This window comes from Pseudopodoces humilis, chromosome 7 (genome assembly GCF_049639895.1).
Source record: "Pseudopodoces humilis isolate 2021_Gansu_Grassland_sample_001 chromosome 7, ASM4963989v1, whole genome shotgun sequence".
Classification (NCBI taxonomy): Eukaryota; Metazoa; Chordata; class Aves; order Passeriformes; family Paridae; genus Pseudopodoces; species Pseudopodoces humilis.
Window position 1 is genome coordinate 1,973,870 of NC_142206.1, and position 144,179 is coordinate 2,118,048.

General features: G+C 40.7%; 2 protein-coding genes across 2 annotated transcripts; one reads left to right on the top strand and one right to left on the bottom strand.

The window, feature by feature from the left end:
- The first annotated feature begins 17,659 nt into the window (after positions 1–17,659).
- On the top strand, positions 17,660–19,055 carry C7H11orf91 (chromosome 7 C11orf91 homolog). Its single transcript, XM_014258985.1, has 2 exons — positions 17,660–18,014; positions 18,988–19,055. The coding sequence occupies exons 1-2, from the start codon at positions 17,660–17,662 to the stop codon at positions 19,053–19,055; spliced, it is 423 nt and encodes a 140-aa protein (XP_014114460.1).
- Positions 19,056–23,173: 4,118 nt separating this feature from the next.
- KIAA1549L (KIAA1549 like) lies at positions 23,174–101,892 on the bottom strand. The gene is made up of 21 exons (XM_088057414.1): positions 101,778–101,892; positions 97,214–97,546; positions 93,800–94,417; positions 92,350–92,462; positions 90,218–90,437; positions 88,459–88,592; positions 86,039–86,201; positions 83,266–83,325; positions 81,691–81,842; positions 80,097–80,268; positions 76,760–76,923; positions 70,736–70,926; positions 66,901–67,028; positions 58,449–58,627; positions 56,678–56,895; positions 51,465–51,594; positions 46,217–46,564; positions 39,298–39,395; positions 38,350–38,495; positions 33,892–34,040; positions 23,174–30,680 (listed from the first exon to the last, which is right to left on the bottom strand). Exons 1-21 carry the CDS (start codon positions 101,890–101,892, stop codon positions 30,399–30,401), a joined length of 4,113 nt encoding a protein of 1,370 aa, XP_087913540.1. The 3' UTR covers positions 23,174–30,398.
- Positions 101,893–144,179: the final 42,287 nt, after the last annotated feature.

A 144,179-nucleotide genomic window follows, 5' to 3' on the forward strand; every position in this document is an offset into this window, starting at 1 on the left:
AAACACTTGGACAAAGGGATTTTTAGGAAAGAACTGGTTTTTTCGTGAATGTTTGTATAGGATTTAGCACTATCCATAATGCAGCCTGCTACATATGATTATGGTACAAATCAATTTTAGAAAAAAGAAAGCAAAGATGACATAAATACAAAATCTGGGATATATAAAACCTTTTCTCCAACACAGAGAGACAAAAAGGTGAGCAATATTCATACAGCAAGGGAAAAGGTTTGCTACACCTACACCTCTTCTTCTTTTCTGACCATCTTGACTGAAAAAATTAATAACTGAATAATCCAAAAGAAGTTTTCTGAATCAATATTCAATAAAATTAATTAACTCTGTTTTCTATGCAGTGCATTTTTGGATTTGACATTCTGTTCGAGCCGCTTTTATGCTCCACTATAAAAACTAATTGCAAGCATCAATGTGAATGTGACTGGGACAATAAAAAAGGTTTTGAAGGTATTGTCCTGGCCTCAGCCATTCTGTCATTTCTAAAATTTCATGGACCTTCTTGTCCATGTCCTGTCATTTCTAAAATTTCATGACCTTCAGATTCAAAAGCTCACCCAAAAAAACCCCCAAATCTCTGTGTGAGCCAGGTTTATCTCCCATGGAGAATATCAGGAATGCACCAAACCTGCTAATTCTCTGTAGTCAAAGGGTCAAATACAAAATCATGTTTTACCTGAATTTTATTCTCTCCTGGAAAAAAAAAAACAAAAAACATTTCAGATGTTCAGAACTGAAAAAAAGGAAGAAAAAACCCCAGAGTAACCTGTGTCCTAAGTCAAGAGGCAAAGTCTATAAATATCAGCCTGAAAGGATGAGAGGATTCTCTGATCTTTTTTAAAGACACCTGGGGTGACAATTCCACTTTCTGCATTGCTCCTGCCACCAGCTCTCTGTTAACTCTTTCATTGCTTTGGAAATGTCTCCTAATACTTTCTATGCTTCGTGGTACCAGCCAGGAGGATGAATTCCAAATTAAGAAATACAAAGAGGAGTTGGTGGCAGAAGCTGAACAAGTCCAGTGTTTACACAAGCAACATCAAATGTTTATAGGGTTTATTTTTATTTTATTATCCTATTTATAGGATTATATCATATAAATTGCATATTAAAATATAAAAATCCTTTATTATAAATAACATATAATTATATATATAATATATAATAATGTAAAAAATTAATATATTAATTATAATATATAATTATTATTCTGTAAAAATAGTTATAATATAATAATAAATAATTTCTATGTTCATTATAATATTATTATATTATACTATACTTAATATATTAATATATTTAATATGTTAATATGATAATATTTAATTATATAATATTACTGTGATATTTATAATTTTACATAATTTAATATGTAATAATATTTAATAAATAATTTATCATTATCTATTATATATTGTAATATATGTAATATATATTATAATAATTATATATTAAGTATTCTAATTTAATATTCTATTATATATATTCTATATATAATTATGTATATTATAATGATATATAATAATTTAATAATGTTACTTTATAATAATATATAATTATATATTATCTATAATTATGTATTTCTAGGATAATTGTAAAATAATTATAATATTAATAAAATCTTACATTGCTATATAGTTAATTATATATATAATGATTACAATAATATAAATCCTATACTAGTACCCTATTTATAGGATAAATGTTATTTATCAGCCCTTACAAGGTTCAAATCCTGCCTCCAGTAAAGCAAATGGCAGAACAAGGCATTTCATCCCAATTTTTGGGATCCACCAGTGTGCTTGAGAAATCCAGCAAGAAAATCTAGGTAATAAAAGAGTATAAACCTCACCATCCTTGGGTTTTCTGGGTGGAGCAATAATCACTGATGGGTGACCCCAGTGCCTGTGACCAAATGACAGCAAGGGGGACTCACATTTCATTGAGACAACCGGAAAGAAAATAAGTTTTAGCTCTTTTAATGTTTTTAAGCATTTCTGCCGCATCATTCAGCACAGTATCAGTGATTCTAAAATTGAAAGTCCTCACTTTAGACAACCATTATTCCCCTGGGTCATTTATACACAGGGCAACGTTTGTCATACATCCTTTAGAGTATGCAAAAATATTCAAATGAAGCTGTTAATATTCATGAGCACTGTACCCACCCAGGAAAACCATTCATCTCTCAGGATGTTAACATGAGGAGCACTTCTCTAGCAATGGATTGGAACTGCTGAAGTCATGGAAATATGTTCAGGACTGGTTTAAGTAACTCACTTTGTCACCAAACAAAATTGCTGTTTCATGTTTTAATTCAACAGAGACCTGCTGAAAAATTATTCATTTATTATCTCCATTGAACAGAAAGAATCCACAGAAATTTTACATTTTGATAAAGTCCTAACAATTGTACATCTAGAGCTACCATAGAGCTATCATAAATATTGCAAAGGTTCGTTCTTTACTCAATTTATGATTCAAAAAATATCCTTTCCTCTTTTTTTTTCTTGTTTTTTTTTGTAATTCACTTATTTTTAGATAAATCTAGAGTGGATGATGGCAACTCTGTTTCCTGGAATTGTTAATAACACATAATATTAAGTGCCTTGAAATGTTTACAGATTGGAGAGGAAACAAAACAGGATCTTTAAAGAAGAGTTAAAAATTGATTTCTTTCTTACAGGTTACACATTCTTGAACGTGGTATTGTCATTATCAATAATAAATACCAAGATATCAAATAAAAAATAGTTATCAATAATAATTACTGAGATATCAAATAATAGTTATCAATAATAATTACTGGGACATCAAATAATAGTTATCAATAATAAATACTGAGATGTCAAATAATAAATAGTTATCAATAATAAATACTGAGATATCAAATAATAAATAGTTATCAGGAATAAATAATGAGATATTACATAATAAATAGTTATCAAGAATAAATACTGAGACATCAAAGTCGAGGTCTGCACAAACACAGAGACAAGAACTGCCAATGTAAACAGGCAAATTAGCACATGGAAAAGGAAATGTGTAGAGTGATTTCACCCCCATATCATCCTTTATTATTATTATTATTATTATTATTATTATTATTATTGCCTGTACCTTCCTTGATCTGGTGGAATACAGTGCCATTTGTGTTTAGGCTACTGAAAATAAACCTGTAACACAGCCCAGTGTCCAACCTTCCATAAAATTAAAATAAATAAACTAAAGTTTATTATTTAGTTCTTCTTAAAGCATCAGGAAGCAGAGGAAAAGACACAAATATCAGCAAACCTCGCTGCTCCTGGCATCACTAAAGCAAAGGGAGACAAGCAGCCAGACAATAAATATTATATTAAACAGTAGAGATTCATTCTCTACACACAAAAATGAAAGTGTCAGATTTGACTATAAATGTTTGTTTATTATTGATCTTTTGGGACCTGCAGTTGTTATGAAGTGCTGGAGATTGCAAACTCCCTGTGTTTTGGAAATCAGGCATTGAGCATTCTGATAGCAGAAGACAGGGGAAATAATTCTTCCCTTTAAAAATAATACTGATTTCATAGCTCTCCTTTCATCAAAGCTTCATTTAAAGTTTTCAGTCTCTCTTGTATGAAAAATAAAAGAGTTCTGATCTGCAGGAAATACTCTCAGTGGGAGGTAATAAATGAATTAATTAAATTAATACACAAACTTGGGGAAACCTCTTATAATACAGGAGTGTAATCTAGGAATAATTCAAGGAAACACTGATTTTAAAAAAAATTAATAAATAAAACAGGGAGAAATCCTTCTCAAAAACAGAGAAAAACTGAACATTAGAACAAACAAGTCCTCCACTCGAGGTGCAGCTACACAGAAAATTGTGATGGGGCACTGGACCTCCCAGCTGGGAACCAGTTTGGCTGCTGGGCTGTGCAGAGCTGCTCGCTCCAAAACACCCCAGGACACTGCTGTGGTACATCAGGCATGGAAAACTGGAACAGAAATTGAGAGTGCACAATTCCAGGAGTGCCAGAGCTGCTCACAGTCCTCACTGCACAGAGCCACACTGTTCTCATACATCAGGCATGGAAAACTGGAACAGAAATTGAGGAGAGTGCACCACTCCAGGTGTGCCAGAGCTGCTCACAGTCCTCACTGCACTGAGCCTGAGCTGTGGAGAGAGCTGGGAATGGAAAATGGGAATGGCTCCCATCACGGCAACTCTTCTGAAAATTAACTGGGAAACAAAGATGTGCATCCTCCTTTAACACAAGGAGATGCTCCCAGGGCCCCTCAGCTCCCAGGGAGTGTGGGAACGCAGGCCAAGGCAGGCTGAGGTTCACCCCCAGAGATGTACAAGAAAGACTTCTCCAGGGTCAGGCTGTTCAGGTATAAGCAATTTATTATTTGGGTGGAGGAAAACACCCATTTCTGCTGCCAGGCACGGTTTACACGTGGTCAGGGAGGGAGGGAGAGACTGGAGAGTAGGAGAAGGGAGTAAGAGCTAAGAGAGATGCACAAGTTAAGAGAGGAGAGCTTGAGAGTAAGAGAGTTAAGAGAGAAGGTAGGAGAAGTTAAGAGGGGAGAGTTTAAAAGTAAGAGAGAGAGGGGAGAAGAGGATGAGGGTTAAGAGTTAAGGATTAAGAGAAGGGAATAGGAATTAAGAGAGCAAGAGAGCCAAGTTCTTGTTGCAACACATTATATCCTTTTCTATAGTGAATATTCTAATTCCCAGTAACCAACCACTACATGACACACATTCTAAAGGATTTACATACAGCCTGTAAGAACTACTGCATCACCATACAGTGTTACATTTTAAACTCTAAAAGCCTTTCAAATTCTTCTCTTGCTGCTTGACCTTTGGATTCTCTATCAGCAGAAGGACATGGTTCAATGAACAGGGATTCTCCTTCAGCAGGTTAGGTTATTGTTCTTTGGTTATACTAGTACTCAGCATCCTATGACTCAAGGCTAGCTCTCATTTCTATTTCGATTCTAGGCTTCATATTTTCAGAATCTTTTGCCAAACAATCATATTCATAAGGTTTCCCTGTTTCATTCTCCCCAGCACTTCCCCATTTCAGCCCCCAGTGCTGCAGACAGAGCCACTCTCAGACCCTGTGGCCCCCACAGGTCACAAGGGAGGTCACAAAATTCAGGAGAGCTCACAAAAGGCATCTGTGCCCCACAAGGCAGTGGATAAAACACCCTCAGGATGTCAGCTCTGCTCAGGAAGAAGGGGGCAATGCTGGCAGGAAAGGAGGATGACAATGGCTGTATTCTCTATTTTCACACACGTTATTCCCATCCAGCTGGGACAACAGCAAAGGCTGTGTGTGTGCAGAGGCTGCAGTGGAGTGAAGTACCCAGCACAGGGCAGGAATTTTGTCTCTTTCCTGCTCCTCATCTTTACCTGCAGCTTTACAGGTCGTGGTTTTCGGATGGGAACTGGTAGCTGATGCCATCCCACCCTTTGCTTTTGATTCTTGTCAATTCCTTCTGGGTTAAATCCTGATTTAGTAACTTGGCACATTGTGGAATGACGACAGATTCCAGCTCCAGCCAGGCAAGGAGCCAAGGTAGCTGCACTGTGAGAGGGATGGGCCTTTCTGCTCCTGAAAATTCAACACACAATTTTAACAATTGATTTTCAAATGAAACATGCTTATCTCACACCAAAACAGAGCAGTATTGCATTTCCTCCATTCTCGGTGCTGTTGAATTCAGTTGCCTCATTTGATCCAAATTGCAGTAAAAAAACAAAATAAATAATTTTTTTAAGAAAAGACAATCGGCTTCTCAATTTAAAAATACTCAGGGAAAAAACAAAAGGGGGTAACTGCTTAAAGTGCATCAATCACCAACCTGGGAATCAGCACAGGCACTACAAAGTAACTGCAGTGTGTATGAAGCAATAAAGGACACAGAAACCCACACTGATTACACCTGCAGCTTCAAAGCCAGCCCTGTGTCGAATTCCCAGGCAAAACAGAAGGAAAAGTTTGCCATGACAGAGGGGAACTGCAGCAGAACTGCCCCAAGAAGCCTCCAACAGCCCAACCACGGCACAGGAAAGAAAAAAACCAGAGCCTTGCACATCTCTAGATGTTCAGGAGCATCTCAGACTAAAGCTCAGCAACCTGCCCCAAAATCCAAATTTAAATTCCCATATTCCAAGGCCATTCCTATAATGCTGCTGTTTTAAAAAGCAAGATGACCTCCTTATCATCCTGGCCAGGTCTTTCTCATCCAGCCCCTGCCTGAAGGAACAGACTCTTTGCCATCCTCATATCTTCAAACCTTCCCAGAGCTTTGCTCTGATGTTTCCAAACACATCCCTGACTTTCTGGCAACTCCCAGAAAGCAAAACACCACATTAACTTTGCAGATTTATATTTTAATTTTTTTTTTTTTTTCCTGGAAAGACTTCATTCCAAAGTGCTGTGTTCTTTCCTATGAGAAGCAGCAACCTTAAAACACATTTCCCTGCAGTGCATCTCACTGCAAGCCCAGAAATAACCAGCGTGGTTGCTTTGATCTTCATAACAGCTGGAAATTCCAAATTCTGCATTCACTGGACAGGCAGACACCGTGTGCAATTGTGGGCATCTCAATCTCCCTGCAATTACCCAACCAAATTTCATAGTCACTTTAAAATAAAAAGCTTTAGAACAAGGAGCTTTGGGTACTTTAGCCTAAAATGACAAAGAAAATTCAGCTGAATAATTACAAATCAGGATAATTTATTAAATTTATTATATTAGATTCATACATTAATAAATAATAATCGCTTAACTAATAATCATTAATTATTATAATTAATACATTAATAATACATTCAATTTATTTCATTAAATATATTAGTTTTTTTACATTTTGCAGGCAAAAGTTTTTACATTATTCAGGCAAAAGTTACTGGAACATAGTATGGCATGAAGGTCATATACACTGATAAAAATCATATAAAAATAATATATGAGCATAGAACAGAATTATGAAGGTCAAAGGAATAATATTTACTTAGATACATCTTAGTGTGAACAAAACCTTGAACAATGGCACCCTTAGTTTAGCATTTCTCATGTCTTGCTTTGTATCACAGTTCTGGTATCATTTAGGAATTATATTATCAAATAATTCAGAATTTAAAATTTTAGTTGCTACATAAAAAAATTTGACAAAACATTACAGAAAATTATCTTTCTAAGGACACAATATAAATAATGCTACAAGGCTTTCTAAATCAGGCTTATTTTAACTTGATATTTTTGTGCAGCACTGAAATCAAAAAAGAGATTGGGGTCTTAAAATAATATAAATGAAAGTGTCTATATCCAGATGTATATCTATTTTAACTTCATAAATGAAATATAAAACATAAAATCTCAGATGATAAAATCATACTGACTTCTAATATCAATCAGCATAAATGAGTTAAACCATCTAAGTAGCTTTTAAAGCTGATTTTATCAGATGTTTCACATTAAATGTGGGGGTTTATGCTATTTTCCAGCAGGGCTTTTCCCCCCTACAAAAAGGTAATTTTAGTAAAGGATATCTTTTTAAGTGCAATTACATAAAAAATGAAGAGATTTTCACTAAGTTTACAAGTTTAGAAAATCTGAACTAAACTTTTTTGCTGCCAATCCAAATATTCCCACTCACTTCAGACGCAATATAATATTTAGATTATCTAAATCACTTCCAAAGTTCAATTTACTAACAGACAAAGCAGCAAAGCACCACCAATATTGCACAGTTGTCATCACCAGAAATGGGACAGAAAGTTGTTTCTTATCACAGAAAATGCTCACATAAAGATTTACTGGGATTATTTGGGTGGGATGAGGCCACCTCATCCTCCTGCCTGCTCAGACCACGAGTGACCTGTGCACATCAAACCTTTCAACACTGAAGGCATCACCAGATGAAACAGAAGATTTATGTGTGGTACCTCCTGGAGAAAAGCAGAAATAATTCTAGTTTTGCCAATTAAATGCAACCAGCAGAGATTCTGAGCAATATTTTCCCTATCTCTGCAAACTGCAGGGCTGTTAGCAGCCATAAATTAATTGGCCATCCATTTTTTAAAGCCCTGTGTCATAAAATCCACAGCAGCAGTGGACATGTGCTGATCCATATTACTGCTACTCAGAGAGGGTGAAATGATGTGAGATCCAGACAAGGTTGACAAAACAGGAATGACTGCAGTGTCCTTATTCTCTTGTCCCAGTTCCAGAAGTGGATTGCTACTTAAAGCCAAATTACTTGGATTCCCACAGAATGGGGTGAAAGAGAGTTTCCCCCTTTCCCAGCAAATTCAATAAACCACTGTTAATGTCATGATCAGCATTTAACCCAATTATTTACCAGCAATTCTCAATCCTTTCCTATCACCAAAACCCACAGCAGTCATTTTATGCAGTGTTCACTTTATAAAACCACTCACACAAGTGGAATAAGGTCTGAGCAGCTGTACAGAAACACAGCTTCCAACAAATCCGTTTGTGTTTGGAGAGAGATGCTCCACTATTTCCTGGGGTGTGCAGAGAAACAGGATGCAGCAGCTTAAAGGTTAGATTTGCAAGGGAAACCCCACAATTGACATTTTTAAATTCAGCTGGGAAAATGGACACCCATTCTGCCTTCATCTTAAAGCTAATTTGGCTAAAAATCCAGGATTCTTCTTCCTTTTGCATATCTGGGATTCTACTCTCAAAAAAAAAAAAATCTCTGCTTACAGGCTTGGAAATAAGACTCTCTTCCCTCTTTGTTGCAAATTTATCAAGGGCCTCTTTGTTCTTATACTGTGTGCTTCATTAAAAAAAGGAGAACTTTCATTTTCTCTGTAATGGAAGTTGTGCCTTCAGAAACTACAAATATCCCTGAAACAACCCTATGTGGAATCTGTTGATGTCAGAGACGTATTTCCCTCAGAAACCCTATCACAATGAAAGAGAAATAGCTTTTCATAAAGGAAACTAAAAGAACTTGAAAAGTAATACAAAACACAATAAAAGAATTTATTTCTAGCAGAGCTTTTCTGAAGTATCTATCCTTTTGGAGAAGTGTCACAGTTTGCTAAAGGGTTTGTATTAAAAATAAAAATAAAATAAATAAAAAAAAACCACTTTAAAAACACAGCAGGTTTCTTTAGGGATTCTATCAGGCTTCATTTCTAACTGATTCTCCAGAAGTGTGTATCCAAAAAGACAAAATTCTGCTACACCAAACACTGATGCCAGATGAGATCCTCCTCTCCAGCCCCACACCTGAGGAGGATTCTCTGGGGAGAATTCCTCGGCTCCACCTCTAGAAAAATCAATCTCTGCCCTCCCCACACCCCACCTGGACCTCTGCTGAGGGAGCTGGGTGTGAAGTGTGTCTGGATTTCAGTAAGATGAATTTTTAGGAGCCTGCTAATGCTGCACACACTTGCTTGGACACACCACCCCTGTTTTCAATTGGCTTGGTAAAACTGGCCCCTTTCCACTGCCCTGTTCTCCCCACTCAACGATCCCTCCTATTTCCAAAGTTCCTTATCCTTCCTGAACCTTTATCTCAGCAGCAGGCTGAAGCACCAGGCTCTGCTAACAAGGAGAAAGTCCCTGGTGAATCCTTGTCTGGTTTAATCTTTATTTTCAGACCACTTCTTCTGCAAGATATAGTAATTAATTGCTTTCCACATTTACTTGCCAAACTCTATTCCGTAACGAGCGAACCTCCACCGTGACTTCTCTCCCTTCCTCCAGCCTCTCCCTTCCTCTCTGACATCCTTTCCAGCCTGGCAGAATTTCTGCCACCCCTCAGGGCAGCTGGAATTTGAAACTCATTACATCCCTGACCTGTGCCTCTAGTGATAAAAGATAATTCTAGCCTTGCCTTCATCTTCTCAGCACCTCAGCAGCCACCCCCAAAAAGCCTTTCTGTACTGAACACCAGCCTCAGTGGAATTCCACTTTGCTCAAACTTCTCCTCTAATTCCACTTTCTCGTTCAAAAATTTATTTCAGTATTAGAAAAGGTCATAAATAGAAAAGGTTATAATAGCCATTTGCCACCACTACTTAGATTACTTTATTATTCCAGCTCAGAATATGAATGGGGCAAAATTATCTGAAATGGCACTTGAGTAATTTCATTATTATGCCAGAGATGTTTTCTCTCAGCTTTAGGTAAGAGATTTTTCTTTCAGCTAGATTATTCAAGCTTTTTCTGAGCCCTCATTTTTTCTGTAATAATCTTCAGCAGACAAATCAAACGAGGAATTTCCCAAATTGTCCTTCCTGTGGCACACAATTCCATGATTTTTGCTGCAGCTGTGGGTGGCTATTGTGCATTTCACCCTTGGGTTCCTTACCTGGATACATTCCTGCACAGAGCAGGATTGCAGCTCCTTGGGAGGGCTGCAGTGAAGCACACCCCTGCTGTCCGTGAGCAGTAAATCAGATTTCAATCCAGTGCTGTGCAATAACCAAGAGAGACATCTGCTGGCAACAGCACCAGAGAGCCAGCAGCACCAAAGCACCACACATTTACCTGTGTGGATAAACACCCAGCCTTGAAAATGAGCCATTCAGGGTTAATTAGGAATACCCAATCTGCTGAACCCACACATGAAACCCTCTCCCAGGAGCATCCTGTCTCACTTGTGGTGTATCTCCTCTGGTTTTCTTGGATGTGGTTTGCTGCTTTACTCCACAAGTGTGGTCAGTGGGATGGATGCAGCTTAATACAAAGGTGTTTTTTTTACTAAAAAGATCACACATCTGCTTCAGAGCTGGAATATGTGCAAAGTATTTGATAAATAAGAGTCCTACAATTTTAACAAATGAATGAGAGGATCCATCCATTAACCAGTTAGTACACAGCAACTCACTGTGAACTTTGATTGTACCTAACAGCTTTGATGATAACAAACACCATCCACAGCAATGGCACTGGCAGCAGTGATGCGAACACTGGAACAGCTCCAGGGGGATGAGAATCCAGCCAACCTTCCAGTGCTGAAGCAATTTCCCTAAAATTGGGAGACAAAGGTTATTTTTAGCCAATTTTCATGCGAGCTGAAGAGGAAAAAGCCTTCTTAGCCAGTGCTTTAAAGTGACACTTAACCACAGCCTGCTTTGGTTTGGTTTGTGGATTGATGTTTGTGTTTTGAACTTTATTGAGAGCCAAGGAGGAAAATGTGCCGCAGGTGTCCAGCAAGACATTTCAAACAAACAATGAGGCACAAAATAACCCACTGCCAGGGCAAGGCTGCTGATGCAGCTGCCTCACATCTGGTTCTGCCCACTTCTTAAACTGCCTAGCCTTCTTTTCCTGATTATCCAGCATTGTTCTGATATATCAAGCATAATCCAGATTATTCAGCCTTGCTCAGGGAGGAGCCCGTTGTTCCTGCAAGGTGGGAGATGGCAGATCTTAGGAAAACTCTTGTGACCAGACTTTCCATTTTCTTCTTGGAATATACCAGATTCAAGCCCACAGCACCTGATTTTCAGAAAGCAGCACTCTGGAGGGGTAGGACACCTATGCACAAGGCCTTCCTTGTGTCCTCCCTGCTCTTATTTCTCCCTCTAGGTCATTCTCACAATCACCTCCTCTAACATCTTTGTGAGTGTGGGGCAATATTCACTGTATTTTCCCTCCCTCTACTCCTAAATGTGCCTAAATGAGACAACCTCTTCACATTTTTGCTATAATTTACTACTGAAAGTAAGAAAACAGCAGAGGTGGCTCAGGATTAGTTGAAAGCTCATTTTTCATTGGATCCAGCCACTGAATTGTTGCCTAAATGAGTCAATTGCAGGGAAAGGAAAACAATTTTACAAGAGGCAGCAGAAAAACTTTAACACACCTGCCTAAACAGTAAAAAGCCCTAGAAATACTAATGCTTCAGGGAAAATATACTTTGAGCAAAGTTAAGCTAATAAGGGAGGAAATTAAACAATCAATCAAGAGACACCAGTTGCTATTCCTGTTTATGAACCACACATCTTGTTTGGACACTTGAATAAAGCAACCTTAATAGCTTCAAATGCTCCTTTTCTCATAATTTCTCTTCATCAATGCACAGCAGTAAGGGTGAGCAAAGCTCTGGAATACTGGAATGGCATTTCTGTTCTGAATCAGCCACGCTGTGTGATGAAAATGACTCTTAATGAAACCCCTTGTACCATTAGAGCACAATTTCAGCTGCAATCACTGTGCTTTTATGTTTGGCATGAGGCAGTTCCTGTTATTGTTAGTTGGTGTAGCAAAGTAGCAAAGATTGCACTTGCTGGTGGGATTTCACATTCCTTGAGACTCACCAGTGAGTCAGAGACCACTCTCACTCCTCTGATCCTGTAATTAGAAACCATCTACATCTCCAAAGTGCAGCACTTCTAATCCTGAGGATAACCAAGATAAACTCTTACAGAAACTACTGCAAAGTGTGGGGAAAAAACCTCACTTTATGTGAAAAAAAAACATTACACAATGCTGACCCTTAAAGATGTGGTAAGATTTTAGCACAAGGCTTAGTCCCAAATTACAGTGTAAACTACTAAAGAACAAACCTTACAGACCCATGAAAAGGCTTTTTTGTTCATGAACAATTAAAATTGGAATTCATTTATGAGCATGTGTAAATTCACAGTGAAATCCATATTTTAGATGCATAAAGCCTCCCAAGTAAATTTGGAGACCTACAGATCACACCATCATCTGGAAATGCACGAATCTATGATAGTGTCAATTCCCAACCCACAAAGAAAAATGTTTGGCTGACATGTAGATTCTCTCCCAAAACCTCTCAGTTCAAAAGAGGAGAACACAAAAGATGCCATCCATTTGAATACTGCTAAGTAAACTTTATTATTGTCAGTGCTAGTAGTGCTTATTGAGCCAAGATTAAATGGTTCTACAATGGGAATTTCAGAAGGAGTGTGCCATAATAATAGTCAGGAGCAAGATGTGAGCCTGCCTTCAGGACTGTCCATGAGTTCTATTATTTCAAAGCTGGAGTGGATTGGGATCTCTTTCATTTTTTATGTGGTGAACTGTGCCTTTTTTTGAGCAACCTCACCTGCTGTGCTGACTCATTTCTGTAGTGCTGAAAGCAGATCTCTTGTCTAAAGCTCGGTGGAATTCAGCTTTCTCATTTCACAGGAGGTCTCATTACTTCCTCTAAATTGCCAAGTACACAACTAAAACAATGTAGTCTCCCGAAATGAGGCAGACAATGAAAAATTACATTTCAGAAACGAGGTCATCCTGCAGATATATTTGGAGAGAACCATCAGGGTTTCATGTTTAAAGGAAAAGCACCCATCATTAACTCAGAGGCAAACACAGCTAATCCAAGTATTTACCTGCTCACTTAATACACAGACATTACTCTGCTCTATCAAAATGATCCCATTTCTTCTCTATCACCCTAGGCATGTTCATGCAGAAAATAAAATGCATAAACCCAAGGAACTTCAAGAGAAATTTTTAGAGGACATTTGTGCACCCTGCTCCCCTTTGTCTGGTGAAAATGCAACATCTAAACCACTCCTGAGGCCACCAGGTTCCCATTCCCAATGAACAGGACAGAATGGCAAAGAGGAGAAAAACCTCAAAACAAGAAGTTTCCCCAGTTACCAGACTCAAACGCCTTTCAGCAACTCCTGTCTTCCAGAAAACTTCTTGTTTCTTCCCTCCTACTGTGTTCCTCAAGCAAGGCAGGCATTCAGAACTCAGAAATCATCAGAGAGAGGCTGAATCACAGCTCCTCTGCCAAAATCTCCAATTTTTGTGACTCAACACAACCATAAGCACTGTAAGACTAAAACAACACTACTGAAAAATAGTTTGATTTCTACCTTCTAGCCAAAACAGCTCATCTCCTTCAGATCCTAAACACAGCACAGGCTTACCTGAGGAGAAAATTAAAAATTCATTTCTTACACAGCTAGTGGTTTTTTTGCATTTCTGTTAATCAGTCCAAATTTCTATTTCAGGCACAAAGTCTCTGGTTACTTTTGTATTTCAACTGAAAATTCATCTCTTAAAAAAAACTTTTTAATTAGCACTCCTTTCAAATGGTATAATTGTTAATTAGTTGCTCCCTGTTAAATTTGCTGGCAAAGTGCTCTGGGAGTTTATAAATAGCCCACTTGGTGTTTGGTTTGCATTTCTGGGATGTGACAGACGTGGCAGGGCAGACACACCTCAGGGAAGGGAGTGGCATCCTTCTGGAATCCCATCCCAGAGAAACCCTGCAGGTGAGAAACCGAAACCAGGACAAACTCAGGAAAAGCAATTGCCTGTTACTGATAGCAAACGAAATTTATCTTTGCAATTAATAATAAATCATCGGTTTAATAATTTTAAATAAATAATAATATAAGAAAAGTATTAATGAAATATAATAATAATATTAGAAGAAGAAGAAGGAGAAGAAGGAGGAGAAGAAGAAGGAGGAGAAGGAGGAGGAGAAGGGGAAGAAGGAGAAGGAGGAGGAGAAGGAGGAGAAGAAGAAGGAGAAGGAAAAGAAGAAGAAGGAGAAGGAGAAGAAGAAGAAGGAGAAGGAAAAGAAGGAGAAGGAGAAGAAGAAGAAGGAGAAGGAAGAGAAGGAGAAGGAAAAGAAGAAGGAGAAGAAGAAGAAGAAGGAGAAGAAGAAGAAGGAGATGAAGAAGAAGAAGCAGCAAGGGACAAATTAGAGGCAGGAAAATCATTGACACAGAGTGAAGCTCTTCTGCTTCCCATCAAGAAACAGCATCTCAAATGTCACAAATGTGAGAGATTTCTGCACAAGGAGCAGAAAGGAACAAGGGGAGCAGGAGGGTCACAGCTCACTGCCTGCAAACACAGGACAGCAGCTCCTGGAGAGATTTTTAGAAGCTTTTCCTCTGGAGAGGAGAAAAGAGAAAATTTTGCTGGAGAATCTGAATGACAGGCAAAAAAGGCTGGGAATTTGGGAGCTGAAAGTGGGAAGTTGGTATAAAATACATTACTGGGCCAACCAGGAACACCCATATAATTAAATCAACTAAAAAGGGTGGGAAAAAGGACAACTAAACTAAAAAACTAAACTAAAAAGAAGAGACGGCACAATATCCATGCTGCAACACTGACAAAATTCTCAGCTGAGTGCAACAATGTGATTTATTAGTATCCATTTTAAATAACACTTTAGAAGTGAAATCCAACTTTTTGCTATGACCCTTCATGATATATCAGGAATTAAAATCTGGGGTGTTTTTAACTGACATTCAAATTTATCCTAGAAGGGGAAGAGCTGCAGCTTTCATGGCTTTTACAGATATTTGGAGCAATCTGTGTGAAAACATGAATTCACACCCACATGCAACGCTTGTATCAGTAGTTATTGTCATTAACACTGCAGCCTAATTACTACTGCCAATAATATGAGGATATTTTAGCTGCCCTCAGACTTCATCATTTCAATTCACTATCCCTAAAAAAAGCCTTTCAAAGAGTTATGTTTGTGTTTAGAGAAGAGGTGGAGGGAATAATGTCACTACAGGTTTTGCTGGCTGGATAAGTAAAAGATTTGCTTCTCCAAAACGCTCTCGTAAGCACTTCAAGTATCAGCCCCTGGAAACACAGAGATGCGCTAAATGTGACAAAAACTGTGACAACAAGTGTGTGTTTGCCTCCCTCTGCCGGCTCATATCTGTGTAGCTACTGGCCCCAGTGCTGGCCAAAAAAACACACACAGACAACTTTTGTCTCAAAATTCTGAATCTCTTTGTATCACTTATGGTCAGCCTGTCTACAGGCAGAACCCAGGATTAAATGTTCCCAGTTTTGGTAACAAATTTTCCACTCCAAAGGCGAAGGCGGGTGTGTGACCCTTGTGTAACGCTATAAATAAGGCAAATATATCTTTGCTAAAACCAGAGTTTGTGTTTATTTTAAATAGATTTGTTCCAATTACAAAATCCTCAACGTGTACTGGGATTACACTGGTGCTGGAATTTTAATTCTGCAGGCACCCTGCACGTCCCACAACATGCATTAACTCTAACTCAGAGCACACTCCCTTAATGCTGTGCATTAAAATAAAATACCGAGCAACTCCTGCCACTATTTTTCTGTCCCCAGCACTTTTCAGGGCACTGGCTGTCACTCTGGTGCCAGATAGCATCTGCAGATCTGACAAGTTTCAAAACATTCACATCAGCATTGGCTCACAGCTCAGAGCGCTGCACTTAAAAGTACACAGAACTTCTGCTTCTGGAAAATCTTGTTTTACTCAAGGGAAGGCTTGAAAAATGGAGTTTATTCCATTTAGGGGCTTTAAAGTCTGCTCAAGGCTGCATTAGTAGTGCAGTGGGATTTTTCAGTTTTAAGCGAATTTAACGATTCTGGCTAACCTCCACAGCCCCTGCAGTCATCAATTCTTTATCAACAGTACTGGTACAGCACCTCTCTTTCTGGGGTTGTCCAGAATACCTCAAATCAGCTCGAATCCATCCCAAAAGCCTTCCTGCCAGAATCCTCTGAGGATCTTTTTGGCCTGCTCTGAGCTCCACAGAAGCAATCAGCAATGCCCTCACTAGACCTGGAGGAGTGGTGTCATATTTAATGGAAAGAAGGCTAAAGAAATAGTCACCAACCAGTATTAATGACAGGTCTCATCCTCAAATAGAAACAAACAAATTGGAAAATTCTGGGGAGTAGGGGAACACCAATGGGAAACCCCCACAACCTCATAATCCCGAGCCAGATATGCAGAGCATCAGCTACCTGTGAGCACCACCTGAAGATGAATTTTTCCCTCATTTCATCACCGACATCCTTCCACCGTCAGTATCTGGCTTATTTCACACACAGCCTTGAAGACAAACCTCTAAGAGTTAGGATTTTTAGGACAGCGCCTTCCTCGCTACTTTTAACCAAATGCCACTCCCAGAGTTTAGCGCACCCTTTCAAACAGCGCGTTCCCTGCCCAGAAATGAAAGCGCTGGGTGAAACACCTGTCCTCCCGCAGGAAAACTGCCAGGAGCTGCGGAGAGAAGGCAACAAGGGAGGGAAAGGAACGGGGCAGCCTCCGGCAGGAGAGGAGCGTGCAGAGCCCAGCCCGGGAGGCTCCCGCGGCCGGGGAGCCTCGGGGACAGCCGCGGGGACAAATGAGAGGCTGTCCCGGGACACCTCGGGGACAACCTCGGGGACAGCCTTGGGGACAAATGAGAGGCTGTCCCGGGGAGCCTTCGGGACAACCGCGGGGACAAATGAGAGACTGTCCCGGGACACCTCGGGGACAACCTCGGGAACAAATGAGAGGCTGTCCCGGGACACCTCGGGGACATCCTCGGGGTGTCCCGGGGAGCCTCGGGGACAACCACGGGGACAACCACGGGGACAAATAAGAGGCTGTCCCGGGGAGCCTCGGGGACAGCCTCGGGGATGTCTCGGGACACCTCGGGGACAGCTGCAGGGCTGGCCTGGGGAGCCTCGGGGACGACCGAGGGGACAAATGAGAGGCTGTCCCGGGAACAACCGCGGGTACAACGGCGGAGCTGTCCCGGGGAGCCTCGGGGACAACCTCGGGGCCAACCTCGGGGCCAACCTCGGGGCCAACCTCGGGGACAACCGCCGGTGTCCCCGGGCGCTGCGGGGCTCCGCGGGGACAACGGCCGGGCTGACCCTGCGCCATGACCGTGCAGCGCCCGTCCTGGCCGCCGCTCTACTTCCCGCACTTCCACGGTACCGAGCCGGTGCCGCGGCCGCCCGGGGGAGCCTGGGCCCCTCTGGCCGCGCTGTGCTGGCCGTGGCAGCCGCTGCCGGCCGCGGCGGGGCCGCCCCGCTACGCCGCGCTGCCCGCGGCCGTGGTGCCGGAGCCGCCGCGCCTGTGCTGCCCGCCGGGCGCTCCGCGGGCCGGGGAGCTGGGAAGGCGGCCCCCGGGGCTGGCCCAGCTGCAGCTGCAGGAGGAGATGTGCGAGCTGGGAATCCGCCTGAAGGAGCTGGAGCTGGCGGCGCTCATCGGCGACGGCTTCGACGCCAGGCAGTGTGCGTCCCTGCGGGGCGGGGCGGGAGGAGCGGCGGGGACGCGGCCCCCGAACCGCCCCGCACAGCCCGGACCGGCCCGCAGCCACAGGGCGGGGTGCAGGGGGATGGTTTGGGGTGTCCCCGGCCCGCAGAGCCCCGCAGGCAGCCCGGGGAGCCCGCAGGAGTCCCGGGACAGCCGGCCGGGCTCCCCGCTGCGGCTTACGGGAGATGCAAGAACAGAGGGTGCGGGAGCTGTCGAAGCTGCAAAACCCACCCCGAAGTGGTGAAGTGACAGCGAAAATGCCCTCGCTGCCCTGCAAAATGTATCGGGTACCGAGGAGCAATGCGAGCCCGCGGTGGAACATCAGCTGGGATGTAAAATAAGGGCCACAGATGGCTGGAGGCATTAAAATGATGCCAAAATCAAAACGCACCTTCCTCCCGTCCCCCCCCCTCCCAAAAAAAAAAAAACCCAAACAACCCACACCAAAAGAAACCACCGACCGAACAAAAACCCTCCAGTTAAATTATAAGTGAGCTTGGCGTTTGGATTTTGTAACCTGCTGAGGAAAATGCAGGGAATAAAAGAGTTCAGGAGATGATGATGGTACCGAGAGCTGATCCAGCGGTGAGGCCAACAGCTGCAAGGGTTTGATGCTCATGGTTTCCTGCATGGCCACAGGCTGCCAGCCAGGAAACCTTCAGGAGTGCAAAGGTTACAAGAACACGGGGAAAATGTCCATCAGATTTATGCATTCCAAGGAATATCTCCAAAGAATTGGTAGTTTGTATAATTTTTTTTCCTTCATTAAAGCAATACCCTTCTCTTTCCATTTTTAATACCTACTATTTTAATAAACTAGTTTTCAGATATTTGCTAGCCAAGGCACTGTAAGGATTATTAGCTTGCTTAATACATTATTGGATCTACTTTAAAGTAATGTAAATGATTAATGACATCATTAATGGCAAATTATGTTTCATTCCTGTTTAGACAAAATTCTGAAGGCACTGGAAGAAAAGAAGATACAAAGCATGAAAGCAATGCAGAGCCTGAAGTAATGTCCACCAAAATACTGAGGATTATTTCAGCTGGGTATTTTGACACTTATCACTGTGGACTGTTCTAATGGGTCTTCAATATTTGTTTTCTATATGCTGTTCCCCTGCCAAATTAAAAATTTAGCATATTATTGACTTCTTTTGTGTATTATTTGTCTGGTATTAGTTGGTGATGATGCTACTGTATATTTTAACCTTTTTTTTTCTCCTGCAATTACTTGATGCAGGAAGGATATAATATTTCTTCACAAACACTAAGAAATTAACATTGTTTTTGTCAGGATTGCCAGCATTCCATATCTGTAGCTGGGAAACATCTACATGGCAATATAAAATATGGTTGTGTCTTGTTTTGTTGTAGTTCTAAGTTAATTAAGGGCAATTTTGAGTAAATAGATATGGCCAAAAGTCCTAAGCCTCTAAAGCAGCTTAAAAAAACTACTTTCAAATTAGCATTAATATCTTTGTTACAATCACAGTGTACCACAAAATTACAGAAGTTGTGGCTTGAGATGTTTTTTAACAGGGCAGTCACATGCCATTGACTGCCAGCTGACATTTTACTATTATTTCAGGAATAATATATTAATACTATTTATTAATTATATTCATAATGTGTTTAATCATATATAATAATATTTCAGGGCGTAGGCTAAAGCCTGTGGCAGTTTTTGTAGCAACATCCTCCTTTCACCAGTAAAAATGGACAGAGGCAGGGATGGCAGATTGAAGATGTGGGCAGAATTTAGAATTCAAAAGTAATGCCACACGTTAATAACACCACAAAGTAGTAAATAGGCTCATAAAAAAAAAATAAAAATTACTTTTTTCTATTTCATATCCAGAGCAGTAGGTGGCAGCATGAAATAATAAAGTTACCGACCCTAAAGCTGCAATATTTTGGCCAAGAGCTTTATTTTTAAGAGTAATATTTTTATCTCTGGTTTTTTGAACTGTGTTCAAATTGCTCGGCTGAGAAATGTTTTAACACAATACAATATCAAAATTTTATTTCCTCTTACTGCTTATTGCAGCATTCATCCTTACACTGCCTCAGTCTTTCCAGCCAGATTTTGGTCTTCTGTACACAGAGTTTATATTTATGTTTTATTATTATATATAAATATTATTTTATATTTCTATTTATATTTATTCTATTATAAATTTATGATATTATATATTATATATTGTATATAATATAATGTAATATATATTATATTATATATTCATTATATTATTATATATTTCTATTTATATAATATATAATGTACAATATGTAATATATAATATATGATATATAACATATAACATAATATATAATATATAATATATAATATATAATATGTAATGTATAATATATAATATATAATATATAATATATAATTTATAATATATAATATATAATATATAATATATTATAATATATTTATATCTTATATATTATATCTTATATCTTATATATTATATATTATATATTGTATATTATATATTGTATATTGTATATTGTATAATGTATATATTATATATTTATATTTATATATTATAATATATTATAAATATTATATTATATATTTTATTTATTAAAAAAATATAACTCTCATTTGTCAATCATCAAACTATAGCTATCACATTTTAATGTAATTACAAATGAACAGCAGAACACTTTGGAAATCTGGGCTGCAGTGTTTCACTGCTCCCTCTGCAGAAAGAGGATAAAAAGGTTCTCAAAGGCTTAAGCAGAAATGGTTAATTGTTGTGAAAATGTGAATGGTTAAACTGAAATTGTTGGTTACTATGAAAATGAGAATTGTGTTAGTGCCCAAATAAATAACAGAAAACAAATTTGGATTGGACAAAGAAGGGCCAATACACAGAGGCCTTTAAAGGCTTTGTGGAGAAGTAAGAGCTTTAAAATCTAGCTAGGTAACAGATGAAATATCTTCATTTTCCCAATCTCCAGATCAATTTCGTTCTTAAACCACCCTAAATTTTCCAAGGTTATTGCAAGGGCCTACAAAATTTCCATTACATGGATTTTCTGCTTCCTAACATTTACTTCTCAGCTTTTACCAAGCCTTTCACTTCATACCCAGCCCTCACCAGCCATTATTCACAAGGGTTTTCTTGGCTTAAACAGCTAATTTTCATGGCACACAGATGAAATATTTTCCATCTGTTTTTCTGTTTTTCATATGGCCTTTATGCTGGAACAACACTTGGCATTTAATTACTGGCTGATAACAAGGAATAACTTTATTATTAATTACAAATTAATATATAATCTCAGGTAGAGTAGCCTGGGGATCTTCTGAAAAAAATCACCTGGATCATGGCATTTAACAGAATGGTTACCCTTGGCCAGTGCCACCCACAGCAATCGTCCAGCAGGATGCTTTGGGCAAAAAAAAAACCTTCCTCTAGAAAAAAACAGGCTATTGATACATAATGGCACATATGCTGATTTTCATTGGCCCCTAAACATTTTACTTACCTTTATTTTCTGCTCTGTTTCCCCCTGACCTTGTTAAATCCAGTAATTTGATCTCATCTGAGGGTTTATGGTTTCATCTCAAAGCCGCTCTGTTTATCTTTTTTTTTTTTTGCAAAAATTAAGCCATGTACTAGACAAAATAGAACATCATTCTTACTGTGTTTTCTTCACAAAGAATGTGTCATTCATTTTTTTAAGTGTTTCTGTTCTCTTAGATTGCTCAAGAGAGGCTAAACCTGACATTTAGATGCTGGCACAGTTCAGATCTCTTTCACCTCGCTGCTGCCTTGTGACTCAACAAATCTATCCCTATTGCACTCAAGGAAGAAATTTTAGGCTACAAATTTGATTCATGGGCAGAGACCTCAAAACATCAGTGGGTTGCTGCCATTTCCAATCCTAAAGAAAGCAATTCTCTCCAAAAGCAGGGTGTCACACCTTCCCAGCCAGACACAGAGCTGCATCTGCACCTGCAGGGACACCCAGGTGGGGAGAGCCTTCAGATCTCCCTTCTGAAACCTCAAATGGCCCTGGCTGCTTTATGATGGAAAAAAAAAAATGAGATACAAAGCTCTTCAAAAACCAGAATGCATTTCAGCTTGAAATTATTTTATACCAAACAGTTGGGTCCATTAAATTTCAGACTGCTGTGTTTGAGCTTGCCACATTAAAGTTCTCTGAATAGATATTCAGCCTTATTACAATGGATCATTAGAATTTAAATTAATCATCAAGTCAAGCTGCCTTAATTAGTTCAGGGACAGATTAGAAAGGAGATCCAAAAGCAGTAAGCCATCATGAAATGATTTTTCTGTTTTCAGCAGCGTGTGCTGCATTTTAGATTCACCTGCCCTGAGAATTCAGAGCTAATATCTCAACTGGAGGCAGGGAAATTGAGCAGCACTTGGTTCTGGGAAATTTATCCTCTTTTGCTTGTTTGGCAGGTGGAGTTTTGTAAGGTCACTGACATCTAGATATCAAGTCAAGGAGCTGCCAATCAGGAAATATTCCAAAAGTGTTCCATTTGTCTTTTCCAAGGAAACATATAATTATTAATAGCATGAGCCCACTGAGTTGTGTTACACACTAAAAACACATATTTGTGAAATAGGCCCAGATTTTGGTGTATTTTGAGGAAAGCCAGAACGACCCCTTGAGGCAGTTTAAGTTCTCACAGTCACAGCATGTATATAAAATATATCAATACATTTAAAGAATTGTATCTTAACTAGGCCATCTCTCTAGAACCTTAACAGTGGTAAGTACACTATGGATATAAATGTTCATTCATCCTCTATTTCTGGAAGATCCTTTCCTGCCTCTTTTTTCCTCTGAAGCTACAAAGCAGTAGTAAAGGAACTTTTTATTCCAAATCTCTTGCATCACAAATTACACAAGAGCAGCCCTGTCAAAAGCTGCATTTTCCTCTTCCTTTTATTTCAGAAGGACAGCACGAAGCTCAGGCCTGAGTAAATGATATTAAAAACCACAAAAACAGAATCTAAAGAGGAGGACACAGCAGGAACAACCAGTAAGTAGCAACACAGATTTTAAGACATATTTTATTTCATGTGCAAAATTGCCAAGGAAAACACGTGTACAACTTCAGCTAAGCTATAGCCACTAACATGAAAGGAACTATTCTATGTACTTGTAAGCTTTATTTCTAGAATCACCCTATGGCTCAGAGTAAAAACAGTAATTTGGTAATGACCCAGAACATTTTAAATCCCTCCTTTTCAGTCATATGTAAAATTCTACCATCAGCATGTAGTTTTACATAACAGGTCTTGGAGATTTTCCTTCTGATTGCATAGTATAGAATTTTAATTGTTCATTTTCTTATTCTCTGAATTAATCCCTAGACTCGGCTTTAAATTTTCTCTCAATTTTGCAGCTTCAGAAAATTAATTTTCCCACTTACAGCTGAAACACTCATAAATTTTGAGCAAGTTTCACAGACACAGCCATTACAATTCAGTTGAATCAAGCTGTGAACACCAAAGATAACATGGATATTTGTAATCATGCAGAGCTAGTCCTTTCCATAATTCAAAGATGTAAGAAAAGTTCATTTCCTTGGAAAGTGAGATCTGTTGCCTGGGAAGTGAGACGGTTTTATTGATACAAATTCTGTAAATCTCTGTAAAAAAAATGTCGAGGCTGTTATTGGAAAGGCTCCCTAGAACATACTGAGAGATTATCAAGAGGTGTTTTTTTAACTTGTGCATTCACAAATATTAAGATGCTACCATAAGAACAGGTAATATTTAGTCCTGAACAATTCCCAAAGCTCCATGAAGTAATGAATAAAAAGTGTCCACTGCAGTCCAGGGTTTGTGGCTCAGCAGGGCACTGAGGACAGGCAGCCCCTCCACCCTGCCCTACAGGTGGGACACTGAGGCACAGCCACATTTCAGACCAACCCAAAATCCTGAAGAAGAGAAAACTGACCTTTCATCTCCCAAATTCCAGCCACCCATAACCAGACAGCATCCTTCATCTCTTGGCACAGTTTTAAGACACTTGTGATGGCTAATTCACTGGGGGGTTACTGGCCCAGTCCTGATCTCCTTGAAGGCAGCAGGCTTTTAATTTGCCAGTAATTTCAGTGGAAAATGTTACCTAAATTTCATTTTCCAATGGAAAACATTACCTACATTTAATTTTTCAATGGAAAATGTTACCTCCATTTCATTTTTCAATGGAAAATGTTACCCACATTTTCATAGTTTTGCCTTAGCACTAACAGGAGAACACACAAAGCACAAGGAGGCAATGCCATGGCTATTTAAAAATGCTGTTTTGTGTTGGTTCTGTCACACCAGCAGCCTGTCAGAGAGGTAAAGATTGCACTTCTTGGCCTACACGATGTAAAACTCAGGTTCAGAATGCAAAATGATGGCAGGAAAGACATTAAATGAAAATAAAAAGTCAAAAAGCATAGGAATATCTGTGCTGGACAAACATGCTTTCTGATGAAACCCAAAGAAGTGCCCAGAACTGATCCTTTTGTTGGGCCCCAGCTGTTTCTGTTGGGTTGCTAAATCCTGCATCAAAATTTAAGCATTGGCAAGATGGGTTCCATCATATTTTCCAAAATTCTTGGCTTTGCTCTCCCGTCTTTTTTCTATCAAGTATGACCTTGAATACAGCTTGCAGAAGTCAACACCAAGATGAAATGAAAAAGCCTTCCTAGTCTCTTTGTCATAGAGAGAAATAGTAAAATTTGTTTGGTGTAGGAGACAGTGTTTGGGTTTTTTTCCTCATCACAGCAAGGAGAGAATTAGGTAAAGACAGGGATAAAAAATAAACTTCAAGTTTACTCACATCCAGATCTCCTTGCCAGATCCACAAGACCTTAACTTTAAAAGATTTTTAAAAGATGCCTCTGTTTTTTATGGTGTTTAGACTGGTTTACACAGCACAGAAATGTTCTGGGCTCCAGTGAGGAGGGAATACTTTGGAAGAGAAATTCACCTGCTCTCTAAATATTGTGGAATAAATGAAGTGGAATCACCTTTCCTTGTGATTTACAGTCCTTTGCAGCCATTGCTGCCCAGTAAGGTAAATGTGCCTTTATAAAGTTGCAAAGTTATTTACAGAATGAAATATAGTAAAAACTTACTCCTTGGGTATGAATCCAGTGTGAAAAATTCATTAAGTCAGACTTCTTAAGACAAGAATTATTTTTTAAAAATGGAAAAAAAATAAAAAAATAAAAAAATCAAATTCCTGAAACACCTCTTCATAATATTTGTAATTATTTTCAAGACATCTTCTATACACTTGACCACCTAACTATTTAAAGCCCATTTCTCATCCTTCATGAGCTTCATAACAGAACAACTCTGAGATTTCTCTTCATTACTGTCTCTGTACCCCTTAAGGAACCTGAAATGAATGGGGACAAATTGATGGACAAATAGAAGAAATTCTGAAAAAATATTTTTTGACACACACACACATATAAATACACATGAATATGATACAATATTCATAAAAATACGGTCTTAAGATGAGTTTAAAAGCATAAAATATTATATGATTTGGGGACATTTCAACTGTTTTTAAAATCAGGACCTAAACCACCTTGTGCAACGCAGTTATTCTCAGTAGAGATTCTGCAGAATTGACCAGCTTTGCCTTTATGACTTGGGCATCTTGAGAGATTTTTAATGAGTGATTCAGTATGCAATTTCTTTACTGACCTATATATTACTCTCACTTCCACAAGCTCAGTTTCTGCATTATTTATTTCTGAGAGAAAGGCAAAAGTTCAAAACAAAAAAAACATTCTCAAAGAGTACTCTTATCCTTAAAAGTGGAAAAAAAACGCAAAAAAAATTTGAATTGTTTTTGATGAACAAAGAATAAATCTGTTACTCATTCCTGGAGTTAAAAATTAACCCATGAAGGGAAAGCTGCCAAACACAAGCATTTTCTAGTAGGTATGAGTGAGATGCAAGATCCCTCTGCCACTTCATGTCAGTGAGGGCTGGGAAGCCCCTGGAGTTTGTTAATGTAGAAGAAATGCAAGACCAGGACAATAATTGGTTTTACACAGTGTTTGGAGCTGCTGGGATGTGCACAGGATGAACAGGGGCAGAAAAATGGAGTGACTTCTGCCAGCTCAGAAAACTTGCTGCTTTCAAGCTCCCTCAGACTTCTAGAAGCTGGCAGTCAGCTCTTACATTGGCAGTGCAGGGCTAAAAAAAAAAAACATAAATTAAAAATGAGATTAATTCTTTAACAGTCAGACATCTCGAAATGTAACAAGAACTGTGGTCAGCTGGGTGTATATCAGCCCTTAAACAAAATAATTCTGCCACTCAGCACAGTGTTGCATTTTCTACCTGCCTCTCACTTTGATCTTATGCTTCTTATGTGTCTCATCTTTCAAAGTGAGTCTGAAAAAGAAATGATCATTGCTTAAGATAATATCCTCATTTCTATATATAGGGTTTGCATGCACTTCTATCAAGTTCTACCCATTATATTATGACATATAAATATTACTCATATTTCTAGACTGAGTGCTGGAGGTTCAATACAGATAATATGCCAAGAAATGACTGCCAACAAGTCAGGAAATGACTGCCAACAAGTTCCCTTTCCATCCTTTTAAAGTCACTGTCCTACTGATGCTAATAAATGTCACAAGTAGTTTTCCAGCTGAAAGTGGTCAGTGCACACATTCCAAGAAGGAATTTTATGTTGTTTCATTTGTTCCTACTAATGATTTACAAATATGAAGACAGATAGAGGTCAGAACATCAGCATTTTGTGTACAGAGTAAACAGCACTTTCACCTAAACATTTAACATACCTTTAAAGAAAATTGGGGCATTGAGTAGAAAAAGCTAAATTACTAATTATTTCTCAGTAAAAATGGCATGGGTATATCTGGACGAGGTTATAACTTATATAACACAAGTATTTCCTTCTTTGAAATCAGTATTGAAAAACTATATTGTAATTGTAGCCATACAAAATGTTTATTATATTACAAATTATTTGTACACTATATTTTCACTTTATCATTGCTTTGTGCTCAGACAGTATAAATATTACAGCATGATTTTTCTTTCCCAGGAATGTCCTAACTGTCTTGATATAATCTTGCTTTATACTTAAAAAAAAAAAAAAATACAGAAACATATTACAAACAGGATAAAAAGTCATCATGAATGAAGAATGTAAGATGGTTTTCTGAATAAAGTGCACCACAATGGCTTCAGAGTGATGGTTCAGGAAATATTCAATAGACTGCACATCATCCATAGTAATACCAAACAAAATTAATTTTGAAACTCTAACAGGTCTTCCTCAGAAGTATGAAGAGTACTTCGTTTAACTTTACTGAAATGTTTTTTCTTTCTAGAAGGTTATTTAAATGCTTTTTTTTGTGGGTTTTCTGTTTTCTACAGACATCCAAACCCTGGACATCTCTGTATTTTCCAAAACTTTTCGTTTCCAGTATGACAAGATACAAGATTCATCGTGTAAGATATATGAGACTTTACCCTCACACATTTTTCAATGGAACTATTCAATTGCTAAAATTTAAGAATGGGAACAGACTTAAAAACAGAGTTCAGTGTCCAAAAGATGCTGTTTGAAACTGGAATGCCCTGCTTCCTGTGACTTTTCTGGGAATACTTTGCTACATTACCCTTCCCACCTCTATGGCTTCAGCGTGCCCATCCATGGGATCCTGGCTGCTTCCATAATTTCAGCCTCAGGATAACTCTGCAAAACTGGAGTCTAAGCTAGAGAAATTCATTGCACAGCACATTTCACCCCTACTGCTTAGAAGGGCCCATTTACCTGCAAAATTTCACTGGGCTACAGAGAAGAATCATTCAAAAACAGAGATGATGAAGCTGATGCAGAACGTGGCTGACATGACCTGGTGTAGGTTTCGCTTCCCAGGTTAGGTCAAGCCAGCTCAGGCTAAATAAAACTCAGCTGCTCTTCCATTATGTCTGCACTTGTGTTACAGTGATCCAAATGACTGCAAAACAATCAGAATTCTGCTCAAGGGGGTCTAGTGAAATTTGCTTTTATAGACAAAGCCCAGCAGAGAAACTCAGCCTTGCCCTCAGTGAAGGAAATTCCCACTGAAGCCCACCAGAAGCGAGCTTTCCTTTCTGAGTTTGGCCCAGTATTTTTCAGTTGTTATTCTAAATTGTGGTGCTCTTAGCCAGCTAATAATTCGACCCAATTTGGCTGTGTTATATTACACTGATAATATCAGTATTATCTGGCTGACAGGAAACTGAGACAGCAGCCAGCCTTTACTAGACTTGTATTTATATTAAAAATTGAGTTTCTTTGGTTGTTTAGTATCCAAGTCACCCAATTGTATATTTGTGTACTCCAGACATAGCAGGTTTATACTGATCAGTAAAATCACCAGGGGTTTTTTTCTTCCTTTCTTTTTTTTTACTTTTTCCATTTAGTTTATGGAAATTTTCTGACTATAGCAGACTAATCACTTATATAAATATACAGCACATATATACATAGAAATTACAAAAATACATTTTATTTATATCTGATTTTAAATAATAAAAATGAAATTTCACATTTATTGAAAGGTTAACTAGCATTCCAAACGCTTCTGTAATATTCAAGGTATTGGAGCAGAAGATGTCTGTATATTCTAGGATAATTACTCATCACAGTCTCAGTCAGGGTTTGTAATGTAATTATTAGGGGGGAAAATAGCTCTGCTTTAAAAGTTTGTGCTTCATCAATTTCTTCTTCTATCCCCTAGTCTAGTCTTCTCTCTCCTCCTCTCAATTTACTGATGGCCAAAAAGCTAAACCAAGTTCCCTTTCTCACATCAGTTAAGACCAAAGAAACTCAGGGAAATGAAATGATCAGACAAAATAGTAATCGAGGATAACTAAATAACCCACTGAAATGAAGGACATTACCTTTAACTCCAGTTGACGTCAAACACTCCCAACACAACAAATTTTGCAACAACTTCAGTTCCTGAAGCTAATGGCTGAAGGAACTGAAAACAATTGTTCATGATCTCCAACTAGTTTGTACAACTGCAAAATATTAACTACTGTCCCATCCAAGTGGTTTGGTTTTCTTTTGGGGTTGGATCCCTACCACAACGCAGTGTTAACAATCAGTGACCTTTATCTTGCACAATATAAAGTCAACATCATTTCTGGCAATGCTCTCTTTTTTCACAGAACATTAGTATTTTTGTTAACTGTTAACTTATTTACATGTTAATATAGTAATCAGGTCCTCTACATTCAGAACTTCCCGGGTGCGCATTCACCGTGCCAGCGTAATCAAAATCAGCTGCAGCTTCAGGGAGCACTTTCTGGCATCACTTTAGTAGATAGCATTGTTAAAGAAAGAGAAAAAAAAAGCACTGTGTTGAGCAGAGGTTTCCTTGTCCAAGCAGGTGTATTCATTTTTCCAGGCTGGAAGGATTTAAAGGTCTCAGGTTTACCAGCTTCACATGCATTCAGAGTGAAAAGCCCGATTATAGAGCGAACACAAATAACCTTTCTTCGTTTCTCTTGGAAGCTTTTAGCACCAATATCCTTTGCTGGCTCTTCATGCATTGTGTTCTCTCACGCTGAAAAAAAAATCTCCTCTGTAACTCAGCAGCGGCACTGAGGGACAAGGTATCCACCAATTATTGAAATGTCATTCACCCTCTTCACAGTCCTCTCTTCTCTCACTTCTTTGTACTGTGAATAGGATGAAGAGACTCAGAGCTATTTACAGGACTTTTATTTGTATTACTTAATCATGTTGATTTCTTTTGGTTTGAATACAGTCTCTGGGATGAAAAGGCTGAAATGACTCTGCATTGCTGAAATCAGCACCCCTTACACAATGTCCCACAGCAAACAATTAACGTGGCCACTGCCACGCCAACCGTGGCCTTCAGCAAACCCTGTTCTGCAGGTTTTTTCTTCTTGAATCAAAGTTTTGGCATGCAGAAGTTATTTTCAGCAGCTTTGCCTCTGGGCCTGCAAATGAAACTTCTTGTGGCGCAGACACGTTCAGCAGCATCTTAGTGATGATGGGTCATAATACCAGAGCGAAGTGACAAACAATTGCATATGGCTGATCTCAGCAGTATGAAACAGTTTCCTGGCAGCTTTTCCTTAGCTGGAAAGCAGAATTTCACATCTTCAGAGTCCTGTTGCTCTGCTTGAAGTCATTTCGTAGCGTTGGCTTTTCGGACAGATTAAAATGCCATCGCTTTGGCACAATTCACAGAAGATTTGTAGCTGAAAATTAAAGGAGTCGCTTTCTTGGCTACCCCAGGTCGCAAGGTACAAACACTGTGCACAGGAGATACATTAGACCTGGAACTCAAACATATCTGTTTGCTTCTTGGCCAGCTTGGCCACTTCTTCTCTTATTGCCTTGACGAGGGCGGCCGTGGAGATGTTGGTGAGCGGCGCGTCGGAGGGCTCGTTGTCGGCCAGGCTCTGCTGGGAGGCGGCGGCGGAGGCCAGGGGAGCCTGCTCCAGGCTGGGGTGCAGGCTGCCCTGCTGGCTGTACTGCCGGGGCAGGCGGGATGGGGAGCTGTGCTGGTAGCGGGGCCTCGGGTACGCCTCGATGTAGCCGGGAAGCGGGACCTGCGGAGAATTGCACAGGGTTATTCGGAACCGCCGAGCCGCCTGCCACGAACCACAGAGCTCCCTGGGGAGCTGCCAGGTGGGACAGAGAGGGCCAGAAGAAGGGAATGCAAACCTCAGAATTCCCAGCTTCTGCTCACGAATGCCTAACTTGGCGTGTGCCATGTGTGCACGTGTCAATGTCCCAGCTTTGGGATCCCAGCAAAAACATCTGCTTGTCCTCATTTATCATCGCCTCCAAAAGGAAAAAGGTTTTTATGAAGGTGTGATCCCTGCTTAGCAAACACTTTGGTTTTAAACAAACAGCATGGTTTTGGTACACTAAAAAGCCTAGAGCAGAAAAGCAGAGTTTTCTGAGTTGTAGGCGCTGTCGAATCCAAGCCAGCCAAGTGTCTGGTCTCACTGCTCCGAACAGAAACTCCCCAGATCCAGATGACAGGGATAAGCTCAGGTGAGCCAGTTTGGAAACTCAAGACTCAAAGGGATGTTTGAATGTTCAGAAGTGTCAGGATTTCTGGCCATGTTTAACAGAATTACGTAATTTTTGTAACTTCACAGATTTCATCCCCATGTTACACCAGCTACAACTAAATAACATCAGCCCTTTAGTCACCGTGAGAGATTAAATTTCATTCACAAATCCATGAATGGATTAAATTTCTTTCACAAATCCATGGATTTCACAATTCCATGAACCATGATATCAGTCTTTTTTGGCACTCAGAAGATTTTAATGCATTAAATAAAAAAGAGCATTTATGATTTCCAAAAGTCTGTAAAACAGGAATCTACAGGCCTTAATATTGAGGAAGGGTTTATTCCTGAAGCCTGACCATCAGGATTTACACATCCTCTGCACAGCCTTGGCTATCCATCAAATGCTGAAGAGAATATCAAACATGTTCACCTTGGTGTGATGAGACAAAGGGAGGAAGCAGGTACGATACGAAAATGATCATTAGATGTAGTCACCTCTGTTTTATTTTACAACAGGCTCTTCAAAAGGTGATTTTACCAGAACAACATGTGAACACGCCACTAGAGGCCACCAAGTTACTGTTTTCACTAAGCAGAATCCAGCAGTTTGGAAAATAAATGCTTTGTGGATACAGTTGCTTGTCCCACAAAAGTGTTTCAATAAACACCGTTTGTGTTTATTGAAATTAGTGTTTCAATCCTTCCCATTTGTCTCAGAGAATAATGTATTACAGGAATTGAGTTTATAAACAATTCCTTGTTGTCAAATCTCCTGTTTCCTCTACTCCCTTGTTTAGTAGGATAAACAGTAAACCTTGTTTACTAGGATAGCAGAAATGTGTGCAAAATAAAGTATCTTATATATATTAAGCCTCTGTTCTCAATAATTGTAAGAAAATCTTGGAAGTGGGATCAAGCCATAATCTAGAGGCTCAGGAACCAGGACACATCCAGAAATTCAAGCCCTGAGAATTACTGAGGAAACCTGAGTATTACTTCAGATTTTTATGCTATTCAATTTTATTCAGGCTTTCTGGCTGTGCTATGTTGCTAATGCTGTTACCAACTCCTCTAGTAATGATTTTCAAATAAAGAGAATTTCTTGACAGATTTGCAAACTCATTGTAGAAACTGCAGTAGTTTCTAAATTTTTACCTCTTCTGCAAAGCCACTGGAGGGCTGAAAAGTAACAACCTGCCATGGGTGAGTGAAGTTAAAAGGGACATTTGTTTCCTTTGAATTCTATATTGCCAGGGTTATTTTTCAGACAGATTCTTACATCCCTCTTCATTCCTCTTTCTCTGAAGACAGGAAACCCACATCAGGGTTAAACTCTTCTCCTTCCAGAGGAAGGAGCTGGGAGCTGGAGACTTGGTTTGCAGTTTGTTTTAATCTCCACTTTTGACAATTGATACCTGACTTTTTCCACAGGGCTGCAGTCAAGAGTGGAGATACCAAGGGGAGAATGAATGGAAGACAATTCAAATTTCCTTATTTGTTTCGTGGCTTTTTTCCTTCTTAGAGAAAAAGTTTAAAATCATTGTTAAGATAAAATGGGGCCTCCTGAATTTAAGATGCCAGAAGGGTTAAAACCACACATAAAACAAATAAATAAACAAAAAACAAACACCAAAAAAATCAACAACAAAGGAAAATAAAGCTTTTCATGCTTTAAAAGGCAGCTCTGAGAAGAAAATTTATACCAGAACATCACAAGCCTCCAGGTGTCAGGGGCACATCAGCAGGTGTGCTCAGCTGTTTTTTCTGACAGTTCAGCCTTCAAATTCAGACTTGCATCTCAAAGTCATACTGAATTCTTTTCCACACAGGCACTGGGAGCAGCAATAAAGAGTGAACAACAAAAAGCTGCCCCCAGGAACATTTATAATGACTGTGTTGTCTCTTGCTAAGCTGCTCAAAGACAACTTAGATTTCAACTGTAATTCATTAAAATGTTCTGTTGATGATTTGTATGAGGAAATTGAATCTATCTACCAGGTTTTTTTAGCCAGAATGGTTCTGCATAAATATCAGATGTGAGCTCAAGCTGAAGAATTGATCTTTTTTTCCCTAGTGTAAAAAGAGCCCTACACATTAGAGAAATTGTCTCAAACATGATAAACTACTGCAATTCATTTCAGGATGTTTCAACTCCGATTCTTTGAAATGTAGGTTTACTTTGGGCTAAAAAATTACATCTGTTCCAGTCTGGCATCGTGCAATTAATTATTTAATTTATGAACTGTCACTCCAGTCTTCGGGAGGATTTGAAACTCTGCACAGCAGGGCTGCAGCAGTGCTGGGAGGTAAGATTTTGGGAGCCAGGCTGTCTTGAGAGAAGCCTCCAGGAGGGCAAGATGCTTCCCCAACTTTCAAACAGCTCAAGGCTGCCTTGTGAGGCAGCATCACCTTCTCCTGACAAGTGTCTATCCAAAAATTTAAGCTTTCACAGCAAACCAAAATGACATCTAACCCACCAAATTTAAATAGGTGCCAGGCCCTAACCTAGTGAGTGATTCCACCTTCTAAAGACCTTGTTACAGTTCATGTTATGAACAGCTGAAGTATCTATGCCATCTCTTGTGGCTTTCCACTACTAGACATTATTCCCATTCAAGGAAAAATTAAAAAATTATCCCTTTTGGCTTCTTTGTAGGCCAGTGAAGAATTGCTGAAAACCCTTCCTGTGCAAAACACAGAAAACAGGGGTGGTTAGAGAAGCAAGGATGCTTACAGAGTCTGCCCACTGCCCTGGCAACTCATTCTCTCCAGCATAGGGCATCCAGGCTTGGTTCCTGTAGGCAGTGGGAGGAGTTGGGATGAAATAGCCAGTGAAGCCAGGTCTGTTGGCTGGAATGGCAAACACTGCTGGTACTGTATTTCCTGTCAAATAAAAAAAGAATAGGCTTCATTAATAGCTGAGATTTTCAGTTGTAAATCTGAATATAGTGCTTATGTTTGTTTGGTTTTTTGTTTGGGGCTTTGGGTTTGTTTTGGGTTTTTTTGTCCCACCACCTGACTAGAGCATCTTCATAATGCTGGGAAATACTGGAGAAGGCAAGATTTGCAGTTGTCCTCATAACCATGTACAGCCTTCAGGCAAAGAGTCCCTAGGACTTGATCCTTGTAACAATGATCTTCAAAACTTTGAATCATTAGAAAAAAAGGCATTTTTCCCCTTAAGTTTCTTCCTTGTACTCAATTTTCAGCTGCTGTTACCATGGGTTTCAGTGTAATGCGCCTTTGTTTTCACAGTTTACCCAGTATTTCTTAATATCTCTAAGCAAAAACCCTACAAAAACGAGTGACTGATATGTTTAAAAGGCTGCACTCTCAACAAATCCATCATTAAACTTCAATGCTTCTGCAAAACATTACCAAGGTTCTACCTGCTCAGTTCTTCTCCCAAGAACAATCTATGACTGCCATAAATTATGTAGCTACAACTTAAACAAATATTTGCTGATTCCAAATCTGGTTTATCACCTCTTGATTAAGATGCATGCATAGGAATACCCAGGAAACCTCCTGGATGAAAATCCCACTGTCACACTCCAATTTGTGTGGAAGGAGCCGTGTTTCCCTCGAGATTTGCTGTCAGAACTCCATGTATTTGCCTTTTAGTTAAAAATGGAATACAAACAACTTTTTTGCCCAGTTGAGTCTTCCTTCCTCCAGTGTCTATTTGCATGCAAAGACAGATTCTAGAAGTGAATCACCAACATCACACCAGGGGCATGAAATCCTCATCCCTAAATCCTGAATGGGACAGCTGCATATCATCTTTATCAGTTATTAGGTTTTTAGTTTGTTCAGTTATACTACATGAACTTGTATTTTACTGCTCAGATTCACAGAATATAGCAAAAATAGCATCACTTAAATGAAAGCAGAAGGGCAGTTAACCCTTTAAAAACACAACAAAACACAACTCCAACATTTTCACTGAGGAATGGAAGCAGAGTAACATCACACAGCTGGGCAGATTCTCTGTACTAAAATCAATGCAGAGAAAATAAAATTTCTCCCCCTTCCAACTGCACACCATTTGAATATTCCTACTAATTGCTCTCAGTAGCTATGATACCACTATGCTGACAAAATCACAGAGATTCAGACGGAGTATAATTGAATTAGCATCAATTACTGCTTCAAATATCCATCCCCCAGAATCTCATTTACAGCCCTGGCACATTTTTTGCTCCTGAACAATGTGCAAGAGGGTTATGCTGCCTGCTCTGACAGGTGCTGGGACATTGCATGGGCACGTGCACAGAGATAGACTCCACCAGTGACATCCACCCCCAAAGCAACCTCCATAAACCCAGATATTTACAGGTTCTCAATGACCTCCCACGCAGCCCCAGGCCACAACTGCTATGGATGCAATCAGGGCATGAAAAGAGGACTAAAATATGTTTTTTGTAGCAAATTTTTCTCCAGAGCAGAAACACACCACCTCTATCCCAATTCCTCCAGCCCCATGGTTTGGAAGAGGGTGGGCTAAGAGAGAGGTGTGGTCAGGCATTTGTCCTTCCAGGTCATAAACAGCACAAGGGTTGCTATTTTAAAGGAGTTAGCAAGACTGAAAATTAACATTCTTCAAACATGTACAGAGAAGAAAGTGCTGCTCCTGTAAATGGCTTCTACCCCAAAACACTCTTTGAATTTAACCACAGCAAAAGGAGCTACTACTCAAAAATGAATATTCAATTGGCTGAGGTAATACCTTATCCTAAATTATTGTTGCTACATCCTTATCTTAGAGCTGATGCTGGGCTGCATGAGAGTGACATTGGGCATTAACATTCCAAATCAGCACCTGCAGCAATGTTTCTTCATGTATTGAGGCTATAAAAAGTTATTTTCACATCAGAACGTTTGAAACCTTCTATTACAATTGTACATTTTTCACAATTTTCCTTGTCTTTACTTGCCTGTATTACAGCCTTTTGTAGCACCTTTCATATAAAAAAGTTTCCTTCAACTGCTCCCAGAATTATTCTGGCAAACTCCACAATGTTCAGGAAGGTCATTTTGTCTCTTCTGAACTGCAGCCACTCTTCAGAGCAGCACACAGCAATAAAATCTCCCCAGCACTGGGTCCAATAAAAAAGTGCATCCCACAGACCACATTATTGCACTTAAAGGAGAGGTCTAGGCAGTGTGGCATATTTTATAGCTTGAAATGCTTTGAAATGGAGGGGTGAGCATCTGCTCCTTTCAGGTCCTGCACCATTTGCAGAAGGTCTGACAATAAGTGAGAGTAGAATGGATCCTTCAAACCCACTGTATTTAATTCATTGACAACACTTTTGCTTAGCCACATTATGATTCTCAGTAGATGATGTCAAAAACAACACAAATAACTCTCTATTTCTTCTGAGGAAGCTAAGAAAGAATTTTTTTCTGGCTGATTAACAGAGCAATGTCTAACAAACCTACTCATTTCAAAGCTTTGAACTAATGGAAAATTCTTTTGAATATTGTAAGCTTTTTTCCAGAACTCTTCAAGAACATTTTGCCAATAAGAACTCATTTGAAATATTTTTTTCCAGCTAAATATTACCCAGGCACCATCAAAACAATACATCAGCTTCATCTCATGATTAAATCAATTAATTTATAAATACAACTTACATCAAAAGGACCAGGAACTGACTAGGCCTTTAAAACTGGGACTTTTAGACCCAAAACAAGTTCTGAGCTGGAACAATATTCTCCAGGAGGGGTGAAGAGCTAACAGATCACCTTTGACTGTGCAATAGCACCACTGCCTTGTGTTTGAAGGGGCCATGTACCTTCAATTTTCCCTCCTCAGAAGCCCACTGTTGTGATAAGAGTAGGGGTGACATTTCCCAAGAGAAAATAGAGAGCCTTAAAAAAGATTTCAAGCACTTGGACCAATACTCTTGATTGACAAAATATTGGAAGGATCCAACCCATTTCTCCCCCATTATCTTTTTATTTTTTAATTTATTTTTATCTTAATTTATCTTTAATTTAATTTTTTATCTTTTAATTTAACTTATCTTTTTTTATATTTTTTATTTGCTTGGTTGGTGCAAAGTGCAACACAAACAAGTCACACAGCAGTCCCAATACTGCAACTCATTTTGCCACCCTAAAAATTCTACTAAAAATTCTCCCTAAAATTCTACTGCGTTTTGTGGTACAGATGAACAGTTTCACTGGGTTTTATCAGTGCAGAGTCCTGATTAGTGTGCCAGAAGAATGCCACACTTTAATACAGAACATTTGGGATGTTACTGCTGGATCCTACCTTCAGAAAAAGCCATTTCCTGGTGCTTCTGCAGGATGAGTGGATACTCCATCCCCTGGAGTAAGGTTAATCCCCTGTGTAAGGTTTTTCCTTAGCACCAGGAAAAACCCCACCTAATACAGTCTTTCTCCAAAAAAAAAATCATTGTAGGAATCCAGAAATGGAGAAACATTTCTCTTTTTGTCCTCTTCTCCAAAAAGATATTAATCTTGTCTGTCACTGACAGAAAGGCTTCCAAATACCCCTGGGTAAACCAGGATTTATAAAAAATTAAGTAGAAGGTAGTAGAATGTTTAGTATGTCACTGAAGTAAAAAATATAGATTTTAGAGTGTTTAATACACGGAGTAAAGATGGAGGAAGAAAGGTGTGGTTCTTAGCTCTCCTTCTCCCTTCTTCTCCGTGATTCTGCAGTTTTTAGGAGCACAAAGAGTGCTTGGTTGAAAGTTAGTTGCAGTTTTAGTTACATAACTTATTTGTTAATATATAAAAATATGACATGTGTCTATTGTTAATGGGGTAAAAATGGATATAAAGATTAAACAGCCTCATGGTTCAGGGCATTTTGTGCCTTCAGAGCCAAAGTGAGCCAGGTTATGGTGAATTAAACTTGTGCAGAAAGTCTGGGAAGGCCTGCCAACATCCTAATAAACACAAGAAACAAGATCCTAACAAGCTTTGGAGTTTTCTTCTGACCCAGAGAACTGAGATAAATGGAACTCCCTGTGAGGGATATCCTGAAGGAGCTCGGCCCAGAGGAGACCGAGAAATCCAGTTTTGAGAAGTACAGCGTCAAAACAGAGGAAAATTACAAATCATCCTCATTTTCTATATCCCACCCATTCATTTACAGCCAAACCAGCTCATGAGGCTGTCAAAGCTCTGAGTTGAGTGTGAATTATTGAGTCACCTGAGTGAAAAGCCGATTGATCGAGCGGCCCAACAGACATGGGAGCTCTCGAACCCGGCGCGAAAGGCGTCTGATCGTGATGCTGGGCCTGGTCTGCTCCACTGGACTCAGGTATTCTCACTTTGCTGCCAATATCTGATGTGGACCTGTGCGTTAAGAAACCAAAAAAACAGAAATTTTTGTCATGCTGACCTACAGATGAGATTTGTAGCCACACAGAGGCCTGTCAGCTCCAGCAGGACAAGCCAGTGAGGAGCAAGCTGTCCAACTCTGCTGTGGCATGACAGAAGTCTGGAGAACAACTGGACAACAGGAGAAGTTTGGAGAAGCCTGGAGAAGCTTACAAACAACCCTTTTAGCCTGGTTGCTATTTTACCAAAGCATGTAGGGGCTTTGCTTGCTGCTTCAAACAAACGCCTGTGAAACACAACATTAAAACCAGAGCTTTACCAAAATTCACCAGAATTTTACCATAATTCACCAACACAGTCACAATCACAACAGTGCACATGATGTGGTATCACACAGTGGGAGACCACCATGGTAAATAACATTAACTGCACTTGGGAAGTGCTAACTTTGGAAATGTCTTTGGAAATGTCCTGGAATTTCTTTGGAAATGTTGCAAGTGCTTACAACGCAGGAAAGCAGGAGAATGATGATGTGAATTATCTGCCTCAATCCAGCACACCATTATGCCAGCTGAGGCAAAGGATTATTTAAAAAGAATTAAGAGCCTGCATTTCCTATTTTTATTGGCACAGACTATTCACAGAAAATCCATTGTTACTTTGTTTTGTGTTAAAATGAAATTAAACCGACATATTTCTAATTTCATGAATGTATCTTTCTAAGTGCCTTGTAAGTGCCCCTTCAGGGTTTGCCCTGGTTCTTATTAGGATAGTGGGTTTTAGAGACTGTGCCTAAAATAAAATAACAGATAAATACCTCCTGAGAGAGGCAACAGCCACAGGACCCGTTCTGGGAGGGACAGGAGGGGGAGGAGAACCCATTACCATCTCAGGAAGCTGAGAAAATCTATAAGCCTGTAACAGAGAAGAATAAATATTTTCTGTAACACCAGTAAAACACCATCAAATTGAAAAACAAAACGAAATCAGAAATTAAGTACTTGCACTGTGTGCCAGTCAACAGGAAGCTAACTTTTTGTGGCATCAACAATAATTGTATTTATTTGAGAATTTACAGTGCTTTGAATGTGGAAGAAAACCTGGAAATTAACTCAGAGACAAAATGAAGTCTAATTAAAATAAAACATATTCAACACTGTCTCTGTGACATTTGTAACCTGCTGGCAAAGCAGATCTGTTGTGATTATGTGAGACTCAACAGCTGCTTTGGATCATGGGAAAAAGACCTGAATATTTTCACTTTCTGCAGGAGAAAAAGTATTTCAAAGATTCAGAAAGCATCCTCAGAGCAGTGTGTACTGCGGTGAAGCTGCCTGTGAGCAATCTCTGTTTCAACCTCTTCCCTTCAGCCTCCAAGAGATGAAAAGAAAATTCTTCACAAAACCCCCAGGTTCTGTAACTTTCCAACACAGCAAGAAAGGCCTCAAACAGTTCTGAAAAAGCAGACTGATCCAGAGGAACACCACGCCCAACCCACAAAGTCACAAAATTAAGCAGCTTGCCCGCAGTAATTCTGAATTTCATCACCAATACATGTGAAGGAGGAGGAATTATGTGCATGAAACCCACAGCACCCAAGAAATGACATGAAGGACAGAATTTTCCTCCTAAATCCTTTTTTATAGAATAGAGGCCATCATTTTTCCAAATCCACTTAGAGACAGAGGAATGGAATCTCACTAGATGCTTCACCAAACTTTTCTTCAGCACATCATGGGTGGGGGTTTTGTTTTCCTATTGGTTTTTGGTTTATTGTTTGCTTGTGATTGTTTTTTTTCCAGTTGTGGTTTTTATGATGATGCTTCGGAGCAATGCACAGGAATAAAGATAAAATCAGAGCAATAACAAATAAGTTTTGGAAAAGCTGATCACTATCAAGACAATGGCATTTTGACCAAAAAAAATTGAGTCCAATGATGGAACTTTGGCCCTCTAAACAAGAAGTATCTGGTTCAGCCAGAGAAGCTCCTCCACAAACAGCAGTGAAAGTTAAAAACACATTAAAACACATGGGATGAGTCACACTCCATCTCCTGCCCAGAGAAAGAGCCCTACAGGATTTACATGATTATTTCAGACTTACCACCTACATTCAGGTTGGAATTTGGCAATATAAATCCCACACTATATATCAGAAAACACTGTCTTTCAGTAATCATCTTTTAAAATTACACATTTAGACTGTATTCCAAATACCTTCATTCTCAAAAACCTGCAAAACTAGGTCAACAAAAAGGAAAGGTAACTTATAAAGCTGATTTTTGATGCATCTCCAAGGGAAAAGCACTATAGACCCAGCATCTTTCTCTGTCCTCTCACCTTTTAAAGCAGGTTAGAAACCCTCAAAGGCATGTCTCTGAAAATAATTTTTTCTTTCATGCCACCTACAAAGTCTCCTAGTATTCACTTTCACAATGCTATCATGATATTTAAAGATTTTCTACATTTGAGTAGGGGAAAAAAAACCCCATCTTGAAAGACACTTTTACATTTCTTAGCCAAGGGTTGGAAACACTGATTTTTTTAATGAAAGAACTGTAAGGAAAAAAACAAATGTTATTCTCATCAAAGAAAACCTCAATTATATTTCTCCTGATAGTGCTGGGTGTGAAATGGTCTGCAATGCCTCTTCTGCATGTCAAACACTGGCAGTGCCCTCACAGGCTGACTGAATTCTGGCTCCACAAGCCTTTCATCCCATATCTTGCTCTCAGCATGCATTTGTGACAAGTAGGAAATCCTTTTCATTCCCCCTGTTTTAAAGGAACAGCACATGAGATAATATTTCAGAGTGGAAAGCGACTCCAGACACTCTTTAGCAGGGTAGGCAGAGACTCAGAGAGAGATTTGGGTTTTCTCTTGTGTGCTGTGCTTTGGAATATGGACATCAAAGGAGGTATTAGGTATTTTAAGGGATCACAGTTCACAAATATGCTGCGACTTGCACTGGAAATTTCAGGGGGAAAAAGTAAAATAGAAAATCTAAGCCTTTATTTTGCTGCTTACATGGGAGATGAACAATTTTGAGTGAGTGGCAATATTTTGCTAATGGCTGGGCAGAGAGAATCCTGTTAAAGTGAAAAATCCTGTAAAAAGATCTGCTACACCAAGCTGAGGAACAGCCTGTCCAGAGGGGACAGGAGCTGCCACACAGCCCAACGTGGATGTGGGAGGGAACTCCAGTGAAACTTCTAGAGCTTCTCCAATGGGTTGGGGCATTAGTTTCCTCCTGCAGGCAGCATATAAATGGAAAAAAAACTGTTCAGAAGCTAAATGAAATCAAAGTTTTACCACAGAGGCCTGTTAAAGATATTTATGAGCCCTTAGGTTCTTGGGCAACAGGCATGATTGTAGAATTGAAGTCATTTCACCATTGTGAAACGAGTCAGAGAGGAAAACAACAAAGAAAAAACACAACCCAGCTGATTCCACAGATTTGCCTAATTTTACTCTTCAAAATGTATTTATCCTTTTAAAATGATCTCTTGGTTTTTAGCAACAAAAAAAAAAACTCAAGCAAACAAGCAAACCAAAAACCCAAAAAGAACAAAAGAGAAAAATCTTAAGGAAAACATTCTGCATGGGTTCCAAACTCTATTTTTGGAAAAATGAGAACAGGTATAATACAAAGGCTGTAACAATCACTGGCAGAAGTAATCACACCTGAGATCCAGGACAGACTGCACAGGTACCAGAGTGCAGACCCTGTGCCACCCTTTCAGTAAGAAATGCCAAATGAAGGAGTCTGCTGTGGCTAGAACACTGACAATTTAAAGAGCAAAGCAATAAATAATTTTAAAAAGTAGGAAGTGCATTTTAGCAGACATTGGGCCAAGGACAAGAAATCCTCTGCAGGATAAATCCAGCCACCAGCAGACACCTGCACCATTGTCTCCTACAACCCATGACAGCCCCAGGTACCACCTGTCAGGATGCAGAGAAGAAAAATCACAGAATGGTTCAGAAGGGACCTTAAAGATTATCTGGGCCCAAGCCCCTTGCAACAGGGGCTCCTTCCACGAGACCAGGCTGTTCAAAGCCCCTCCAGCCTGGCCTTGAACACCTCCACACACAACTTTTTGGGCAGCCTGTTCCAGTGCCTCATCACCCTCACAGTACAGAATTCCTTGCCCATACCTAATCTAGCCCTGCCCTCTGTCAGTTTAAAGTCATTCCTGCTTGTCCTATCACTACATGCCTTTGTAAAAAGCTCTTCTCCATCTCTCTTGTAGCTCCTTTTGGTACTGGAAGGTGCTCTAAGGTCCCCCTGGAGCTGTCTCTTCTCCAGGCTGAACAATCCCAGGGCTCTCAGCCCATGCTCATAGTCCAGCACACAATAACTATAGGCCAAAGCAGGAATGTTGCAGTTATTTTTAAGGCTAAATTTCCCTAGTTGCAATATTTAAATATTTTTACAGCCTTCCACTTAAGGATTGGTCTTGGGTGAAAGTATTCTACATTGCCTTCTAATTACAGAAATATCCATCCCCTTACACCTCACCATGGGAATTAAAAGGCCAATGTCCTCGTTAACTCATTGAATGATTTAACTTATTTGATTATTAAATTTCAATCCAGGAATAATACAAATTTATTGATTTGGCTTTGCATTTATAGCTGTCCTGTTTTATCCTCAGCAGCTGCTATTAAAAGTGGCTGAATTTTGATAAAATACCCCCACTTTACCTCTGTTAAATGAAGGGGAGCTCTGAGGACGGGGATACTTTAGCAGTCACTCAGGCTTTAAGTGCTGCTCATCGGTTTGTGACGCTGGGTCTCACCCAGAGCTCTGCTACTCTCACTCCTCTTTCCAGAGCACTGAGGAGGAGAGATGGAAGCTGGCCCAGCCTTGTGATGGTGAGGGTTTTCTTCTCTGGTCTCAGCTCTGAGCAAATTGCCAGAGCCACAACACGACCAACCAAGGCGCGGAGCTGGCGGTCGGGCTGGTGGCACACGTTCAACTCTCCAGCTCCATCCTCCAGCCACAGCACACCAGCCAAACATTACTCATCATGGTTTTGGAAGCTCCAGAACAACAGGGAGAGTTTGCATTTCACTGGCTTCCTCTGCCAGGAGAAGGCGTGAGCCCCATGTGGAGGAATCCTCTCTTCACAGGTCACCCAACGGGGCAGGTTGGCAAACAGCTCACAAGAGCTACAGAAAATTTCGGTCTTAATGACAGCATGTACAGAAAAACCCAACCAAACAAATAAAAAACACACAGGAGGCCTCAAAAGGGAGAAAAAAATGGAAAAGGATAAAAAAGAGATGCGTGCACGCTCTGTAGAGATACACAAATGTTTGATGGCGGGACTTGATTACAAAAAATTAAAAAGATCCATAGTTTGGAGGATGCCTGAAGAAACACAGAACTAAAGAGTGGCTCTGGACCCCTCTGCACTTGCTCCATCTAAGCAGACAAAATTCTCTTGAATTCTCAAGGATGAAATTGTCATTTTCAAAATGCTCAGTGCTTTGAATTGTAACAGCATTGTTGATGCTGACTTTTAATTGCCGCTAAGAATTGAATTTTATGAAAGGGTAAAAATCACTAATTCTTGGTTTACAGAGGTAACAAACATCCCAGTGCACAGGTACCTCTCATCCCCAAAGTTGGAGATATTTTCAATTCCAACACTCCATCCCCATGAGAACAAAGCAGAAAATGGGGTGGTTGAAGCACAGTGTATATTTATGAAACTGATATGCAGAAATCAATGAATTACCAGCCCTTATCCAAATGGCTGCCTGTGCCTTTCTTAATCTGTGACAATCAACTATCTTCAGGGAATTTAAGATAAGCAAAAGGTTCCAAACAGGCAGATGATTCAGGAGAGTAATAAGTCTTAGAAAGACAACAGTGAATCATTCACCACAAAAAGAATGGCTATTATATTTTTAAAAAAACTCTCACCCTATAATATTTTTAATTTCATTTTAGAAAGATGCTTTGAAGTGTCGAGGTAATTTGATTCCCCATTAGCTGTCTCTTAAGCTTCTAATCGAATTCTAACCATAAAATATGGTTATATGCTGGATGAATTTCATCAGACCAATTTCAAAGTTCTAGAAATAATCTTTAGCATGATTTAAATAGCACCAACCTGAACCTTTGCAGGCAGTGCCAGTGGCTTTCAGCTATGTTCAGCATAGTCCAGAAGCAGCATCCCTTAATGTAGTTTTTATTGTCATGGAAGGAAGTCGTGGTAATGGTTACTTTGAACTGAGGACATTTTTCTGCATTATCCTCTTATTCTAGCCAGAGTTAGGGACTCAATTTGAAATACATTTTTTTTATAAAAAATAATTTCTGACCAAAAAAAAGCCTTAAAATGAACAATTTGTCACAGTGGTATTGTTGGATGGGCTATTTCTGATATGAAAGCAATCACCTTTGGTTTAGACTTGTATCTGACATAAAGGAAAATATATTGTTGAGTTTCACATTACCATATGTGGGAATTCAGGGGCAGTTTCACACATGAGGGTGTGCACAGTGCCAGTGTCACTGCTGTCTAGATTTTGTGTCACCTACAAAATTCCATTAACAATTTCCACCCTTGGGTTTAAGTTCCTAATTCACGTGTTACGTCTGCGAGGTGAGGACGTGTTAGCTGCTGCTTGAGGTTAGAAAATGAAGGATAAAGTGAGTTATGAGGTCAACTAAGAGACCTGTGGAATTAAATCTTCACTGAATTTCTTCTCTAGAGACTCAAGCCAACACCTGTAAGTGCAAGAGTGCCAATAACAGCCCACATTTCAGTTTGCTCTTCAGTGATGAGCCACTCCAGTGATGCACAACTGTTGGTGTTCCCTCCCTGATGCCACCACAGTTACTCCATAAAACCACATTGCTTCCTAGAATGCATTCACTGAGTAGAAGGAGATGTGCAAGCAAGTTTGGGATCTGCTGAACAGCCTGCAGCCTATTCTTTTAACTCTTAGTACAACTTAGACAAGACAACCTTGCTGCTAAGACAGAAGTGTGTCCTTCATGGTGTACGTGTGTGGCTCACTCATCCTCCCAAATGCAAAGTCTAGGTTGGTGAATAGGCAAGCACATATGTGTGTATATATAAATATAAATATATTTATATATAAATATATTTATATATAAATATATAAATATATAAATATATAAATATATAAATATATAAATGTATGTATATGTGTATATATATATACACCACCCTACACATTGTTATTTTCTGCTGCATCTGGTTTTCAGCACATAAATGGGACTATTCTAAAAAAAAAAAATAAATAAATTGAAAAAAGAAAAATAAAATAAAATAGAATAAAATAGAATAAAATATAGAACAAAATATAGAATAAAATAGAATAAAATAAGATAGAATATAATAAGATAGAATAAAATAGAATAAAATAAAATAGAATAAAATAAAATAAAATATAGAATAGAATAAAATAAAATAGAATAAAATAGAATAAAATAGAATAAAATAGAATAAAATAGAATAAAATAGAATAAAATAGAATAAAACAGAATAAAATAAAATAAAATATAGAATAAAATAAAAATTAAATTAAAATAGAATAAAATAAAAATAAAATAAAATAAAAATAAAATAAAATAAAATAAAATAAAATAAAATAAAATAAAATAAAATAAAATAAAATAAAATAAAATAAAGTGGCTCAGAATAGAAACACCTTTCTGACATGACAGTGCAGCGAGAAGAAGCTCCACTTACGGGCCTTGGCAAGCTGTACTGGTACATTTCTGGCCTGTAGGTTGGCACCCACTGCACGCCCGCCCGCGGCCGGCTCATGGTGCCCGGGGCGCTGGTCACCACCTCGCTGTAGGGCAGGTGTGGGGCCGAGCCGTAGGCGTCCTGCCGGGGCTGGCCCCCGTGGCCAGCAGAGGCCAGGCTGAAGGCCTCCTCCAGCAGCATGTGCATCTGCTGCCGCACCTCGTCGATGGACGGCTGCGAGCTCAGCGTCGACGTCTCCGAGTGGCCCTTGGCCTGCCGCGCCCGGCCGTAGTTCCGCGGCTCGTTGACGCGGTCAACGTTTGTTTCTTCTATAATTTCAGGCTCGGTCTGGTGGGAGGAATAAAAGTGTGTGTCAAAGGCTTTACAAGACAGAGTTTGTGCAGCTTCAACGCGCTCCAACGCAGATGCAACACGTACAAATCAGGAATTGTGGCGGTGCAGATGCACGACAAATATCAGAAAGAAATTATATGGTGGAGGGGAGAATAACAGCCTTTTATAGTCTACGTTGTCCGCTGGGACAAGTAGCAGGGACACTCTGTAGCAGATTAAACTGTCAATGACTCACTTAAAAACAATTAGAATTAATGTTTGAATTCTTGTCTTAGTTGTGGTATCAATGGCAGTGCAACTGTGCCAGGAAGAGTACGGCTCCCTAAACAGTGCCATCACTGTGAAGGAGCCCTTACAAGGGACAGCTTATTACAGCTAGAGAGACTGAGATCCCTTTGTTCATGCTCTCACACTGTGATTTCTGAAGAACTAAAGTTTAGGAGTTTTTCTGAACTTCCTAACAATGACAACACAAATTCTGTCCTGCCCCTTGCAGAGAACACCCTGGCCCAGCTCAGGGGTCTTAGGCAGCCCCCAAACAGGAGTTACAGGTATTTATGCAAGGTTAAGCTGGGAATAGGGAATGAAGAACACTCCTCAGTGAGCAGAAGTGCTTGGGCAGCTCAGCTTGGAGGGTTACACGCAGGGTGATTCCTTCTGTACACATAAGTACGAACAGAAATCACCTCCCTGATTTTCTTTTGGCTGCAACTCCACGACAGAGAACAATCATCACATTGCAATAAGTTGAAAGTGGAATAGCCACACTTCATCTGTATTTTGTAAGATCAGATTTACAGCCCAGAGTTCTAAAAACATATGTTTTAAACCAGCAACTGATTCCTTATAATTCTTTAAATATCTGTAAAATGCATCGACTATGCCAGGATAACTGGGATGAGCAATAGGATATGTGCCTCCTTCTATATATAGCATGTGGTTAGAACTGTGCTAGTGTTTAAAATAGCCATAAATAAAAGAATGCAACAGGATGTTCTTGTTAAAAATTCCAGCACTATCCTGATCATTTCAGTGTTCTGTAGCTCCTAGTGTGGCTTTTTTTTCCCTCTGTAATAGTGCTTTTCTAGACCTGAATACATAAGTGACTGTGCCCCCAAGTTTTACAAGCTATAGGACAATCACAATACATATTTCTTCCTTCTCAGAGGGAAATATCAAACCAGTTTTCTTGTTCTGTAATCAGCCATTCAGAAAAGAGGTACATTGCTACTGGAAACTTATAATAAAACTAAGTAAAAAACTAATTTGTTTTCTCTGTTTTAAGTATAGCTATATTTTGTATTTAATGAAAATACAGCAGTATATATGGAGAAAAACTGAGATAAAAATTAATCATTTTCACATTAGAATTTAACTATAACTTATATAGTCATGGTTATACAGTACATTATCTAAAATCAAAACCAGAAGACCAAATTCAGGCTTACAGACATCAGATTGAGAAAGGGAGAATGCAACTGCACCAAATGATCTTAAATGGAAAAACTTTGTATGAAATCTTCAACTAAACACTTTCCCTTAATTTTCTTGCTGCATTTTTATTCCACTATTGTTTGTATTGCTACAATAAATAAAAATCAGACACATTTTAGAAGGCTGACTATAAAATGCAATGGTAGTTTGTGTAAGTGCAGCCAAAGAGCCTCTGAAATCATAATGTCCTGACTGGATGATTAATAACCATGGTTCTTCTATTTGCTCATGCCTGTAAAAATGTGAGTGGAATCCCACATAGACCTATTAGTACCCAATGCTGAAATAAATCAGATTTTCTACTGCAACTCACTGGTGAAGCCATTAGACCCCTACAGAATGTTTAAAATATACCCCATGTATACAAGATGCGTATCAGCAGCCAACATTAAGGCAGCTTTGATTTAGCAATATAAAAGTTGACAAGAAGATTTTGGAGGAGAGTAATAATCATTTCTTCTCCTCATATTTTAAAATCTATTTCAATTCATCCTATCCCATTTGCTGTCCTATCAACTGGAGCACGTAGCTCTCATAAATAGAGGCCACTATGCATTAATGCAACCATTACATAAAAACATACAGAGTTACTGTATAATAGAAGGAACATGAAGAAAGCAAACAAAACCCTGCAGTGAGAGACAGACTTTCTATATCTCTTGAATAATTCTGCTGCTGCAACTTTATCAGTAAAATTCTTTATTTGAACATTAATCTATAATGCTTTGGGATGCATAATTTAGCTATATCAACAAAATTATGCCTGTGAATTCTTTTGTATATTGATCTCTTAGACATGTATAATAAAGTCATTTTCTTCCTTTTACACCAAAAACAGCCTAAATATTTTCTGTTCTGGTATAAATCTCATTAGAGCAGTCTAGAGGTTCTAGAGTCTTTCATTTTGGCATTTACTCTACACACAGTTGTTCATGAGCTTTTTGAAAATAATAAGTATGTTAATAAAGCCTCCTTATTCTAATTCCTACTTGAAGGTGATGATAGCAAAACCTGTTGGGATTATTTCAAATGGAAAGTTAGGTACTGTTCAATAATAATTCATTTGTAAAAGACACTACCAAGGCAAATAATGTACCAAGAACATCAAATAGAAACTACACTCCAAAATAATATTAAAAGCTACGTATTCCATATGGAGAAATATAAAATATTGTATCTTTATCCTTTCTTTACCAGTTTTTTAGCTCTGAGAAACAGAACCATGATTCAGAGAAATATCACAAAAATTAATTATAGAGAATGAAGTATTTTTAGAAAAGTATGAATGAAGTATTTTAGAAAACCGTTTAGAAATTTGTTATTGAAAGGAAACCTTGTGGTTGTGCACATGAGTGAGGAGTTCTTAAGGAGTTTTCTTAAAGAATCTGGGAGATCTCAAGCTCTTCTCTTTAAAAAGAAAAGCATTTTTATTGTTGGGAAGAAAAGCCTCAACACATAACCTGGGTGTACTGGCAACTACTCAAATTCCCCCCACAATTTTTTATGTGGTAAAAAAAGTCTCACGACATGAAGGCAATAGGAACTATTTGATTCATACACTGAATTATTTGGCACTGCTTATAAAATGCAAATTTCACTGTTCTCTGGCAGGACTTGCTGCTGGGAGGAAGAGGTTAGCAGCAGTCTGGGAAGACTGGGATATTTAATGTGATAAATCAGATGTCAAAAACGGGTACCAGGTGAAACAGAAAGGGCACAGCACTCAAACCAGCCCTTTTTCAGAGGTCACATTTCCAGATGTGTTTAGTTGGTGAGATCCATGAATTCCATGAATGCAGCCATCAGTGCCCAGCCCTGGGTATCCTGGGAGACAAATCCTGTCAGACACAGCTCCAGGAGCCTCAAACGGGAGCGAGGGACCAGCCCACGCTGCAGGCTCAGGCTTGGCAGCTAAATTTCAATATCCTGTCCCATTTTCCCTGTGGCATTTCTGTGCTTTCGGATGGGAAATGCACTCAGAGCTGCAGTGAATCTGCAGTGCATTGGGCAGAGGGATTTTATGTAACTTATCACTATAGCACTCTGCCAGGGATAGGTCGCTCGACTGCAGAGCCAGAGGCAAGGCAAATGCAATTTTTTCTGTGATGTGCACACGTCTCAGGGTTTATAATTACTCTGAGGACACTTCAGAATCTGCCTAAGCTCATTAATCTACTTTCAAGGGTTTTAACAAATTTTCTTTAAAATATGCTTTATATATAGCATACACAATATATTGAAATATATATTTTTTAATCTGCTGCCGTGCCTGCTCCCAGAACGTTTTCAACATTGATTTCCAGGGAAATATCCCCTGTGAAAAAGTAGCTTTTATTAGCATATTATTGGCATCCTAATTCCTCAGAAAGCAGTGTCCCAGTGTGCCCACTCACAGGGCCCCACATGTCTCCTGCAGTCTGATGGGAAGTGTTCAAATGCAGGGAATCATTTCAGAAATCTGACAACTACAAGCCCTGAAGAATTTTGTGAAAGGTCTAAACTTTCCTGGACACATCCCCCCAAACTTTGGTACTTTCACCTTGCTAAAAACACATTCCTGGCAGAGAGAGGGCTGACAATGAAACCCCCCCCCCCCCTCCCCAAAAAATGCTTTTTCACCTACAATGTTTGGAGGATGGGCACATGTGAACTCCCTTGTTTTCCAGAATGGTTTAGACCTTCTCTAGGGACTGATTTTCAGGGCTGAGCTACAATAGTTCATACACATGACAAGGGATTGAAAAACTCAGCCTTGCCCTGGTGTTGGGGGCTGTTTTTAATTCTCCTTCTGGGTTCACACAGCATCAGCTTGCACCCAGGGTTTGTTCAGGCTGCACAAGACAACTCCCCTGCCTTGTGCTGGCTGCATGAGCTCCCTGGACCATAAAGCAGCATCACCTCTGGCTGAGTTTGACATTTACCTGAAAAAACTCTCCCAGGTCTGATGGGAGCAAGAGGACAATGCCTGTCCCCAGGGGATTCCCACAAAACACTGGGATTTAGCTGAAAATCCCAGGAGCTGGGATTTCTGTTCATTCTGCTGAATCAAGAGAGCAGCTCCAAGCTGTTCTTCAGAACAAACAGAGGATTTTAATTGCACTGAAGAAAGCTCATTGTCAAATAGCCACACACTTAGAGGAACTATCTAAATTCAAGCTTTAATGCTTTGGCAAATAATGGGGTTTGGGCAAACGTTTTGTTTGCCTTTCAGACTGTAAAATGATGTAGAGTGATACATGAAAGAGTCTGAGCTTTTTTCAGGATGCTGGGTGCACATAAACCCCTGTAACACTGAACATCTCAAGGCAATCTGTCTCGTGGTTTATCAATAGTTCCTGGGTTTAGGGGCAAGTTAAGACCTTGCTGAGCAGATTTCACTGCCCAAACCCAATAACCTTACATCATATCCACTGTTCCGGATGCCACGTCTGGGCCTTTCTCGGGTCACCAGAAGATCCATCTCGGTCTCCCCTGGGCTGGGACTGTTCAGGGACTGCCTGCTCCTGTAAACTGAGCTCTTCAGTGGCTGCCTAGAAAACATGAAATGAGAAAAACGGTAAAATGAAAAAAGCAATTAATGACAGGCAGTAGTTGTCAATACTCACCTTTATTCTAAAATTACGATGTTCATAAAAATGCCACTTTGTTGCAGGATAATCTTCCTATAGATATCAAGTGCTAGGAAACAGTAACCTTATTAAGAGATGATTCATTGTTTTTTATGGTTTAAGGAAAATAAAAGTTACATAAAAGACACAGACATTGTAGGTGGCAACTTATCAGATGAAATATGTCCCAAGAAAGTATCAGGACCCTTTTAACTTCAGTTGATATGATTCAAATTTATAAAAATAAAAATGAGAAATAAAATAAAAATGAGAAATAAAATAAAAATAAAAAATAAAATAAAATAAAAATAAAAAATAAAAATAAAAATTAAAATAAAATAAAAATAATAAATAATAAATAAAAATAAAAAATAAATAAAAATAAAAATAAGAATAAATGAAAAATAAATGAAAAATAAATGAAAAATAAAAATAAATGAAAAATAAATGAAAAATAAAAATAAATGAAAAATAAAAAGAAAAGAAAAAAGAGAAAGAGAAAGAGAAAGAGAAAGAGAGAGAAAGAGAAAGAGAAAGAGAAAGAAAGAGAAAGAGAAAGAGAAAGAGAAAGAGAAAGAGAAAGAGAAAAAGAGACAGAAAATATAAAAATAAAAATAAAAATAGAAATAGAAATAAAAATAAAAATAGAAAATAAAAATAAATGAAAAATAAATAAAATCTAAAAATAAAAATAAAAAATAAAAATAAAAAATAAAAATAAAAAATAAAATCTAAAAATAAAATCTAAAAATATAAATAAAAAATAAATAAAAAATAAAAATAAAATAAAAATAAAAATAAATAAAAATATAACAGGATCTCCCACACACACAGATGGGGAGTGGAGATTTTGGTTGCTGATCCTGAGCAATGAGAGAGAAGCAGAAAAACACTCCACTGAAACAAACCCCCAGCAAAGAGAAGAGGAGGAAACAGTAGTGGGAGGACACTGCTTGCAAGATGCTGGTTTTAAATAGGCAGTTTGGTAACTGGCCACAGCTTTCTCAGAGAGCTGTGCTTCCTGAGATTCAGCTGCTCCACTGGGACAAAGTGCTGCTCATCCCTGGGCATTGAGCTTCCACTGCTGCCTGCTCCAAACCAAGGGGCAGCAAAGGCCATAGAAAGTCAGAATAAAACTGAATATCCAAAATACCAGATCATCTCCCCTGCAAAACCATTTCTGCCCCTGTTGCTGATTATAAAAACACAAATGCAGCATCCCTCTGTGAATGCACAGCATGTACATGTCTGCAGGAGGGTTTGCAAAAAGGGGGTACAGGAATTTTATGCTCCATTTTAAGAAGGTCAATTCTATACCAGCAGAGTTTATGAGTTGTTCTCATACTGTATCTGGCCATTACTCATTTGGGTGCACACTCCAGAGAAGCACTGGTCCTTAAGTAGATCAGTAACAGATGAAATAATGGCATGCCAGCTTCATTTATTAACACAGTAATTACACTGCTAGAGCCTGATACAAAGTTATCTTTGCCTAGCCGAGCTATTTTTTTTTTTTCTGCCTTGTGCAATTACTCCATTCAGAATATTCAAATTAGATCAGGTCATCTAACGTGTCTCTGTGCTGCTTATTTTGCACAGGGGACCTGCCAGTGCTCACAGTGAAGTAAGACAAGTTGCACTATTATGTCTGAAGTCACAGTTCCAAGTCACTTCATGACTTGGAACTCAAGAACCATCAACAAAATGAACAGACAAGACAGTCCAAATTAATTCACTGATAAATAATTCTTCAGTTATTCCAGATCTTGTTAACAGCACTTTTTGCCTTGACAGATTAGAGCAGCAGAAACTGGTTTGCAGAAATCCAGAAAGTAGGACATTTACATGATCAGACAGGATAAAAGGTAAGGGGGAAAAAAAAATCAATTTCACGCTTCTGATTAAATAAATTACTCAGGCATGTACTTTGTTTTAAGGCAACTTTCAAAAACTTCTGTGTGACCTTTGATCACAAATCACCATGCTCGTGTTTGAAAGTCCCACATGCACTGCCAAAGCAGAAGACAAGCGGAGCTTTTGGAATAAGTTTCCCCTACAAAAATAATACTGAATAAACTCTTTCTTCCCATGTAGTCTTTCTCTGATTATACTGTGATATTACCAGAAAACAGGGTTATCAGACCTGACAGTCTTCATCTTCTTACATCAAAGGTCTCTAAAATTTCATATGTTTTACAATAGGTCCACTTAGTTGAGGCAATTGTGGTATATTTTCTAAGGGATTCAAATATACAGCTCTGTAAAACATGAAGATTCTTGACCTGATTACAAACTATTAAAGAAAATCCAAGAATAGTGCATATCATCAGTAGGCTCTTAAAAATTACCTAGAGATTGCCAATTGCCTCATTTAAGAGAGTTTTACTAATGAGAAAGGAGGTATGAGCAGGAACAACTGGCATCCAAATGGGTTAGGAAAGGCCTTCTGGGAACACATCTGGAATGTTTTAAAATATGAGGATTATGGTGCTGAAGACTGAAAGGTACCTAGTGCACAAAGCTCTTTGTTCTGGAAAAAAATCAAATCATTTGGCAGCAATGTTTGTAAATCACTTTTAAATACAATTTAAAATTAATCTGAAATATAAAGGTAACCTTGAGTAATCAACTGCATCCCTATTTCCTGATATGTTTTGGAAGTGCTGTAACAATGTGAATGAAGTTAGAGGAACAGATGCAGAACAGAAAAGAGTAGAATGGACCTTTTTCCTAGAAACTTTGAAATCTTTGACTTAGTTTTTCATTATATCATTTAAAAAATTGCAATTTTTCAAGTTTTAGTTTTTGTAACAATGATTCAAAACAGAAAAACACAGAAGTTTGGGGTTTTTTTCAATTATATGCTTACCCAGATTTCTTTGAAAGCAATTTTATTTCATTACAGAAATGCAATTTTATTGATTTGTTTATCAATAACCAAACCCCACTTTACCTTGCAGTATTTTTCAAGGTTTTCCTCCAGCAGTGTTAACATTTTAGCCATCTTATTTTTGTTAGGAAAACAAGGACAATAATTGTCATGTGTGCTGCAGGACATCAAATTCAGTTCCAGGTCTGAGCATGGAAATTTTAGCACAGAATTCAGAACTGGTTTGTTTGTAAACATCTGCAGCATCTGCAAAGTTCATTCCGTGTTCTGTGTCTTCACAGAAAGTGCATCAGAAGCAGTTCTCTCTCCTTCTGCAGGGATGCAGGTGATATATTTAACATTATATATTTAATAAGTTTATATTTATATATTTAACAAGTTCAGCAGCCAGCCTGTTATGGTGCAGTTACCCATTGGAATCCCTTCTCCACAGGAGTTTACCTTCTTCCCAGCAGTTTCTGTCATGCCAGGGATCACTGTCTCAAACAGACTTTGTGACAGATTTACACAACACACTGGGAAACATGCTGGAAAAAATGTATGGGGTCTTCCCACACACTGGCACGTGAGCAAACACACAGCAGTGTATTTAACAGAAAGCACAAAGTGTGGTTGTGTTAAAGCTTCAGTTCAATGTTATAAACACCTCCTGTGAGCCATGTGACACACAATGAGCCTCCAAATTAATGGCTCAATCAGTCACAGCAACACCAAGGCAAAACTGAGGGAACTTTCCAGCTCCCTGGGCTAAATGCATTCCCTGTGCTCTGTCTGTACCTCCTGGACAGAGTGTGCAGAGCAGGGCTCCCATGTCAGGACAGGCTCCATCTCTTACCTTCTCAGTGCACATTAAATTGGAAAACTGCACCAGGAAATCCAGCAAGAACATAACACATGGCTGAGTCAGAATCTCTTCAGTGCAGCCCTGGCAAACAGCACTTGCAGGGCAGCATCCCTCAGCCACTGAGCTCTAGACCTACAGAAATACATCTGATCTCAGCTTTCCCAAGCCAAGAGTGCTTTTGTGATTCCCATTACAGTCTTTTTCATCCCTGTGCCCCGAGAGTAACTGCTGCAGTCTCGCTGTGTGCAATGCCTGTGTCACCAGCAGCACTTTGCAATCAGTTTACTCTCACAGGAAAACTTCAGCCTCAGCTTTCCAGGAGATGGGATGCAAGATTGCATCTCCAGGCATGAGGGCCATTTCCAGAGGAAAGGTGCTTCAGCATCCCTTCTTCTCTCATGGATCAGCTGATGTTAGTCCCTGATTACAGTAAGAACCAGAGCCCTCCTGTGCAAGGTGTAATGCCAAACACACTCTCTTATCCTCCTTCACACCTCCAGAAGTTCCAAGGAAGAGGAATCTGCACACTGTACCATTCCTGGGGCAGGACTGGTGTGATCTCCTCTTTCCAATGTGCCAGTTTGTGTTTCAGAGAGCACCAGCAACACAGCACCCGCCCACGGCAGCGGCTCAGGCACAGTCAGCACCTGCACTCCCCCCTCCTTTCTAAAATGGGGTTTTGAATGCCATCCTCAGGAGACAGTGAAGTGTTAATCAAACATTGGTACTGTTATACAACATGCCAGCTTCACGTGACAGGTGAGCAAATGATGAATTTCTCTGTTAAAGGCACAGGAAGATCACCAGGAACAGGCACACCCCCCCTTACAGATACCACCTGCAGGACTTACATGGCCAAAGCACTGGCTCTGCTATCTCATGCCCACTGCAATAGTTACATTCAGATTAAAACAATGATAAAATAGTAACACCACTGTATTTTGGAGAAGATCCACTTCAGGTGCTAACTTCCTGCCTAAAGTCTGCTCTGAGTATCACCAAAAACATTACTACCACTTTCTGTTTACCTTTGAGAATGACTCACAAGAACTTGTCCCTCCCCTTATATTTTTTTCTTTCTATTTGTTTGTTTTTAACCACCCTGCAGCTTTAGCAGAGGACATGCTTTCCATGGGCTGTATGAATTTTCTTCACAAAGCAGAAGGGATCAGTGACCATACAACAACCACCTGGCTCATTAAAATGTCCCCTCTGACTCCCAAAACATCAACTCTCCTACCAGACGAAGAACTGCAAACAGAAAGTCTCACCTGTTCTTAGGCTCAGCAAATGGAGATGAGACATCTGCATCTGGATCCAAAATGTGGTCAAGCTCTTTCTGGTTTTTCTCATACATCCTTTTTCTGTCTGTCAGCGCCTTGCTATTATCAACCTGTGGGAAATCATAGTAGCCTTTCCTCTTGGCTTTCAGGCGCAGCTTGTTGCGGTAGTGCTCTATATCAGACTTCTGCTTCAAAGCCTTGTTCACCTAAAAGACAAGAAGATGTTTCAGGGCTGCTGGTGGGCTGGCTACCTCCAAAGGATCTTGTCAGCGCGTGTTTGATGCGCCGCGTGTGTCATCCCTCCGTACCACACCGCGCCATCTGCAAGCGGCGAGGAACTGCAAGTGAACAGAGTCGCTGCATTTTTATGGCTTGGCAGATGGTTAAATAATTTTAGCCTTAAAAAAACTGTGTACCATTACAACAGTGACTCAGAGACACCCACTGTGGAAAAACACGGGTGGTGTCAGCCAACTGCCGCGACCCAACGCCGCGCGTGCTTCGGCTCACCCGTGAGAACTCTGCTGGGCTACACAGACACTGCCCCTGACTACACAAAACCTTCAATAAGTCACCACTGGTGGCTGGGGAAGAATTCCAGTGAAATGTCATCAAATGTTTCTTTTGTTTATACACTTTCTTGCAGACCTCTTATGGGCTCCTGTCAGAGAGGAAACTTAAAGGGGTGTTTGGTCTCTCCTGGTACAGCTTAGTGCCATGGTTTCTCCTAAGTGTTGAGAAAACTTCCCTTCTGCTTCAAACTGCAAGTTTTCCTTGGAAATCAGGAATTTACTTGAGCTTTGTGCTTCCAGAGTCAAATTCTCGGTCTTGTGGAACTCTGGGAAGTGTGTGTGTAAGGGTGCACACAGCACCAGCAGTGTCATCCTGCTGCCTTACAGAAAGGAGATGCTGAGAGCTAAATAAACCTTTCTCCGAGTTGGAAAGCTACATGACACATCAGGACTTAAAATACAAGTATGAAATGGAGCACAACAGGCTGCAATAATCCAGGCCCACATGGGACCTCTGATGACACTGTCTTTTACAGTGTCCCTGGCAGCAGCCCTGCCTGCTGCCTTAAACTGTGTTTAACTGTTTAAATGACTGTTGCAGTGTGAGTTTGTAAACAAGGAATTTCTGTGGCTTGTTCCCATCATGTTCAACAGCTTCATAAAAGCCTCAGCCCTTTGTAAAAGGACTGGTCTTGATTAAATCTACATCAAACATGAGTATAAGTATTGCAGTTAAAGTATTGGCCAGCATCTGGAGCAGATATTTTGCCATCCCACTTTTTTTCCTTTGAAACAGCTGCACCCTCTGTGCACAGGCTGCAGTGCAGAGCAAGGCCATGGTCCCACTGTCCCCCTTCTCACTCTGATCGAGATTTTATTGCTCAGTATAGGAAGATCAGTTTGGCACTCAGGTGATCTATACATATTTTCATACCCAGCCACAGAATTCAGGTAGGAATTCTTCTGCTTTCTGCCTTCATGTCTCATTTTTATAAATAGGAGAGAGGGACACTGAGAGAGTAGGAATACAGAAAGTCACCTCTTCCAAGGCTGCAGGCATTCACAGGTGCCTTGTGAAAGGGCAGATCTTAAACTCTCAGACCTCTGAGCCCACAGTGCTAATGGAACTTTATACAACATAAAGGTGAGAAGCTCCTGGCAGCCCTCCACTCTAACAGGCTTAAGATGGTTCCACTTGTGGCTGTAGCCAAGGAAACACCTGGAGACACTTGTCAGGCAGTCCTCACCTCTCCATTGATGATGGCAGACTCCTGGCTCCTCTCTGAAGCAGCGTGGACAGCAGGGAGAGCCACGGGTTTGATGGCGATGAGCTGCACCGAGCCCGAGGAGGTGTCGAAGGGGTCAATGGCAGACTTGGCCATGTTATCAAAGAGAATCCCTCCTTCCTCTTCATCACTCACGGCCACTAGAGCACATCAAACTCACTCAGCACAAAGACACAGACATTTCTGCTGCATGCTCAGGGGGAAATTCAGCAAGCACACGATTTGGATTAATGATGTGCTCGGTGCACTCGAGGTGCAGGCCTGGGAAACCTTCACAAGGGGAAAAACATCCCATTAGATCACAGGAAACATTATGTATTCACAGGATTACCTGTGGCTTCCCCAGAGAAGGTTGATTTCCAATCTGTGCTAATAAGATGGAAAAAAGGAGAAGAATGACATGGGAAGTTGTAGGAAAATGACAGTGAAAGTTAAAAGTCGATGATTTCCTAGGATTCACATGGAAACACACACACACACAAGTGCCCACGTGCCAAGGCATCGGCAGCTACACCTGATCAAACCCAAGAGTGCAGCTTTCTTTCCATCTAATGCTGCAATTTTGCTAAAATAAGTAGGTTTCTTTTTCAAAACTTATTAATGCTAAAAATGTCATTTATTAAAATAAAAGCTTTTTCTGCTGTGTGTTAAAAATGCTTAAGAAAATGATGGTATCTAATCTTAATTTTTTGCTTTGCAAGCAGACTTCAGGTCTCTGTGAAGTTAGACTGTTAAAATTTCTTAAGAAATTAAGAAAAGGCTTCTCTAAATCTTTAAAATTAAATGGCATGGCAAAGCATCTTTAGTTTGAGATTTCTATATAAATGGATAATTCTTCCCCATGCAATTGGGCCCCTCCTCCTCCAAATTTTCTTTGCAAACCTGCATCACTTTGTCAGCTGTTGAGTCTGAAAACTCTTACCCACATTTTGAAATGAAAGAATGACACTAAAGCGTGAGCAGAAATTCTACAAAGAGATCCTTGCAAACACTTTTGACTAATTATGCTATTAGAGGGAAGAATGCTTGCTCCATCTCCTAACTGACAGGAGCAGAGATCCTCTGCTAAAGAACAAAGTGGCCTGCTCTAAATTTATTTCCTCTGAAAATACACTCTGGTTTAATATTTAATCACAGCACAAATTACAATGGACTTGTATAAACTCAGCAGTTTAGACAGCCAATGATTTTGGTAAGAAAATATTTGGCAGTATTTGACAGCAGTAACATAAAGCATGAACCTACTGAGTTAGTTCATTATCTCTGTTTGTGCTCAGTGGGACTGGAGTCAGCACCACTTGAGCTTTTGAGCAATAGATGGGTTAAACCAGTTTGTCATTAAATATTGTCCCTGCAGCTCCACAGAACTGCCCAAACACCACAGAGGCTTTAGTGGGTCTTGAATGCCTCTGTCCCAACTGGCCATGCTCAAACACTTCAAATGTGTGTTAATTAATTAAAAGGAAGAAAAAATAAGGGTGAAAAGAATCAGAAACCACAGATGACAGCTAATTCTGATGGGGAGCACTAGCACCACAGAGCACCTTCAGTATCAGCCCTCTCAAAGGTGAGCACAACTCCTGCACCTACTGCAGCACTACTGGCATGGAAATGACAGCCAAAAGGGACTAGAAATTGGAATTTTATTCCACCTTACCTTAGCATTTGTTCATTTATAATCTAAAATTTTCCCACTGCCTGTTTTTTACTGGTAGGTGATGAGCAGAGGTTGTGATCTGCAGCCACTGGCACACTGCTATAATCTGCATTGGCAGTGAACCCTAGCAAGCAAGGGAATTTCATCATTTGCTCCTGTCCATCTCCTCCCAAGAGAATTTACAGCAACCATTTATGAAGCACAACAACCCCTGAATTTTGAAAAACAAGCCAAAGGAAGCTCAGAGAAACACTGGATAAGTCCTGGAGTGTTTGTTTCTGCTGTGTATCCCTGCCCTGGGCCAGTCCTCCCATCCCAGCATCTCAGCGGGGTGAGCAACTGGCCAGCATGGGAAACTTCAGGAAACTGCCCACACATTCTTTATAGCCACTCACAATAATCACCCTTGCTTATTACAGTTAGCAACATGGTTTAAAAGTGATGTTTTACATTTCTGTTTTCCAACAGATGCATTCCAGCACTCCTGTGGAGGTGCTTACTCCTGCCTGCACTGCATGAGTGCAGAGTGAGACTCAGAACCTGAGCTGCAGAAAGGGGCAAAACCCAACTTTATCACTTAACAGCAATTTCCTATCTCTGAAATACCTCCTGCTAGATACCTCACACCACTGAGATCAAATTTCTCCTCCTAATCTCTCTGTGACTGCAGCACACCAAGATCTATCCAGAGCAGTCATTTATTCGGGTCGAGTGCCAGGTGCAGTGAAGATCAGTGGGGTTCCTGAGGAGCAGGAGCATCCCTGAAGCTCTGTCTCCACCCAAGATCTGCCCCAGGGATGCTGTCCTCCCATTTCCATGCAGCTCTGCGTTATTCCAGCCTGCAATGCCAGCAGGTGGTGCTGCCCACTCGTGACCAGCTGGTCCCATGGAAATTGCTGTGGGACTGCAGATCTCAATGGTTAAAAGACAATTAGACAGGTGAAGTATTGTTTTTATCTAGTTAATAATTTAGAGTTTCAAATAAAATAAAAAAAGTGATACTTTTGTCAGCCAAAGATTTCAATTAGTGCCATGGAAGATTCCTTGTCTCCTCTCTCTTTCCTTTTACTTTGTCTTTCCTCCCCTCTCCCTCATCAAAATATGTTGGAATGAAGAAAAAAAGGACTGAAATACTTATACCTAAAATTAATAAATAAAATTAAGGACATTTAAATTGACTGTGAATCAGGTAACCTTCCAGCCAAACACCTGAAACAAAGATTTTGGCTGTCCTGCTCAGAAGCAACAGTTTGAAAGATTTTGGAAGCCTTCAGAAAAAGAATGACATCAGTAGAGAAAAACACATAAGGCCAAAAGTTGGGAAATACTTGCAAGCAAGTGGCCATGCTCTGCCTTTTCTTACATCACTCAATGAAGTATTTTTAAAGATTTATTTTGCTTGAAGGGCAGGCAAACATTGTAACCATACCTACAGAATATACCTGCAGTTTGACAAAGGGCAAGCAATGTCACTCATCTAAAATGTCTCCTTAGGAAAAAGCCCAGATACCAGTATTTCAAACAGAAATCCTGACTCCTCAGCCTGATTTAATAATGGAGAGCTAATTTCCATTTTAGAGAAAATCTCTATATAAAGAAAAAAAAAAGGTCTTTTTTCTATGTCTTCCAAGTCATTCCACTGGTCAGATGACTATGTCCAGAAAGATAACAAACATGAGCTTTGAGCAATAAAAAACCCCCATCAGTTTCTGAAGGAGTTTATAGGCCTATAAGTAAAATACAAGTTTCCCAACATTAGTGTCTGAACCTTTCCAGGACAGAAGTACCTCTCTGTGAGATACTGCAGTGGAACAGAAAACACAAAAACCCTTTCACAATTACACCCAGCTCTGAGGCAGTGCAATTCTAACCTCTCCCAAACAGCACAAATATTGTATTTTTGGAAGCAGACAGTTTAAACTAATGGGAGCAGCTCATGATTCCTCCTGGACAGTATTTCCTTGGGTGTAAATTCTGCTAAATGCTTGGTGACGTGCCTGAGGTGCTGCAGTCCTGGGTTTGCCTGGGATCCTGAAGCAGGAGCCACCTGAGCAGGTCATTTGAGATCTCCAAAGTGGTATTTGCAAGTTCCCAATGAAACTGCACACAGGGTGAGGACTTGTCCCTTAGCTGCTTGTTTTGTTCCCTTTCTGTGAGAGTTTCCTACAAGGATCTCTCTCTGTGGTTGTGTCTTCTTCTCCAACCACATCTGCCTCATCTTTCTAAACATCAAAGTCTTTTAAAAAGAGACCACATATTTCATAATGTTTCCAGTGAATCCCCCAGCCCCTTTTCTTGGCTGACACTACTGTAATAAGTTGGTACATTCACTAATTAAAATTATTTAACTGACAAGGACGAAGAGCACACAAAATACAGGGAAGACATGAGAGGTTACAACAAGCTTCTTTAAGGAAATGGTGCTCCAGGAGCTTTAAAAACCTTTGCAGAAATAGTCCTCTGTTTGCACAATAAAACTGTACATTTGTCTTCTTCAGTGCTGACGTTTTAGTGAAAAATCTCAGCCATCCAGACTGCCACTGGGTCTGATGGCATGAACATCTACATGCTCTTTACACCACTGCATGGATGAAAACTCCTGTCAGACTCAATCAGTGGCACAGCAAAAGTCATCCAGAGGGGAAGGCAAACACAAATGAAGAAATATTTAATTGTGTGACCACTTGGAGATCCCAGATCCCTCAGAAATCTGCTGCAATGGGCACCTTAGCACTGCAGTGTGCAGTATTTTCTTCCCATGGGAACAGCAACCAAAATGGGTCAGAAAAAAAAAAAAAAAAGGAAATATTGAGTAAGTCTGAAGAAATAAAAGGGTTTGCAGTCACCAGCAGGATGTTAGCAGGGTCACAGTGCTCTCACTATTTAAAGCAAATAAACAGCAAAAAGAAAGGGCAATGGAAGAAATGGAAACAGTAAGGGGAAGAATGAGTCTGTGTCACACAAGCTGAAATCCTGGGAGGAAAGGGAATCAATGTGTAAAGCTTCTGGGAGGTTCAAGAGCAACTGGTACAATTGCACAGGATTACAGCTAAACAGGTGGATTTTATTTATTCTTGGGGATTTTTACTCCCCTGTGGTTAGATGTAGTAAATTACTCCAAAAAGCCTAGGAGTTTGTGGTGAGGAGATGAAGAACCAGATGAAATCCCTAATTAACTCCCTTTTGGGGGCAAATGAAAATACTGCTTCAGGATGAGGGAATGGATGATGAAAAGAGTAGGCTCCTTCCTCTACACCACAAATTCTTCCCAGCACTCTGATTTCTTAGCCTTCCAAAGGCATCATGAAGGGGAATCATCTCTCTCCAAATCTGCACAGGTGCTCCAGTGCAGTTGCTAGGGCTCCTTTCTGACTGGACCTTACCTCCAGAGATCTGTCCCAGTTGGCCATGACCCTCTGGAAGCAACTCTTTCCATTCTGACTTATACTTCAGCCAGCACAAAAAAAAGGCAGAAAAAGGGTGCTGGATGTTTGTGGGATCCACCAGCTCCCCCAGCTAACTCTCTGTCCAAGCTGCCACATCACTGCCACTAGACAGCATTGCTGTTGCCATATTTCACTTTCTTTTGAGTCACCGTAGACAGCTGCTCAGAAATTAAAAAAAAACAGGCTTTGATGCTGAGCTGCCACATCAGACAGAGTGAAAACTAGTGGCCCACACTTCTGTAGAGTAAAGGAGGCAATGCATCATAGCTTGGCAGAGTTACACCCAAAAATCCCTTTGATTTTAGCTAAACCAATAATAAAAGTTTTTTTCCCTGCTTCTTTGCTCCTGTAGAAAACTCTTGCCTGGACAATGGAAATTATAGCCTTAGAGACTGGTATTTTAAAAAGGAGTGAGGCTCTTGACTGAATGACTTCTGAAAAGTTACATCTGTTTTCAAAGACAATGTCCAAATGATTGGAAAATGAGAAATTGGTCCAGCTGGGGAAGGTTTCTCACACAAAGTTTGACTTTTTGGAAGTGCTGCTTGTACATCTCCACCTGTGGGGATGAGGTTTAAGTATAAACCTGAGCTCAACTGCACAACTTTAGTCCAAAAGCTGGGGAGTCATGTGCTTCATTAGGAATTGATAGCAAATCAAAACTTTGGGTTTCTCTAGAAAAAGAAACAACCAATCACACTCTCCCAAAGACATTAATGGGAAGGTTGCAAGTTCAAGCACCTAAAAGTTGAAAACAAACCTACATGAATTTCATTGGCTTCACTGAGTGAGGAGCTGCTGAAAGGAAAGCTTGCACTGTGGGCTGGTTTAGGTATCCAGGTCTGAGTGGGTTCAGTCATTTGCTTCTCCCTGGATGATGCTGGGCCTGATAAATCATGGGCAGAACTGCTAATATGCTGTTCTTCTCTTCCACATTCTCTTACAAACCCATCTCAGAAACCTCCAGTACTTCTGTTGGCTGATTCATCCATATTACAATCCTCTAACACACATAACTGGACACTTTTTTAAAAATACTTTCATTTTTTTAGGTGTCTGAATTAAATGAATGTAGAACTCATCAACTTTAGAAAGAAAAATTTCTATTAATATAAGTGTTCCTCAAGAAAAAAACATGCTGTTTTCTTACAAAATCCTATCACTGTTTTATTCAAGTAGATATTTTGTGTTTTCTGTAGAAATAATGTTCAGCTGAAGAGTGCTCCTGATCCTCCAAAGCATCACTCCTGAAGCCAAGCTGGTCAGTCTGTGCTGCTTTCACATTGTTCACTCACAGCCCTGACACACTCCATGTGCAGTCAATTTTGACACAAGCCATACAGAATTTACGTACTGAGGTAACATCCAGTGCTGTCACTCTTCCCTGTAACTAAATGTCAGCAAGAAATAGAATCTAAAATTGGTCTGTAACTATGGCAACTAATGAGCCATTCTGACTTGGAGTCCCCAAATCCAGCATGTGACCATCGAGGGATTCATTCCAGTTTGAAGATGCTGCTGAAGATTCTCAGAGAAGAAAATCTGCTGCTGCTTTTGCCGACGTGAGCGCCAGAGCCAGCGGCCAGGATGGGAGCTGGAGCAGGCTCGGGCAAACAACGGGGAGAAAAGCAGCTTCCTTCTGAAAGTGGAAGGAAAAGCAGGCACCAGCTTCTGTGGATGCTAAACTCACTGGGTAAAGGTAAAACCCTGCAGAAAGCACAAGCTGTCAAAGGTGACAGCGGTGCTCGTAATCACAGCACGGGGGAACAGGCTCTGGGATGAGAAGTCATGGGTGCCTTGAGGTTTGGGTTTTTAATTTCAATTTCAATAGACATTCGTGATCACACAGCTCTGAACTCCATTAATTCTGACAAGGGGAGGTCATTTCATCTGCCATGACCACATCCTCCTTCTCAGAAGCTGTTCTGAAAGGGTTGTTTGAGGAAACTCTCCTAAACATACATTAAAAGACATGCCTACAGCTAAAAGTTTCCCATCTCTTTACCAGGGAACAAGGCATTCATTCCCTTTCATATCTCTGCCAGAGGACCAGGTGACCCTTTTTAGTGGCATGGCAGTCAAGTGAAGAGAGTTCCTCCAGAACTGAAAGCTCTACCAGGAGGGCTCTGCAGATGAGGTGTGTCATGCACAGGTTCCTCCTAAATTTTAATGAAATTAAGATTTAAATTAAAGGGTCACTATTTCCTTCTACTACATTCGTGCTTACTTATTTAAGTAGCTTGTGTATGTTCTAGAAATGCACTACAGCCCAGATCAGAAGGATGTTAGGTGTTATTTTTTAGGTGTTATTGTTTAGGGTGTTAGGTGTTACCTTTTAAAAAAACAAACAAAACTGCGTTATTACCAATTTTCTATGAAGATGTAAAACCTAACAAAGCAAAAAAAAAACCTTCATTAAATTATTTTGTCTACCCATGTAAATAGCATTTTGAACTGATTTGAATATTGGATTTCCTGGGTGGAGAAAAAGAAAAAAAAAAAGAAAAAAGCCATCATAAATTACAGCTTTTAACCGTGGAAAATGCAAATGTCTTGTAAAATGAGCTACATTTCATACAGTGAAAAAATAATTAACCCCTTTGAAACCTAGAACCTGTTAGCCAGTTTTCTATTCATAAGGAAAACAAAGCTATGGGAACAAAGCTGTAACTCAGGAAAAAAAAGCAGAGAGGAGAAAAGCGAGGACAAAAGAGGATTGGATACTTCTCTCATCAGATGTTCCTGATCCATCTCGAGTCACAAGGTCACCCCCATCAACCAAAGTCTTGTAAGAAACATCCAGCATGACATCCCAGTGTATCAGGAAAAGCTGACAGTAAGTGTTAATGACAAACAGGTGTGCCAAGGGTGTGAGGAAAGACAAAGCACTGGCTGTTTCACACTTTCTCAAATTAATTTTTATCTAATTAATTCATTTTCATCAGATCTGGGCCAGCTTAGCAGCAGCAGAGGAAGAAATTAATATCCTAGGGATCCACACAACAAAAAAAGCTGTAAACTCTACTAAGAAGCACCACATCTTCATTAGTTTACTGGTATTCCAGGAAAAAACAAAAAGAGGGGGAAAAACAAAAAAGCAAGAAAACTTGGGAAGTCCCACACACTGGACAAACACCACGGTGTTTGATGGGATGTGGAGAAACAGTGAAAGCAGTAAAGGGGAAGGAGAAAAGCCAGCAAATGAGCCACACACAGAACACCCAGGGGTTGCTGGTATGAGAAATTGGTTTCAGATGGTTCCCCTGGTGTGGGCAGGGCAGCAGGAGCGACCACAGCGAACGCTTCTCACCGTTCCTCTTCCTCCCCTCGTCTTTCGCCGCTTTCTGCGGTGCCATCACTTTCTGCAGCGAGCTCCGGCCAGAGCTGGGCTTTCCCGACCCATTGCTGAGGATGGAGCCGTTCTGGCTCGGGGACCGGCTGCAAGTAACCATAGCAACAAGGCAGGACGTGAGTTCTTCCTCCTAAAGCTCCTTTCAAGGTTATTTCGTTCACGCGGCTTGCACGGCTGAGTTTTCAACAGCGATTTGGTACCAAAAGGAGGCAGAATGGAAACAGCAACGCAGCAAAGGATGGGAGGGAGGTGAACATGACTTGGACAATTAGTTCAGGGCTGGTGGGCATCTCGAGGGCTTGGAATGCAAGTGCTCCTCATGCATGAGCCCCACAGTGATAAAAGTGCCACCACCGAGGACAAAAAGTCCCATTGGCAATTCAGTGTCATTAACCCAGACAAAATAAAGCAGATCTTTGTTTTAGGATGTGTGGCCAAACCGATTCCTCTATTATTTAGTCTGATTTTACAGTCAACTGTTGTCAGCCACAGAATGCAAATGCAAAATGCAAAATACACTCACTCACTTTGCACGTATGCAAGGTGATAAGAAAATTCTCCTTTTGGTACATAACCCGGTTAAATCAGTGCCCTCATTGGCTGAAACCCCTAAGAAAATGCTTGTTTTAATGAGCTGGTTTTAATTGCATATCCCTGTCCTGCAAGTGGTCCCTGCCCAGGGTGAGGAGGGAGGGCAGGGCAGAATCTCTGTGCCTTCAGTCCCAGCGAGGAGCAGGGACAGAAATGGGCAGTGTGCTCTGAGACCAAGCTCCCACCACAGCTTCTCTGCTTTTTTTGGGGTGGACAAGTTACTCAAATCCTAATGCACCAGTTGGGAAAAGCAGGCCACAGCACAAAACAGTATATTTGGTGCTAGTCTGCATCCAGACACAGTCACGTTATTTTTACATGTGAAACTTGCTACAAAGGGAATGAAAACACTCCACAGGACCTGTGCAGTTACTCACAAACCTTTCTGCAATCTACCACTGAGTTGTCATGGGCACTGACAGGGTGATGTGAAGAGGTTACATTAGAGGAAAAAATAATGGGCCTAGTCACAGAGGCTTCCATTTACAGAGAAAAAGAATAAAATCAAATTCTATTGCTGTCACAACGGTTTTATAACCAGAAAATGGTACTAAAACAAAACAACTGTCAAAGCCATCCTGTAAATCATTGCCAATACTGTATCATCAGCTTGAAACATTCATTTACCTCCAGGTCTGGCCGCCCTGCCTGGTGTAAGTAGAAAGCATTTAATGTGGGCAGAACTGCAAGGGACAAATATGAGAAAAGCAATTCTTGGGGATTCACTTTTGAAGATAGCCTAGGTGAAATATGTATAATTTAAAACAGGTTCTTTCCAGCTACAGGGCTCTCAGAGAACTCAGCCCAGTCCAGCCTGAGGGTTTCCTTGTGAAATTCTATTGAAAATAAGTGTTCTCGACATTCCTCCCTATAAACCTGTCTGTCGCTGCTAAATGAATAATCCCAGCCCAGTAAAAAAAAAATCCATCCAGGGACAGAACAACACCTGGAGAAAATCTGCTCAACTTGCGAACACAGAAAAGAAGAGCATGGATAGCTTGCACAACGATTTCTGTGGTGACACTAATCCCAATAGTCATCCTTTATAAGTGGCCCTCACATTATTAACTGAGAAGTTTCTTTCAGTGGTGATAGCAGAGAGGATAGTCTGATCAGTTACCAGCCACTTCATGGCTGTCTGGTTTGAATTGACCTTTTCAGGCTGTAAAGTACCCTGAATGAAAGAGCAAACACATAAAGGTCAAGAAATATTTCTTCATCTTCAGCAAGCATTAAATTCCATTTCCAGACACTGCTCCTGGGAATGAAAAATACTGAAATTCTGCATGTTCTCACTTACTCAAGTAATCACCCTAAGGGAGGAAAAACTAACTCTTAGTTATTTACTTAGAAGGGCACCAAGGTTCAGCACATTTTATAATGAGAATAACTTTCCTGGATTGGGTTTGCTTATCAGCATTTGTTTAAAAGGGTGCGGATTAAGTGGGGGATTTTTGCACTCACTCAAAAGACTGAGTGAAGTGCTTAATCACTTTGGTTAGAGGATTAATTAACAGGGCTGGTTTACATTTTTTATGTGTGTTTATACATGGCTTTGGAGAGGCTTCAAAACATTTTAAAGAACAATTCCTGCAAAGACTTGACCTGCCCAGCACCAGCACCAGCTGCAGGTGTCACGGTCATCTTCCATTTGTCATTTCCTCAAAGGATGGAAGACTTTGAAGGGGACAGGTGCTGCTTGGTTCACAGGGACTGTAGGACCTAAACCTCACATTTCAATGGCTTGTAGTGTGAACACCACCTCACTGGCATTGAATGGCAGAATAAGTTTACATCCAGCTGCAGCTGGCTCGCTCTTCTCTCCTGGTGTGCCCTGCAGACAGCTCTTCCCATATTCCAGGTGATTCACTACACAGACAAAGGAGTAGGACAAACCAGGCAGGAGCTCAGGATCCTTCTGGCTGTTTTTCTGCAGGGAAAACCTCAGCTGATGACCAGTGGGGATGTCTACCCCCCCGAGAAGAGCAGCAGTGTGAGTCCTCCAGCCCCACACCATGCTGGCTGACACCTCCCCATCCAGCATGTGTGTGCAGCAACACTGTGCTGAGTATTCCAAGCTTTCCCATTATTCCAAAGTGGGGAATGCTGGATGAGATGAGGTGACTCAGCTAGGAAGGCTTGGTTTTCTCCAGAATTTCTCTGCAGTAGTCAGCTGCTTTCCTTGTATGTTATCAAATCCCTTCAAGAAGCCAGGCCCGTGTAATGTCTGAGAGCTACACAGCAACAGTTACCTCTGTTCAGGTTGTTCACCTAACAGGTTTATTTTCCTCTCTTTCCTTCAATATCTATCCTCAGTTCCACTCTCATTTAATACCAGGGAGAGAGGGTAAGGTGAAAACTGGCCTGAAAGCATGCAAAACAGCTGGGATAAAGGGATAATCAGCTTCCCTCGCCTCGACAAGAAATATTCAGCTATTCTGTTGATGGCTGAGGGAAGGTGAAACTGAGGTAAAACTTCCTGACAGGAAAGGCAGGAGAGAACAGATTGCTGGAGGAGGTTGTGATCATCCCACCAGTGGAAGACCTTAAAATAAGGTAGATAAAGTTGAGTTAGGGGAGTGTTGGACCCTGCAGCAGAGAGGAGGAGCCAGATAGCTTCCTGGAGATCTTGAATCCATGATCCTACAAGCCTAGAGACTTTATTATGAAGAGTGAGAACCTGGGACACTTTACCCTAGACACTGACATTATCTAGTCTATTCTTACACTTCAGAAGTTTTGTCCTGCTGTAGATGCTTTGGATTTAGAGGTCTTCCATAATTTAGTGGGTGTTTAGGGTTTCCCCTGGTGCTAGTGAAGGCACTGGCTCTAATTCTGGAGTGACAGAGCCTGCCAGTGGAGTGACAGCAATTCACAGTGGCTGAGAACCTGTCTTTTGGTTCCTTGAGAGATTTCTAGTGCTCATGCTACAGCTCTCACGTTTCATTTGGGCTCATCTCTTGTGCAACACCAACACTCCCATAAAAAGCCTCTTCACCTCCTCGGTAAGGCTCCACTTGGTTTTATCTCATATTTTGCAGCAGCAGAACATCCAGCACAGACCAGTGTTATGCCAAGGATACATCCTGGAGAGGAGCCATGTGCCACACACACAGCCTGGGTGCCAGCCCTGACAGCAACCAGCAGCACATATCCTATTAACCCTTTCCTCTGTGGAAAGGCACCAGGTGCCAGCCCATACCTTTTCCTTGTTTCGTTGGATTTGGCAGTTTTGATGGTGCTCCCATCCTGGGTAGTTTCTCTCTCCTGGGAGGCAGGAGCATCTCTGACTGGAAGTGGAAGGATGACAGTCTCCTGAGTCACAGGTAAAACCTCATCCTCTGCTCCCTGCTGGCCCAAGTGTTGCTTGGCATAGTCAAAGCCTTGTACTGGCTGCAAAAATAAAAATAAAAAAGGAGAAATAACAGAAATTTCCAGCATGTGTTAGATTTAATATAAACTTTCAAATTCAATGTAAAATTTTTCACTGCTCCTTAACTTTTTAAATTACATAAGTGACAGGTAAAATACATTGATTACCCTGTGAATGCCCAAAAGGAAACCAATTCTCTGATGAGATCTCCATTGCACACATTTTAGACATGATTAGTTAGTATAAAATTGATCTTGGCTAACCTTTCTTACCCTGCTGTAACACCCTCAGAGATTACTTTGACAGACAGTGGGAGAACGAGGATGTGGAAGAAAAAATAAGGAGTAAAAAAAAAATAAAAATAAAACCACACAGAAAACTTTCTCTGACAAAACCCTTGTGTTTCCGAAGGAGGTGGGAGTAATTTATTCCCAGTCAAGCCAAAGTAAAAAAGGCACACATCAGAAAGTTTCATGGACAAGATTTTCCAGAAAAGAATCTTTTTCAGATCAGTGAAATTAGATTTCCCCTGGCTTGCCAGTTGCCTACTGGGAAGGATATTACTGACTTCACTTGTTTCTCTTGGGAAGCGGCATTTCACCAGAGCCTTGCAGCAAGGCAGTTCTTGCCCAGCACAACTAACACATGCCTTCTGGGCAAAGCAGCCAAGGAAAGGTGGATTCTCTCAATGGAAAAATTAAACATTTAGACAGAAGTTGACTTTCCAAATAGTATTTTCAATTAGAAGGGGAAGAGAAGGGGGAAAAAATAAAAATACAAAAAAATCCAGCATTATCTGTTGGTAAAAAAATGAATAAATCACTCAAAGAAATTCCTGACTACCTCTGGAAAATGTTTTCCTCTACACTAAATAAAATTAACTTACCAAAAATGGGAAGGTTGCTCTTCCTGAAGTAAAAAGACTATTGACAAAATACTAAGGACCACAAAACACTTGAAAGTTGAGCAAGTGGTGATTTTAAACCTCACACATAGCTTGGGAAATACTTTAGCATTAGCTCATGTCTGATTACTCTATCCAGGTTCCTCTCATGTCATCATTGAATATTTTAGTTCCAAAAGCAAATCAGCAGGAGAAAAAAAATTTCTGCTGGCACAGAAAAAGGAGGAGCTCTGAAAAGCATTTTCTCTTGTTGTATCCCTCACTTAATCTGGGCTGCAGCTCTAAATTCAGGTACATTTCACAGGTGATCTCAGTCTGACAAGAATGGGGCTGTTCTGCACTTTTTGAACCACAAAAAATGTTTTTTCTTTATGTGGACCTGCATGGCATTCCCAAACTCCTGCTCAGACTGAGGCTAATGGTTCCTAATGTGTTTCCATACTTCAGCATTCCTCTGATAAGAAGCTTCCATACATTAAGGAGAAGACAAATCCACAAATCACCCCCATGGAACTTGCAATATATCAGAGAAATGCCTTCACCATCAGCCCTCCATGGCAAGCAGGGTACCACAAAACAGCCACCAAATGAGCCACCAAATATTGAGAATCACAAAACAGGCAGCAAATGAGGGAAAGGAAGCAGAAGCTGTGTGAAGAACAGCTAGGGAGAAATGCTGCACAATGTCCTACATAATAATAATACTGTTAACTATAATAATGTTTTTCAGCCTCATTGTAAATATTAAGTGTCGGTTGAGACACCCCTGAATATTCTGAAAGAAGGTAACAAGAGAGAAGAGGTGATTAAATCAGTTATTTCTCCCTCCATGGCTTTGAAAGAGTAAAATGAGCTTCAACTTTGTATCTTATTTTTAAAAAAATCCACAAACCAAAAAAAAACCCCTCCAGACAAAATACAAACCAAACCAGAAACAGCAGGACATGAGAATTACTAAAGAATTCTGCAGTGTCCCAGCTCAGATCTGCCACAGGAAGAAAATGAAGGATTATTTTAATCAGAGTTCTACTTACCACCATGTCCAGTAACAAACTGCAATAAAAGGAGAGCTGAGAAAGTCATCCTCATCAGCAGACATATTGCATTAAATAAAATTTGCTCTTGGATTCCTGCTCTGTAAAAGCCCACAGGAGCAGATGGCTCTGCCACCCCTGGAGGGAACTGGCAAGGCTAAATCACGATCAGGCACCACTGAAGCACTGCAAACGTCCAGGACTTCCAAAATACTGACAAAGTCTGCAGGACTGAGATTCTAATATTGCTTTTGAAATAATACATTGATAGAGAGACACCACAAGGTTACACTGCCTGGCAAAGGGCAGACTGAATACAGAGAGGTGTTTCTGGGATAGTTTTCTCTTGTAATGAGGAAGGAAGTGGCGGAAGGAGGGAAGGAAGGAGGGAAGGAAGGAGGGAAGGAAGGAGAGGAAGGAAGGAGAGGAAGGAGAGGAAGGAAGGAGAGGAAGGAAGGAGAGGAAGGAGAGGAAGGAGAGGAAGGAAGGAAGGAAGGAAGGAAGGAAGGAAGGAAGGAAGGAAGGAAGGAAGGAAAGGAAGGAAGGAAGGAAGGAAGGAAGGAAGGAAGGAAGGAAGGAAGGAAGGAAGGAAGGAAGGAAGGAAGGAAGGAAGGAAGGAAGGAAGGAAGGAAGGAAGGAAGGAAGGAAGGAAGGAAGGAAGGAAGGAAGGAAGGAAGGAAGGAAGGAAGGAAGGAAGGAAGGAAGGAAGGAAGGAAGGAAGGAAGGAAGGAAGGAAGGAAGGAAGGAAGGAAGGAAGGAAGGAAGGAAGGAAGGAAGGAAGGAAGGAAGGAAGGAAGGAAGGAAGGAAGGAAGGAAGGAAGGAAGGAATCCGCCCCTCCCGTATACCCAGGTCCAGTTTCACTGTCTTTTTTTCTCTGTTCCCTTTATCAAACTGATAAAGCTTGTTTTCCCATGGCCTGCAGCACTTGCTTTTGTTTGTGTGTCTTAGACTACAGATCTTATCTCTCTTTACCTGCAAACTTATTCTTTCATGGTCTAAAAAAAATAAAAGGTGAGGGAACAAATGAGATTCTAGACTTTAAAAATGCATGCTGTGAATTAGAAAGCAAGGGAGGCAAAAGTTAACATCCATCCAAAACCTCAAAGCAAAAACAGTTGCTTAAAATAAAAACAGCATTGAAATAGCATTAAAATAAAATCCCATCAGAATTTCACCAATTTGAATTTATACTACTTTTCATTTTACAGCTAGAGAGAAAATTGAAAAAAAAAAAAAAGGTATTTTTCAATTTTCCTTTTCCCTGCAACTGCATCCAGATGTCCCTGACTGCTGAGGCAATTCAGAACAGCAACACAGTTCCCAAGAGAGATCCCATAAACTACGCTGCGTACCAGAGGTCATTTTGCAAACTTCATTTATTTACCCTTCAGTCTGCCACAGCACAGAAGTCACGCCTTAATTAGCAGGCTCAGGCAGCAGCACTGCTGCTCTGCTCCATCCCCTGCTCACCTCCCCCTGCCGCACACATTTAATGCTGAACATGCCATTACCCTGGCTCTGCGTCCGTGCCTCCTTCTGGGACACTTTGTGCTGGTAATGATTGTGAAAAAGACACTAAAGATGTTAAAATATATATGTATATATATATATAAAAAATACATAAAAAAGGGATCCCACCGCAGGGATGTGGCAGGACCCGCAGCCTCCCTCCCGCAGGATTGCAGCAGCTCTGCTCTGCCCATCCCCTTGGAGCAGGGATTCTGGAGCCCCAGCACAGCAAACAAACGCACCTGAGAGCCCAGCAGGCAGGAATCCCATCACATCCTGCTCCCCTCCCCAGGCAGGCTGCTGGATGTCCACAAGGCATCACAAAATTCTACAGTGCGGCTCGGATGCACAGGAGCAAAATCCTAAAACGGCTGCTTAAACTACAAATCACTCCAGTGTGACTCTGCTTCCAGCAGAGTCAGCATTAATCAGCAGTCTGGGGCACTTTGCTCAGCCGTGAAATACAACAGAGTCATTTTAAATGTGACATGGATATGTGCTCACGCCAAACCACATGAAATATGGCAATTACAGTTCAAGCAATTACCACTATCCCTAGCGCTGAAATTAAAAATATAACTAAGATTCTTCTTTTTGAAATTACCTTCTTTCATTATCTTCTCAAAATATGTTTCTTAGCCTTGTTTTAATTCAAGATGCTGAAATCAGAAATGACCAAACCAGTCCACTCCCAGTCCCACTGCAGGATTTATCTTCCACAGTCCATATACCAGAGTCAACTCTAGATCTGGCAGAACTTTTCTGATGGAGCCATCATCGTGAAACTAAATGGAAAGCAATTTAGCTTTCATTTGGAAATGCATCACTTTTCAGATAATGAATTAAATTCAATTTTATGGAGTCTCAAACCGGAAAGGGGAAACGCACTCTGGAAGGGAACCTTCGGCATTCCAGCTGCAAAGAGAACAAACCTGCAGGAAAATCTCCTGAAAGGACTGTGGTGTGGGTGCTGGGAGCTCAGCAAAACAAAACAAAACCAAAATGTTCCAGCAATTGCAGACCCAGCTCCCGTTTGATGCACTGATGGCTGATGCAAATGTAACCTGACCAAACAGGCTTTAACCTGAGCATGTATCTTACAGCCTGATCAAATCTGATTTCTCTAGATCAGATAGAGTCCAATTTTGTACTTCTTTTGGAATTAAAACAATGGATTAAAGTATGAAAATACTTCCAACTTTTTCCTGTGCTCTAGCCTCAACCAGCAGTAGGTTGGTTGTTGTTTTGTTTTTGTTTAAATAGGAACTTTCTTCAGATGTTAAGCATCCCATATTGATGGGTAGTTCAAAATAATGTACAAGTTTTGTTCTATTTTTCTTCTTTAGTTGGGACCCAGTTTATACATTAAAAAATCAAATGGTGCATAGCACTTGCAACAGCTCCTAATAAAGCATAATTTGCATTTTAGGGGCTTCAATGGGGCATCACACAGCACTGCAGTGATATTAATTCTTGTTTGTGTTTGTGATATCGTGTTTCACTTTTGCAGATCTAATCTTAACACTGGATGGATAATAGTGGATAAAGAGCACATTGGAACCAAAAGAGAAATGTCTTTTCTGCATCATTTTTGATACAAATGTCTGGTTTCCAACTGGCACCAGCTGCACCCATCTGCAACAAACCTAAGATAAGGAGAAAAGAGCTGTCAAATGCATCCTGCCTTCCTTCAACTCTTCTTCCAATCTACATTTTTCAGCAGAAGCAACAGAGCTGAAATCTCAATAATCCTGCTGTCTGTAGCATTAAGAAACCAAAAAAATATTCATCTCAATCCCATGCCAGTGGAGAAGAACAAAGCCAGCTAAAAGGGCAAAGGATCAGTCTGAATTACACACGGGCTCCATGGGCTAGAAACTCCTTTCTTTGGGTGGAGCTGATCAAGAGCCATGGAATAGAAGCACTGAGAGGACAGGCTTTTTCACTATGGAGATGAAACAGTATTCTGTGACATTTTTCTGTCAGAGGATCAAACTGGAAGTGCATTTGATTTGGGAAAAAAAGAATTCTTGTAATTGATATGGATTAGTAACTGCAAGAAAGATGTAATTGTTTGAACCCAATCAGCAATATACATAAGTAAATTGGAAAGTCCAAAACACCTACAAGAAAAATAGCAGTAGGAGAAAAACGAAATTCAAAGAATGTCTATTCTGGATTAGCAGGAGAGTTTTGCTTAGGGTCAGGTCTGAATTGCAGTCAGACTTCAGACATTCCCACCTGGCAGGAACAGCTCGGGCCAGGGGCTTTGAGGTCCTACAGAAGATGTGCTGATCCAAGCTCTAACAACCCTTCCAATTCCAAACATCCTTCAGCTGCATCTACCCAAGGGTCACAGCCTCAGCAGGCACATGGACTCCTGGATCTAGAGCTGGGTCACTGACCTTGGCTCTCTGAGGCAGGTTCATCATGGTGTCTGGTTTGAAGTCGTTCTTGTTCTTCCTGCACAGCACGGCGGTGATGATGATGATGATGACGGTGACCACGGCGATGGGAGCCAGCACAGCTGCGATGATCCACAGGTTGTTTGGGGGGTTCTTCACCACAGCTGCAGAAAAAGGCAAACCAACATGGGTAAGATTTGCTGGGCAAGGTTCCTGTTCCTCCCAGCCCTCAGTTGCCCCATGTAGAAATTAGTACAAAAGCACTGTAAGTAATCTAGTTTTCTATGCAAGAAAATTGTATTACTTTAAAAGTTGAAAAAAAAGGATAAATCAGCAACACTGTTGAATTCACAAATCCCTGGGCTCCCTTCTCTTAGTTTTAAGTTACCTAGTTACATGCAAAAGCCAACATCCACTCCAAAGTCAAGACAGATGCAATATAAGCTATCCCTCCAATGGTTCATTTAAACAATAAACAAACAAAAGGTGCAAGTAATGCATCCTTAACTATTTTTCAAACACAAACCCAGCTTAGAGCAAATCACCTTAGCATGTGTGTTAAAAGAGCACACATGGAGTCCATACATGGTGTCAAAGACTGACTGGCTCAGCAGGAGCAAACTGGCAGAGCTTTTTAAAAAACAATGAAACCAGCTTGAATTGTTATCATCAATATCAATATCAATAAGATGCTTCTCTGGTGCTCTAGAAATAATTTATCATAGTTAAGGTCAAAAAAGAATTCTTCATTTCTGAAGGAGTGGAAATAATGAGGTTGGAAAGAGCCACTTGCAGATGTATTAAAGATGGCTTAAGGAAAAGGGTACATTTCAGAAATGCAGTGATGCAAAAACATCCTAGATTCCATTTCATCAGAATAATCTCCCTGAGTATGAACCTTCAACTTGTTCACACATAAGAGATCCTCCCGTGACACATTCCCAGCTCTCATTTCATTCTGGAAAAACAATCAGACAACCTCCTTATAATGCTGAACTTAACTGCAGTGAAATATTTAGTGGATTTCCCCATGATACTGGTGTTTATTTTGCTGTGGCACTGGTTGCTGGTGTGGGCAGGCAATGCTGAGAACACCAGCACAAAGCAGCCGCTCCCATTTCCTGGGGGACCGGAGCTTTCAAATGTCATTGAGCTTATGAGCTGTCAGAGGCACTCAGCATCTCTCAGGATCAGACTTCAAATGCAAACCAGCTTGTTCTGCAGCAGTCATTAGGAACTCCTCAGTTCTCCAGCTGGAATCCTGGCTGGAGCCTGTTCTCTTTGTAGATTTGTGACTTTTTGCAAAGCCAGTGAAGTTTGTTGGGTGATGTAGGAACATTAAGCTCAGAGCTGGAGCACAAGGATGCAAAAAGGCCAGGTTGGAGACTTTCAGGGTTCACTTTTCAACAGACTCGCAGAATTCTTAATTATTGACTTTGACATTTAGTTTGGGGATGAAAGGGCTGTGGGGAAGGAAAGTGAATCTGAATTTTAACAAATAACAGACACTTTAATTATAGATTGCTGCTGTGGAAGCAGCAAACAATGGTTGAAAAATGATATTTATTCCTTCTAAGGGAAGCAGAGGAAATGATGATCTTATGGCTAATAGGATAGACATTTAGGAGTCCTAATTTACATCTTTAATTCATTTACCAGACTCCAATGTGACCTAAAGTCAACCCACATTTCATTTGACTCAGTAAGACTTCAGTGGAATTTGAAACAAGCCTTTCATTCTGTTGTAACTCAATCTCTGGCTCATAACACAGGAACATCCATATTTTGTGTTATTATTAGTCTATCTTGTTTAACTCAGCCATGAGCTCCTGAGGGTACATGTCTTTTCCTACATTATTTTGGGACAGAACTTTTCATTCTGCTAGAACAGAAATTATAATGAGCAAAAATGAAATCCACACAGACTATTTTCTGTGGCAATACAAAGACAGACTGCAAATAACCGTGTCCAAAGGGAAAGAAATTGGGTTTTTTCCCATAATAAGGTATAAAGATGGAATCATCTCCTACATTTCAAATACTTCGCCTTCAGAATCTTCGGTACCTCAGGTCACATTTTCAGTTTCTGTATATTCTCTTTTTACAGTGTTCTATGCATACGTGGCTGGTGTGAAAATCTACAGATGAATAAGGCTGCCTTATCAGACCATGGAAATACAAAGTTAGATGATCAGCAGAAGATTCCATAATTGCCTAAATACCTGCATAAATATAAATCACATCACTGCACAAAGAGCTAGGAAACTGCTGTATCCATTTCTTTAGTAAAAAAATACATTAAAGAAATATCCTCATGGAAAACAAAATTACTTGAAATTTAAATGCTGGGATTTATGGAATGGAGATCCTCGGGTTCAGCTGAATTAAAATCAGTAGTAGACCATGATCAAGTCAAGGATCAGATACAGTACATGGTGCATTCTCTGGGAATTGTATCATTCTTATATTTCTGTCTTCCTACTCAATCCTGAGTTTATGGATGATATAAAAATTACTTATTACAGTGGTCTCTTCTTTTCCTCTCATTATTTTACGTAATTATTTCAGTTTCACCACTCCTGCAGGCAGATTTACGTGCACCAGGGACACCCATTTTATGTGCTGTTTCACCAGTAAGGAGATCCAGTGCAGAAGTCAACTATATAATTTTGATTCCTTCTAAAGAAATACTTTGGCACTTTGTACATGGGTTTGTACACTGAGCTGTGAACTGCATGAAAAAACACACCAAGCTTCACCACAGGTTTATGACTATGAGCCATGCATATAGGAATAGCTAAAAAAAAACCCCCAAAATTAAAGAAACCTGTGTCCACAATCACTCAGTAACTGATGAAGGTCTTGAAAGAGAAATTTGAAAACACTTTGCTTTTCAAGATTGGATCATTTTTGGCCATGTTATTCTGAATGATACTATCATATCTTGAATCAGAAAGCCGCCCATATGCACAAGTAGCTCTTTTCAATTTCACTTTTCTGATTTGTGTCTTAACAATATCTTTAACAACCATGTTGTTTTCTGGATGAAAATTATTGTTAAAAAAAAAACAATACCTTTGAGATAGAAAGAATCTATCTCCACTCTATTTTGATCAATTCAAAAATAAGGGACATCTTAACAGCCACCACATTTTACTTTTTTTGGCCAAGTTATATGAACAGCAACTTTGCCCCATTAGTCTGTGGTGTCATGGTTTCACCAGCAGCAGAATTAATTCTGACTTCCCACAGTGAAAACTGTGGAAGTTCAAGCTTCAACTTTCAGCTCATGGAATAAAACAATGATTAAGCATGGAATTTTTGAAAGGACTCTTACGATCAGCTTGAACTTGGATGACGTAGCCCAGGGTCAGGGCCATCCTCTGGGAGTCAACTGTACTCAAAATTTTGGCAGCTGCAGTGCCCAGCAAAGGCTTCCCGTTGTACAAAGTGTAATATGTCAGTTCAGCTGGCTCCTTGGGTCCTGGAATACGTTGAATTTTTACCATCTTTAAGGGAAAAAAAATGAATAAATAAATAAGGAGAGAAAGAGAAATAAACTGTGCTCGCATTATACCCACAGCAGAACTTGCCAGGAGCTGTTTGGAGGCAGTGCCCACAGGGAACTCCTTCAAGATCTCCCAAAAGCATAAGCTCCATGCAAATATTCTCATAGGATCAGAGCTTCTCCCCTTCAGAGCCCAGGATGCTAAATCAGTCAGTCAGAGAATTTTTCTTAATTTTTCTTAAAGTTTTTCTTTAAAAAAAATTAATCATAATCCTAAGGTAAAACCCTACACTAAGAAAAGCATTCAGTAAAGAGGAAAGGACCAAATTTTTGGACATTACAGTCCTTTGTAAAGGGAGAATTCTTATAATCTGCTCTAATACTGAAAACTGTACTTTACTGGCATATTGAAGTTGAAAAACAGCCTCACATTTCCCTTCTATACTCATTATTTTTTTGATATAACAGGTTGATAAGAAAGGAATCTTGCTTTTCCCATTTTATTCTGCAGAACACTGGCAGAATTTTTCCATTGTACCTCTAACTTTTCTGAGAGTGGAGAAAGTGTCAAACATTTCTAATGATGAGAAGAAAAAGCAGTTTTGTGGTTCTTCTCCATTATGCTATGGACTAAAGTTTTACAAAGGTTCACACTTTTGGCAAGTAAAATGTGTTCCTTCTTTTAAATTCTTTCAGTGGAACAATATAAAGAATTGTGTGGGCAAATGGGAAATAAAATAACTTGGGTTTCTACCTTACAACAAACAACTCTTGAAAAACATAATTTAATTTTTTTTTAAATAACTAATTTTTGAAGACTGAAGAAGAAATCTCTTAATTGCCCATAGCATCAGTTGGCTTAATTGTTGAGAAAACAAAGTATGATCAGTTCAAAATACTGAATGTAAAATGCTGTAAATAAAAGGAAGATGATTAATAAATTACTCAGGTCTGAAGTCCCTACTTCATAACATGATCTGGGGCCACATGATTTGATGACTAACTGCATAAATAAAGGCTGCTTCTTGCATTTTTTTCCAACAAAAAGAAAAAAAAATGTAAGTTCTAGCTTTGAGTTACCTAGGAAACTTCCATCATGAAGAAAAAACTTGGAGCTCTTCATTATGCTGAATGTGCTAAAATATGTACTTTGTACCAATCCTCATAGCAACCAGAGAGAAAATATTTATGAACACTGATTAACTAATGATGATTTCTGGAGGATGACAGGCATGCCAACACGGCTGGCAGCAGAAAAAGGCACAATTAGCAATGCCAGGCATTCTGCCCTCGCTGCTTTGATATCCACGAGAAACACAGGAAAATTTCAGCCAAGAAATTTAGTTAGACACGTCTTTTACAGGAAATTGAAGCAGGACACATGCAAGCAAAGCACTTTTTTGAACACAGCTCCTTTGAGCACCTGCACGGTGTAGCTGCCCACGGTAGTGGCACGTCTGAACCGCCTTCCCTGCTGGTGGGACATCATGAACAGCGGGGCCAAGCGCTGCTCCATCAGTCTGGCAAAGCTCTGGTTGTTCAGCCCCAGCAAAGCAATATCAACCCCTTGGATGACTGTGGGAAGGGAGAAAAAACACATATCAGCACTTCATGCACGGCCAGGTGAAGCAGCACGGGGTCTGTGGGACGGTTTGGGACGGGAAGAAAAATACCTGGATGTTGTTATTCCCTGTCAGTGATTCCCTGTGGGGATATAACTTCTGTTTCAGTCCCTGCACTGCTCATCTCAGATAATATCAGTGATGTTTCAGAGAGTAAAAATCTCAAAATACCATTTCTAGGCCTTCAGTTTACCAAAATGGCTCAGGGGAGCGTCTACTCTATGATCTTCAATGTAAAAATTAGGTTCAAACCTATTTGAGTGCTGCTGGATTTATGCTTATTGCCAGATGTTCTCATTAACCAGTTTCTATCCTGAGAATTTGAACTCTGAAGTTTGGATTTTGTACAGTCTCAAACAAAATATCCTGTTTGAGAGCACAGAAACCTGAATAAACATTTCTGAAGTATAAATGAATGCAAGACTTAAAAGACACTGGATTCTAAAGTTCAAAAACAGTGATAAGATATGCTGATTCAATTGATACATATGTATGGTTTTTACAGTATTATTTCAAAAAAGTCTTCTGAGTCACCAGGATCTTTTTGAAAACAGTTTCCATTGTAACATCAATAACAATCCACAGAGAGTGCACAGAGGCAAGAAATGGAGTATCAGGTTCACAGGGTCCATACTGGGAGGAGCTGTACCACTCCCTTCAGAGGATCATAATCTCTGCATAAACTTATGTTTTATTTCAAATTTATGAAAAGGTGGAACTGGTACCAAGTCTATTTCATGTCAGAGCCCTTTGTTCTTGCTCTCCTGAGCACTAAACAATTCCAGGTACAGACACACCAACTAGAAAGGCTCTGGTATCTCAAAGATGTCTGAGAGAAAGGGTCTCTTTCTTGCCCAGGTGTCATTTCTGAAGTCAAAGTGATTGTGCATGAGAATGTGGCACCTGTGAAACAACTTGATAAAAGAAGTATTTTGAAGCCTAAAAGCTTCAAGTGAAACATTCAAAAATCCAAAAACCCTGGACCCAGATAGTCAGCAAATCATAACAAAGTTCCTTGCTGTAACAGCTTCACCTTTGTTCCAGAGTAATGTCTATGTGTCTCTTTTGATTTCAGATTTAAATCCATGTCCCAGGGTCTTGAAAAAGGAAAAAAAAAAGTGTCTATTTGTGTGTCAAAACTCTCAGAAAGTGCTATAAACTCTGAGGTGGGTGTTGGTCACTGGAGATGTCACTGCTCAAGATGATCAATCATTTATGCCCCAGAGTAACAATAAGCACATTTGCCCAGCTGAAGGCAGGTTCAGTGGGCAGCCACTTATTTCTGTGTAAAATTGCTGCACTGCTGTGTTCATACAAATGAGCACTAAAAATTATTACCTGGAGTGCCTGGAGGAGGGAAGGACATTAGAAAGTACCTGTTATCACCCAGTAGTCTCTAGTTGATTCCGAGACATCAAGGTTTGGATACTCCAAAGCTTTAAAAATAGAAGATTAAATTATGCCATAATATTCCAACATCCTACACGTTATGCATCCCAAAACTGGCTACCCAGACAGCAACAAATAAAACTGAACTATGGCCCAAGAGGAGATCTAGAGCATAATTTTCAGGGTAACAATTTCTCTTCTGTCTGAAAAAGAGCACCAGGTGTAAACAGAAGAAGCACTGCCATACAAAGTAGAACATATATCTCCTGTTGCCAAAATACTGGCTGGGACAGAGTCTGGGGTGAAGCCCAGGAATGCCCAGAACCAAGAAGGATAGGTAAGAGGTGAAACAGGTAAAATTCATCTCTGCTGCTTTCTCCCCTGCAGAAAACCAGATGAGATTCCATGATGATTCTGGATTAATCTTTACATAGCCCAGACCATAGTTTTAGCCTAAAATAATAAGAAAATATAGCAGGATCAGACTCCACATGGATTGCAAACGAGACTAACAAAACTGCGAGCACACCTCCGAGCGTGGTGCTCTCTCGCTGTGCACCATCTAAGGCATCCCCACCTATATGTGTCTGCATCTGTGAGAAGCTGATATTTGCTGTTGTGATGCCTTTTGTTAGCTCCTCCATCTCTGAAGTGCACTAGGCTGTAAAGCTCAATATGCTGCTAATTCATTACACAGCTCAGGGTTTGCTCAATAGATTAATACCGGGAACTTCATTCAGAAAACATCCGTGCTCTGCACATTGATAGGCTGCTATGGAGTCACCTTGATTTTTACACCCCAAAGTGACTTGGAATAGTAAACATTGCAAAGGATTTGATTGCGCAGCTGCTTTTGAGGAGGATTTCACAGCGTGCCCTGAGCTGTGCATTTCCATGACAGACTGCAAAGGCTCTGGAGGAGCCACTGGAGCCTACTGGGAAATAACATGCTCGGAGAACAACCTCAATATTTGTTTGATAAACTGAGACAACTACACTTCCACATGAATAAGCATCAAACACTCCTCAAAGAAAACATTTTCCAGACACACTATCAGTCTGGAGCCATAAACACTGGGCGTGCATTGAGTTCATGAGTTTGCAGTACAGCTGCTGCACTGGGAATACAACCAAGAGCTCCAAAATAAAATATAAGCCACTAGTTGATAAAGGAACACTTGCTAAAGACTTTATCAGGTCTGTTCATCATGTGTGGGGATCAGCAGAGAACTGCAGTACCACATGAGACGTGCTGTGTGACAAATGATTTGCACAGCTCCTGACTACCAAGCACATCCCTGTATTGCCTTTGTGAGAAACATCACAATCCTCTTCCTGTGCAAAAGGCCTATTTTGGAGGCCAAACACTTGAACTGAGCATAGCCAGCATCAAAACTTCCTCCAGCTTTCTCCTTGTGCTCGTGGATGGCTCCTGAAGACATGTCCTGAGCACAGGGCATCCACCTGCCATAGAAAAGAGCCTGTCTGATGAGAAATGGGGGACATCCCTTCCAGGTCCATGACCACACTCATTATCAACAGCCTCTCTCTCTCTCTGCCTCCCCTTGCCTGTGGAAAGACTCTATGAAAACACAAGCCCACCTTGAGATGTGTCTCTTACCCTGTGATGGGAACTCTGATTTGAAAGTGCACCAACACAGTGCAAGAGCTTACAGGGCAGTTTCACATATTTGTATCCAAATATTGTAATTTGATAGGCAATGCCTCAAGAACAGCTTACAAACCTCCTTTCCCAAAGATCTGCACGGTCACCTAAGTTAGCTGTGATTCCTGACTGCCTCACAGCAAGGAGAAACCACTTATCCCACAGAAGTCACCGATGAAGAATTGTACCATGTAATTTCTCTGCTGTTGGGGCTGTTTGCAAACAAAATGGACTGCCAAAAAGGAAAAAAGAGGCAATTTTTGTTTTCCCCAGTGCTCACTTTCCAGCAGTCTGCTTCTGCACTGACGTACCCAGCATGTCCCTGCCTCTTCTCACAAACACACAACTCCAGTCTGCAGCCAGCTTAATTTTACACATCACATTTACAAAGCAGATTAAACAGAAACCCCCAAGACGAGTGTCTTGTCCCTTTAATCACTTTAAAGAAATTAGCAGGCAGACTCAGAGAGCACACACACCACAGGGGCTGCCCACACCAGCTCTCTGTACCTCAGAGCCTTCACAGCAACTGGAACGCAAGAAAACTGTCGATGCCAAAGTGCTCGCACCACGTGTAAGCTGAGGATGCTGCTCAGCAAATGCAACAACTTTCTAAAATAGAAGCACAGATGGAGCTCACCCCACTACCCAAAAACACACTCACAGCCTGATCCCAGCCCAGCAACCACCGGGGCTGATGATTCCATAGAAGCAGAGGGCAATGCTGAAGCTAAAGTTCGTTCAGTGATGTGCTAAGCATTCCTAAAATGAAGACTTTGGGGCCTTTTGTGCTTTGCTTTTCACAAAACTAAAATTTTATTTTGTTTGAAACCTGGCATAGGATTTTAATTTTTTTTTATTAATGACAGATTATATATGTTTTTCCTTAGTTTTTTTGGCCAGCATTGCTAGAGGCCAAAATAAACAGGGAAAAAAAAAATCATCTAATTCCTCCCTCCACCCTTTTTTTTTTTTTTTTTTTAGCAAAATACAGTTTAAAAAATAGCCAGAAAATCTACCTATAATCCCTGAGCTTGACAACAAAGCCAAATTGTGGTGCTGGCTAATCTTGATGCTGGGAAGCACATACTTACACTCAGCAATGGTGAGAGGTGGGTAGGTGAGGTAGAAACCCACCAGCTCAGCTGACAGCTGATTAAGAAGGTTGCTGGAAATAGTGCCATTTAGAGTTGTGCTTTGATTTTTCACTACGTAAAACAGAGTGACAGCTTGGGAGACGTTGGAGGTGTTCAATATCTGAAACAGAGGCAAAAAATAATGTGATGCTGTGGTTCAGCTCATTAAAAAGAAAAAACACAAAAAAAAACCCCAAAACACCAAGGCAGAGCAAAGAAACTGGGGAAATGTTAACCTGAAGAATGGATTACCTACGTCTCATTCAATTTTACTTGTGTGATACTTTAATCCCTGCTTTAGCACTTGCAGGGTTCCTGGAGGACAGCAGAAGGCAGATAAGGTGCAGTCAAGACTGAAAATGTTTTCCCCTGGTTTTCTCAGGAAATGTGGATGAGGGAGAGGATGCTTATCAGAAAAATCATCCAGTGCTGGATTCAGAGAAATTTTCCTGTTTATCTTGCTGTCTTTGCTGCCTTCCTACTGCTTGTTTCTAGACCCACACATTTTCAGTATGAAATTAAGGGATATCACATCTTTCTGTTCCTAATATCATTTGAATACCTGCTCTCCTATCCACTCTAGCTCAGTGCCAGTCTCTTCCTGAACCCAAATTTGATTACTACATTTTGAGGACCCAAGTACTGGATGAGATTCTCAAACACCAGGAACAAAACCCACAAGTTTTCTTGGAAAACTTATGCCCAAGAGCAAGAGGGATGGGATTATTTGGCTACTGATAGGTAGGCCCAACAGCATTCATAAATGTTTTTTAAATACTCCATTTTTATGGTTTGGATCATCAAGTTAAAAGAAAACCATGGTGTAAAAAACACATCAGAAGAGCCCAAGGTCAGACCAAAAGTTTGCCTAGCCAATGTCCACTTACAAATGTCTGGAGCAGAGGATTGGAGAATTAGCACAGGACAAGAGGAATAAATGGCATTCAACAGTGTGAGATTATCCCATAGCTATATCAGAGCCATAAATCATATGCCTGGGTTTAAAAAGGATTGATGACTTTTTATTCCATATCTTTGGCCAAATGTTTTTCGTAATTTACATTTTTTTTTCTCCACTTACATCTGGACACCTTTATCACATAGTATGTGAAAGGATGCTTCTTTTTATTTAAATCTGAGTAGTTCTGTTATGGGGAACTCAAAGTGAGAGTTCCTGATTCACTACAGCGTTCATGGCTGGAGAGATATGGCCAATTTCATTTCTCCTTGCATGGAAGATGCTTCATGCCTTTTATCCACCTTCCCTCTACTCTCCTAGGGCAGCAATGCCTTTTCTGGACTGGCTCTGTCTGCTCCAGAACTGTTCCCCAGTTCTCAATTAATCTAAAGCCCTCATACAATGTTTTGTTGCACAGACTTAGTCTTTTTGCAAGATACTGGAATGCCTTCAGAAAAATTTATCATGAAGATCACACCCTTGAGCCTGTTACTTCCCAGCTTATATGTTGCCTCCAGGACCTCCATCCTATCTCTCCTTAAATTGGCAATACCCACGAAAACAGCTACTACCTTCTTCTAGGGCTCTCTCCAAAACTGCTTGGGTGCTTTGTGAGATCTGCCACTTCCACCACAAGCAAATTAGGCACCATGGAGTTCCCCTCAATGTCCCAAGTTCAGCTACTGAAAAGCTTGATAACTGCTTTACCTACTGTGGTAGGCCCTCTCTTGCCCTGTGCTTTGTTGCCTCTCTGAACTCCTCCAGTTTGAACAGAAGCTCACATGAAACAGCACCAAAATAACTAAGCAGAGTGATGATGGTAATTTTTTTCCTTCTGAGGAACACAATCTATACATGGTTTTATCATAAATCAAAAATATACCCATAATATTGCCCAGAGGATCATTTCTTTATTCCTGAAGTATGGCATAGAGCATAAGAGTGTTGGCCCACTCTACATTTGAAGGTGTGTAAAAATGAGACCCTTTGTGGTGAATTTGTGCCCACGAGTGTGAAACTGAAATGCATACCAAGAGAAAGAAATCTATTCCATTATTTCAGGTCTTTAAAACAACTGTGCCTAGCACCATCTTCTTACCTGAATAGCCTCTCTGAAAGCAGCTAATGTGTCAGAATAACATGTTCAATAAAAACAAATTTCGAAGACTCTGTTTTTATACTTGGAATTTCATTTATATGACTGAACTTGTATTGCAAAAACTCCAATTCATGAAAAGCAACAGCCTTCTATAAATCAAGTTTTCCTGCAATGCATAAAACAATCTTATTGCAGATGAAAACATAAACTTCCCTCCACAGTGGCTAGCAAAGGCACTGTGTTGGAATAAAAACATAAACATGGCAAAGAATAACCAGGAGTGTTTGGCAACAGGCACTGGCAAAGCTCCCGACACCGTACCTGAACAGTTAAGTTGTTGCTGGTGTTGAGGACCTTTCTCTCAGCATCCTGAAATGCCCTTTGGAGTCTCTGTTCCATGGTCTGAACAAATTTGCATGACTGAATATTGTCAGTTTGGCCCACAAACTGCAGCTCTGGAAAAAGGAAGGCATTAGCATGTGGACAAAGTATTCTCAGTTGCAGCACCAAGAAAAAAATGATCAATTTACACATTAAGTGTGTGAAAATAATTCCACTTCAGGAACTGCACTAAATTAGCCTTAATTAAGACAAAATGTAAGAATTAAATTGCATTATTAGAGCTGATACTCTCCACAAACAAATGGAGATTGCTTCTGCAATGATATATATGATGGTAGGGCCTGTTCACTGTGCATATTCTTGCTCAGAGCCAGGAGTAAGCAAAGTCATTCCAAAAGACAAGTTATAATCTTAAATCTTGCAGGTCATTTGGTCCTGAAAAATATTATCAATCATAATAGTGATTCTTATTCTGTTTTATTTTCACTCTAGGAAAAATACACTTAACTTTAACTGCCATAAGTATGTGTATACAAACATTGTAAGCACATATGCAAGAAATATTTTTTATCATTTAATACATCATTTCAGAGCACTCTGTGCTCACCGACTCTGCACTGATGCTTGCTGCCACCTCCCCTTAATGGCTTTTTGGGACTACCTTAAAACAGAGGCCAGGCAAAACTAAGGGAATAAAAAGCAGTTCTATTTATTGAAGGGCCTTCAGGTACATTTTGAGCAGACAAAGGTCCCCCAGGAGCTGCACCCAAAATGGACAACGGGTCACGATTTTTCACTCTTTTGTTAGTTTGGTCCATTTGTATATTGGGGGTTAATCTTCCAATTACAGCTTCAGGTAATTAAGTAATTTACCCCAAATTTTCTCCGTCCAACTCACTTTTGTTTGCATTTCCCAGGGCCTGAGACAGTGAGGTGTCCTGGATTCCCAGGTCTGGAGGGGAATTGTTCTGTCTGACCAAACTGGGAGAACGGCAGCTAACACTCTATATGGAGTTTAGAGGTAGACACTAAAGAATTGCAGGATTACAAATATATGCAAAACATAAAAGCTAAAATCCTGAGGCATCACCCTCACAGCAGTGCCCGTGGCCCTGGCAGCAGAGCACCAGGAAGGGCAGGGCTGCCCACAGGAAAGCAACACCTGTACCTGATGCCTTGAGTTTTAACTTTCACATTTTCCGGACTCTGCACTGCATTAGTAGCTCTGAACTCCACACAAAGTGTTCAAGTTCTCCTCACAGCTCAGGCACACACAACAATCCTTCTCCAGCCCCACAACCAAGGACACCGTGGCAGCTCCGGGCCCAAAAAGCACAAGCAGCAGCGAATTGAGGAGAGCAATCTGGGAGGATGGGACTGCATCACCTGCAGCTGCAATTGGGCAATTAACCCCAATGTGGAAATGGAGCAGAACCTATCAAAGTGTGAAACTCCTGAGCCAGGGCCCATCTTGGGTCCATCTTGGGTGGATCCTCAGCCAGGCTCTTGCCCTGCCCAAGCCGCATCCTTTGATACTTAAGATATTAAAGATGCTAAAAAAAGGTTTAAAAAAGGAGCTAAGGTGATCCTTAGCCACTTTATTCCTTTAACACTGCCTAGCCTCTGTTCTAGGTAGCCTCTGTGGCCATCAAACCCAAAGCAGAGCCGTGGCCCAGAGAGTCCCTGGGCACTGTTCCATGAGCTCACGGCCGGGCCGGGCAGGGCAGCCCTCGCTCACCCGTCTTCAGCTGGAAGTGGTAGGCAGGCAGGGGCTGCCAGGGCAGGGCCAGGGCCACCACAGCCTGCAGGTGTGGCACGTGCTGCTTCATGTCTGCCGTGGCGTTGCCGATGCCGTAGGCGAGCAGCTTCTCAGTGACCGCAGCCGGCGTGAAAACCAGCCTGCCCCTCGTCACGTAGTAACCAACCGTGAGGTTACTCGACTGCTCCAGGATTTCCACCTAAAACACACAGGGAAGCAAGCACGTGCTTCTGTTAGTTTGCTTGCAGCTCAGCCAAAGTTTGATGGGGTTTCTCACCCTGAATGTGCGTCCCTTGCAGGGTTTTTATCCTGTAATCCCCACTGTAGGATCAATGTCATAGCAGACACGGTATGAGCAGAAGTGCTCAGAGAGTTTTAGGCTCAGCTCATGCAGCATGGGCTCCAAATTGAAGGAGTGCAGAGCTGCCACCACAGCTGCAAACCTCCAGGTTAGGCTGGGCCTTCGTTCGTGCACAGACACTGGGACATTTTACATATGCATGGAAAAACACAGAGAGCTACTGATAGTAAAAGGTTTTAAAATCATAGAAAATTTGGGGAGTTAAGAAGAAATTTAGGCTTGGCAAGCCCTGGGAAAAGTGTTAAGAGTAGGCCCTGGGAAATGTTAGGCCTTGTGCTTGCTAAGATCATGTGAAACTGCACCTGTGTAGTCAGTATATGATAAATGATATAACTGTTAGATGTGATTAGATATAATTATTGTTTAAAGAATCATGAGGAACAATGTTAGGGGTTTGAGGGGGATCATGAGAAATCCATGCTTGGGTAAAATCAATGTATACAACAGAGCAATGTAAGTTTAATAATTAATATGTAAGTTATATAATGATAGAGTATAAAATATGTTCAGCTCAAAACCAAACTGGGTCAGATTTGGGTTTGTGTACCCCTGACACCCAGAGCTCTTTAATAAAACACCTTCATATAATCATTCTGTGACTGTGTTCCTGAATGCTAACACTACCCCATGCCTGAAGCTCACTGGCTTCCTGCGTGTTTCTGCCATTGCAGGTTCGCAGACAGATTTTTGAAGGACTAGTTTCCAATATTTGATTGGGCTGTCTCTTATCTCCTGTTCTGTACTGTCCCAGCTGGCTGAGTCTATGAGTGGACCTATACGAGTGGAAATGCCAAACCACAAGAACAGACAGACTGTAAGTCAAAACGTGAGCTGAGTTTTACCTCAAAATTCTGCATTTTCCAAAATGTTTTACCCCTGGAACTGGTCCTCCTCACTAAGTTTTAGCTGGTTTCCTCTGTTAGAAGAAGGCAGCTCCTCTCAAGTTTTCAAAAAGGTGGGGGATGAAACCTGGCAGCTTTCATAGCTGCTGCCAAGGAACACATATTTCCCAAACCCACTGACATCCTCCACACTTGCAGCAATAAAGCATGAGGACCAAAGTCAACTTGATGACCTCTGTTTTGAGAAAAATTACTTTTTGCCTTCCCAGAGGTTTGGCTTAACAGCACAAACCCCAGCCTAAGGGCACAGGAAGCTGTGTCCCAAGGAAAAGGGCAGCCCTCCCGAGCCTGCTCTCACACACAGCAGTGCAGAGGCTCGTGCAATTTAGCTGCAAGGTGAGATGAACACATCCACCTCCATTTATTTTCAGTGAGATGTGCTTTCTCCCTGCTCAGGCTTCTTGTCCCTGTGAAATTGCACCTGTCAGGTACTGGGTTTTCAAAGCAGGGGGTGGGACTGACAGCAGTGACATCCCGTTTACCAGCCCTGCTCTTGCCATTGATCCAGGCTGAGCACAGCAGCACTTGGCTGCCCTGAGCAGAAGTCACTCCTGAGCTGCAGGGAGAAGAGCAAACTGCTGTCAGTAGTCATTTCCCAGAGCACACTAAAAAGAAGTTTGCATTTCTCTCTTCTTCATCAAATAAGCCGCTAAAAGCTTTGCAGTATTCCCTATATTTTTAGAGACCAGGGTGGGTGCCACCTCTGCCTGCTCTCCGTAGTCATCTCAGTGCTCCCCTTCAAGAGGCTTCCTGCATCCAGAGACACCACTGGAGCTGCAGCCAGCTGTGGCTCTCTGGTGGGGGAGCTGTTCTGGTGAAATCATGCATGGAAAGCCCAGCACGCTTACCTGAGCGCTGACGTTCTGGTTGAAAGCTTGTCTCAGCACTTGGTTGAGGCCTTTTCTCACACTCTCCCTGAAGGCATTGCTGATCATCATCCTCCTTGTGTTCAGAAACAGAACTGTGGAGCAACAAAAGCCACAGGGTGGTCTGAGACATCACCACGCTCCTGTTTGCTTTCTTTAATTGTTTTACATGGGGCTGGCTGTGCAGGGATCATCAAAGCAGCTTGGATTAGCAGCAGCTCCAAAGACAAGAACTGCAGGGGCTCAGCAGCTCCTGAGTTCCCTATTCATCCCATGGCAATAGCCCATTGTTTCCATGCTTCCAGAGCAAGGTCTAACAAATGCAATTTCTTTAGCAGCAACAAGAAGTCTTTGCCATGCTGCCTCTCCAAGGAGGCACGAGGCCACTTGCTGCCTGAGGACAGACTGGCACAGCATCCCCAGGGGACTGAGCCAGAGCTGCACGGGCAAGCTCCACATCTTCATGGCCACAGTTACATAAAAGAAATCTGCTGCTCCACTGTTACAATTATTTTCTGTTTAGGCAGCATTTGTATGCTTTCTTTAATAAACCTACCACCCTCTTCTTTTGCTCTTATAATTTGCAGAAAGAATTTTATAGCTGTGCTTGAGTACCTTCAATCATATACTGTACACAAGCTACTTCTATCTTTAGAAATTGCTACTGTACTCATCACACTACTGATGGGGATATTTAGCAGCTAACAAACACACATTAGGTCCAAAAGCTGCTTATTTCACTGTAGCCTGCATCATGCAAGGTCACAAACTCTTTTCTGTACCTATTCTTTGCTGAGATCTCCAAGACACACACATCTTCTGGTGCTGTGCTGCCAAAAGGAGCCCATGAGAAGCCTGGGCAAGGTACCTCTCCAGGCCCCTTTAAGAGACAGCTAAGGAGAAGCTGCCCACAAAAACACAGCCAGAGCCACAAGTGGCACTGTTCATATAGAGAACCCAAAATCCTCCCATTTTGAAGTGTGCAACTCTAAATGCTAAACATATTTTCAAGCAGATCTGTAATGATAGAATTAGGTGTCCATATCAGAACAGAATTAGGTTTTTGTGCATAAACAGGGCTGAGGACCAAGGCAGGTTACTGCACTGTCCTCTTCAGTGACACAGGCACCAAACCATCCCGGCTCACAGGGCTGTCCCTCCACACAGGTGGTCCTGCAGCCACCCCCTGAACTTCACAGCAGCTGATCTCACCACTTCATTTGCCACACTGGTGTTAAAACCCAAGCCCCAAGTAAAGCCAATGCCATCTCCATCTCCAACAACCCCGCTTGCACCCCTCTGGCTGGTCGGCGCAGCAGGTTAACCACTACTGCCCCACGCTCTCTGACACTGGGGTGTGCTTCTCACGCCTCAGCAGCTGCCCCTCACGGGCACAGGAGATCCCTTCAGCGAGCCCAGGGGCTGCACATACCTGTTTTCACCATCATGTTGGCAGAGAGCCGGCAATCCAGGGAGGGAGCTGCCGTCATGTTAGCAAAAGCGGCTGCTGCCGTGGTGTCGGGAGGAGCTGGGGTGAGTTCCACTGCGGAGGGGGGAAGCCTAGTTGTTTTCGCTGATGCTGTAATAGATGTCAAAGCTGCTGTCACTGTCAGTGGGTATGGGGTTGGCGTTTTGGTGATGTCTGAGCGCGGGAACTTCTGGGTGTCAGTTACTGTTGTTTCTATCTGCCTCGGTACATGGGCTGTGGGTGCTGTGAGTGTGGAAGCTGTGACCGTGCTGCTCTTGGGGGTTACGAGCAGAGCTGGCATGTCCAGAGGTGAGGCAGTCGTGTTTCTCGTTGCAAAAGGAAAATCTGCCTGTGCTCCTACTGAGCTTAGATCCGATGTCGCTTTTGTGGCAGTGTTATTTTTTGTTAGTGTCAGTATCGGTGTGCTTAAAGCCATCACAGATGGCAAAGGTGTGTTTTCAGTGCCTAGAGAAAAGAAGGAAGAAGCTGGCACTGGTGAAGCTGGAGGTGATTTCCTTGTTAGTGGTTTTGCTTCTGAAGTTTCTACTGTAGGTATTGCACCAGAAGATACTCCAGATAACACTGTAAGAACAGAATGGGTAAAGTTGGTTGTTGGCAAAAAAGGAGACTCTATCTGTATTGGTGATGCATGGACAGAAGTTATGATGACTTGACTGCAGAGCACTGGTGGTAGGGGTTTGCAATGGGATGCCCTTGGTAGCATTATTAGATATGTTACTGGGAGCTAGACTGACTTGTGGCACTTGTGTCCCACTCCTCCTCACTGAACGTGGCTGGATATTTATCAGCCATCACCAAATAACCAGGGGACTACAACTGGTTGCCAGAAAATTCTGGAAAACTTCCAGAACCAGTGTCTTCTGAGATAAAACTATTCAAGAGAGTTGAGCCAGAAAGCTTGGTTACAGAGAAAGGGGACCGGGCTGGCAAAGGATGACTCTGCTTCTGTTTGGGGCTGAAGTAGTCAAGCTGTCAATGAGCTGAAAAGCCAACACCAGTGCTGTGCCTAATGTTTCACTCAGTAATCTTTCCAGCATCACTTGTTTGGGATTCTAGAGAGCTTGGGAGAGCACCTCCAGCATTAACAGGAGGAACATGTAAATGGAGAGGTGCTTCCTCAGGCGCACTGATAGGAACATCTCCAACACGGAAGAAATCAGCAGTGTTTTCAGCCATGTTTCCATGATTTTTTTGCACAGGATCAGGCATTGTCAATGCAGTAGCAATGGATGAATACTGAACAGGAGATGTTTTCAGTGCAAATGCATCTACATCAAATTCTGAAAAGTTATTCTTTTCAGCAAAGGGTAAATTTGAAATGTTTTGACTATAAGATGTATATGTATAGTTTGCTGGAGGGGTGGAGAAGAGTGGCTGCTCATTTGTATTAATTTTGTTTTGCAGACTTGACACTACCAAGGATGGTGCATGGTGCTCATCTTCCAATGGAAAAATACTTGGAGCAACTTCCCTTATTCCCATCTGGGCTGAAGTTTTTACCGAAGGAATACTAATGCCAGCTGCAGAAAGCAACGCTTTATTGGTCCACGTAGCAACTGAAGTTACAACTTCAGGAAGGCTGACAGGATCTAAATTGCTTTCAGAGTCTGCATTCAAAATCCTGGAAGAGCCAGAACTGTGGCTGTCCATCATTGTTGTCACAGAAACAAGTGATGGCAGCATACCCCACGCTGGAGGCATGACAGAGGAGAGTGGCTTTTTATCAACTGAATGCAAAGTCTGACCAGAGGTTAAATGATTTAAAGCTCTTGGAGATGAATATTCTGCATGTGGAATCACAAGAGTGGGTACTCTCATCTTTTTGTCTTCATTTACTGTTAGGTCTGAACTTTCTGCATCTCCAGGTGTTAGATGTGCAGTCACGAAAACAGTAGCAGCAGAAGTATTTGTGGTAACAAGTTCAGGTTTTGAAAGGCGTACAATGGAAGTAATTAACAGCACTGCAGCTAGATCAAGAGTCATCATGGCCATCTCCAAAACAGTGTCCAGTATCCTTGATCCTATGAGCATTGTACAGGTTTGGATATCTGGAGAAAGTTGGGAAAGCTGAGTTCCATAATGCAGAACATTATTAGCATCAAAGTTCACGGACATCTCTGCTGTCACTCCTCTTGTGGAAGGCTGTTGAGCTGTCCTTGCCACAGGAAAGCCACCAAGATTTGGGAGAGCAGGGCAGAAGCATCTGGGAGACTCGTGCTATTTGCCTGCTGAGTTACATCAGTCAAGCCTTCTGCAAAAGTCTGATTCAGAGGCGGCGGCGAGCGCTGCGAGGCAGCAGCGGGAGGGATTTGCAGCCTGTCCTGGTTGGCTGCTGCTGCTCTGGGACTGGCTGTGCGTGCTGCCCCAGTAAACACCTCGTTTGTCTCAGTTAGCAAGGGAGACCTTGGGCTTGTTGGGGAGGAGTGTGTTGCATTTCTAAAGAGAATATCTGTTTTGCTTCTAAATTCTCGTACTGGCAGCGCTGCACTGCGAGCGTGCTTTACATCTGGGATGAGTGATATTGGCTGTGAAAGGGAGGACATGCTCTGTGCTGAGCTGGAGACCTCAGCCAGGCTCTTGGAGGCTGATGACATGAAAGGTGCAGGGTTAGAACCTGTAGTACAATTAGTCAGTGCTGTGAAAGACTGAGGGTGACTCATTAGCAGTATTAGATGTGGACTACCCGCAGCGTGAAGACTGACATAGGAACCTCTGCTTTATCCTGAAAAACTGATGATGACAGAAGAGTGATACCACTCATTCTGCCAGTCAGTGCTGCCCTAAATGGCTCCAGCAGAAGAGACATTATACACACTCTCATTAAGGAACCATGACAAATTTTGGAAGTTACTGTCAGGGGAGACTGATGCACTTTTGACCCAGGAATATCAGAGTATACAGATGACAAAGAGGTCCTTTCCAAAGGAAACCCTTTTCCCACTAACTCTGTGAAATGCACTGTTGTTGATCCAATGAAAAGCATGGCCCCCATAAACAAGTTGGGACCCTCTCTGTGATTCACCACACTGGAATGTACCATGCTTAGAGTGCTATTCCTGCTTTCACTGACCTGTGAGCTAGCTGAATCTGTGCTGAAGAAACCTGCAGGATCTGCAGACAAAGGCACTTGGATGGACAGTACATCTGGTTTAGAAAAGTTAATGGCATGAGGTGACTGAATTACCAATGAGGAGAATGATGGTGATGGAACAGCAGCAAGCATGTCTGATCCTGATGTGCTTTCTTTGGGAATGGAGGGTGTTTCTAATGGCACTGGCTGGGATGGCACAGCTGTACTCAAATGTGTCACTGGTGGTGTGGTGGACAGGGTGGCAAACATACCAAGCTGAGGCAAACCTGTTAGAGCAGCTGTGTCATCTGTGTCTTGAGACGACGGCCTCAGAGGCGATTCAGCTGAAACCTCAGCGGGTTCCTGAGGTGCACTGTTCCCACTGCCTTGATAGAGGGAGGGTGCCAGGTGCATCTGATCCAAAGTCCTGGTACGTGCGCCAGTCAGCGTTGTTTTTATCATCTGAAGCAAGTCTGCGTTCTCCAAAGTCTGTCCCAGAGAAATATCAGCTGCTGAGGGAGTCTTAGTTTCTGTGGAAGGCCGTGTTGGTGATAGTATAGATCTCCAATTAGGAAAAGATCCCATAGAAGGAGCATCATTGATATGCTGTTGCCTGATACCTGTGAAAGAATAAGTAAAATGAGTATATTCTTCCCCAAAATGAAGAGTTGCTATCTTGCTGCACAAATCACAACACAAAATGCATTAAATTTGGTGAAACAAGTGAATTTTTTGTTGTTTTTTTCAGAGTGCATAAAAATTCAGAGAAAGTTTACCGCAAAAAAAAAAAAAAAATCCCAGACATGAAATCCAGTGAAAGGTTCAACAGAACAGATTTTAAACCCCTCAACTCACATCATCTGCCAGAAGGATAAGGAAAGCTGCCTAGGCCACGCTATTCCAAAATCCTGCTTTTACCAGGGATGTCTCAACATACTGAAAGACACATTCATAAGGCTGGGACAACTCTTGAGGTTGCCATGAGTCACCCTGTGTCAAAATATTGTGTGAGAAGATGGGTTTGAAGCAGTGCAGAAAGGGTATGGGATTTGACAAGCAGGCTTCAGTGGCTTGGCATGCAGTCTGACGTGGGAATAGAGTCAGCACTGGCTGCGTTCCTGTAGGATGCATCTGGAGGTGCTCATCCTGCCAGCTCTAATAACACACGCAATTACAGGCACAAAAGGGAGAAAATAAAACAGGGATGAACAAGAGGAGAGGGGGGCAAGATCCAAAACAAATTAGGACATTAAACTCTTTTAATGACATGTGCAGATGCACAACACATCATTTCAAACACCAGTTTACTCTGCATTCAACACCATAATGTTCCTAGGCTTTGTGTTCTTGAAATGATTACAGTTATTCTAAAACCACAGAATGGGAATGCTAACATTTGTACTAATTTAAAGATTAAGATTCACTCAAGAGTAAAATTTAAGGTGGAGGGGTTTTATTTCCTCTTCCCCCACGTCAAGACAATAGATCAAAACTCAGTCCTGGCACTTGATACCATGCCAATCTGTGTCCCCTTGCATAGCCAAGCAGAGGAAAAACATGGGGCTAAACCCTTCCCTCCAGCTGCAGCACATCTGGATCAGACACAGGGGATGCCAACCTCCTCCACAGCCCCATGACTAACAGCATAATGGTGTGGAAGAGCAAGCAGAGCAGATCTTGAGACACATAAAATGGGCTGGGCGTTGGCTCCAGCCACCCCTGAGCCCACGGGTCAGCAGAGCCAGCAGCACCAACTGGGATCAGCCCACATGGACAGGAGCCAGCAGTGGGACACCTTACAGCAAAAGGGAGGAAAATGGATCATATTGCACCTATTTAAAGCTAAGTTTCTTTCTTCCTACAATTTTCTTTCCTCCTAAATTTCTACACCACCCATCATCCATACACACAGGCCACAGTAGATGGTTAGACCAGCTCCTTCAGGTTCCTGTGAGCATTCCACAGGAATGTGATGGAATTATGTTCAGCATCTTCTCTCTCTAAAAAGAAAACAAAAAAAAACCCAAACAAAAACAAAAACAAAATCAAGAAAACCAAGAAAGAAAACCTAAACCAAACAAGAGATCTTCTATTTTATCCCTGCATTTAAAAGTTTAATTAAGCCATGGTGAAAAACAGCTATTATTGTCTCCTTCACTGAGATGCAAGAATAAATATAGTCTCCAGAAGCAATTTGGTTTAGGGAAGCAGCCCCAGGATGGGCAACACCAAAGAGCTCTGCCTTCCAAGCAACCAAAGAAGTCCCCAGACCTTTCACCTGGCAGAGGTTAACTTGCACACCAGAGAAAAGCAGAATGAGGTACACACAGTGCTATGCCACCTATGGCAATGTGAGACAAGCAGGGGAACAGGGAGCACAATCCACTTTTATGGAGCTGCTCCAGAAGGTCAGCAAGCTGGACAGGAGGCTGCAGAGTCCACAAGGAGAGGTTTGCAGCACAGAAGGGACACTTTTGTATTTGGGCCACAGCTGCTGATGTGTCACCAGGGGACTGGTGTGGCCTGGTTTCTGATACTCTACCCTATGTTGGAAGGCACATTATGTTCTAGACTGTGTTTTGGTGGCTTTTCCTTCCCTGTGAGTCTGGCAGATTTTTAACAGAAGGTGGGAAAGAAGATGGATTTTGCTCAGCTAGAATGGATTCAAACATGTGTTTGAAATTAAGAACTAGCTGATGCGCTTTGCAAAACCAAGCTTTAGGCGACTTGCAGCTTAAATATCTCTGCTGGTGAAATCATCATTACCCAGCCTGTTACACCTCGAAATGTCTTGTTTCACCTCAGAACTGAAAAGCGATGGCAAAGCCTTCATGTGGGATTTCTTCTAGCCTTTAGTCCTAGAACTAGTCTAGCACGAGTTCTAAAGCGGAATCGAGCAAGCCAATGTTTTCTTCTTTTCTGAAACAGTAAAACCTGACAACATCAGTCCTTGCACAGACTGCACCATTCCTCAAACATTTCTTCACACGTTGGTTTAATGAGAATGATTACGAGCAGAGACACAACATAAACCTGGAAAAAGCGCTGATGTTACCCCATATTGACAAGAAGTGAAGAAAAGTTCCAACATTGCAAAGAAGATAAAACAACAAATAAAAATATCCTCTAGCCACTGCTTAATTCCAGTCCTTCAGGTCTTGCTCCTTCCATTCCCTACCGACTGCCAATTTCTCTGCTCATGCCCATTAATGAAGTAAAGCTTTGGAGTTACTGAAGCCTGAAGAAAATTACACAATATTCTGCAACCTATGTATGATGCCAGCATTCCACTGCAGCAGATTTTCTTTTATTCTATGCCTATGGAAAGATATTGACTGTCAGTATCTGTTTCAAACTGCCATAAATTCAACATCCTGGTAGTAACCAGACAGGCACAATAAATGGAGTTTAAACTGAAGGGCGTACTCTTTGCTTGAGAGTTGTTAGGATGGCATCAGACACTACAGCTCACAACCAAAAACTGTGCAAACCAAGACTGCATCATGGAAAAAAAGGGCAGGCAGGAAAACATTTCACTCCTCCATCTATCAACAGCTGAACACACTTGATGAAAGAGGAGACAACCAATTCAAATCAACAGGAAAGCCACGATGAAAACTCCCCACAGCGTGCATTGTGCACTGAGCCACTGCTTGCTCACACCAGTAGCTGCTCCCCCTGCCTCTAGACCACCTGTTATTCTTTCATATTTCAGCCTGTTGATGCACCACCACCTCCAACAGTCCTAAAACCCATCTAGCAGTTACCTCATCACAACAGCCATCATTGATGAGGGACCTTTCCATTACCAATAATGAGAAACATTTATAATATGCCAGAGCAAGAAGCTAAAAATCAGTCCAGTTTGGGGAAAACCACGATTTTTACATTTCTGAGTACTTTTGTGCACACCTAAAGGCACAACCCTCAAGTCTCCCCTTTAATAAAGTGAGGGAGGCGTAGGCTGCCATGAGAGCACCCTTCACCTTCTCTTCTCCAAGCTGAGCAAAACAAGTGACTTCAGTGGCATCTTCCACATCTTGCCCTCAAGGTCCTTCATCATCTTCATCACCCTACTCTGGACACACTCTAACAATTCCCTTCTGCCACTTCTGAGTCAATACAAAATAGCAACTCAAAGGCATCTTCAACAGCAGAAGACTTTTGTTGTCTCGACTTCTCTGGTTGCATTACTCACAGATCATCTGGATTAATAACATTTAAAAGTGAAGTTGATTAAGAGGACGTTCAGAAGTTTTATTGCATGACTGACAGAGACATCTTCCCCATTATACATCAAGTATGTATCTTTTCATAACTTTCAGCAGGTTGAAGACAGAATTTCAATTTTCCAATCAAGTTGCTTTAATTATTCATTTTTGAGACAAAAAGAATATGTCCAAAAAAGATCCCCAACTGCTATTACGTACTGTAAAGGCTAAATTTTAGGAATACACTAATACCTATCTAAGAGTAGCTGTAGCTACATTAAGCACAGCAGAAATCCAAATTATATACATTATTATATATAAAATATATACGTAAGCAATCTGGATTTTATGCAGCTCTAAATCAATCAGCCCTAAGGGAAAGTAACTCCAAAGCTATAAAAAAATCTCCAAAATTATTAAAAAATCAGATTGTGAGAAATACAATTACTTGCCAACAAACACTTCAGCAAAGCCTTTGATAATGTCTCCCAAACGTTCCCCTGGGAAAGCTGGCAGCCGATGGCTTGGACATGTGCACTCTTTGCTGGGTAAGAACTGGCTGGATGGCTGGGCCCAGAGTGGTGGGGATGGTGCCACATCCAGCTGGGGACAGTCATTAGGGAGCACTGTTAGGGCCAACCCTCTTTAATATCTTTATTGATGATCTGGATGAGGGGATCAAGGTTATCCTCAAGAAGTTCACAGCCAACGCTAAGTTGGGCTGGAGCATTGAACTGCTGGAGGGAGGAGGCCATTGCAGAGGGATCTGGACATGCTGGAGGGATGAGACAAGGCCAACAGGATGAGGTTCAAGAAGATGAAGTGCTGGGTCCTGCACTTGAGCCACAACAACCCCATGGAGTGCTACAAGCCAGGGGAAGAGTGGCTGAAAAGTGGCCAGGGAAAAGGACCTGGGGGTGCTGGTCAACAGCAGCTGAACATGAGCCAGCTGTGCTCAGGTGTCCAAGAAGGCAAATGACACCTGGTGTGGATCAGAAATATTGTGGCCAGCAGGACCAGAGCAGTGACTGTCCTCCTGTACTGGGCACTGGTGAGGCCACACCTCCAGTGCTGTGTCCAGTTCTGGGCCCCTTAATTCGGGAAGGACATGGAGGGGCTGGAGCAAGTCCAGAGAAGGGCAATAAAACCTGTAAAGGGTCTGGAGGAGTGGCTGAGGAGACTGGGGATGTTTAGCCTGGAGGAAAAGAGGCTCAGGGGTGACCTCATTGCTCTCTACAACTGCCTGAAAGGAAGATGTAGCCAGGGTGGGCGTCAGGATCTTCTCCCGGGAAACCATCCTCAAGCTAAGCCAAGGGAGGTTCAGGTAGGACATCTGGAGGAATTTCTTCACAGAAAGGGTTTTCCAGCATTGGAAGGGGCTGTCCAGGGAGGTGGCAGAGTCAGCATCCCTGGAAGTGTTTGAGAAATGGCTCGATGTGGCATTTAGTGCTGTGGTTTAATTGGCATGGGGATGTTTGGCCAAAAGTTGGACTGGATGATCTCAGAGGTCTTTTCCAACCTCAGTGATTTTGGATTCCACAAAAACAATCCACTTGCAAGTATTGCTGAGCCTCCCTTTAGCACTTTACCCCACTCTGTCCAGAATTAGACAGGGTTGTCTTAGGGCTGCATCTCCTCTTTAAAAAAATGCCACTAACATATCACAAAATGCTTTTTTTTTTCTGCTCAAAAGTATGATGCTTCCCACTTCTTATTGTTTTACCATAAGATATTGAGTGATCAAAGGTCAGATATGACTGGTAGGGGATACAGTAAGAAAATTAACAGAATTAACAGAAATTAACAGTAATCTCTGTCACACAGTGGAAAAATGCACACCCTAATCACAGGGTTCTGTAATTTACTTCCATTGAAGAGCATTAAGTCTACACTGTATGATGATAGCACCACTTTGGAGTTTTCCTAATGCTATCATTTTTTTTTTCTTTATTCATTAAGAGTCTGCAATTGGAGAAATGGCACAAAAATGCAGATTTCATGAGCCAAAGGATGTGAAATACACTACCAATGAAAATACAAATGCTCATCAAAGCATTTATAAAAATAGCTATGTAGCATATCAAAATTTTGCTCACTGTGCAGAATGGCAAAAGCTATGCCTTCATCATATGTTATCCCAATTACACATTGATGAGATCATTACACCACAACCTATGCATCCCATACATCTCCCTTTTGGCATCATTCCACAGGCATTTGCAGCTTATTAACACACAAAGCAATTAACATGTAAGTGTTTTCTAGCTCTGATAGCAAGCCAATGTACAAGACACCTGTCCTGAGCCCTGGTTCTCACACAGCCTGAGCCACACCTGCTTTTCTGGTCAGTGTTCCTTGAGTCCATCCTCCAAGGAATCTGCTGGAGGGATCACCAGGATCACTCTGCAAGGGAGGACACAGGTATTTTTGGCAGCTGCCAAACCCACAGCTACTACAGCAGGAATGGATGGTGGAGAGCCAGAGAAAACTGCAAAAGAGCGAAAGTAAAGAAACCAGAAAAACAAACCCTGTTCTTCACAGGTATCGCATTAATATCCATTCTTTTTCAGGCAGACTCTGGGGAAAGTTAAGTGGTTCAACAGACACCTTCTCACATTTGTTTCAGCTGCAACTTTCCCCAGATTAGATCTTGACCTTCCAAACCAAAATTCTGTCCTGATGGATTTAAACTCAGATTATTTTACCAGCAGCTGAGGTGGTTTACATCTTAGCCTCTATTTATTGGTCAATGTCAACAAGAGCCAGGCAATAAAAAAGCACCATTACATCCCAAAAAAGCCCTTTTTCCAGAGATCTTAGAAAATTATAACTGAAAACTATTATTAATTTCTTTTTGACAACCAGGAAAAAGTATTTTACCCTGATGCCATCAGAATTCTGTTGAAATGAAACAGTTTTACTGTGAGGGAAAATCTCTGTGAGGAAGAACCACATTGCACAAGGATTTCTTCTCAACAAACAAACGTTTGGATTTTAAAATCAATAGCAGAAAAATGTTTGGATGCAATATTTGGTCTGATACCTAGAGCAGAGGCTGGACAGAGTTAAAAGAATAAAGTGGGGATTTATTAAAGAGACTTTCAAAGGATGCGGCTTGGGCAGGGCAAGAGCCTGGCTGAGGATCCACCCAAGATGGACCCAAGATGGGCCCTGGCTCAGGAGTTTCACACTTTGATAGGTTCTGCTCCATTTCCACATTGGGGTTAATTGCCCAATTGCAGCTGCAGGTGATGCAGTCCCATCCTCCCAGATTGCTCTCCTCAATTCGCTGCTGCTTGTGCTTTTTGGGCCCGGAGCTGCCACGGTGTCCTTGGTTGTGGGGCTGGAGAAGGATTGTTGTGTGTGCCTGAGCTGTGAGGAGAACTTGAACACTTTGTGTGGAGTTCAGCTCACACAGCAATGCAGTGCAGGGGCTGCAAATAGGAAAGCTGAAACTGAAGGCATCAGGTCATTTCAATTGCACTACCATGTGTTTTCCCACATGAAAACCAAAGCAGCAACCTCCTGTTTGGGATGTTGGTGAACTTTCCTTGCCCTCACAGAGTTAGCTCCCTTCGGGTCCCAAAGCTCCAGCAGCAGAACTTTCCATCAGGAACAACTTCTTGGCCATCAATTAAAATACAGGGCTGTAGTGAAAATGCAATTTTCTCCTGCTTTTGGCATGGCTTGCTTTCCTGGCTTGCCCAGCCCAAGTGTCAGCTGCCCAGGATTCAGGAGGCTGCGTCTGTCACCAGCCCTGCTCCGGGAAGCCACAGGCTGGTGTGACTTGTCCCCAGTGCCAGCCTCGCCCGGGGCTCCAAAGTGTCCCCTCTGCCACCCAGGAGGATTTCACAGGCTCCAGCAGCAGGGAGGGAGGTGAAGAGCAGTGCAGGGCACAAGGGGTCAGCCAGGGCGACAAAACCACGCTCTGGTGGCAGTGGGGAACAATTCTGCCAGGGGCCATCCCAGCTGCATCATCTGCAGAGCAGATGCTGGGCTGGATCTTTAGGAAATGCAGGGAAGAGTGAGAGAGAGGAGGATTCATCACCACGCCGTGCCACGGGATAATTGCACATAATCACACAGAAACCACAACCCGCTCCGGGGCTCTGCCCTTGAGCCAGCTGAGCGTCCCCATTACCATTTCTGCTTGAGCTGATCTGGTTTTTCACAGAATTTAAGTGGATAAATGACGTATATATTGATGTATTTGTTATTATTTATGCATTTCCTATTATTTAAATTAATTTTTACTGCTTTTTTAGCAACACTTTCAGGATTAACACCTTTGTGAGCAGCCTGCTTTAGCACACCGTTTATCTATTAATTTATAAACAGAATTTTGCACAGACCTTTGCAAAGGAATTGTGTTTATTCAGGAAAGTTTCTGTAGGCACTGCTAGCATCAGCATCAATGATTCCATGAACAACGTAGCAAAAAAATTCAAGGTCATTTGGGAACATACAACAGCAAAACTGCCAGTTCTCCTGCTTTTACCTTGAGTTTTACAATATTTGAAAGGCTTTTTTAGGGAACAAACAAAAAAATACCCCCCAATAAAAAAATCTTAAGTAAAACACACTGTATTAGTAGCTGATTTTTCATTTTTCACACGAAAATTCTGAATTCTTGATGTCGTGGGGAAAAAAAGAAAATTAAACTCTTTTTAAATGGCATGATTTTTAAGCATACGACATTTTTATGGGACTGGTTAAAGTTATTTAGTTATTTTAAATTTCCAGAGCTAGGATGGACTGTAAGGGTGGCACCAAATCCTCGAAAAGCATGAGAAGATTTTGGGTTCCAACTTAGGCTCTGGAGTTAGGCAGCAAAGCACAGGAACCATGTAGCAGTTTTGCTCCTGTCAGTAACTAAGCAGTCAATAATAGTAATAGTACTACAGCTTCATTATTAAATGTAACAAAAATATGTATTTTGTTAACTAGAAACTACTCTTATATAATAAGAGTAATATATAATTTTTTTATTATTATTATTAATAATAATAATAATAATAATAATAATAATAATAATATATAATAAATAAAGCTTCCAGAGTTTAAACTCCCTAGCAAAATCAACACAAGAGGAGACTGCAGAGAGCTCCTGCTAAAAGCCATTTAGATTATTCTCCAAAGGAAAAAAGAAACCAAACTATTGTTTGCAGAACTTTCCTAAAGAAACGATAGTGCTTTCAAAAGGTTGAACTGTGGGCCAAATTACATAATACAATATATTCTGACATGCTTGCTGAGCAATTGTGGATGTCCCCTTGAGCCAAAAGGCTTTCTGCTCACCAAGGCAAGCACATCTCCAAGGGAACATTTGAGGCCACAGCCCAGGAGCAGTGGAGACCCTCAGGACCACGTGAAGCTCAGCCAACACACTCCTGAGACCCAAACTGGGGCTGCAGCAGGAGGCTGAAGCAGGACACCAAAACAAGGATGTGCAGGTGTGTTCCTCACATGCCCAGGGGTGCCAGAGGAGCCTCAGCAGAGAGGAGGGAACAAACAAGGCTGGAAGCACCAGCACCTCCAGCCACTGCTGCTCCTGACTGAGCTCAAGTGTTAGAACCCCCATGCTCATTAATTTCAACTTATTTCAGGGCTTTGGAGCTTCAGCTTGTGGAGGTAACACACAGGGCTGGGAGAGGACGAGCTGTGTGTGCTTTTCATGTGTCTTGAGCACCCCTGTGCTTGCCCTGGAGGCAAATCCTGTTTGGGGTCTGTTCCAGCAAGATAACCAGGAGAGAAGTTAATCCCCCCCAAGGAGAGATGCAATCTCAGAGGTGACAAGGATCAATACAAGGACAGAGGTTTCCTCAATGTCTTTTGCTGCTTTCGAGCTCTTTCCACTGCCTGTGATGAAGGACAAAGAGGTGAAGATCAGGAAGGAAGGTCACACACAGAAGTATCCTGCTTGCTCTCTCTACACAGTGTTCATTATTGCCCCACTGATAATGCTTTTACAAAAGTCTCTGCTCTTAAAAGAAGAAAAAAAAATTAAAATATTATATTGATTTTTAGATTAGAAAGCTTTCAGGTCATACTGAAGGGAGGGTGCAAAAAGAGCAAATGGCACAACATTTTTTAAAAAATGCAACAAAATAATCAAATCCAAATTCTTTTCTCTTCAAGATTTGCCCCAAATAACCAGTGTTTACCCATCCTGGTATACAATGTCATTTCTGAACCCAAAAAAGTGCAGTCTATTACACAGCCCCAAAATGCAGAAAGGTTAAAATAAAGAATATATGAATGAGCCAATAGACAAATATTGAGCTGAAATTTTGAGACACTTTCCTTTGGAGGGGAATCCTCCTTATGACCATGAACGGGACTGCAAACATAAGGAGCTGCTGGGAAAGAGTCCACGTAAAATGCATGGTTTTCTTTGATTAGAAAAAATATAATCTGGAGCAGGATTGACAGCACTGAAGGTAAGGGACAGCACAGAAAGCTGCTTAATAAGGCTTTGGGATTTTCCTTTCTCTTCACTTCAAAAGGACAAAAACTAGGGAGAAAGTCTTCTACACAGCACCTTGCTCTTCCTTACATACAGACTCTTCAGAAATTATCAATTTCAAGGAAATCCCCCCCAAAAAAATCAATTTTTTCGTTTTTTTTTTAGTTCAGTATTGCTCTTTGATTCCTACCTTTTACAAATGTAGCAAAGGCCAAGTCTCAAAAAGGGGAAAAAAACACTTTCCTGCAAAAACTTTCAGCTTCCAGGAAGCAGGCAGAGAACATCCTGAGGTCAAGTCAGGATGACAGGCAGCTATTAAACTCTTCTGAGCAACAACTCAACCTGCAACTTTGCTGTGACCTGCTGTGGGTATTCAACACAAAGTGCAATATCCATTGCATATTAATGAACTAGATAATTAATTCTTAAGCTTCTTGTCCCTTCTACAGTAAACAAAGACTTGGCTGAGGCTGGAAACTATCGTGAAGCTGTTTAAAGGCTATTTCCATTTCCTGATTTTCACTGTGCACAGCCCATTAGTCTTTGTTTTCAGGGTCTCTGCTGCATAAAAGTGTCAATAGCTGAAGTTTATAACAATATGCTGCCTCATTCCCCTTTCTCACCTCTTGGAAACCAATGCAAATATTTATCTGAACTGTCCATAACAAAAAAATCAGCCACACTTATGGGCAGAGGAGGCTAAAAGCAGCAAAGTGAAAGCCTGGTCACTGGTGGCAAAGGTTAAAATACTGCCCAGACAAATCTCACTTCTCAGTCCATAATTAAAATCCAGAAGAAACATCGCACAGATGTAAATATATGAGAGTAGCTTCTAAATCTGAAAAATCAATAGGAACACTGGCAAACTGTGGGATTCCCAAAAATTCCCAAAAATTTATCTCCCAGCCCAGCTTCAGGCTCCCCTGGGAGCAATGACCACTCAAACCACCACCAGAACAAGGTGCCTGCACCTGCTCCTCTCCTATTTCCCTGCAGAAGTGATGGATTTGTGTGAAACATTTGGGAATTTAATTTCCAGGTATCAAAGCAGCAAGCCCAAAAGTCAGGAAGACCCAAAGACAAGGATAAAGCAGGTAGATGCACCCAAAGGCTCTGTGCTTGCACTGGCTGCCTAAGCACAAAAAAATGTCACTACTAATCAGTGATGTGGTGTGAAAAAGTTGATTCTTCTCCCTAAGATAAAGGCATTAGCATCTTCTGTCAAATCATTAGACAACATCTTCCCTGTGAAATGACAGGAGCCCTACAAAAATCATTTTAAACAGCAGCAGCACTGCTACAGGGCCAACAATATTCTACTAATAGCTGAAGTCACTTTTAATTGTAAATGGTTAATGATTACCAAGTGACCAGCTGATTTCTCAAAAATAAGACATTGCCTGGAAGAAAGGACATTATTAGAAAGAAAAATGATGCCATTTTCAGATGGTGAAAAGCACTGCACAAGTTGGGGGATCTCCTAATTTAAATCTCCAAGATTTGAGGCTTTGAAGAGATAGTAAGTAAAAGATTCCAAACAAAGCCAAGTAAGATGAATTTTTTCCCCCACAGCAATATGATTTTCTTGGCTGCCTTCTGCTGTGCTTGCTCATAGAACTCACAAGCCCCATCACACTGCACCTCACAGAGTGGCAAACATCTCTGGTAGGACAGAAACTGAAAATCTCCCCCCCTGGATCCCCAGCTGAACCCCATCTCTCTAACTTCTGGCTTAACTCAGCACTAAACCCCCAAAAACCCCATCTCTGTGACCCACTTTGGGTGCTGCCACGATATTTCTTGTCACTTGATTGCTGCTCTTTTTTGCTAAAGTTTCATAAGATTCTGTTCTAAAGAAATTTCTGGGAGCTATTTCTAAAAACAGCCTCAAACGAAAACCAGACCCTAATTTCTTTCCAGCCACTCAGTTAATCTTTAGGGACATGTGTAGCCACTTTTAACAAAAAGAGAAAGATGATGCCATACTCAGACAGGTTTTTCCTTTGTACACACACTGTGGAAACATTTTGCATTCATGTCAGTATAACTGAATATCTGGATTTGAAAGCCCTCAGCCTCACCAGGATTTTAGGAGCTTTACTGCTACACTGTCAAACACATGCACTATATAGTATTTAAGAAGGTTTTCCATTAATCTGCTCTATGCTGGTATTGTTATTTAAATGAGCTAATTCAAATGAGAGAGGGATAACCAGGGGAAACTAATGAATACAGGGTATTTCTTAAAAATTAAATAAAGATATATGAAGAGAAAAGGAAGAACTTTCAGGTCTTGCAGTCATTTATTAATCATTTTATTCAGTTAAGAGTTTCTCAGGTATCAAAGGATCAGCATGAAGATCCAGGTACCTGAAGGCACAAAAAATCAGCCCTGACCATCCAAGGTTTTGCTCCAGGAAGATCAGATGCAGAAGGTGAAAGCTCCTTCCCATAACCCTGCTGCCATGTGACATATTGCACAAACCAGGGCAGCTCATGGGTGAATTTCTGAAGTCAGATTTATGTCGCTTCAGGTACTCTTTCAACACGTGCTCTTCCTCACTGTCGAGATTTACTGGCCTGGAGATGTCAGGAAAACATCTCAGGAACTGGGAGTGCAAACACAGAGGTGACACACCACGCTCGTGAGGAGAAATTCTTCATCCAAAGGTTTTTGCCTTTGTGTCATCAATCAGGGCACTGGCACAGAAAGCCAGTGACTTCATGGTCAAACCATGAACTAAAGCTGTGAGTACAGAAAAGTGTGGATGCAGAACATGAAAACATCAGAAGATGCTCGTGACAATTTCACAAGGAGGAAAAAAGCAGCTGAATTATTTTTTCAAATATTTATTTACCTCAGCTACAATGATATTTTTAAATTCTCCCAATGAAGGGGCTTCTTTGCCACCTTTTCCTGCAGGGTCCTCTCCTTCCCTGCAAGCCCCATGCATTAATATGCAATGGATATTGCACTTTGTGTTGAATACCCACAGCAGGTCACAGCAAAGTTGCAGGTTGAGTTGTTGCTCAGAAGAGTTTAATAGCTGCCTGTCATCCTGACTTGACCTCAGGATGTTCTCTGCCTGCTTCCTGGAAGCTGAAAGTTTTTGCAGGAAAGTGTTTTTTCCCTTTTTGAGACTTGGCCTTTGCTACATTTGTAAAAGGTAGGAATCAAAGAGCAATATTGAACTAAAAAAGAAAAAAAACCAAAAAAAATTGATTTTTTTGGGGGGGATTGCCTTGAAATTGATAATTTCTGAAGAGTCTGGATGTAAGGAAGAGCAAGGTGCTGTGTAGAAGACTTTCTCCCTAGTTTCTGTCCTTTTTAAGTGGAGTGAGAGGAAAATCCCAAAGCCTTATCAAGCAGCTTTCTGTGCTGTCCCTTACCTTCAGTGCTGTCAATCCTGCTCCAGAATATATTTTTTCTAATCAAAAGAGAACACAGGAGACCCCCTAGCTCGATGTCTGGGCTCAAAGACAGGTGCTACTCTGAATTACCTCCAGCTGGAGCCAAATGCTTTATTTGTAGGAAAGGGCAAAAATGAGATTGCAAATTCTGTGCATAGTCTAGAGATTTGCCTTGTTGGCTTTCCCATTAATTTCCTTTTCATGGTTTTACCAAAAGAGATCTGAATCTTAAGAAAAGACTAACAATTAATTTCATTCTTCACTGGCTACTGCTTTTTCATTAGCAGGTGATGCTTAAAAGAGTTCGAGGAATGTTCCCAGAATTCTAATTAAAAAAATAAACAACGACAATTTTCCGCAAAGATTCGTCATCTCAGAAATTGTCATTTCAAATCCAGAAATGTGCTTCAGTCACATCCCCTTCCTGAAAACCATGGGGCACCATATTTCTCAACCAAAACAGGCTTCTTTTTACCGCATGGGTTATTTAAAATTCTGCCTAGAAATATTAAAACGCTGACAATAACAAAAATACATTTTGACAACAGAAGGCAGCACATTACACGACTTAATAGCATCAATCACAGGACCTCAGTTTGCTGCTCTCACAATGAGGCTGCTCTGTTATGAAATAAGATGGTTCACTGGCAGTGCAAAATTTAGCTGGGAGCTAAAAAATTAATACCACACATTTATCCCCGTCACAAAGAAACAACAGTGGATTAGAAAGGGTGAGCCAGGATGGGATTAAATCTGTGTGGGACTTGTTGTGTTCTACCATGGGAGCACAATTCTCTTATCTTCTCAGTAAGGCCTTGCACAGCAGCATTTGCACAAATATCAGTTCCATTTCTTTAGGAGAGAACTCCTCAAATGGAAACACAGCCAGCTTTCTTCTCTCAGCTTTTTTATTATTTTTATTTTTTTTTTTAGTTATTTACATAAATACATCCCAACCTACTGCAAACATGGTACACCTAATCCCCTTTGCCTTGAACCTACTGAACCATTTGAGTTTTAGTAAAACTCAACTGCAGTCACTCAATGCCATCACATCCAAGGAAGGGACTGGAAGTGCTAAAATATCCTGGCTCCTGTTTTTAAAATCTCTCCCTTCTAAGAATAAAGGCTCATCTGTTGATCTGGCAGCATTTTGATCTTGCTTTTCACAGCTGCAAACAGCTGCAAGAGCAGCAGGGAAGGGATGAATCACACCTGCTGCTTCAGCACTCAGACCCAATAAACTCTGCAAAATCCGGGGTATTTTTTAAAACCCGATAAAAATATGACAGAAATCATCAATTATTTCTATTTTATTATTATTTTTACTTTTCTTTTATTTTTTTTCTCCTTAGTTTTTGTCCCCAGCTTTCACAGGGACTCAAGGCTACTGAGAAAATGAAATTACAAATGAGATTTCTTGGAAATCACCCAGTCAGAAGAGATGTAAAAGCAAAGGAAATGGATAATCCCACAGGCAAGACTTTGTGAATTCCAGTGATAAATGAATTAATTTTCATTTAAATTCCTGTCTGTAGCTTTTTCCCCCCTTTTTTGTAAGCTATTCTGTTAATCACCTTCATTCTCAGGTACATATGAAATATGTGAAGAATCAATAAGGGAGTCTACCATATCTCTGCAAGTAATCTAGTCAGGAAAAAAACCCACCAAATTTAAATCTGATACTCAGTAGATCAAAATAGAGTAGATTACAGACAACAGCAGGAGATTGCACCTCTGCCAAGATAAATTCAGGAAATCTAATTTACCAGGAGCACCAGAATGGATGCAGTGCAATTACTGTAATTGTCAGCCTCAATGTCTTTGAAATCTCTTGGCACTATCATATGAAAAAAATAAATCTCCAGGAACTTTTATTTAATTGTGGATGTACATTAGTCACACTGTCACACCGCACTTGGTGCCACACAGTGTGCCTCGAGGTGCTGCATTCCACTTATCCAAGAAATCCCACAGTGAAATCAGCATTTGGGAGCCAAAAAAACCTCTTCCAGCGGTTCCCCTCAGTGTGGCAAAGGGCTCCAAGGTTAAAAATAAATTGGCATAATTAGTCTTCTGTAAGAGTTCAGGCATTCTGCACTGATTCAGCGTCTGAGCTGGCCTGAGCAAGCCCCTTTTGCTGAGGGATTTGGAGGAAAAGCCACCAGTGATTTAACTACAGAATTAGCCCTTGCTGCCCCACTGTTTCTTCAGGAAAATGTGGTCTCTTGAAGCAGAAATAAATAAATCCTAGGGTAAGATTTGCAACAAAGCTGAGAATAACGTTGCTCCCTGCCTGCAAGATACAATGCTGAAAAAAAAGCACAGCATTTAGACAAATATCCTTAAGATAATACCATTCCCTCAGAAAAACAGGCAGAGGAGGAATCTGTGTTCAGTGTTCAAGGACCTGCTGCTTGGCTACAAACTACCTCACTATTTAACAAGCAGGCTTCTCTGCAGACAAGCCATTTCTTTTTTTAAAAATGAGAAAAAAACCCCACACCATTGCATTTTGAGGTAGATAATTAATAATTTTTCTTTCAATATTTTTATTATATATTGATATATTGGATAATATAGAAAGAGCTGTTTAGGTAAGCTGCAATACAACCTCCTCAGCATCCAGGTGAGTCCAAAGCACCATCCAGAAGTTTCTGTCCAAAATACCGAGTATCTTCTTTAACTGAGCACTCAAACATTATTTTCCTGTGGCCACTGATTTTCCATTTTTACCTTCTCTTCTCTCCAGAAGGGTTTCAGACCCAGCTTTGCCTGCCAGGCATCCAAGGAAAGCTCTGAACCACAAACCTCACCGCAGCCTGAGTTTGGAGTGGTGGTTTGGACACCTCTACCAAACCCACTCTTGCTGCAAAACACTTCCTTGCTGGGGCAAATCCATGTTCACCCACAATTCCTGACTCATGGACACCTTCCCTCAGAAAGGATGTGTGGGTCTGTGCAGCATTTTCCATCAAGATATTTATTCTCTCCGTGGGAAGGAGGAGGTTATACAGAAACATCACAGAATTCCGCGCTCAACCAGCCTCCCTTCCCTCCTTCCATGTTCCCAAGGAGTGCAGGCACCAAGCTGGGAAGAGAGTGAAAATGTTGTGTGATATGTCAAGGGAAAACTGCCCCAAGCCTGCCCCTTCAGCAGTTTTATTTATTTATAGCAAAGTTTACCAACCTGGCAGACTGAATTCCAGACTCAGTCACCAACACAGAGCAAACTGTTTTCCTCAGCTGGGTATCTGCTCATTACCCAGTGACCCAAAATTTCAAGAATGATTTACAAAGATAGCTAAATCTGTGATTCCTGCCCCCAGACTAAGACCCCCCCCAAATACATGCATTTCAGCTATTTGGCCTAGAGTATATTTGTTGCTGAGCAGAGACACATTAATTTCTAAGAAAATGAAAATATAAGGAGAAGAAGCTCGAATTAATGTATTTCATTCCTATGGGGTTTCCTCTCACCATCCAGCTACAATGAGTTCACTAAACAGTAATTTAAAATTCTATGCATTAAAGATTTATATAGTAGCTTGGTCTCTTCAGCTCCTGAAATACATAAACATTTTAACACAATGTGAAGGATCCTCAGAGATTTGTCACAGTTCTAGGAGCTTTGGAAGATCTTTTTGGCTTTTATGTACCTGCACATCCACACACATACATATATATATATATTTCTCAAAAAAGAGGCTCAGTTTGCAAGCTATTCATCAGCTGAAGTGCCTGAAAATAATTTCATAAACATCTAATAAGCACTTGGCATTTCCAAGCTTCCAGGCACACTGCAATCAACATTTTCATGCAGAGTCTGGACATCTGCCCTCTGTGATCTGCCCTCTCAAAAATTAAAAGTAAATTAAAAATAAATTTTAGGTATAAAAATTTATGTATTGGGCTCTTCCTTTCAAGGTGATTTTATTGGGGCTTTTTTACCCTAAAAAAAAAGTCTTGGCTACATGGCTACTTTGGGTAGGTAATTGAGTACTTTTAAGAAAGGTGGAATTTAACACCAAGTGCCAATTTGTGGAAATAAATCCAATTGATTTCCAAGCATATGCTGGTCTAAATGGTACCAGAATTAAAATAAGGGCAGAAAAACACACAGAGAATTATTTAAATCCAGATGAAGAAAACAGGAAAGAATTTTAATATTTAATTATTTAAAATTAAATAAAAGGCAGGCAAAATATCTAAACCATTAAAGCATTTTGATTTTAAAATAAATAAAATAAAATAATAAAAAAATAAAATAATAAAATAATAAAAAATAAAATAAAATAAAAATAATTTAAAATAATAAAAATAAAATGAAATAAAAATAATATAAAATAATATAAAATAATATAAAATAAAATACTATATAATAAAAATATAAAATAAAATAATATATAATAAAAAATAAATATAATAAAATAAAATAAAAAATAAAATAAAATAAAATAAAATAAAACAAAATAAAATAAAATAAAATAAAATATAATAAAAAAATAAAATAAAATAAAATAAAATAAAATAAAATAAAATAAAATAAAATAAACCTTACAAGGAAATGTTCCAGAAAACAGAGTATTTCAAGTTTTCATTTTCAAATAAAACATTCTTTTTTTAGACCTGCTTAGAGAATAAGTAATCCATGTAAATAATGAATGTCACCCAGAGAGGTGACAAACCTCCTGCTGTGGAACTACCAAGGAACGTGGCCAGGCACCCACTAAAGCCCCTGCACAGCTGGACAGGGGAGAGAAACCATAACAAAGGGTTGAGGTAAGGTCTGGGGGGAGATCACTCCCAAAACACCATAACAGGCTCCACTTAGAGGTGTTAACTGAATTTATTGCTGACAAAAGCAGAGCAGGATAATGAGAAGTAAAATAAATCTTAAAAACAGCCTCCCTTCACCCTTCCCTCCTTCCTTCATGGAATTATTTCTATAGCTAAACTCTCTGACTGGGATGCTCATTCCAGATACAATTTGTTTTTAAAAAAAAACCACAAACCATGAAAACAGATGTGTTTGTACACCAGAAATAAAAGCAGATCATTCTTCAAAAAGGCTGAGAGAAAACAAATATTTTCTTCTGTCAGTAATGTAACAAATTTGCTGCATTTCCATTGGGACCAAAAACAACCTTTTCCACACACAGAGGGGCAAGAATATTACAAAGTATTCACCCAGAACTAATGTCACAGCACCAATTCCCAGGGGCTGCTCATTAAAATATCATAGCACTAATAGAGAGGGCATAAAACACACACCTTCCTAAATTCTTTAAATGCCAGCAGGATGAAGAAATGTCTCCCAGGATGTCACTCAAGAGAAAAGGAGTCACAGCTGGAACACAAACAGCAGAGGCTTTCTTTTCACTCTGCTGACCCCATATGACCTTGCACCACCCCAGATCCTCAATTTGAGGTTGGAGCCTGTACCAAATCCTGAGCTGCTTTAAGTGGCCATGGCCAAGTTTCCTGACCATTCAGCAGGGGAAAGAGGACAATTTCCCTGCCTACCTATCCAAACACTTTTTTATTTTATTTTTTTTAACCTTAAAAGATAATTATTTTACCCAGAACCACATGGGTTAATTATTTTACCCAGAACTAATGGGTTACCTGCATGCAGATCCAGTCCTCTGGAACACTCCCCTGCAAGCCCCAGAGGAGCCCAAACACACCTTTCCACACCACTGCACCCCTGCAGCAATCAGCTCTGTGAATTCTGCCAGCTTTAGGACAGTTCATGCTTCTTTTCTGTGATGTTCTCTCATCTGTCTACTCCCCAGTGCAGGTTCTGATTAACACTAAAACCAATCCTGTGTCATGAGTGAAGTCACAGCTGGATAATTCACGTGGCTCTGGAGAGAAAGGTTTTGGAGTTCTTTTCCCCTGTTCTTAGCTGTGCAGCCCAGCCTCACCACAGCATCTGCTTCACCCTGCAATGGCCATTTTTTCCCTGCTCGTTCATGCTGCAAAACAGATTTCTCCTCCAGGACAGGCACTTTTCCAGCCCGAAATGCTGCATATGCCCTTCAGTGAGCTGTCACATTGGCCAAAACCTATGGGTCCCACTCCCTGAGCAGGACTAAATCAGCCTGGTGAAACAATGAGGAAAATCAGGTCACACCAATAAAACCTCACCTTCAGGTCTAACTCCACACAACCTATGTCTTCAACCCAGCAGAAAATTCAGCCTTTACTAAAACCAGGTCATTTTTTTGGGGGGGGCTGAAGAAGGGGAGAGCAGGCACAGCACCTTCCTCTCCTGATTTACAGCCCTGCCCTCAACAATTCCATGGCAAACATCCACAAGGAGGCAGCTAATTATGGGAGTGGATAAACTGCAGGAGAATCCTCCTCAGGGGGAAACTCACCTTCTTGCCTCTGTGAAGCTCACTAATGGGTTTAGTAGGTTATTATTAAAAAGATTTTCTGTGGGAGGGATTTTCTTCATAATCCACGGTCCCAGGGCACAGAGAAAACACACTTTTCCAATTAGTTAATAATGGTTATTTTATTTTTCAAACAGCGTAAGTAGCCACAGGACGATAAAAATCTGCATGAAATGACTCATTTATGGGTTTTATTACTCACACACCTGCTTCTACAGAGAGTGCCACAGAACAAGCACACCAAAACCACATCAAAGGGAAATGGAAAAGTCAGAAGCCAAATTTTGCTCTGATTCGAGACAAAAAAAATTCACAGAAAACCTACAGGTGCTGAGAAAGTAAAGGATATTTATATTTATATTTATATTTATATTTATATTTATATTTATATTTGTATTTATATTTATATGTATATGTATATTTATATTTATATTTATATTTATATTTATATTTATATTTATATTTATATTTATATTTATATTTATATTTATATTTATATTTATATTTATATTTATATTTATATTTATATTTATTTATCACCTCCCATTCCTTGTTTGCTCAGCAAAAGCTGGGTGTTGCTTTCAGTCAAAGAGCAAAGTGAAATCAATTACAACACTGTATTTTCTCCTAAATGTCAATACAATTTTATGTCATTTATTCCAGAGCAAATGTAACTCACACATTTCTTGCACCTATTACTGTGGATCCATCCACAGACAGCTGCAGATTGACATATCCTGAGAAAAACACCAAATTCACCAAAACACCAATCAAATTCCTCAAAAAAAAAAATATCAGGAAAACAAGAAAAACATAGGAAAAATTAAAAAGATAATTGTTAAAACACAAGAAAAACATAGGAAAAATTAAAAAGATAATTGTTAAAACTTGGTTCCTTCTTTTCAGTTTATGAGGGATAAAGCACACCGACTCATTAGGAAGAAGTAAAATGGTTTTCACACCATAATTAACACAGCCTCATGATTCCTTACCAAATTAAAAGCAACTTTAAGAAGTCATCTGCCACTTGTATTGGCAAAACACAGGAACTAATGAAATACCTCAGAAACTGCTTTTCTGGAGAAAAGTAATTTCATTTTGGACACAGTGAGTGACTGTTGTGCACACACAAAGGCTTAAGAACATTCCTCTCTGAAGCACAAATACATCTTGGCCATGCTTTATGTCTTTTTAAGCAACTTAATGCCAAACTAACCCACAAACCCTGAGGTGGAGGGGTTACACAAACCTGAACTGTCAGAATTACAAGAGCAGCCCCTCTGCCTTTTGCCTCTGGAGCAGCTCTGCAGCAGGGCACAGGTGGTTTTTTACCACACCAGGAAGAGTTTTCACTGTATTAATTCAAACAAAAATGGGAAATTCAGATATTTCCTGTGCTTAGACCAATGACCCCAGAAGTGCTCAAATGTCACTGAAAGTTTAAAGTGTAGCAGCATCACCCACATTTCAGGCAGACAGCCTGAAGCTCTCAGTCATGGCATCAAACACACCTTGTGGTGCAGGGCTGGTCTATTTAATGCTTGATTGAGCTAAATATGCCAAAAAAAAACATGGCTTACTCTTTTAAATATTATTTCTTTACCGTTTTTTAGTTTTTAATTATGGCAATATCTAAAAACTTGAGAAGTAAGGTGAGGTGGAACGGTGATTTGACTTCAGGATAACCCTGGTTGTTATTATAATTCTTTTATTCCTGGACTACACATCAACAGAGCAGATCTTCTCCATCTGGAGAATGAAAATTCTTAAATCCTCTGTGATCCTGGAGTTTGCCTGACTCTCCTTCCTTCAAAAGAGCCACATTTGGACCTCACCAGCCCTTTTCAGGCTCGTTCCTCCAGCCTGACTCCCAGGAATTCTGGAGCAAACACAGCTTGGTCCCTCAGCAGCTGCACCTGCATGTGATGGATGGAGAGAAGTGGGAAAGGCCTCAAAGGTTCTTCTGAGCAGGACAAAGGATCTGGAGACCTGTGGGGGCTGAGGAGTGGCCACTGCCCTCCTCTCCCCAGCACGGAGAGCAGACAGGTCCCGCTCCCAAGCTCTCCACAGCAGCTCTGCTGAAGGCAAAAGGGACAACTGGAGCTACAGAGGCGCATTTTTTCATCACAGAACGGGAAAAAGATAAGAGGAAATGCCAAAAATACTTCCCAGGCTGGAGCAGTGGCTCACACCCACTGCTGAACCCCTGCCAAACCTTTGGAACACTCCCTGACGCATCTGAGCCACTCCCAATAATTCATTCTCTCGTTCATTCTGCGCTCTCCCAGCCGCGCAACGCCGGCACCTTGGGGATGCTGCAAGGTCACAGCACAAGCACAGGCACCAGGCTGCAGCCACCACAGCCTGACACAGCTGCACACGAGGCTCCAGGGCAGCCTGACCACAAGACAGATGCTTTTCTTTTAAAACAAAACTCCTTTCACTCTCTCACATCCTCCAAGCCACGCTCCCAACGTGCCCAGGGGAGTGTGATGATCTTTTGGCAAAGAGCTCAGCGACTCCCTGCTTGTCCTTTGCTTCATTCTGGGTAAATCCCTCCTCACTGGTGTTTCCTGAGATGTGTTTCATTCTGGCACCTCTTTCCTGCCATCCCTTCTGCCCCCAGCTCTCTCACACCAACCTCACCAGCCCTGTCTGTAACGGAGCACCACGAAAACTCCAGATTTACGCTGTGATATCCATTACACAACATTCCACACGACATCCCACCTCGATGCTATTCCCAACACAAATCCTGGAAAGGCAAGGAAATGCCAAACAAGTGGGAGCTTTCCCGTAGGTGTTTCACCTACAACAATCAGCGTGAAGGAAGGCTGATGGTGAGTGAGCAACACGAGTGAGTAATTAATTGGGGAAGGATGACATGATAATAATCTTATAAATGGACTGCCAATTAGATGAAAACAAGAAGAACCTTAGAAATTTTCCTCAGTTACCACTTATTTAATGGCCTGTCAGACTCAGAGGCCACACAAAGAGAGGTTTTCTGTGGAAAACCCAAGACACTGAAACACAACTTACTGCCAACAGCAGCCTTCCCCTCAGTGAGGAAAAATGGATTTTAAATCTCATCTGGTGGCTTCAAGACAATTATAAACAAATAAAATGGGTACATTGATTAAAATGAAATTAATGGGAATATAAAGTATTAGTAAGTCTGAATAGCTTCTCACAGCAGTACACCTGATGTTATCTGGCAATAATTTTAATATACAGGAAGCTTGAAGGAGAGCAAAGCACTCAGTGGCAAAGCAACCTCTCCAGTCAAAAAGTGAACCTGTAATCCCAGCTTTGGAGCCCAGCAGCAACAGATTTAGTTTCAACATTAAAAAAAAAAAATTTCCATGATAAAAACAGCAAAAATTATATAGTGATCCTCCTAAACAACAAAACCAGTGACATTTATGGTACACAAAAAAAATGAGTGAAACTTCAGTATCCTAATAGAAATGGTTCCATAATTCATATGTAAATGTTCCTTTATTTTTTGCACATCCTGTAGTGATAATTCCCAGAGAAAATTGTGGAGTTGTGAATCCAATAATCATGTTGTGTGCAAAATGAGGCAGAGGTCAATCCAGTAACATATTCCTCTATGTGCAACACCGGGCTGATCCTTTCACAAAGTGATATTTCAAAATATAAACTACCAAGTTTATATTTTTCTATTTACCAAACCTGCTGTTTGGAGGTGCCACAGCTGGCAGGGTGAATTCTCAAGGGTCTCACAGCAAGTCAGAGGACTTGCAACACCAAAGGCTCAGAGCCCTGGCTCCGAGCAGCTCAATGCCACATCCTCCCTTCCTGGCATTTCTACTGACATGACATAAAGATTTTGTACAACAGCGCTGAAAATCCCATTTAATCAACAACTGAAACCTGATGGAAAGTCGAGTGTTCCAAAATTAGAAAATGTTCCTCTTACAGCAGCCTTTGATTGCAGACCCTTTCCTCCAAATCCTTGCCTCATTCAGCAGAGGGACTAGATAGCAATCAGGAATTAAGATGTCAGTTCATGTTTTCCTTTAATCATCCCCTTCACACCATGAATTTGCCATATTTGCTGTGTGTGCCACGCTTCAGTCGTGAGTTCCTGTTTCCTGTTTATCACTGAGGATGCTGTCCCTAACAAAATTCTCTCAGCCATTCCCTAAATGAAAAAAAAAAAAGAAAAAGTCTTCACATCAAGAATCTGAGGTACAGAAAAATTAGTGCCAAAATTTATCCGCTCCTCGCTGGTTTTGGATATAAATTTGGAACCCCAAGAACCTGATTTTTCCCAAGCCTATTGCTCTTGGGGTGTCAGAGCCCAAAGTAAATATTAAATATTCATTTTCTGTACTGTCTTTTAAAGAAAAAACCAAGACAGGGAAATGTAAATAGAAATGTAACTGACATATCTGTAAGTGCACGGTATGGGGAAACTGAAAGAACTCAAATCTTGTACATTTTCCATGTCTTAAAGAGCAATCCACCTCTTTCTCTCTCTCATCAGGTCCTCAAAGGTGTTCTAATTCAAACCTAACTACCCTCTGAGCACCTGTATTCAGGCACTTAACTTTGCAAGCTGCTGCTCTTTTTCCAGACCTAAAAGCTGGAGAAAGGCTTGTGCATCTAAACCAGGAATTCTGTCAGCTCTGCAAGTTGTTCCCAATAAAACATCTCATTTATAAACATTGTCCTGCTTATAACCCTGCGCCATCCCAGCTGCAGCAGTGCCAGGAACAAGGGGAGTTTAAGAAGCACCAAGAAAAAGAGTCTGTGAGATGATCTTTTTTTCCTCCATCCTTTTATCCCCATCTGAGGTTTTGCATACATTTTATGGACAAAAGCATCAGCAGAACATGTACAAACCCTAACCCCTAATAAGCCAAAGGCACAGGGAAGGGATGTACAAATTCACACTTATCCAGATCTGTACTGACAGCAAAGAAACAAATTTTCACACTTGGTCTGTGAATTACAAAACACCAAAGTCTTATTGAAAATTATCACAGGATTTGCATCCTTTGGGGGAAAAAAAAAATTCCTTAAAATTGTAAATACTGAGAGCAATATGGCCCACAGCTATTTCCAGTGAAGTTGGTGCTACATGGGAAGGTGTAAACATTTCTGCTGAATTAGGGGAAAGTCAGCTATTGATTGCAAGGGGTTAAAAATAGCTAAGTCAAGTGATTACAAAATCATTAGTATTTGTATTTTCCTTTGTTCCTGTTGAATGCAACAAATATCTCATTTAGAGGAAATATTCATGGTTAAGAGATGGTTTCTTTGCAGAAGAAAGTGAGACAAATGGCGTATTTTTAGGAAATGTTATTAATTTCCAGAGTGGGTTTTGATGTGCCTCTGAATAGCCATATTTCTGGCTTGCCCACAGTTACAGAAATCAGAGCTTTCCCAGAGTCTGACTTGATGTGTGTGCTTCATTTTTCATACCACTCAGCCTTAAACCAGGAGGTGGGATTGGTATCCCTCTCTTCAAAAGACTTTCACATGTCCAAGCAATTCTTTCGTTTCAGCATCTCCACAAAGTGTTTATGAAATAAACAAGTCCAGTGCAAGCCAACAGCATTTCTGGAACTGTTCAATTAAATGTGGAGTTACCTCTGCTCCACACCCTGAAATCAGGAGATGAAATCAGGCTCAAAGCTGCTGTATTTGTCACTCCCACCAGGTAAAACTGGCCAGATTTTATCTGCCATAAATCAGTGTAAATCCACTGATGGTCAAAGCATGCCAAGAAAAGACCTGTCCACTTCAATGTTGTTTCATAACCACTTAAAGAAGTGCATAATTCTCCATGGAAGCAATGTTTAATTGTTCTGTTGCAATTATTTAGCGCTTTAATGATGCTGTTACTCATGACTGCCTTGCATGGAAAATATCCCTTTTAAGAGAAGAATTGGTGGTTTCTCATTGCAGTTTATTTAAATGCTTAAAAAAGAGCAAAGAGGGATTCCTTTGGAGCCAATCCTGGCTGTGGCACCTGAGCAGCACTGAAGGCGTGGTCAGTGAGGCTGGGGTCCCTTCTCTATTCCAGGGGAGGAGGCTGTGCCAGGCAAAGGGAACCTTCCTGAGCCAGGGCAGGGGGACAGCAGCTGGGACAGGCCAGAAGGAGGTCGGGAGAATTTGGGTGCTGTGTGAAAGTGTGAGAAGAGCTGGAGCAGTGGGATCAGAAATGGTGTATCCACACAATTTATCCAAATTGTCTCGTGGCACAAGCTGAAGTAACCCTTCCTGCAGGCACTGAGACAGCAAAGCCCCAAGACCCACCCCACCAGGTGGACAACAGAGAAATTAGATTTAAATTTTAGATTTAAAACTGGCAAGCTGAAAAAACAACTAGAGTGCTCCCTGACACTGGGTGGTAGATTTATGATTAACTGAAAGGATTGAATTGAATGCACCTTAAAAAAGCAGGTGACAGAGCACTTGAGAAAGTCTTTAAAAAAAACCTCCTAGTGTTTCTCAGAGAGCAGTAGACATTTTCACAAAATGCACAGACATAATACCAAAAAAACCCAAAACAAACAAACAAACAAAAAAAAAACCCACCAAAATAACCAACTATTAAAATATTCATTAGAGAAATACAAGCTGAATCAGAATGTGAAGAGACTCAGATTTTGCTCTCAGGCTGTGGGATGAAGATTTTCAGGGAAGCAGCTTGGCTTGCATTTCGATAGTCAGAGCCAGCAGATATTCACCTGCATGTTACCAGCTAAAACTGCACATGCTGCAATTATATTCCACTTCAAACAATGTTTTTAAAATGTCTTAGAAATTCACTTTCCTGCATCAAAGTCACTGCAAAGTGGTACTGCAACAGCCTCTGCAAATATAAAACCTTATATAAAGCCCTGTTATATCAGCTCTTACAAATCTGAGACCCATAAATCAAAACTCTGATGCCTTTTCTACAAAACACAAATGGGTTTTAATTAAGTGTGTGGTAGTTAAACCAAAAGATCAAAGGTATTTCATTTTGTGTATCCTGTATAGTCAGCAGCCAAGGGAATTGTGTGAGAGATTCCTGCAAATCTGGAATGGATTTTGGACTCCAGGGCTCAGCTTTGGACAATAATTCCTTGTGTGAGCCTCTGAACAGTATTTAATCCCTTCATGCTTTTGTGCCCCACTTGCAGTAGGTGTAAAGAGTGATCATGTGGGAGGCAGTGGTCTCATCTGAATTATTTTAATATTTACAGAAGCTCAATGAAATCCTTGGATACAGGGATGAATAAAGGGGTTGGCACACATCCTCATGGCAAACCTAAGGTAGAAGAGAGAGGTATTTCAGATCTGAGAGGAGTGGGGGTTTATTAGGAGAGGGATCTGCCAGCTAGGCTACCTGCCTGGTGGATTAGAGACCTCCCCAACCAGGGCTGTGACAGGGTGACACACCAAAGGGGAAAGAGGCAATAAAATAAAATAAAATAAAATAAAATAAAATAAAATAAAATAAAATAAAATAAAATAAAATATAAAATATAATATAATATAATAAAAAATAAAATAAAATAAAATATAAAATAATAAAATAATAAAATAAAATAAAATATAAAATAAAATATAAAATAAAATATAAAATAAAATATAAAATAAAATAAAATAAAATAAAATAAAATAAAATAAAATAAAATAAAATAAAATATAAAATAAAATATAAAATAAAATAAAAAATAAAAAAATAAAAAATAAAATAACATAAAATATAAAATAAAATATAAAATAAAATAAAAAATAAAAAATAAAAAATAAAAAATAAAAAATAAAAAATAAAATAAAATTAAATTAAATTAAATTAAATATAAAATAAAATATAAAATAAAATAAAAAATAAAAAATAAAAAATAAAATAAAATAAAATAAAATAAAATAAAATAAAATAAAAATCCTAAATCTGCAAAATATATAATTAGTTTCCAAAGTTACTGTAGGAACACCGATGCATAACAATTCAGCAGCACAAAACTCAGACTGAGATCTGTTCATTCCAGGTTTCTGTTTACCAGAGTGACCCAGATGATCAGTCAGTATAGCAAACACTCCCATGCAGTTCCCTGGAAAACAGATCATGGCAATGAATAAGGCACAAAGTAAACATATCTTATAGGAAATTCACTCTCATCCTGCACACAGCTTTAGAGCTGCTGTTATAAATCCACTGCAAACAATCAAAACTCCCATCAGCCAAAAAAGAATCTGCCCAAAGCATCTCAAATTTGCAGGAGGTTACAGGAGGTCTGTCCTGATGGGATTAACAGCCTGGGTCTGTGCTCAGAACATTTCTATCGTCAAAAAAAATGTAAATTTGGTCTTTGAAGTGGTCTTCCTATAATGAACCTCACTGGTTTTTAACCAAAGGGTATAGAAACTGCAACACACAGAAATTGTAAAAATCAGTTTTGAGTTGAAGCCTTGATGCTACGACTGAGGCAACAATATTCCATGCTCTGGATGAAAGAGAGTAGTAATTTAGTATTGGAAGACACAAAAAGATTCATTTTGCTGCATGCAAGATCCAACCAGCATTGCAATGATTTATTTTATGGCTTTAAACAAATAAATATTGAAAAAGTAAAGAAACGAACCCTTTTTACACTTAGTTTTCAAAGCACTTCTGAAATGGCTGTTTTGGGGGGTTTGTTCTGATGTCATTTTTACTGAATGAGATTTGCTACTACCAAGAGATGGAGCCAACACCCCTGTCAAGAAGATGCAGATCCTCATGTCTTCTTCCCATGGCTAAGGAAATATTTTTGCAGAAAATATTCTCTGAGGGAAGAGCTTTGAATTGTCAGCCCTTTCAGCACAAGCCAGCCCTGCAGATGGCAACGAAAAGAAATGAGTCTGGAGCCCACCAACCCTAAGATCAGTTGTGCAGCAGGAATTTCTCCTGTTCACACAGAGAAGGAACCAAAATTCACCTGTGCTTTCATCCATTCTACCACAACACTTGCAATGCATTGTTTCCAAGTGGTAAGTAAGGAGGCAAAGCCAGTGAATCCCAGCCCATGGATTAATGGAAGTTTTATGACACCACTGAGCTGGTTTTGGCTGCCCTTCTACTCATAAGGCCTCCCTCTTTGCAAATATTGTCTGAGGATTACCAACTGTATGTACATCACAAAACAATACCACGGCAATGGGTAGATCAAATTTGTTTTTATCTATTCTGTGCAGGGGGGAAAAAAAAAAATCTACAGCAATGGAAGACATGAAAGGCAAAAAGTTGTGCTAACAGAGACTTTGCTGCTTCCCAGGAGCACAGATTAACACTTAGGGTAGCTGGTGAGTGGGAAGATGCCTAATAGGCAACAGCAAGTGAGTTGGTAGATGTGTCACTAGAGCTCCATCAGCAGCTGTGTAATGCAAAGATTAGATATTGGTTACATTTTGTCAGTCCTCCCCAAAGGACTCAGAGCTCCATTTCTGTCCCCAGGCTAGAACATAATCACCATCCAGTCAGAAATCTGCATTCTCTGGTGCACTGGCATGTATCCACAGTGGGGTGGGGAAGCCTGTTAGTCACAGCACGGAAAATGCATCTGGAAGATGAAAGTAAGCTGTGAAAGGGCTCGGGAGTTAGGAGCAATAAATAAAAATGCTTGCTGTCTTACCAAACACTGATTCATTCTTCCAACCTCTCTACATTATCAAAATGACTGCTACAGGCAACAAGTGCAGAAGCAGAATTAGGTAATACCCTCTCAGACATATTAATAATAATAATGCATCTTTCTCATCATATGTTGGCAGCAGGAGAAGCTCTGGGGTTTTTGTCCAGAGAATCCAGTGAATTTGTCACGCTGTCCAAACAGAAATGGATCTGCAGCTTCATGGTTTCCTTCACAGCCCAGATCTTACAGCAGTTCTTGATTACATTCAAGCTTGTTTCGTATTTTTTTCTCCACACACACCATCTGTATTTTTTTTGGAGTGTCTGCAGGGCTGATTTAAGGGGCTCTGCCTATCCCAGCCAGATGCTGTTTCTCGATAACTTCTGGGTTAACCTCCAGAAGATGCACTGCTCCTGTCAGCTCGTGGGCTATGAGAGCAGCACGTGCAGGGGGTGGTTCTTCCAATGGTAAAGGATTTTTAGTAAAGCTAACCCCCCAAAAAAAAAACAGTAGACAGGACACAGCAGTATTTTTTCCTACTTAGACAGAGCTTGAGACTCAGAAAGTTCCTTGAATGGATGTGCTGGGTGTCTCCAAAGGCACACTCAGCAAGACCACACTGAAAACAAATACATGCATGTATAAAATAAAACACAAAATAAGGCCAGGAAACTTAACAGCTAACTTATTCCATGGTACAACAAGTATTTAGATAGAAGCAATAACCTAAGCTAAGATTATAACACACTGTTCTTATAGTCTGGTTTTGTGGGATTACTGAACACAGTTCAGCTTCATTTTGCAGGTCCAGGTTTTATCCATTTTTCCTGTTCCATTTCCAGCACTGGATTTCTTAATTTTCACATAAAGCACATGCAGCACAGAATTTCTTAGGAGTTCCTTGCTCTTCCACAATGACACTATCATTTATGTGCCATGTTTTTCCATTTCTCATTTAAGTGCATCAGATTTCATGGCAGTTTATTTTACTTATAATAAAATCTAAAAAAAAACCAGTTGATATCAACCTACAAATGTGTCTACTAATGGGAAGGGATGTTATGAGTAATATCAAATTATTAAATGAGGGTTTCCTTTGTCAGTCAGGAGTAACTGCTACATCCTCTACAAAGCTCTCAGAATAACTGAGACTGAATCAGACTGCAGTGTCTATAGGGCACGTCACAAAAACAAAATGAGAAAAAGTCACCACTCTTACACACCTTGGAGAAGGAGATTTGAGGTTTTGTACTGATTTACTCCCAGAAAACATCAACCCAAATGCAACTCTGGTGAAAAAAGGTTTTCCACCACGAGGCAAAGACAGGCAAGGGTTTCTCAAGCTCCACGTTAGCTATGAAGTGCTTGCACCCCATCCCCACACTCACACTTAAGTCAGCAAATACTGTGAAATAACACGTGAATCACCTGGGGAAAACATAATTTTGGGCTGCATGAAGCAGTTAACAAGTTAGACCAGTCTTTTCAGAGAACATTTTGTTGGGTGCACTGAAAGTTCCGATGCTTCTTCCCACAGCCCTGCCAGTCGAGCTTTGCTGCTGCCCACAGTTCATCTGAGAACACCCGGCTTTGGAACAAGTAAATAACAAGTGACAGGTGTGACTCAGCCAGCTCTAACTGAGACTGCAGCAGCACAGCAGCTATTGACAGATTGAGGGGGGAAAAAGGGGGAGAAAGGAGAGTTATGGTGATGGTCTCAGCTTAGGAGCCCAAGGGATATTTCCACAGTCAGCAGACTGACTGGTAGAGCCAGCTCTAACTCACAGTGGGGCTGTGGAAAGCAGAGGAAAATGTTTTTTAAGAGATAGAGAATGACAAGGCTATGACAAGATATCCACACTGTGCCTGGCTGCGGGGTAATCAGTCCTGGCCAGTAGAAAATGCCATCACCTCTCACTGGCAAATAGCTGAATTTTATTTCTAAAGTGAAGTTGCAACCTTTCAGACACAATGAAAAACCCTGATAAATCTTAGGCTTCACGTTGACTTGTCCACCACAGAATCATGAGGCCTTTTCAAAATAAGTCTAGCTGGAGAAGTCCTTGGTTCAGCTTGAAAAGGACATCCTGATTAGGCTGCAGGATTGCATGTGATGGTCAACATTATCTCATGTTTTCTCTGTCATCTGCTGGAGTTCTTCTGCCCATTTGCGTAGTTTTGCTCCTGAATACCAACTGATTCGATGTTTCAGTTGATTTAAGAATTACAACTGACATATTTTATCTTGTCAAAAAGCATTTGCCTCTTGAGGAAAGTCAAACCAGGAAGCAAAATAGCAGAGGGAGGTTCCTTCTCTGCCCCTGGAGCTGGGAGACCTGCGGGCTGCAAAACCCTTGATCCCACTTGACATCAAAAGGACAAGAGAGGGACAGAAAGAGATATGGGAGCCAAGAAAAAGGACAATGGAAGTGCAGCCCTTCAGTCAGGCCAAGTGTGCTGTATCAGTAAAGATTAGATTTTGATTAAGCAGACTTGCTGTGTGGAGGAGAGCACCCAGAGCAGGACAGGGCACTGACGGAGGAAAGAGTGGCTTCAGGAAACCTGAGTAGAACAACAAAAAAAGCCCCTCTAAACACAGGTGCTTAACCTGCCAATAAAATCTGTCACATTTCTGCATTGAACTGACCCTTTGGAGAACTTTGGAGGGGGCTGGAAGGAGCTGTGGGCAGAATCCTGTGAGCAGCACCACAAAATGCCTGTGCTGAGCAGAGCCAATTTGCTGCAAAGCATTTTGCTTCTACTTTTGCACATCTACTTCCCTCCCTGCCCAGTTCTGCTGATGCTGGATTTTATGTGCTCCTGGATCACTCTCTGTAATGACCCATGTTGAAACCATTAGGAAACATCTCATTAATGATTGACACAATAAACTGTGTCTTATTTAACTGTTGTGTTGTCAGAGCTTATACATATTTCAGAGTTAAGCGGGTCAGTTCATTTCTGACTTAATTTTTCACTGCTTTTCTTTCTAATGGTCTTAGCCAAATCACACAGGGATACTTCCAGTGTAAATTAGAAACCCTGTGGAATAATCCCTATATGTGTATGGAGGGTGAAAAGGAAGCTGCAAGGCCAAATTTTACCTCCATGGAACTGCATAGGACACAAAGCGAATTGAATTAAACCTGGAGTTGTGGAGTGTTGAAGGGATGAATTTGAATGCAAACACTGATTATGTTTGGAGTTGTGCTATAAGATTCTACCTTTCTTTGGTCTAATCACAGATAAAAGCCAAGCCCATAATAATAAAATCAGATATGCCCACTTTCAGATCTCAGTTTCACTCTAGCAGCTCTAAAAATGCACCTGCTCCACATTCCAAATACCTGTTATGGTATCCTGGTTTTCAAGCTTAGCTCCTGCACTGATTCTGTGGTTTTTAAGTTCCACACTCTGTCTCGTTTTGTTTTGTGGGTGACCTCCAATTCTGCCAAGGGTTTCAGGTGTGTTGTTATAAATTTAAGTCTGAAATGAGCTGGCCTGCTTAATTTAGGATGCCCATCGAGTTTAATGGAACAATTTAATGCTTCAGGTTTTTTTGTGCCAAAGGCTCCTGATTTCTCACAGCTACAACAGAGGCATCTAAACTCAAATTGTAATTTCTAATGCTGTTTGTAAAAGATTCTGCACAATCTGGTAGAATCTTCAAAGTCTATTTCCCACAGGTGCAGCCATTTAGTGGAAACCTTGCTTTTTGTACTTGACTCATCTTCCTGGAAAATCTTTAGTGCCTCTCCCCCTACTTTGGGAGGGGAAATGTGTTTGATAACCTCAGATCTTCACAAAAAGGTGGACTTGGTTCTGCTGCAGAGCAGCACCTGTGGTGGCCTGGAGAAGACACAACCTGTGTCACACAGCTCCTGGCAGGGCAAGGAAAAATGAGCAGGTGGTCCATGTTTCTGAAAAATTCAGTTCTTCCCTCCTGGCAGATGCAGCCCCCTGTAGAGGACACCATCTTATACAAAAACTTGTGCTATCAATGTGCCAACCCCTTCTCCAACCTCTACCTTCTACTGTTTTCCTGAGCCATTTTGAAGCTGTTTCTTCGTTATTGCCTTCTTCCAAGCAAGGCAGCAGAAGCCACGCTGCTGTGGCTGAGATCCTGGCCCCATGCAGGGTGTGCATGGCTGAGACCAGCCCTGTTTGGATGATAAAATTCCTCCTTCCAGAAGGGGATCTGTAAATCATCGCCTCGGCCTCTGTGTGATGTTGCAGCCCAGAGTTATATATTGTATGGATTTGACCACCCTCACAGTAAAAGAGGTTTTTCTGCCAGTGAGGATGGCACAACGAGTAAGCTGGGGTTATAAACTTCTTTTTCTTGGTGAAATACTATGAAAGTCAACAAATTTCTGTGGAACTCTTGAATGACCCTACAGGAATTCACTGAGTGCTCTCTGCTGAGCTGTAGAGATTTTTAAAGGAAGTCTCATTTCTGTAAAAACCACCAATTACACCCATCTAGAATTCTATAGGCCTATTCTCCTAGGGTTTGTTATGCCAGAAATCCAGGTCAAGAGCAGTGTTCAGCTACCATTCACTCCAAAACTCAGACTAACAGGGCTTGGGACTGCACAGCACCTTCTGCAGCTGGGCAGATGCCTTGATCAGCATCAGAGCTACCCCTGCAAGCACTGCAGGTGATGCTCACATTTTTCCTTCAGTAATGAACCAAAATGCTCTGATCTGAGCATGGCAAACTGCTGCTGGAGAATTGTTCACCATGAGCCAGACATTTTCAAAACACTCATAAAAGTAATTGCTACTTAACTCTGGCTGCACATCAGTGGATGTTCAGAAAAGGGGCTGGTGCAAGCTTTTGATGCCACAGGAGGTCCACAGGTGAGGGGCAGCCCAAAAAGTGCCACAACACCACGGGAGGAGCACCTTCCAAGGAGGGAAGGAAATTGTCTCTGTTCCTCTGTTTATTGCACCAGCAGCTGAGTCATCACAGCCTCAACAAACATCCCTTAATTAGACTTGTTCATTTTATCAATACTAAGGAGCTCTGGAGAAATAGCTGTAAATATTTATTACCGTTTCAAGACTGAAGTGCTTTTGCCACGCTGCATCCTGCCAGGTACCTGTCTTGGCAGCTCCTTTAGAGGGGAATGAGCATTTCCCTCCAAAACCAGACCTAATGCTGTGAAACCCTCTTAATAAAGCATCGTGAATCACAGCCCACTGAAGACTTAAAAAGAAGGGAAGGCAAGAAATTCCCCCAGTGCTGATGTACCGGACTGGTAAAGTGAGTTCAGTTCCCAGATCTCATCTGCAGCTTTGATCGTGGCACTCTGGATGTGACAGGCAGGGCTGTGGCAGAGGCATCCCTGGTAGGGACTCCTGCAGCTGAGCCTGCTGAATTCTTTCCATAATGCCCTATTTTCACTTCTTTCTGTTTTCTAAACTGGAATATTCAAGAGGAGGATTTGTACAGAGAGGATCCTTAAATCAGACCTGGAGATAAAGGGAGGTGGCTTTTCAATAAAACAGATTACAGAAAATTCAGGATAAAATTTGCTATTCTGTCCTCACTGAAGTTCCTGCAGGCTCTTTCTTTGAGAAAGCATACAAATTCTTCTGAGCAGGAGTGTGAAATACAGAAATGTGTCATTTACTGTCCCTATGATTATCCAGCCAAATCTACTCATTATGAGCCTCTGAAAAATGACAATTCACTCATTCTAAAGACCTGTTAGAATTTGGCAGCATTGTCAAAACTCCCTCTTCTCAACACATCTTCTAAATCAGGCCCTAGATTTCTCGAGCCAGACACTCAGGAAAAGGGTAAACTCAAATCTGGTTTGAAGCATTTTGCGTTAGCATGGCCAACAATCCCTCTCGTGCTCACTCTTTGCATTCAAAAGCACCAAAAGGCAGCTGCCTTGTCCCAAGAGACTTTTCCCTTTCTGCATTTGTTCTCCACAACAAAAATCATCTTCCAAATCCTACAGCTGAGACAGTGCTCTCACTGATAACAGCCCTTGCTTCACAGCCCTGCTTCCTCCCCAGCTTTTGATCCATTATTTACTGAAACAGATAAAAACTTTCAAGGGTTTAAAAAATAAGTAAGAAAAAGAGACTGTGAGATGAGAGACTGTTGTGTAAGTATTCAAAAGTAATGTTTCCCTGTTTCCAGACTTCTGCACCCTCCTTGCAGCATCACTGCTGTGTTCAGTGCATTTGCTCTGGTTATACACTACTAAAAACCAACAGCAACAGCAGCTTCCCCTCACCACCAAATTGTTCCCAGGTCTGAGTATTGCTCATTAAGGCAAGATTCTTTCCAAGTATATGGCCATAAAGGGGCAGGTCATGAAATGATTTTACTCCACAACCTGCAGTGCTGTCTGATAATACAAGCAAGAAAAAAGATTATTTATCCAAGGAACTGTTAAAATCTCCTTACCTTGGCTATAACTAGTGAGGCTCAGTGTGAACTGTAAATTGTACTGGTTATACTTGCCACTTGAAATCCAGTCACCTCATCACTTGATTATCAATATGGCTCAATAATAGGTCACTTGTTTAGTTGCTGTAACAGGGAATCCTGCTAAATTTGTAAAGGTAGTAGTTAGCAAATGATGATGCACCATTGGAGTGCTGGGACCAAACTGGAGTGCTGTCAACAGCAATTCAACAAAAAACTGTCACATGGAGGCTTCTCCTACCCTGATCAGCAATATTCAGCCATTTTCAATAAATTAATAGCAAATGAATTCTGCTTGCAAGGCAGAAACTATCCCATAATGAGCACACTTTTGCTGGAGAGGTTTCATGGAAGATGCCTCATTCCACATTCTCCCTCCACTCCCTGAGCCCCTTTAGAGGAGAAATGAGCTGAGAGGCTCAAAGAAGAGAGTACAAAAGCAGGTATCCCGTGTTATGACAAAAGATTTCCAGGTGTGAATCAATGCCAGACCTCCTGATGCAATAAACCATTAATAACAGGAACACTGGCACTGTACACCTTGAGGCATTAGTGCAGTACTGCCCATAAATGACATTAATAACACAGTGAGTGCACTGCAGGTGAGGAAAATCAGCGCTGCCATGAAATCACTACGTTCATTTAGGAATGAGCTCATTAAAAATGAAAAAAAAAATTAATGATTAGCCCTACATTACATATGATTTTCCATTTTGATATGAATCTGGGCTTGTTACACTGCACTTTCTGTCCAAATATCTGCCATAGCAATTTGATATAATTGGTTTTTTCTGTTAATTTCACTGAATTACTTTCAGTGCTCTAAGTAATAAAATGCTGACTCCATTTCACTGCTGACTGACAGACTCTGCTCAGTGTACCTTGCTCACTATCAGGATTTAAACTATGTTCATACAGCTTGAAAACCCTGCAGGCCCTAATCCAGCAGATTTGGGGATGTTTCCTGAGGATAAGTAGCAGTCTACCTTAATGTCATGTTTTACAACAACCATGTAGATAGAGTTCAGTAGTTTCCCATGAATTAGAAATGCCAGAAAAGAAGGTAATGGAAGAGGCTTGATTGAAAAATATTACCTTGGCATAACAGAAGGCATTTTTGGAAAACCTCACTGTGTTCTCCCTCTCCTTCCTGCAAAATGATAATTGGAAAACAACCCTGAGCCACTGAGTTTAGTACCCATTATCCCAATCATGTAATGCAATGTCAACATTTACGGAAAGGATTAATTAAAAAATGCCCCATGTAGCTCCCTCAAGTAAATTGGCTGTACTTTCAGCTAGGAAAAGTGGAAGGCAGACATTTTCTCACTTGTAAATGCTTTCATCAGCAATGAAGAAAACAGAATGCACATCTGGGGAAAGGGAGCAAAATCCAGGTTTGTGGTGCCAGAAGACGTTTCATTCCTGAACACCTGATCTAGGAACTGTGTGGACAAAACACCCACAGAGTGATTTGGGAAGTTGAATGGAAGAGGAAAACGACTCCAGCTTAAGCTCAAAGCAGCACAGAAGGCTTTGCCCATCAGCAGTGGGCTGAACAGGACACAGCAGTTAGTGGTAAAAAGCCCAGGTTTAGAGAGATAAGTAGCAAATAAATACAAATAAATGAAAAGAGCTAGTAGTGAGCTCTCTTCACTACCTTGTTCACTTCCATGAATGGTAATTCATGACTGCAAAAAAACTCCATTCATCTTTTTCAGGCTGAAGAATTTTAATATGCTCCTTCCTCACGAAGCAAAGGCCAAGGATGGCAGTGATGGAGACACCCAGAGAGCTGGGCAGGCAGGATAAACAGAAGTGTTCATCCATCTCCTCTAACACACAGGTTACAGAACAATTCCCATGTTCCTGTCACCTTAATTCCACTGCTGAGCACCGAGGAGAACAGTGATGGGAGGCACAGGGAGCCACCCTGAAAATGTGCACATCCCTTCTGGGTCACTGCACACCTGCAGAGAGCGTGTGGCACCTTTGGAGTGCTGCTCTTTATTCCAAAAACTGCTTATTCCACCAGCTCTGGGGGTGCTGCAGGCAGCAGAGGCTGCAAGGCTCTGTCAGCTCTTCCCAGTTTTCACAATTTTGTGAAAGGGCTCTCTGCTGTGATTCTCCCCAGCCTCCTGCCCAGTTCTCCCTGGCAGAGATGCATCTGTGCCTGGAGGAGCTGAAGGGGAGTTGGGAAGGAAGACAAAGTCTGCAAGGGCAAGGAAGCAGTGTGAGGTTAAATATCCCAAAAACATGAAGAAATCCTGCAGAGTGCCCAGCTGAAGATGCCAGCTCGGTGTCTGGCAGGGGTGTAACCCTCTCTGCTCCTCAGTGCAGGGGGAAGGCAGATGTGCACCCACACACACAGTGAGGAGGAGACTGCTCTGCTGCAGAGCTCTCCCCAGCTCCACCAACCTGTGAGAAGCAGTGTGGGTGGCTCTCGAGTCAAATGCAAATCAGGAGTGAATACAAATTTGAGGAAATAAATATAGGGAGAGAGCTAGTTTCCATTTCTTTCATATATTCTGAAATTGCAGCGATTGTTAATTCATTAACATAAATCACAGAGCTGGGCACCCTAAATCAGATCAAATATTCATGGAAACAGCAACTCTAAAGATATCACCTTCAGATAAACAGATGCTGGCCTTACAGAAACATGGGGGAAAAGGTAGGGATTCAGAAAAGCACATACATTTGCATACGAGCCACGCATCCACATACAAATACATTTATTTAATATTCCAGTCTAGCACGGCTACCAAAACATTCCTTGCCATATCAAAAGAGCATGAAACACATATGAACACATGCACAGGGCAAAGGATTCTTTCACCTTTAAAAGGGCATTTGTGCCTCTTGAGAGCAGAAGTAAGCAGCAGTCTTTGCTCACAGGCAGCACTGAATAGCCCAAGCATCAGCTCTGCCTAACTGCTGCAGAATTAACGCTGCTGTGTGCCAGCTATTTTTAATTCTTTAAGTGCAGGCAACACGAAGGGCTGGTGCTTTATGCGTAACACTAAAGGCAAGCAAAGAGACTTTGAGCTGAGTGAAAGCTCCTGAAAGAATGACCTGCAATACGTAACCCTGCAAACAAACCGGAGCAGGCAGCGCCTGCACGGGTGACAAAACAAACACGAAATTAATACAGAGCTCGGAACAATTCATCACAAGGGCCTCAGGGGCAGATTTACAAATGAGGCATGTAAGTGCCTTGTAAGATTTGCAGGGGCTGCCAGCTAACTCACTGGAGAAACCACCAGCCCCTTGAGAAGGCAGTGCAACTCCTGTGCCTGAATCCCTCCAGTGATCTTGCAGGCTCTCATCTGCAGCTGCAGGCACCTAAACACTTCTGGAATCCTCAGCAGCCAGAGCTCTGCTACTGCTGACTCACTGGAAACCACCGAGCCCTGCTGCCTGAACTACCTATGGTGCTTAAAACAGCCTTTAGAAACCCCTGGGGACTTACAATGCTTTGTTTCTTTGGCAAAAATGACAAGAAATGCAAAATATATATTATATGTAATATAGATGTAATAAAAAATATATAATATACACTATATAATATATAATGTATACTATAAAATATATTATATATAGTATATATTATATAATCATAATATATAATATACAGTATCTTATATACTATATACATATACTACATGACATGATATATAATATACAACATACAATATACAATATACAATAATCTATGTTCTATATTATATCTTATATATATAATATCTTATATCTTATATCTTATATATAATATACTATATATTATATACTATATATTATATCTTATATCTTATATCTTATATATTATATATTATATATTATAATTATATATTATATCTTATATCTTATATCTTATATCTTATATATTATATATTATATATTATATATTATATATTATATATTATATATTATATATCATCTATTCTATATTATATATCATCTATTATATATTATCTATCATCTATTCTATATTATATATTATACATTATATATTATATATTATATATTATATATCTTATATGTTATATCTTATATATTATATCTTATATATTATATCTTATACATTATATATTATATATCTTATATATTATATCTTATATCTTATATCTTATATCTTATATCTTATATATTATATCTTATATCTTATTTATTATATATTATATCTTATATCTTATATATTATATATTATATATTATATATTATATATTATATATTATATATTATATATTATATATTATATATCATCTATTCTATATTATATATCATCTATTCTATATTATATATCATCTATTATATTATATACATTATAATATATAATTTATAAAATATCTATTATAATATATAATATCTAGTATTTAATACATAACATACAGTATAGTATATATGTTTTATACTATATAAATTATATATGTGTATAATATATATAATTGGAAAACAAATAAAACCTCAGCTTGTGGCCCTCAAAAGCCTCAATGTAAATCTTGGCAGTAACATGGCACCCACTAAGGAGGGGGAGCACTCCAACAGGTAAAACACCGAATATCAGCACCCAGGCAGGAGCCACCCAGGTTGCTGCAGTAAATTGTCACATCCAGAGGATTACAGGCAGAGTTCAGCAAACTCAAAATAAGGATGACTTCCTGCTGGGATCCCTTTTTAGTCCTGTAACCTTCACGAGCCCTGACCCAGCTCCCAAGGAGTGATGAGCAGGTTTTAGTTTCATTCCAGGAGGCAGCAACAGGAATGAGCAGGGAGAGAGAAGCTTCCAAGAGCCCGACTTGCTATTTACTTCTGAGCATTTTCTGAAAGCTCCAACTGGAACATATTGCTATTTTTGCACCAAAGTTTATGTTAATTTCATCGTGTTTTACCATAAAAGCTTAAATCACACTTTGTGATAATGTAAATCACTGATCTGAAAACTCCCCACTGCAGCGTGTCTTCTTTTTGTTTTGCTCTCTCTCCAAAGAAATAGCTGAGCACCAGTGATTTGCATCACCTCTTCATGGGATTACCCAAAAACTTGATACCAGTTAGCTAACAATTTTTGAATAATCTCTCAGAGGAAAAAAAAAAAAAATTAGAAAGCTTATTTTGAGAAAGCTGCTGAGTGTTTGACACTTGATAAATGCAAGATATCTTGGAAGACAAAATATAATTGCGCATCATCTTTGAAATGTGCACTGGGGGAGTTTGGGGTGGTTGTTTGGTTTTGGGGGGGGATTTTTGACAATGGAAAACTGCTGAAAAGTTTAAATTACTGCCACAGTGATAAATGCAGGACCCAGAGCTGCAAGGGAGCACTGAGCAGGATAATGCTGATGGAATAAAAGAGGACTAGTGCATGTGCACATGTGTTTGTGTAAACAAGACCAAGTGCTGACAGGAGTTTTGTTTCAAACCAGAAAAGCCTGGAGAAATAGGTCAGACCTTTTAAGAGATAATTTGTATTTCTTGGTACCATGTGTTGGAGGAATGAAACAACAACTGTGCCAGTAATGTCTCTGCAGCTGCACTCGTGGTGCTTGGCTCCTGGGAAGTGGGGACAGATGCTCGTCATCCCTCTCTGTCCCTACACCCAGCACTGCCTCCTGGCTCCCCACCCAGCACCACAGCCAAATTCCAGTTTGTTTGCCATTCAGGGCATGGCCCAGTACCCCTCTGGACAATTCAACAGGAATTGATGGGGAGGTCACCCCTAGCAGAGGAATCCAGCTCGCCCAAACCTTGGGAAGCCCTTTCCGCTCTTCCTGCCTGTCTCTCCCCATGCCAGCACCCCCAGAGCTCCCAGCCCTTCCTTCCCCCAGCTGCAGGCTCCCTCTCTGCCACCTGAGAGCTGCTCCATCCCACGCTTGTGCTGGTTGGGAGCATCAGGAAATGTCAGATAAAAGCCCAGCTTCTGTTATCAGCTCCCCTCCATCTCTGCAGGCACAGAATTTTATGAAAGCAGGAAGAACCTGAGACAGCAGACAACTCTATCTCTGACAAACTTGATGGAAACTGGCCAAAGGATTAAAAAGTTACTGAGAAAGGTTGTACTCTCAATCTGTCAAATGGGCTGGGAAGAGAAAGGCAAAATCCACGGCTTTAGTTTTGTTTCCCTAGGAAAGCAACCAAAACATTTCAAAACGTTACCTTGTGTTTCTGTATCAAAAAATCAGTGCATTTGCAAAATCCCAGAGAAGCCAGAATCGTTTCTGTTAAAGATTTCTGCCAGCACCATCAGGCAGGGAGCTGCCTGAGGGAGGAGAGCCGTGTACCCCAGGGATCCACTACATCCCCATGCTTTGGGTATTCCAAGCTTCAGGGTCAGTGCTCCCACCCTTTCCCTGGGTTCTGTGCCAGCCACTAAGCAGCAGAATCCAAATGTAACTCAAGAACAAAATGCTACATTTGTTTTGATCACATTAAAGTCAGAAGGAGCTATTAAAAGAAGTTGTAGCAGATGACTGGGTCTCAAAGAACCACAGGCAATAAATTCACATGGCAGTTTTGTTTCATAACTTCAGTCCTACTTATTCTTTCTTTCTCTATTCTAATTACTCCCTGATATGGAATTAATGTAGAAACCAAATTAAATGCTCAGGAAAGTGCATGAATCAGCTGGCCTGAAAGAAACAACTATTAAAAACAATTAGATAAAAAAAAACATCAATTTAGAAATGTTTCTGCCTGAGTCAAAGAACAAACACAAAGACAAAATGGAGACCTGTGATGCCAGGAAAGGAGCAGCCTCTCGGGCTGTTAGGGAGGTGTTTGATAGCACCATGCTGGCACCAGGTTGGTGGCCTGCTACCTTCAGAGAGCATCAGGGCTGGCACCGAGGAGAAATACATTCAGATTTATATTGCTCCATCACAAATCCTCCCAAAAGAGTGCTGGGATGTCAGTCACAGGCACACTGGGATGGCAAACACACTATGCTTGGAGCAGGGACACAGCACTGGACCAGGCAGATTGGCTGATCTGAGTCAACCCAAGATAACATTAAAAAGTGAAGATGAAAATGTGATGTTCTATGCTGAGATTAACTCCTCAAAAGCAGCCACAGGTAAGGAAATACATCACAGTAAAATGGATCAGGGCCCTCTCTCCCCTCTGGATTTAGAGAGAGAAACCAGCCCATGACCACTGTTCCCCAAAAAATACATAAAGAAACGAGGATTGATATCCAGAGATCTATGAGTGTATCACTGACTCTGCATGGGTGGAGCTCCTGCAATTCATGACATTTTTTGGAAGTAAAATGTGCAATAGTGTGGACTGTAAGAGCCTGAGCTCCCCAAATGTAAATGCTGCACCTTGGAACACACTCATTCTCCAGAGCTGATGGCATAAATGGGCATCATGTCATCTCTGAAGAGCTCTGCCAGGCAGAGTTTAACTGAAGTGTTGGAGTCAGAGGCACAGAGTGTGTGCCCTTATCTCTGATACCCAGCTCTGACATCCAGGAAAACACTGAATTTCATATAACACCATGAAAACAACTGTTAAAGTTGGATAGAAAAGCTACAAGTGTGAGTGTGTAAATTAGAGAGTTTTCTTAAGTCACTGGGTGAAAAAGGTAAAGTTTAGAGTTTAAGTTAGTTTAAGAGAACAGAAGACAAGATGGAGGATTTATGGTGTTGTCTCTTGTCCTTCTTCTTTCTGCTTCTTCTTCTACAGGTTTTTGGGTAGTAGGAGGTGATTGATAAAGAATGCCACAGTGCAGCTCACAGGTGATGGGTCATTGGCTCATTAAGAAAAATAATTGACTTGTCTATTGTTAATTTCATAGGAATGAGCATAAAGATAAAGGAACTGCGTAGTTCAGGGCCATTTTGTGTCTTCAAAGACCAAAGTGAGCCACAAGGCCATTCTGTACCATCAGAACAAAATGAGCCAGGTTGCAGTGAATTGAACTTGTGCAGAAAGTTTGGAGACCTGCCAAGTTTTGTGATAACATCCTAATAAACACGAGAAACAAGATCCTAACGAGCTTTGGAGCTTTCTTCTGACCCAAAGAACTGAGATAAGTGGGATCCCCATGAGGGAACATCCCCAAAGAGCTCAGCCCAGAGGAGACTGAGAAATCCAGGAATGAAAAGAAGTGCAGAAGAAGCACAGCAGCAGAATCAAGAGAAAAATAAGAAACAAAAAGAATTTTTAAAAATTCTACAAAACAGCAACACAAACTCCTTGCAAGGGCTGGGGCACCCACAGGAGACATTTCCTGAAGTGACTTCACCATCTCTCTCCTCTTGAATACTACATCTTTTCTCTGGCAAAGACAGCTTACCCAGTCAGCCTAAAAATACTCCTAAGAGCAATTTTCAGCACACAATGAGATATGTACAGGTTGGCAAGTCTTTAAAAATAATCCCTATTGCACCCCACTGACAAAAATACACACCAGAAGCCTCACTAAATGCCACACCACCAACACTGTCAGTATATATTTTAGGAATAAAAAAATGAATTCTTGCACAAAACTCCATTTATTCTAAGTTTCCCAAACTGTGTTGCTGCCTCAGTCATAAGAATCCACTTGCATTGAATAGAAAACTTTTCTGTGATCCCTTTTTAGGCATGAAAATTATCAAAGGTGCAGTGTTAATAGTCATAAAAAGTCTTTTATGGAGACTTTGGCATCAGCTAAAGTAGCAAACCTTGAGTTATTGACAAGAACAAATGCCAATATTATCACTGGGAAAAGCACTGATCTAGCAAAAGGATTCCAAGTGTCACTCAGATGGGGCTAAGTCTTACTTCATCCAGAAACAGAGAGATAAAATACATAACTTGTCTTTATGTAATTGCTACCATTTTTGTATCATTTTTCACGTGTTTAAATAGTACTGAAGAGAAACAATGACACAATTCTGATATTAGAAAGTCTGTAAAAAGAGGAATGTGCTCTGTAAGTGATAAATCTTTGTTTGCAGAGGCACACATTGAGTGCTTAAGAGGCAAAACCAAAAATTTCTATCAAAATGTGCTGAAACCCCCAGATATAGAAAAAGATACAGAAAAGGTGGAATTTGCTTTCACACACACAATTTGACTCACTCTTTAACTGGTAGTTTACTGGTGGGTGATGTGAGGTAAGACCACTTTTCAAGTTAATTAATGCCAAATTACATTTCCACAGAAGCAAAGGAAACAAGAGGGACCAAACTTTTTCTAAAAAGAGGAGGATGAATCAATATAGTTGTTTTTACTCTCAGCAAAATTGTATTTGGATTTTAAAAAAACCCACACCAGTGAGAAGACTTATATCACTGTATTTCTTTCTTCTCTCTGGAAAGAGAAATCACCAATATCAAAACAACAACTGTGCACCACTCTGAACTGGAATAAAGTTCACAGCATTCCTGAAAATGTCACACACAGAGCAGAGATGTATCAGAGCTAATGCAGGTAACTAATTTAACTATTAGTAATTTAACTAATGCAGGTTAATGCACTTCACACTGTTGTCTGGCTAGCAATTATATTTCCTGAAAAAACCCTGCCTTTTATTAAAGGGGGAAAACCAATTTTAAGAAGGTACAGATAACTGAAATGCCACACTGAAGTTATTTATCTTCCAGATAAATCTTTATTTATTGACATTGTCCCAGTCACTGAAGGGCTCAAGAGATAAGCAGTACAACTTGCTGGGCACCTTAAAATGGCAACTTCAGTTTGTTTAAGCCTGCACTTTGGGAGAGGCTTTAGGAGAGACTTTTAGGAGAGCATCAGTGTAATTTTCTATACTTGATGCTCTCCGTTCAAGTTTCACCTTCTTCCTTCGTGGTTGTTGCAGAACAAACAAGAAAAATCCTGAAAACCTCTGAAAACCTTCTGAAAACCTCTCCCAGCTGGAACCCTACAAACTGAGGGGAGAAACAGCCCATTCCTCAGAGGCAGCCCGCTGCTCAGAGACTCAGTCCCCAGCCACTGATGTCCCCAGGATTCCTCCTGTGCCTTCCCTGACCAGCCCAGACCTCACAATCAAGATAGCCCTGGTTAGACCTAATTAGTCACAGAAATACCCAAGTATTTTAAGCAATTCAACATCAATTCAGTGAATTTAGGCTGGCTACAATGCTCAGAATTTTGCTCTGTGTGCACAAGTGGATGGCATTGATTTCAGCCATAATTGCATAGAAAGACAATTTTAGAAACAAATTAGCAGTTAAATAATTGTAGAAATTATACAGAGAGATTTCTTTGATTGGACAGTTGTAATAATAGCTGCAGAAATCTGTCCTACACAGACTCTGCACAATATGCTACATTATTGTAGCCTAAAGTTAATATTGTTAAAAACCTCACCGCATTCCGAGAACACGCTCCTGTAAAATTATTTCTTGGAGGTGATTTTAATTATCTGCATTCAACTGAAACTATTGGCTATATTGAAATATCTGACAAACCCTGAATATTCCAAACACTATTATCTCAGTCCTGCTCCCGTTATCTGTTACTTTTAATTCACCACTGGTTTTTTATTCCGAGAGAGCTTGTTGGTTTTCCAGCAGAACACACCGTGCCCTGGCAGCCCACCCAGCAGGGAGGAGCGTGCCACAGGAGTGTAATTTCAGATAAGCATTGGATGTGCTTCCCTTGGAGCATTCCAAGGGTTTCATTAATTGCAGTGGCTGACTTGGGGCCTTTTTGG

Bases quoted from the DNA above. Each gene is read 5' to 3' on its own strand.
- C7H11orf91 (XM_014258985.1), top strand. From the start codon at position 17,660: ATGACCGTGCAGCGCCCGTCCTGGCCGCCGCTCTACTTCCCGCACTTC. The intron at 18,015-18,987 runs GTGCGTCCCTGC...ATTCCTGTTTAG, and splicing joins CGGCTTCGACGCCAGGCAGT to ACAAAATTCTGAAGGCACTG.
- KIAA1549L (XM_088057414.1), bottom strand. From the start codon at position 101,892: ATGGCCTCCTCCCTCCAGCAGTTCAATGCTCCAGCCCAACTTAGCGTT. The intron at 83,326-86,038 runs GTAAGTATGTGC...CTATTTTTAAAG, and splicing joins ACCTCTCACCATTGCTGAGT to CTTTGGAGTATCCAAACCTT. The intron at 34,041-38,349 runs GTGACTCAATAA...TTTATTTGACAG, and splicing joins TCAATCGGCTTTTCACTCAG to GAAATACAGTACCAGCAGTG.